Here is a 144,179-nt window from a genome sequence, read left to right as displayed (position 1 = left end):
TTCTATTGAGCATGGAAGGATTAAGTAGACTTCTAATAAATTCTTGTTCAGAAGGCTCTCTAGGAGGGGTAATGATATTGGATGTGTCTTATCTCTCACATCTATTGTTTGTAGATGATGTGCTTATTTTTTTAAATGGTTCATTCCGTGATACCACTTGTTTCAAGAAAATTCTATCACTATTTTGTAAATCTACAGGTATGAAGCCCAATTACAAAAAATCCAACATCATTTTAGTGTCTTGCCTCCAAAATGAGGAAAGGTATACTTTACAACAATTTTATTTCATTAGAAAAGAGCTCGAGACCAGTCTCAAACACCTTGGTTCTAGGCTCAAGCCAAATGGATATCGTATTATTGATTGGTCATGACTGGATGACTCTTGCCTATATGCCAAAAGTAATCATCAACAAGATACAACAAATATGATGTGGGTTCTTATGGCGGGGGAAAAATGTGGGACATAATTTTTCTTGGGTCTACTGGGATAGGATAGGGAAACCTATGAAATGGGGTGGTTGGGGTATAAAGGACCTCCATGTTTTTCGAAAGGCACTGGCAGTTAAGATGGTGGGGAAAATTATCAAGTCAGAGAACTTATGGAAAGAGGTGGTCTATTGTAAATATATTCATCCCCTATCTGTAATTGACTAGATTCGAAGGCCTGCCCAGTGCCTATCTCATGCATCAATCATATGGAAGGCCATCTCACAATCAATATGCATTATTAAGGATGGCCTGGTGTGGCATATTGGGAACGGTGAGCAAGTTACACTGAGTACTGATCCCTGGTATGGATGTGGGAATGCTCACATTCTCCCTCTGGCTTTGTGTCAATTCCTATCAGTGGTTGGCTTCACCTAGATTTCTCAGATCACTGATGACAAACATCCATAGCGAACATCACAAAAATTGTTAGACTCTCAAGACCTTGACATCCTAGAAAGATGGAGAAGGACATGGCATCAATTTATAGGAGCTCTGGAGGAAGAAAATATTAGAATTACTACGATGGTTGATGAAATCATCTTGACCTTAGCTCCTCATGGTTAATATACACCAAAGGATGGGTATGGAGCTCTTATATATGCTCATGATCCGGGGGATGCTTGTTGGTGATGAGCCCCAGAAATGGGTAACTTTATGGGCTCATTTTGCCTATTATTCTCATTTAATCCACCATTCTCCATAGTTTTATGCATGCTTTTTAATATATTTATGTTAATTGAGTGAATGGGGATAGTCATTTTACCACAAAGTCTAATACGTGCTTATTGCAGATTTTTGGACATTTTTGGACCAAGATCAGGCATTTATGAAGCAGATTGGCAGCCAATTTGAAGAAACAAGGCTGAGGATTTATAGGAGGGGTGTCTCCTACACTAAATGACCCCTTCCTTGAGTTCTCCACCAACAGCTCGGAGTTCAACAACCCACCAAAGATGATTTCAAGGGGCAGCCGAGCAGGTCTAGTGAAGTGGCTGTTATCTGCAAGTTTTGGCAGCTGAGTTCCTAAAGTTTAGGAGGACTGTTGGGGTCCTCAACTTGTATAAATAAGAATGCCTCAGGCCTCAGTAGGTTAGCTATTGAACAATTTTTTTTCGCACTTTAGTGCAGCTCTGCATTCAGCTCATTTTCGAGCTCTTTCTGTAAACAGTTTTGTGACATGACTATTATTTTTTGATCAATGAAGATGAATTCAGCCTTGAGCTAGAACTAATCTTTTTAAGGGGTCTGTAGCTTTTGGGTTTGGGCCCAATCCAAGTGCCCAGTACCTCCTTCTTGTATTTCTATGTGTTTTTCTTGCATTCATAGAATAATTTTGTGTTATTTAGGTTAAATCTTGCTTTGTTACTTAGGTTGTTTTTTATGATTAAGATAGTTGTTCTTGATTCAGGTTGATTTAATAGTTTGGTAATAGAAAATATCCAAAAAAGGGCTGCCAAGTAGTCTTTGATCTCCTCTCTCCCTCCTTGGGACCATGAATTGAGACCAAGGCACTCTTGTTGCCACAAAAACACTGTTTTTGCTTTCCAATGTAATTGCTAATGTCAGATTTCGAATTGGAATAGTGATATCAGTTGCGTTTTAATGCTCAGATATTTTATTTCTCAGTTTCCATAGCTTTCTTGCATAACTTCCTGTCCATCAAGTTTTGTTCAGCACTTTTCCATTTTTTAGGTCAGAATGAGGTCAAAAATAAGTAAAACTCTGTTTTTTAGTCTTTGCTTGGATCAATTTCAGAAAGAAGCATGCATAACACTTGTAAGACACTCCAACCTACCCTTCCTCCATCATACAACCTGTTCCAATCTCTCTCTCAAGATTTTCTTCACTCATTCACCACACTTTCCAAAACAGCCCTAATTTCTACGCTTTTGTGCAAAATCGCTTTCTTATCCTTTGAACCAAACCAACCATCACCTTCATGTTTGATCTTCATTGGTAGAGTCCTAGACCATCTAAAACCCTCACCCAACCTTCATTTTCCTTTTCCCACCATTTTTCCTCCTTCAAACCTTCAAAAATCACTTTCGACCTGCTCTTGTAGAACTCCCTGTAGGTCCCCTGCAAACTTCCTATAGAAGTTCATGCGAGAAATTTTTAGAGATCTGATTGCCATGGAATTCTCCAAAAGGGTGCTAGGGACTCCTTAGGTCCTCCCCACACCTTCCCCATCATCTACAATAACCAAATCCATCTCTTTTCACCGCCAAACATCTGCACAGTCAAATAGTTAAAACACAGGCATAATAATTCTACATAAAATTGCTCAAAAGTACAAAAAGATAATTCTTCCACATTTTCCTTCATAAATATCTTACGTACATGCATTTCATCCTTACAATAGTCCATGGCATCCATTTCAGTAGTTTCATCTCTTTTTCTTGCAAAGGTAGGGTTAATGGGTAAAGCTAGGGTTTGCCAGGGCTTGCATTTCCTTTCAGCTTTCATCTTCTTTTTGCAAGTAGAATAGCCTCTTTTGAGTTAGCTTTCTTCCATAATAATTAAAAATCTTCTTCTGAGAACTCATAGAAGTTGGCTTGAACTCCAAGCGAACTTGTGCCACCTGATCAAGTGACAGCCTGCAGTAAGAGCTAGTACTTATGCATACAGCATCGTCGCTACCAAGTTTGTTACGAACTACGGGGTTGATAAAAGTAAAGAAGGGATCCCCGGGAGTTGCAGCATCATTGCTGAAATACTGGAGCCCACCATCTTTTTGGCGCTGTTTCCGGGGAAGCGTCAGAGTATTTGTGATTACTGTTTTTCTTCTATTTTTACTACAACATTCTTCTAAGTAATTTGTTTCAGTAAGAGTAGAATAGTTGTTTCATTTCCATTCTACAATTTCATTTCTGCAAAAGTAGATTAGACATTTCCTGCTTTCATTTCAATTCTGCAATTTCAATTCTGCAAGCGTAGGTTAGTATTTCAATTCTGTAATTTCAATTCTGCAAGTGTAGATTATCATTTCAATTCTGCAAGCGTAGATTAACATTTCAATTCTGCAATTTGATTTCAGCAACATAGATTAGTTAGTTCCCGCTTTCATTTAAATTCTGCAATTTTCATTTTAGCAAGGTTTATTTTAGTTAGCTGCAATTTCTTGTTCAATCCATTTCAAGTTTTTGCAGGTACAAGCAGAAAAAGAACCACAGAAATCAAAAAAAGAGGTTCTCTTTCATGCCTCATAGGAATAGAGATAATTCAAGAAAATTCCTACCCAACACCCCCAACACATCATTAAGTCACCCTTCTCTCTTCTTTGGTGGCAGTGATCCAAAAGAACCTCTAGAGATATACGAAGATCCTATAACAGAAGATGAGCAAGAAAACATTCCTCTTGAGACCATGGCTGAACACAGAAACGATATAGGAAATGAGGAAAGGATAGAAGGCACCTTTCCCATCCAAGAGACCAATGGGGACACAAAGATGAAAAGCATAAGTCCCTCAGCCTTACCTCACTTCCATGGATTGACCATTGAAGACCCTGATACCTTCTTGTTTGAGTTTGTTGTCCTTTGTCGAACCTATGACTATGTAGAAGATGAGAAAAAGTTGAAATTGTTTCCCTCTACCCTCAAAGATGCAGCACTCTGTTGGTTCATGGTGTTACCTGGAAACAGTATCACAACTTGAGCTTAGATGCAGCAAGCCTTTAACAACAAATACCGGGATTACTATAGGTCAAAGGAAACAAAGGGAGAAATCTTTCGAATGACCAAGGTGTTAACACTCAGGTTGTTCCCTTTGACTCCCAAGGGAATACGGCCGAGGTAACCACAAACCAACTTTGGATTACAGGTTCTAGCCTACCTGTAATCAGAGAGGGCTCTCTCTTTTGATTTAGCTTTGTTTTAGGATTTTAGGCTAGCTATGAAGTATAAGGTTTTGTTTGAATTTTGGTTGTCATCTGTTGTCTAAAGAAGGGCTTGTAATGATCAAAGAGGGTTTATTCCATTGGACAAATGGAGTCCATGACTGATTATTACTTAGTGTCTGTGATAAAAGAGTGTTACTGCAGAGCCAGATAGGTATCCATGATACAAACCGTTGATTTCAAAAGAAATAGTATAGAATCACACCATGAAAGGTAGCAAAGATTTCTTTCTTGGTGATACAGAACATAAAAGGCTAAATCTTATTCCAGAGCAAAAGAGAATTCTCGAATAGAATTTACCATAAAATTAGAGTAAACAGGAGCATTTAAGAATTCCATATTTACAGCTAATCTTTGAAGAAAACATAGTTAGCAGGAATGATTGAGTTTAGGGTGTCTTACTGGACAAATCCTGAACTATTCATTTTCCTTCCTACTAAGAAAACATATATCATAGATGAGTTATGTAAACATATAAAACACAGAGACAGTTAGGAAAACACTTATTGTATCATGAGAAAACACGAGAGTTCTGCAACAGCCAACAATCCCATCACAACACGTCCAAGCATAGCCAAGTTGAGAAACCAGCAGCTTCTTGTATTATACTTCTCAGAACATACAGCCGAGTTCTTCAGAACAAATAAAACAACAACCCCCAAATAAGCTAAGCGGGGCGTATATATACAAAATTATCTTTACAAAATATCTCAAAATGAGTCATTGACTCATAACTTTCTCTACCAACTCTCAAAAATAGTGGATACAATAGTTATTGCTATTAAAGAAGATTGATTATAGCTAGTCATTCCTGTCAGAGATCTTTTGACTTTTGGAGCGTCCTGGGACGGCTGAGCACCTTTGCATTGATTTTAAGAATTCTTGCGTGTATGCTGCCCTGTCATGATGTTGCTGCGTTGGACACATTGATTGCATTATCCAGCTGTACCCAGACACTGCCTTTTCCATCTAGCTATCTTCCACTGTTGCTTTAAGTAGATTTGATACATGAGTCTTTTTGAAAATGCTGACTTTAGGCCAAAATTAATTTATCAAAGTAAAGTTTCTATCATACTCCTCCACCATTCTTCAGTAGGCAATTGGTGCCTCTACATCTTGATTAGAATTTCATCAGCTTCAGTGTATTTGTAATAATTGGGAGTAACTGCAAAAAGGTGCCTGATCTCATGCTCAATAAAAAATAGATTTTCCAGCTTATCGTAAAGATCCTGCTCAGATGGGGGCCCTGCTTCCTCTGGAGCGGTTGCAGATGCTGTTATTTGATTTGCTGCAAAGCTGTTGACCCTTTTGGCATAATGTTCATGTGATAACAATCTTCCTGCACTGGTCACCAAACTGGGGAGGCCCCTGTTATGTAAAACTGTGATTTTTGCAATAAATTCATTCACTTCTGCTTGTATTTCTTGACACTTTTTCTCCAATGTCTGGACATAGCTTCTTAGGGTAAGCACCCTTTTTATCAGCAGAATAGTATCAGTCCTGTCTCTAATGCCCACTCCTGCTAGCTGAAGGTCAGTCCGATTGTTAAGGACATTTATCATTCTATTGGCTATTTCAGGCATACTCCCTAAAGATGCCTTGGCTCTTTGATTTTCAGCTTGAGCTCTACCCAGAAGATTCATTTGTTCATGAACTGTTTCAATGGACTGCCATTGGTCTGTAATAGATTGGCCAATTTTAGCCCATAGAATTTTCTTTACATCAGCTATAGTTTTGTTCATGGTTAATTCACTTTCCAGCTCTTTTATCTTTTTTTCCAGGGTTCTTATTTCTCTTGTTCTTTTAGCCACATTCTGATTTGACTTATCATATTTCTCTTCCAGTGTAGCCAATATTTCTTTTGCTACCTTTAGTTCTTCCATCTGTGCCTCAAGAGCCTCCAGTTCCTTCCTCATATTCTGCATGTCAAGGCTAGGTGCCTGCTCTGGTGCTAGTGCTGAAGGGCCTACTTCTGATGTCCTTTCTGGGGGAGGAATTATTACTTGAGGAATATCCTCAAGATTTATAACCTGTTGAGGTGGCTGAGACACCTATTCTCCTTCCTTGTGCTTTAGGGCTGCCTCCAAGGCACCCTTTGTGCAAGGTCACCAGCATGGCCGTTACACCCTGATCTCTTCTTTGCTGGGCAACATCTTCAGTCTAAGGGTGAAAGGTTGGTGGTAGCTTAACCAACTTCCTCAAAGCTGCTATGTCCTCATCTTTCTTCTTCATTAATGCTTGCACTCCCTTAGGGTCATTTGGATCATGCCCCAGTTCTATGATGATTTCTTCCAAGGACTTGAGTCTGTTATCCTTGGCTTGAGAGGAAGCTTTCCCTAGCTCCAACTGAGCAGTAGTGTTATTCACGGAGTTTTGCAACCTATGTACCAGTAGAGTCTTATCAACGAATGTGGCATAGACCATCTCCCCTATTTGTTTGTGCAGCTGTATCTGATCCATAGGATGGATGTCGTTGGCAAAGACCTCTAGGTTGGTCCTAACATAGTCAGCAGCTGACTGAGGCTGCAGCATGGTGGGCCTAAAATGACTAAGAGTCATTTTTCCCTCTTAAATATCATAGGCCGACATAAGCCTTTCTTGATTGGTTGGTGCCATCTTGAGCAGCTGGTTATAGAGTTGGATTCTAATTGGCTCATTTCTTGCTTTTATCTCTATAAACTGCTTCTTGATGCTAGACTCAGACCTTTCCTGCTGCCCTAATGAACTAACTTCTCCTCCATGTTGTATTTCTTGTTCCTGCTGAAAGGAACTGGCTGATCTTTCAATGTTGGGAGGGAGCATGGTACCAATGGGTCTTTCAGGCATCTCCTCCTCAGAAAAGGGATTCAGCCTTTGTATTTTCTCACCTTGTTGATCTATTGAAGTGGTGAGAGGAGCTTCTTCCTGCCTATCTCTCTTCCTTGTTCTTTCCTCATTAGCTGGAGTTTGCAGCACCGAGGTTTCCACTATTACCTTCGGCCTAGGAAGGCCTTTTTCCTAAGTTTTCTGCTCTATATTTGAAGGTGCCTCGGCCATCTCTTCTTGCTGTTCTGCTTGCTGCTCTATGTTAGAGAGTGGCTCCTCTTGTTGCATCTCTTTTCCTTTAGCTGAAGTTGCTGCTTGAGTAGAGGCTTGGGCGGATTGCTGGGGAGTAGTAGAAGAGGAAGCAGCTACTCCAAGATGCTTGAGCACTGGGGAGCAAACCAGTCCAAAAAATTCTAAGTCAACTGATTTTTCTAACTGCTTCATTTCTTTTTGTGCCATTTCTTCCCTAGAACATGTTTCCACTAGGGTGCCCTCCTTCCATTCTAACTGATTTGCATATTTTTCAATGTGTGGGATTCTGACATGGTCATAGCTGGAAAGTCTGTATCTGACTCTTCTAAGACTTATAAAATGATTGGGGTCATAGGGTGACCAAAGAAAGCTTGTTTGCAGTTGAAAGCTCTTTAGAATTTTATCTGCTTCTTGCCATGCTTCTTCTCTTTTGTTGAAAATGAATGGGCCCAGTTGGTGTTTGATTTTCAGCTGTGCTTTCTTATTTCTGCTATGAAAATGGATCATGTCTGCATTTCCAAACTGCCTAATGCAAAAAGTCTCATGGGGACATACTTTGGCAGTCTGTAAGGGGCTAGCTCACAGCCATATATTCTAATTACTGTGTGGTCTTGGTAGAAGTACCAATCTCCAATGTTATAATTCTTTGAAAGTTGGAGGATCTTCTGCATATCATCGGTGAGTCTAGGAGGAGGAGAACTCTGTAGCAGAGACAAGGCCGGATAGATGAACAGATCAATGAACTCACAATAGCTGTATGGGGAGCAAGAGATATGGTGACAAACTGATGACCAAAATACCACTGACCTCCTGTTTCATTTTGCATCCAGCTTTCTCAAGGAGACAGGGAAACTATCAGGCTGAAAGTATAGCATTAAGTGGTATATATAGGAGGTGTACTTGAATACCCTTTCCCTCTCCAAATTCATGAATTGCTCATGAATCTTGTCAGCAATGAATGTGGCATAATCATACTGGGCAGCAGGAGGTTGCCCTCGAGTGAACATGGATAACATCACCAAGGTTGTATCATCCACAAACTCACTGGTATGGAATCCCAGAATGTAGGATATCATGTCCACTAGCAGTCTCCCTATATCATTGAACCAGACATGTAGATAAGGTGAAGTTTGCCGGGGCTGATATTATGGTTTCATGAACATCTGGCCAATCTTTGTGACCTCTGAGCTGGGCAACTTGGCAGCTTCTTGGAGCAGAAAATTCATAGAAAGGGGGACCAGAGGTTTAGTTGCTTTAAAGTTCATCATCTGGTTTATGGATTGTGGAGTGATGTGGAATAAAACATTCCCAGATGAACTCAAAACTGCTCTCTGTGAGGGGTCATAGTGTTCACAACACTGATGGATGAGGTTTGGGAACATATTGACTTGAGGTAGGTAATAAATGAGAAAATTAGACTCCCAGATACCTATGTCATCAGCACCACTCATGTATTTATCCCTCAGCTCACAAACAGTGTGTATGTGATGTTTGGTAGTTAACTCAACTGTCTCTTTAATTTGATGATCCCTGTTAGCAAGGGCCAGCCAGTCTAGGTTCCTTTATGGGGCACTCAGGGGAGTAATGTTCAAGGCCACCGGGGTCTCCATGCTTCACTTATCCTCTGAACTAGATTTATATTTGAATTATGGATGAATGTGGTGAGTTTTGACAGAGAAAGAGATTTTCAGGGAGAAACAGGGTAGCTTTGGCAAAATTGAGGTGAAATGTTGTCAAAAGAGGGTGAAACAGGGTGAATTATCTTGCTGTGGCGTGCCCTGCGGCACGAAAACTTTGTGAAAGGTGTGGGTTAAGCACAATGCAATGAATGGGGGGGAATTTGATGAATTTGGGACCTCCAAGGGATACTAGTTTAGTCTTTGAAGGTATAGGAGTTAGGAAAGCCGAATGGTGGTTATTTTGTGTTTTTAGCTTGTGAAGATTGAAAAACCAGTTGGTGGGAGAAACAGGTAAATACCTAGTTATGGCGCGACGGGGGGAAGATGACCGTGCGGAATTCCAGGTGGTAGCAGCTCAAGGACGAATTTCTGGAGGTTGGCGGAAGAACGACGTAAACGCATGCAAGTTACACAATGCCGAAATATATGAAAAATACAAAAACCGTGACTTTTGCGCGATAATATGGAAAAATTGGTTTTTGGCGCCTTTCTGATGGATGAAGTCAGCATGATGTCATTGGTGGGGTCGAGTACGGTGGGATGATGTGTCAACCGGTGATTGGGTCGACATGGACGAGCGACGTGGCGGAGCTGTCGGAAACATGGCGAAACGGAAGATGACACGACGCTGATACGGCAATGACATGGTGGTGATGCAGGGATGACGTGAGGCGGAAAGGCAATGGCGGTAAGCGGTATTATCGGACCGCTTTCGGTACGGGCCTGGTTTGTGTCGGAGGCCGCCTGATACAACGAGGAATTGACACACGTCCACGGACAGACATCATCCTCTGACACTTTTCGGGCGCTAAAGGACGACGATCGGGGGTGGTCCGAAATCGCCGAGGTCTGTCGGATGGGAGGGCCCAGATCCGACAGATGACGGGATGCGGATATGTCAAAGCGATACGGCGGGGCCCGTATAATAAACAATTGCTATTTGTGGAAAAACGTGCTGGGACAAAACTTTGGATAAGTGAAATGGTGGGTTTTCTGAGGTTTTCGGGGATAAATGGTAAACGATATATCCATTTGAAAGGTGTGCTTAGGGTTATTAAATCAACCGGATGTTGATTTAATCCCCCGAAATAAAGTATGAACAGATATTCCATGGGACTCCGACTTTCTTACATTTCCAAACTTTGGGATATATGGCTAGATTGCCAAAGGGGGGGGGAATATATATATTTCTGGGATTATTTTGCACAATAATGCTATAATAATAGGGAATGGGAGAACTTAGGGAGCTATATAGTAAATTTAGAAGTTAATATGAATTTTGAGATGTGGGAGAGAAACAGAGAGCTAAGTTTAAGGAGTAAACTTAGATTTAGAAGTAGATGAGGGTGAGGAATGATTTTACACAAGAAATGTGGCTTCTTTTCAGAGAAGAAGGTCACAATTTGTCATGAATTTTTTCAAAGGAGAAATATAAGGAGGACTATTTAGGGAGATCCTAAAGTCCTCAAGGGGATGTTAGGAAGAGAATCTCTGGGGAAAAAAGGGGAAGTTAGACATGCTTCCATATTTTATCATCAAACTGCTGCATGGACACCTCTACAAGTACTACCATGTGCCTTCTTGATCAAGGCCAAAACTGAATAGAATCAGGCTTCTGCAACTCCTTTCTACCTACCCATCTTAGTGCCTAGCATTTTTTATTACTTCAAGGAGCGTGCATTTAGACTTGCAAACCATCAATTTCTCTTTTTCTTTTTCTTTTCTTTTTGAGTTTCTATCTACAACTACCCTTATCACTTCCAAGGTCCCAGATTAAGCAGTTGGGAACCTTCATTCTCTACCTAATCTACTAATCTGCCAAGATTAGACAGTTTGGACAGATTCTCTTTCTCTATTCTACAACATCAATTTAAACATGGCATGATCCAGATTAGGCTGTTGGATCACCCATCTAGAAGTAGGACACTATCCAAACTATGTACAGACATGTTCTTTCACAGAAATATGGGATCTTTGCATCATCAAAGTAGAACATATTTGGAATTTCCCCTGACAATCATGAAAAATGAAACCTATTGGTATAGGAGGATAATAGTGGCTCCACATGGGGATGGTTTTTCCATATGAAAGACCAAGAACAGCAGGTCAGAACGCCTTGGTCCTTAATTTCTTGCCAAAATTGGGAACTTTGCTTTTGATGATCAACACTGAGGCTTTTTCAAAAAGTGAGAAATCTTGTAGTTGTGGCCTTTCCTTGCTCTCTTTCAAAATTTGTGAAGTTGTAACGCCTTTTATCTGCTGAAAACAAACTACTATAATTAAGTAATAATGTACAAGGCCATGTCAGATTATATGCATGGAAAATAGTCAAAATAGTGCTTCAACATCCGGCCATTTACAGGGCCCTCTTGAACTTTAGTGTCCTCCAAATCTTTCAAGAAATATGTGTTATTTCCTTGTACTGCTTGAATAACAAAGGGTCCTTTCCAAAGGGAATCAAATTTGCCATGTTTTCCCTTATCTTCTCTTCTTGAGTCCCATTTAAGCACTTTATCACCAATGAAAAAGTCTTCTGCTTTTGTCCTTCTGTCAAAGATTTTCTTCAGCTTCTCTTGTAAAACTTGAACTCTGTTGTATACCTGGTCTCTGGTTTGCTGCAAAAAGATCGTTTGGTTGATCCTTCTTTGCATATCATTGGGTTCAGCTTGGGTTTCTTGAAGCAATTTGATGACAGGAATCCCTAGTGATGAAGGAAATTTGGCCTCCATTCCATAAACCAACTCATATGGGCTGATTCCAATAGATCTCTTGGTTGTTAGCCTATCTGCCCATAAGGAATTTGCAAGCTTTTTATGCCAATTCTTCTTATTTTCCTCCAACATCTTCTTGATGATGTTTACAAGGCTCTTATTAGATGATTCAGCTAAACCATTTCCTTGAGGGTAGTATGCTGTGGAATGACCCAAGGTAATATGGAACTTATGGAAAAAATTGACCCTTTTTTTGGATCTGAAAGCAGCAGCATTATCTGTAATGATCTTTTCAGGGAAACCAAATCTGGATAAAATATTAGTTTCAAGGAACTGAATGATAATGGAATCATTCGCTTGTCTGCATGGAACAACCTCAATCCACTTGGTAAAATAATCCGTGGCTGTTAGGATCCATTTGTGTTGACCTGAAGATGAAGGATGAATCTCTCCAATGAAGTCTAAGCCCCATTGCTGAAAGGGCCTTTCTGTTGAAATAGGTTTCAGAGGTAAGGGAAATAACTTTCTTTTTCCCTCAAACACCTGACACTTATGACATGAAGTAACAAATCTCTTGACATCTGCAAATAGAGTAGGCCAATAGTAACCTGCCCTCAATATCTTATCCACAGTGGATTTCCAATATAAATCTCCACCACAGTCACCTACATGAAAATCTTTCATAACATTGTCAGTTTCATTGATTGTTAGACAATTCAACAATATACCCTCATGATTTTTCCACAGTAAATTACCATCCATAACACAAAATCTTGAAGCTTTCATTTTTAAAAATCTGCTTTTGGTTCTAGACAATCCTGGGGGAGCACACAGGTTTTGCAATACATAACAGATCTTAGCATACCAGGGGGATTGTTCAAAGGCTATATTGTTCTGTGGAGTCGCCAACTCTGGTTCATTGTCTAGTTGATTAATATCCAAGGCTTGAAAGTTTGCTTCAGACATGAGTTTAGCCAAACCTTGTCCCTTTATCAGTTTTGTAGGTCTTATTTCAATGTCATATTCCAAAATACTAGCAATCCATTTTCCTCTGTTTCCCTCTAATCCTTCTTGAGTCAATATATCTTTCACAATGGAATTTGGCACATAAGCAATAACATGAGAATATAGGATATAAATCCTAAAATCTTTGATGGCCTTTACCAGGTGTTATAGACATTTTTGTGCCTTACAGCTCTAAGCATGAAATGTCCATAATCCAAGGGATCCAAAGTCCCTAAAAGTGTTGTTCCTGCCCCTAAAGGAACAAGATCAACCAATGACAGCTTCTCCCAGAAGTTCTCCACCAGAAACTGCTCAGAAACAGTCAAATCGGGATCATTTCAGTTGCTCCACTAGCTGCCTGCGTTGCATAGCACCCCAGTACACTAGCTAGGTGTGTTGCAACGCACCTAAATGCACTACCAGGGTGCGCTGAGCGGGAAATGCCAAATGGAAGTGTCATTCCGCGAGGTGGACAGACAATGGAAGCTTCCAGAATCTTCCTCAATGACACTTGCCTCACTGAGTTCGACCAAGGATGAGTAAGAGGCTCTCAGCCTCCAAGTGGAAGCAAGAACTGACAGAGAGAAGCCACAAGTCAAAACATAAGCTGACTCATCCTCTCTGCTTACATCTATATATGGATCCCTCATCCCAGAGATCCAGGGGCTGGAATTTTGTACTTTGTAGAGAATTGTTGTTAGTTTTGAGATTGAGATTAGTGCATTGGGTGATTTATGCTTTGTTGGAGGTGAGGAAGGGATTCCTTTGCTGGGAGGTAGATGCTGGATCGGGACTGACTTGGTTGTATCTCCTCCTGGATCTTCTTGTTATATCAATAAAACTATTTGAGTTTCTCCTACATGCTTGTGTATCAATGATGTTTTGTTATATTTGCATGTTTAGCTTAAATCTGATCCTAAGCTAGTTATGAATGTAAATCTATGTCTTCTTGTAGTTTTCCTCTTCTGTGATCTTGCAGGAACTTGGTGAAGCTGGGCAAATAAGGGAGCAGGTAGCTGGAAGCTGTCAAAGAGGAGAGCGAGTGGATCAACAAACTAGCACAAGACATAGGTTAGTTCATCCTCCCTCTTCGTTTACATTTCATAAAGAAGAATACGAAAGTAGTTTTCCTTGTTTGTTGCTAAGGCACTGTCACACCTTAGAGTGGGATAGGGGCGTTCTGAGTAGATACTTTTCCCAACAACAAAATGGCGACTCTGTTGGGGATCGTGTCTAGTTATTTTGTTTGTGTTTCTCTTGTTGTTTGCTTCATAAACACAGAAGTAGCAATCGAACTGCATTTGCCATTATCAAATGCAAAGTAGCTGCTACTTCAATCCACTCACTGGATTTGTTTATGATTTGAACAACTGATCCACAAATGCTCTAATTTCCCTTTGTGATAGCTCTTCGTCCTCCTTTAAATCATCCCTCTGATTGTACCTTACTAATTGCTTTTACTCGGCCAAAAACCACAGATTAAACTGCAAACCGTGACCCAAAACCCGGATAGAAGTCTCATTTCTGCCCCAGCGCAGGCTCTGTGAAGAGGTTCTGCATTTCAATGCAGGTCCCGAGAGGGCTACCTGCGCTGCAATTCAGTTTCTCTGTGCAACAGGTGCGCTGATCAGCCCTTGCCTTGTGCAGCTGAGGTTCTTTGCTTCATTTTGTCCAGTTTGATCTCTGAGTTTTGCAGTCTGTTATCAGTGTGTGTACCTATCTGAAAACCCCTTTTCTCTGCCTTAATTCTGCCTCCTTTGTACAAAAAGACTGTAGATGTTCTTTGTGTGTTTGTTACATCATTTACAGTTTTCCATTGAAAAGTAGAATAGTCATACTGTCGTCCTTGGATTTAGATCTGTCATAAGTGTTGATTTTGATCTTAGGAGAAAGTTTTCTTGCTGTTGACAATTGATTATACTTTTTACTTTTACCTTTGGTTTGAATTTGTCTCTTTCTAGTGTCGAAACGAGTGTTTATTTCAAAATCATAAAGTGTCGTAATCTTCTCTACCTTCTTGATTTCGAAAAGGAGCTTGTTTGTGTTTTTCACTTGAAAGCAAATTCAGATTTGTACATCAACTTTGTTTTTAGGCATCAATAATAAGAAAGTGAAAACAAGTACATGCATATGTGCATTTGCATATTGATAGTTTGTATGGCTTGATTTAGGAAAAGTGCATTTACAGTGTGCTCTTTGCTCTTTAAGAAAAGATTGTGTCTTTCTTTTCCCCTTGTAGCTAGGATTTTCATTGTTGAAAAGAGATAAAAGCTTGCTTATCGTCTTTAGATTGCATTTAGGAATTACATCTACATCTCGTGGTGATCCAAAAATGCAAACTTCTAAGAAAGATCAACTTAAAATAAATTGAATGAATCTAACAACGCTTTGGAACTTAACGCACAACATAGAGGTCTAGGCTAGAGACGTGTTCCGGTGTCATAAAACCTGGTAACTGTTGTCCTCACTGATGGTTGGGTGATTCCTCCACTGTGAGACGATAAGTCCCAGTACGGATTGTGCTCCCACGTACCATCGAGTATATATTGGGAAACCCCTATAGGCTTAAAAGCTTTTATCCATAGGAAGCCGTGTCGGCCGCCCTACTGATTGCAATGCACCGAACACAGCATTCGGGAAGATTGACTGTTGTACCGTAAAACGTATTCTGCAGTTTTGTGATTGGTTTGGCACACCCTCTACCTAGATCTCCGGAGCAGTCCCTTTCGTTCCTTTTCAGACTCCTTAACGGAAAAGGTCCATCTGAGCACTTGTCACTTCAGGCTCATTAAAAATCGAAGGAGACTAGAGTCATCTTGTGTTTTTTCTCGACTCTTAAAAACTGAAAAAACAAGTTGTGTCTAAAGCGTCTAAAATTCATTTAATTCGGGAACATACTTCCCCTTTTTGTATTTTAGTTGATCAAGTAATCCGCAATCGTGGAAGAAAGTCAATTGAAACCCCGTCGTTCGCAGAGGCTTACGAGTCAACCGTCTTTGTCTCTGGAATCGAAACCAGTACGGACAAAGCGAACTCGTTTAACCGGTTCCAAATCTCCTATTAAAGTTAGAACAAGTGTTCCAACAACATCCGAGATTCCGATTACTCCAAACATTTCTGGAAACCCTGCCTCTACAGAAGAAGTTCAACAGCCACAGAGGGACAGTGATACTGATCCTAGTCTGAGAGTAAACACTTGTGTTACTGAACCAGTTCCATCTACAACCGGTTCGGAGAGTCTTGCTCTTCAAACATCTGTCGCTGTCGATTCCACCCCTTCTTCGGCACCAGAAATATTTTACGGACCTGACGGTCTTCCCCTTCCACCTGGTTTGATTGCAATTGAAGAAATTGTAGAAGATCCTCAAACAAGTACTCCAACGCACTTTGGAGTCGGGGTCACTCTATATCCTTCTTCATCAGAAGTTAGTCTACCACCAGTGGAAGTTCCTGTAGAATCGCTAGGTAATCTTTTGGATAGACTCCAAATGTATGAACAACCGTCAACATCTAGGACTGTGTCGTCTGACACAACGACAACAGAACTCCCTTCCGTCACTCCGACAATGTTCACCGGCATACCATCTGTCCCAACTAGCTCTCAACCGCTAGAAGGAGCCCACTCAGGGGCTATTTCAACAGTTTGGTCCGTTCCTGTTTGTTCAACCAGAATAATATCCAGTAACTCTTATGTTGAGTCTCAACAAATTGATCCATTTGGAGGTCAATTTGGGCAATCCAGTCCCCAAGGGCAGACAATCCCCTTAAGTTCCGGATTACCACCGTATGGGGGGCAGTATGCCCATTCATTACCCCCTCCGGGAGGATATCCACACGAGAGTTCACAACAATATTCAGGTTACACTGGAATCACCTCAAGTGGTTGGGTACCTATGCTACCTCAACAACCAAGAGTTGTATATTCAATGCAACAATGTGTACCTATGTCGAACATCCCGACTACACCAGCTATTGTGATGGTGTCACAAGTTCAAACGCTACCTATTGTATGCCAACCTCAGATTTCTCAGGTTGTAATGCAACAGCCCCTTGACCCTGTGACTCAACCACAATTGCCAACTAGTGGGGCGACACAGGTCCAGATGGGTACAATTACCCCACACCTTGGTCCAACGGTTAGTCTAGCGCAATAGAACATGGCTTCACAACCGTGGCTGGTGCAATACCAACAACCACAATTCCAACAAGTATACCAAGGTTCTGAGCAGCAGATCTTTGTGAACAGTGGACAACCGTACATTCAAAACGGTCAAAATCAACTATTTTACAATGGTCATGCCCACCAACCGTATCAGTCATACCAGCATCAACTACATTATGCTTGTATGCAAAGGCCAACTGCTCAGGTGATTCCATCGTATCCTGGGTATGCTTCACCTAACCTGAATCAACAGTTACCATTCGTGGCAACTTTAGAGTTACCTGATTTACACTGGTTAACAAACGATCCAATTGCTTACGCCCCTTGGTGGCCAGCAATTCCGCATAAACTTCCATCAGATATTCCTAAATTTAATGGAAATCCGGGTGAAGATCCATCGAATCACGTGATGACATTTCATCTATGGTGTTCATCAAACACCCTAAATGATGATTCGATAAGACTTCGCCTCTTTCAGAGGACGCTAACGGGTCCAGCGACAAAATGGTATATTGAATTACCTAGAGCTTCGTTCGACAACTTCAGTACCTTAGCCACAACCTTTTTAACCCATTTTCAATTACCGATAAGGTATGAAACAGGAACGGAACTCTTTACCAACTTCAAACAGACAACGGCCACTCACATATCTGATCGTATACATGAGTGGCAACGTCGTCGTAGGATGGTAAAAACGTACGTCCCCGATCAGCTATTAGCTGAATGGTTTATCAAGTCATTACTTCCTGCCATCACGGAAGATGTGGCAAAGGGGGGAGTCGTAACGGAAGAGCAAGTTATCGCTCGTGCGCAATATCTGGACTTGGTCTATACTCAGTTTGGCACGCTCTACGACAAAATACCAGACGCCCCTAGACCGAAATTCTCAATTCCTCCTCCTCCTAAATCAAACAATGACTCTCACGTCGGCGATGGCGTGATCGGCACTACAGACGCGAAATCGACAAAGGCTACATCCAAAAAGGCTCGTAAGATTTCAGATCAAATTGCAAAAGACGAAATTCTTGCTTCGGAAGTAAATGCCGTATCGACAGATAAAGGCAAAGAAACCAAACAACCAGGAAGCAAGAAGAAACAAGGCAAAGGGAAGAAGAAGAAACAGGATGAGTCATCTCCTGAAAAGACTTCTTCAAACCCTCTTGGAAATAGGAAACCCCCTTCAGGGTGTCATATATGCGATGAGGATCATTGGATAGCACATTGTCCATACAAAGCTGAGCTTAAGAAATTCTTTAAAAGTTCGAAAACCTCAGCAGTGTTAACTGATCCGTTTCCAAATCCAGGAACAAATCTGGTTGATAGTGGAAATGCTTCCCCGTCTCAAGTGCTAATGTTGTCAGTTTCTAAACAGCAAAATGATGCTTTGATTTCGACAAGGAACAAAGATTACGGGAATCCGCAGCTGTCAAACGACAAGGATAAATATCAACCAAGTAGTTCGACAACAACTTCGACAGAAGTTGTACCACCCATCATTCCTGAATTAACAATAAAACCGCCGAAGGGAGTAGTACACAAGTCGACATTTAATCCCCGCGCTAGAGCGGCGCAACATTATAACATAGTGGAAGATTTGGCCCAATCGCCATCCGCTATGTCGACTCTTGAAGTACTACAAAATTGCCCATCCCAAAGGCAGGCTTTGTTATCAGCCATTGGTGGGGTTGATCCTAAGGATTCCAATCTTGTATCCTTCGACCACAAAGGATACGATCCTCAGTTACTAGCTCAACTAGCTTTCCTTATTCAAGTGAAAGCCCTCAACAAAACTGTTCATCGAACAATTATTGATGAGGGGGCATCCACATGTATTATGTCGATGAGTTGCTGGAAAACTTTAGGATCTCCAACCTTGTCGCGATCTTCGACGATGTTAAAAGCATTCGACGGAAGGACATATACCCCATATGGTATCCTAAATAACTTGAAAGTTGAACTAGGGGGAAAAACAGTAGAAATAGATTTTGAAGTCATCGATGGGAATCTTGATTACAACATCCTACTAGGAAGACCATGGATATATGCCATGGCAGCTGTTGTGTCAACCTATTTTAGAAAGATTACATTTCCCTTTCAAGGAGGGATTACAATCGTCGATCAACAAAACTTTCTCCCCAATGGTTCTCAAGTTACAGGAAGCATTCCCATGATCCATGGAAGCCCCCATCCGCTTCAGAATATCGGAGTAGGCCTACTAAAAGATCCTATACTAATGGGAACTTTCGCTCTTCCACCTCCAATCAATCTGGCGGAAGTAGCGTCAATAGGAACCTACAATATGATATCTTCCACAAAGATCTCAGAAAACGATATCAACATGGATCATGCAATGGTTTTGCCCCCAAGCCCAATAGAAATATTATAGCAATCAATGTTTCTAGCATGGGAGGCAAACCCGAATCAACGCTCATCAAGCGTTTGGGTAGATAGGTCTAGAGAATATGGTACCCCTTCAGATCCTTGGTCGCGAGTGCATGGAACCGACGAAGGAATTATACAATCAATGTTGATTGAAGGGGCACCATGGAGTGATTGCCACCATCGTTCCCTTCTTCAAGATTATGAAGAAGATACTCAAGATGACCTTTATCATCCTTCAGTTTTTGAATTCCTATCAAATACTGTAAATACGGTGGATTCCGAGCGAAACTTATCCAACATTGAAGAGACTATAGCCATAAATATCTCGACTAAAACAGATGTTGTAGAGAATATTTATGTCGGCAAATGTTGTTCTCCTTCAAAACTGGAAATATATAATGCTCTTTTTCGCGAATTCAGAGATGTCTTTGCTTGGTCATACAGTGAAATGCCAGGCATCGACTCGAGTATCGTTGAACACGAAATTAAGATGTATCCAGATGTCAAACCGGTACGACAACGGCTCAGGCAGGTGCACCCCAAGAAAGCCGCTGCCATTAAGGCAGAAGTTGAAAAACTTCTCCATGCTGGTTTCATCTACCCGGTTCCTCTAACCGATTGGGTATCAAATATTGTCCCTGTTATGAAGAAACAAGGGACAATTAGAGTGTGTGTCGACTATAGGGATGTAAATCAAGCTTGTCCAAAAGACAACTACCCTACACTTTTCATCGACCAGATAATTGATGAATGCGCCGGATGCGAAATCTTTTCATTCATGGATGGATTTTCCGGGTATAATCAAATAAATATCCACCCATAGGACCAGTCAAAGACTCCATTCATTTGTCCGTGGGGCACATTCGCATATCTAAAATTACCCTTTGGTTTAAAGAACGCAGGGGCGACGTTTCAGAGGGCAATGAATTATGCCTTCCACGACATCAAAAACATCGTTCAACCATACCTCGACGACCTTCCGGCTCATTCGCGATAGCGGACTGATCATCCACAACATTTAAGAGCGATATTTCTACGTTGCCGACACTACAAGATACGACTCAATCTGCACAAATTTGTATTTTGCATCAGTTCTGGTCGTTTACTTGGCTTTGTAGTCTCCAAGGATGGGATTCGTCTCGACCCGTGCAAGGTCCAGGCAATCATAAATTTGCCTCCACCTTCAAATTTGCTTCAGATTCAGAAACTCCAAGGGAAAGCAAACTTTCTGAGGAGGTTCATTCCAAATTACGCCGAACTTGCTAAAGGTTATACACGTCTTTTGAAAAAGGAGGTACCCTTCATCTGGGATCAGGTTGCGCAAGCTTCCTTTGATGCTTTAAAAGATTCCTTAATAAAAGCATCATTAATGTACGCCCCCGATTATCAAAGAGATTTTAACTTGTATCTGGCTGCAGCAGATACGACCATCGCAATGGTTTTAGTTCAAGAAGTCGATGGAATTGAACACCCTATATATTATTTAAGTAAAAACTTAAATGATACAGAAAGCAAATATTCTTATGTTGAAAAACTAGCGCTTGCAGCTGTTCAAGCAATACAAAGATTTCGACACTATGTCCTCTTTCGGAAAACTACCATTCTGTCAGATTGCAACCCCATGACTTATATATTGTCGCGACAATTGCTGGGGGACAAATATTCAAAATGGATAGCAATCCTTCAAGAGTTTGATTTGGAATTTGTAAAATCCAAGTCAAAGAAAGCTCTAGTTTTTGCAGAATTCTTATGCGATCTCCCATCATCGTCCAACGATGAAACATCCGAAGAATCAATCGTGGATGAGAATTTGTTTCTGATATCTACAAGCAATGAGTGGTATGGAGATATAATAATTTATCTCCAAACCCAAAAGTTTAGGCCTAACACCTCTCACTCTGAACAAAAACGTATACGATACCAAGCAAAAGACTACATGATTGTCGGTGATACACTTTACCGTCGTGGTATCGATACAGTTCTGAGAAGGTGCCTCACCCATGAGGAGGCCGAGAAAGCCCTGAATGAGTGTCATTCAGGAGCTTGTGGGGGGCATCAATCTGGATATGCTACAGCACAAAAAATCTTACGAGCAGGATACTTCTGGCCAACAATGTTCAAAGATTGCATAACCGCAGTCAGAAGTTGCCATGCTTGTCAAATTTTTGATAGCAAAACCAGAAGACCACCCGCACCTCTACAGCCAATAGTTGTTGTTGGGCCGTTCGCCAAATGGGGCATCGATTTCATGACATGTAACCCCACCTCGACCGGGGGGCATGGGTATATCATAGTCGCAGTTAACTATTTTACCAAATGGGCCGAGGCGATGCCTACATTAGATAATACTGGTGAAACAACTGCCCTTTTCTTTTTCAATCATGTAGTCGCCAGATTTGGCGTACCACAGGCTATAGTCACAGATCATGGATCGCATTTTCGCAATCACATGATGCTCGAATTAGCTGCCAAACTAGGATTGTCTCACGACAGCTCTACTTCGTACTATCCGCAAGCCAACGGACAAGTTGAAGCGATCAACAAGGTCCTGAAGCGTATGTTGCAAAGGATGATCGGAGTTCACAAAAGAAGGTGGCACCTAATCCTGTACTCAGCCTTGTGGGCTTACCGAACATCGGTAAGGAATGCAACCGGGTTCACACCCTTCCAACTGGTATATGGCCTGGAAGCAGTCTTACTAGTCCAGTGCGAAATCTCGTCTCTTAAACTCACAATCGATCTCCTCCCCGGAACTTCAGAAGAAGAGGCCCGTTTCTTGGAATTAATCCAATTGGATGAAACCCGTCGTGATGCCGCTTTGGCTAACGAAGCCCATAAGAAACGAGTCAAGGCATAGTTCGACAAAAATGTCAAACCTCGTATCTTCTTAGAAGGTGACTTGGTCTTTCTTTACGACCAAGAATCCGATAAATTGGGAGCAGGTAAATTTAAGTCTTTATGGATGGGCCCCTATATTTTTAAACGGGTGTTAGCAAAAGGAGCCTACGAGTTAATGGATTATGATGGAATTCCACTGGCGCAACCCCGTAATGGGTTGTACCTCAAGCGTTACTATGCTTAAATAGTAGCCAATATGCTTTTGTTGTATTTTGTTTTCGCTAAAGTGTTCATTTTGGTCGAGTAATCCACCTTTTTACATTTATTGCAGATGTCAAACCTTTTGGAGACATGTGTTGGATATGCCGACGGAGCGAGTTGTAGTTCGCGGAACCTGTCCTCTACAGCCTGGGCCATTTTTGATCCAAGCGGCGAGTTAGTAAGTTTTAGAGGTGTATGTATTGGTCAATCAACGAATAACATCGCTTAGTATAGCGCGTTGATATAACTTCTCTCTGATGCCATCACCCATGGTATACGCCGACTAATCGTCAGGCTAGACTCACAACTCGTAATACTACAACTCAATGGTATATATTCCGTCTGAAACCCAACTATTTATCGCATGTTCCTAAGGGTTAAGATTTTGGAAAGACAATCTTATTTTATTCAATACCAGCATATTTCCAAAAACTTAAACACATTAACCGACTCATTAGCAAACTATGTGTTAGATAGACATTTGCAACATTTATAAAAAGAAACACATCATCAATGTTTTACATGTGGATCATATAGCTCAACCAGAATAAAACCCCGAAAATCAAAATATATATATATATAGCTGTTTATGGTTTACATATAATGTTCTGTAACCAAGACAAAAATCGGTCACATGACCCAAAAACTCAAAATGCTAGGGGGCACCCTAGTCTAATGATGCTCGTGATAGCAAGTCACAGCCTGTGCGATCATGCATAAGAGACGAGTCCATCGTCTAGGCACACCAGTAGTATGTCGCTGTAACTGCAAAGGCAGCTCGTCGATCCTCACATATGGAATACCGAGAGTAAGGATCTCAACCTGCTCCTGCACAGCTGTGAGAGTCTCGGCCACATCAAGGTCACGAAGAATAACCCTCCCGGTAGCCTCTCCTGCCGGGGCAGCGGCTGGCACTCTCTGGCGAACTACTGGACAAACAGGACCAACATCTGCATGTACACAAGAGTTTGATTAAAGTCTTGATAGAATAAAGCACAAGGACATTATAAATAAAAACAGTAAACAGTGATATGGTCAAAGATTTTACCAATAGCGCCCCACTGCTCGCCATCCGGCAGTACTAAATCCGGATCACCCCGGAAGTCCATGCCAACATATGGATACTCGGCATAAGCCATCTCCTGACGATCAAACCACCTGAAGAAGGTATCAGAAAACGAAATCTGAGACTGGCCAGCATGCCTAGACATATGGTCAACCCATCTCTGCATACGTGGTTCAGTAGGAGAAGGTAAGTCGAGTGCAATGTACTGCGGCTGCATCAGTGGTATCTTCTCCAAGGCAAAGGCGGTCAAAATTGAACCAAACCCAAAGTTCTTCAACCTCCCGTCCTTTATCTTGGTCAACTGATTTTTCATCACAAGAAGTACTACATCGCACCAGTTGAATATTTTCGGTTGGAGGCATTCCAAGGCATGCTGCATATAGGATCTGTTGGCTACATGAAGAGACGCACTACCGGCCATCCTACCAAAAGTAAACAGGATAGACCTAAGGGACCTGTCAGTGACATCACGGATGATGATCTTGCCATCTTTACTCGGCTGAGATCCTTCCCTGCAATACTGGCAGACATAATCTCTCACAGAGTCACTCCCTCGGGCCGAACCTGACAAGGAGATGGGGGCACCCCGCCTCGACAAGCCAGTCAAGAAGTAAATGTCTACTGCAGTCAAGGGGATAGATTTGCCCCTAATCTGGAAAACTTGATTGATAGGATCCCAAGCATCGAGCAAATACTGCAGTAGGTTGATCTGCTGTCTCATGCTAGAGATGCGGAAGAACTTCAACAAGCCACAGTTCCGCAGCGCGTTCACTGTAACCGGATCATGTAGGGCAATCATGTACTCTTCTTCATGTTCTCATTCTTGCCATGTAAGAGTCATATTGCTCCAAGATCTCTGAAAAACAAACAAGAAGAGAGTTAAATCCTGATTTTGATGAGAAAAAGGCAAAAAATTTCATCAAAAACTGTGCAACAAATTCCTTTTCTGTGCCCAACGCACCTGCAGCAGTGTTCCACCTACGTTGAATGTCAAACTGCCTTCATATTGGTCAACATTCAGCGCAGGTTTCGATATGCCCAGGGTGCGTTGATGGCAGAACGAGCCCATCAAACCCCAGGGGCTCAGAAAAGCAGAGAATGAAGCACAGAATGCAAAAAGGAAACCATGAAATGAAATAGCTCAGGTTTAGCTCCTACCTGGTCCAGACGGTGCCGAGAATCGTCCATAGAATCTCCCGAAATCAGCTGATGAAAATCAAGGAGAAAGAGGCACCTCCGAAGCTCCAACAAACCAAGTTCAAATGAAATGGTAAAATGAGAGGTAAAAACACTTTTTAATTGCTTTTTACGTAGTTCAAGTAAAATATTAGTGTTTTAATCTCATTTTCAAGCAAATGTTATTCATTTCTAACTAGTTTGACGTAGCAATTGAAAGTACAGTACTATCTTTGAAAGGACGAAGCTATTTATGGTAAAAATCAAAACTAGACCATGTCATCGAGCAGTTTTAGCACATAGCTCATGCTCGTTAAAAAATAAACATAAGACCGAGCAAGTGTTTCAATCTGCGTTTAAGCTCGTTAAAAAATGAACTATCCTCCAGTAAATGACCACCGTGAATGTAGCATTATCAGCCACTAAAGCCTTGGTCGTGTTTGCACCGTCACCTCCACTTTTCTATTGGCCGATCATTCACCTCCATTTGATTGTTTACCCATTTTGAGGAACAGCTGCAAAGAGTGATTTCACTAGCCATCCTTGTGACACTGCCGTGCTTGGAAAATTCCAACCCTTACCTGGAATCAGCTGCTACCCATTTTATCACTTGTTCCTCAAAAGACGAGTCTTCTTTAAGCTCTTTTCATCTGACTCGTAAAACATGAAAATATTGCCGAGTTTTGGCCTTCCAGCTCGTTAAAGCGACCGGAAGCGCTATCCCTCCTCTAGATTTTAATCTTTTTGGACCTGAGGGATTATTGCACAAAAAGATCGAGCGCTTGTTTTGTTCGGCTCGTTAAAACTATCGAAAATTCATCCCTTCTGTATTGTTTTATACTTTTTCGGACTTAAGGGATTAGATGACGAAAAAGGAATTCCGGAGTTAACTTTACGTACCTTTTCAAACTCTCTAAAAATGAAAAGGACCGAGTTATCCTTGTCATTAAACTCGTTAAAAACATTAATAGCGATAAACTTGTCTTTAGACGAGAACGAGTTTCACTATCGCTAGGCTCGTTAAAAAAATAGCGATGGGTTTGCCCGAAGGGTAAATTATAGAACAAGCATATGTTATCCTCCTCAAGCTTGACAAAAATAAAGAGGTACTGGTCAGCAATGACTGGGGAAAAATTGGAAAAAACTCAAAGAATCTTTATTGGTAGCAAGTTGCTCTTGAACATGACACTTCCACTCCGTGCCTGAGTCGGGTTGGGTTGTTTCATTCACCGGTCACATCACCATGGTCTCGCCATACCATCCACATTTGGGGTAAATGCTACCAATCCATCACATAAGTGTCGCCGACATGTTCAAGAGAAGTCATCCAGAAAAGTCACCTGTGTCCCATCCACTACCATACATTATACTTCATTCTTTCATGACCGCCACCCTGAACCATATATCATTAGATTGTTTTCACCTCAATCAAAATCATTTACTCCGTTCCGTGTCATTGATGTGGGATTCATCAAGGCCCTCCTTTGACAGATCGCTTCTTGTCGACATCAGCTCATTATCCAAGAAGATGATCTAGGAACACCCCATTTAGTACTTTGAAGCTTGCATGCCTCAATGGCAAGTTTCTCACTTCCGGCGACAGGTATACATCAATGACCTTCGACCGAAATATTTTGCGTGGTTTTCGATGCCAAGTCCTTTATTCACACCACGTGAATTGTACTGCAGTACCTTGAGGGTCATCATCCTTATCGGTGATTCCTCTCGCGCTTGTTAACAGTTTACATCATTGACTGGTAATCAAGCGATGTCTTTCCATGTTCGACTTCAAAACATTTTTCACATGCATCGACTTGTACTTTGAGTGAAGATCGGACGTGATTGAAGACCCCGGATCTAGTTTCATCCATCTGGGCTGCGATATATATTCAGGAAAAATAAAGACATTGACATGTACAGCATTGCAGCACAGATAATCATCCTACCAAAAGGATGATGACTTCATCAAAATCATCAGTCTACCATCAGACGATTGTCTGTCCTGTGTACATAAAAATGAATTTATAAAGTTGAGCATGGGAATGCCCGCATCAGCTAAATCATGAAAACAGTATGAAAATAATGTATTGTATTGTATCTTATTACAGGTCTCCTCCCAGCATTGAAAGAACTTTGGATCCTCCTAATAAAGCATTTCACCCGATAAACGGCCTCATACTTTAGGGGGCAACTGTTATAGACATTTTTGTGCCTTACAGCTCTAAGCATAAAATGTCCATAATCCAAGGGATCCAAAGTCCCTAAAAGTGTTGTTCTTGCCCCTAAAGGAACAAGGTCAACCAATGACAGCTTCTCCCAGAAGTTCTCCACCAGAAAATTCTCAGAAACAGTCAAATCAGGATCATTTCAGCTGCTCCACTAGCTGCCTACGTTGCATAGCACCCTAGTACACTAGCTAGGTGCATTGCAATGCACTACCAGGGTGCGCTGAGTGGGAAATGCCAAATGGCAGTGTCATTCCGTGAGGTGGACAGACAATGGAAGCTTCCAGAATCTTCCTCAATGACACTTGCCTCACTGAGTTCGACCAAGGATGAGTAAGAGGCTCTCAGCCTCCAAGTGGAAGAAAGAACTGACAGAGAGAAGCCACAAGTCAAAACATAAGCTGACTCATCCTCTCTGCTTACATCTATATATGGATCCCTCATCCCAGAGATCCAGGGGCTGGAATTTTGTACTTTGCAGAGAATTGCTGTTGGTTTTGAGATTGAGATTAGTGCATTGGGTGATTTATGCTTTGTTGGAGGTGAGGAAGGGATTCCTTTGCTCGGAGGTAGATGCTGGATCGGGACTCACTTGGTTGTATCTCCTCCTGGATCTTCTTGTTATATCAATAAAACTATTTGAGTTTCTCCTACATGCTTGTGTATCAATGATGTTTTGTTATATTTGCATGTTTAGCTTAAATCTGATCCTAAGCTAGTTATGAATGTAAATCTATGTCTTCTTGTAGTTTTCCTCTTCTATGATCTTGCAGGAACTTGGTGAAGCTGGGCAAGTAAGGGAGCAGGTAGCTGGAAGCTATCAAAGAGGAGAGCGAGTGGATCAACAAACTAGCGCAAGACACAGGTTAGTTCATCCTTCCTCTTCGTTTACATTTCATAAAGAAGAATACGAAAGTAGTTTTCCTTGTTTGTTGCTAAGGCACTGTCACACCTTAGAGTGGGATAGGGGCGTTCTGAGTAGATACTTTTCCCAACAACACCAGGGCATAAGCGTGCTTTTCCATAATTTGATATTTCAAGGGTGCATCTCTAAGGGCTCTACTAAAGAAGGCAATAGGTTTCTCATTTCCTTGATCATCCTTCTGTAGTAAAACTGCAGCAATAGTATGTTGGGAGGCAAAAGAGAAGACAATGAAATCTCTATCAAATTGAGGACTTGTAAGAACGGGTGTTTGAGTCAAAGAAGTCTTGATGCCCTCAAAGGCCTGTTTGGCCTCTAAAGTCCATTTTACTTTGGAATCTTTTTTCAACATGTGGTTTAATAGCCTTATCAATTCTGCTAGATTTGGGATAAATCTTCTTAGAAAGTTGATCTTTCCCAAAAAGGCTTGTAATTCCTTAATGTTTCTTGGTTGTGGGACTTCTAGAATAGCCCGAATTCTGTCAGGGTCAATTCTAATTCCTTCTCTAGAAATGATATGACCTAGCAACTTACCCTCTTCAAGGCGAAACTGAGACTTCTTGGGATTTAAGGAAATACCATATTTCCTACATGTCAGAAACATTTGCCTCAGGTGTCTAAGGTGTTCTTGGTCAGATTTAGAAAAAGGAGTGAGGTCATCAAGATAAACAACTAAGAAGTCATGAATCTCCTTGGCAAAGGCAATATCCATTGCTCTTTGAAAAGTAGCTACTACATTTTTTAGTCCAAAAGGCATTTTGACATATTTAAACGTTCCCCATGGGGTTGTGAATGCTGTTTTATCCTGATCATCAGGATGGACCAAGATTTGGTTAAAACCTGAAAATCCATCAAGTAATGAGATTCTAGAAGCCTCCACCACTCTTTGAAGAATGTGATCCATTTTGGGCAAGGGATAATTGTCTTTGAGGGAAACTTGATTCAAGTTTCTAAGATCAACACAAAGCCTAATCTCACCAGTTTTCTTCCTTGTAGGAACAAGATTGGATATCCATTCTGAAAATCTGATGGGCGCTATGATACCTGCTTCAAACATTTTTTGCACCTCTTTCTCAATTGAAGGGAGAAGTATAGGATTAATTCTCCTTAATTTCTGCTTGAAAGGCTTTTGATTTGGTTTGAGAGGAATAGTGTGTTGAATGACTGAAGTATCATAGGATTTTAATTCCTCATAACTCCATGCAAATACATCTTGGAACTCTTTAAAGAGGTCAACATACTTGGGTTTCTGATCAGGGGGCAAAGACTTTGACAGTTTTATTATCTTGGGATTTTCAACTGTTCCAATGTTGCACTCTTCAATGACAGCATTTAGGGGCTGCATCTTTGGTTTCCTAGGAATATCATTTGAATCAAAAATGTCTTCCAAAGGGGTCAGGCCTGTGGGTAAAAAATTGTCCTTTAGTTGTATGACCTCAGCCTCTGCTCCAGCTATTTCATCAAGATTAATTTGTTTAAGCTCTTGTACATTCTTATTATCAAAAGTTGTTGGGTGAAGTATTTGATTAGCTTTTTTGACTGATATAGTTCTCTGACCTTGGTTGTTCTGTGGTTGGGAGTCTTCTACAACATCAGTATCAACATTTAGGCCCGAAAACTCTTGTTGCAGAGTTAAAAAGTTATTTATTTGTGTATCATCTTCAAATACTTGCCAGTCTTTGACATTGTTTGGGATGGAGGGTCTGTGTCTTATCTCAGCTATAAAACAATGGTTGGGTTCAAAGGGTAACTTACAAGTACTAGAAAAAGTAACTAGACTGTGTGCATGAAGGTTGTGGCTTCTAGATATTTTGGTCAGTTGAAATTCAGTAAATACATTAAGTATTTCAATAGCAGCAGTTCTGTAAGACCTTAGCCTTTTGTCATTGGTGACGAAATTGCCTTTCATTTGTTGGATAATGAGGTCTGAATCTCCCGAGATTGACACTTTTGTTGCCTGTAAGGATTTGATCAGTTTGAGGCCTAGTAAGAGAGCTTCATACTTTGCCATATTATTAGTACATCTGAAATTTAACCTATAAGCTCGACCCTCTGCATGATTGTTTTGTTTATTGTGGATCCACACTCCTGCTCCTGCCCCTAACTTGTTAACTGATCCATCGAACTCAAGAAACCAAAGGATTTCTTCATTTGGAGCAGAATTAGGAGAGCCATTAGGACTTGGAATCAGGAGTTGGAGGTCTTGTTTTTCATCTGATTTATTTTCTAGGACAGTTTGATCAATTGATTGCCTAATTTCAAGACCTTGGGTAACTGATTGCTCATTGGTATGCATGTTTTGTTCCAGAGTGAAAGGTTTGTTAGCAGTTGTAGGACATGTGTTATCATTTAACAGAATGAAGGAATCCATATCAGAATGGACTGCATAGATGGGAAAATTTTGAGGTTTTTCTTCACTGCTCACCATATATTTCATGAGTGTCTCTCTATATAGCCTCTTTGGTTGCCCAAAGACAGAGATAGTTGCATAAGAAATGTCTAATTGTAGGGACCCTTGGAGCTTGGCTCCCCATGATCTCGATAACAACATTCCATATTTAGGTGGGATATCAGCTACGACCACATCCATTAGAATAGTTTTATTTGGATACTGGACAAGGGAAACACACAAATCTTTGATCAGGCCCAGGCATTTGACTTGGCTAGAATCAAATGAGAATAGGTCCTTATACGGCCTTGTGATGTATAGGTTTAGTCTCTCCATTACAGATTTAGGCATAAGATTATGTGAGGCGCCCGAGTCAAACATTGCATTGTGTAGTATCTTGTCATGAATGTGCAAGCTAACATAAAAGCGTAGAACCCCTGTGCTTATTGTTTTCCCATCAACTTCTGGGCCAAAAAGTACCTCTGGTGTATCATCCAGCACATTGACATCATCTTTATTTTGAGTTAATTGGAGGGATTTTTTGATTTGCTTCTTGTAAATGTCATGCTTAGCCAGCTCTGAAAGAGGGATGGCTATCTTCAACTTACCAATTTCAACTTCCAGGTCAAAGCGTTTGTCAGATTGGGTCTTGGCATTGTGGTTAACAGCTGTTTCTTTCTCAACTGATTTTACAGAGGCACCCTCTTGGGTTTGAGTTTTATCTTATGGTTTATCTTTTTTACTAACCTTTTGAGGACTATTACTTTGATTTTGTTCTGAAGGAAATGTTACCAGTTGCTCTTGACTTGGGGGGTGTATTTCAGTTACATCCTCCATTGTTACTTCATTTGTAATAGAGCTGGTTTTGTCAATTGGTTCTGTAACAGTGACCTTCTCCTTTGACATCTTGGGCTGTTGGTTATCTTTTGTTTTCACATGCTGTCATACATTTATGGTCCTGATTCTCAGCTTGTACTGTTTATGAACTTCAAAAACAGCAGTGTCATAGCCCTGCTTGAAGTCAAATGACTCACCAGATTTGGTTTGGAACTGATCAAAATCATCATCTTCCTGATCCTCTTGACTTAGAAAAACCTGTTGTTCATTATTTAGACCCATCAGATTAATGTGAGTATCATCTATATGTTCACTAGAGGTGGATGCTTCAGCATAGTTTTCTTGGAAAGGAGGTCTGATGTCTTGTTCTGGGCTGGCCCTTCCAGCGTTTGGGTTTTGGTTTCTTCTAAAGCCAGGATTTCTGACAGCATTGTTTTGTGGTCCCTCCCATAATGATTTCCTTTCAACTGATTCTACTCTATCTCCAAGCCTATGCATACCGGTGATTATTGCATCTAGTTTCTGATCCCAGCCTGAAGGCTCTTCTTTGAAGGTAGTCTTTCTCTCAGTCCTTGCCCTATTTCTCTTGGCTATCAGGTTGGCTTCCACACTGACTGCTATATCTTGCATCTCAGATAGAGTTTGGGGGGCTCTTTCTCTCAATTGGTATGCCATGTCTGAATCAAATCCATCAGGAAAGGTGTACAAGGCCAGATCAGGTGGAGGCCTCAGATTCTGGGGGATGGCGTTGTATACATTATTAAATCTAGCACAACAGTCCAGAATAGTTTCTTGAGGACCTCTTTTAATAGAATTGTACTCAGACAATATGTGAAGGGGGTCTTTCTTCTTTTCCCATCTGTTTAGGAAAGTTTGGTAGAGGGCTTCTGGATTAGCAATAGAATTTGCTGGAAGAGATCTAAACCAGGACCTTACATCTCCTGTCAAACTTTGAACAAAAATCTTCATTCTAACTTCGTCATCATCTATCTCATAATTTTCAAAGTAGTCCTATATCTTTTTGGTGTGTTGCAGGGCTGGATAGGAACTAGCACCATCAAAATATGAGATCTTGGTCTGGTAATCCTGAGGCATAGCCCCTAGATTTGCTGGTAACTGTAAAGGGGCATACCTGTTAGCCATGTTTGCTGAGATAACTGGAACGACAGGAACAAACAGAACAAGTGGAGGGAAATGGATGAGAGGGGTGTGTGTAGTTGATGGGGGAGTTGAACAAGGGCTATGTGAAGTAGATGTAGAACTGGGAGACTGTGAAGTTGTGATATGAGGATGAAAGGGAACTTTAGCAGGTGTAGAAATGTTACCCTGAAATCCTGCTTCAGGGCTTGAATCTGGACTAGCTTCTTCCTTTCCTTGTTTCGTAAGGATCCTCGAAATCAGGTTTGGATTTTCAAATACAGCTGATGGATTTGGATCTGGATTAGATCTAGTGTAACGTGTCTTCTTCTTGGGAGCCAGCTTCCAAGTTTTCAGACCTCTTTGAAATTTTGTAAGAAGTATTATGAATCCGGCAGTGGTTAGGAGTTTAGTTCAGGTCCCCATCAGAGTCGCCAATTATGTTAACACTCAGGTTGTTCCCTTTGACTCCCAAGGGAATACGGCCGAGGTAACCACAAACCAACTTTGGATTACAGGTTCTAGCCTACCTGTAATCAGAGAGGGCTCTCTCTTTTGATTTAGCTTTGTTTTAGGATTTTAGGCTAGCTATGAAGTATAAGGTTTTGTTTGAATTTTGGTTGTCATCTGTTGTCTGAAGAAGGGCTTGTAATGATCAAAGAGGGTTTATTCCATTGGGCAAATGGAGTCCATGACTGATTATTACTTAGTGTCTGTGATAAAAGAGTGTTACTGCAGAGCCAGATAGGTATCCATGATACAAACCATTGATTTGAAAAGAAATAGTATAGAATCACACCATGAAAGGCAGCAAAGATTTCTTTCTTGGTGATACAGAACATAAAAGGCTAAATCTTATTCCAGAGCAAAAGAGAATTCTCGAATAGAATTTACCATAAAATTAGAGTAAACAGGAGCATTTAAGAATTCCATATTTACAGCTAATCTTTGAAGAAAACATAGTTAGCAGGAATGATTGAGTTTAGGGTGTCTTACTGGAAAAATCCTGAACTATTCATTTTCCTTCCTACTAAGAAAACATATATCATAGATGAGTTATGTAAACATATAAAACACAGAGACAGTTAGGAAAACACTTATTGTATCATGAGAAAACACGAGAGTTCTGCAACAGCCAACAATCCCATTACAACATGTCCAAGCATAGCCAAGTTGAGAAACCAGCAACTTCTTGTATTATACTTCTCAGAACATACAACCGAGTTCTTCAGAACAAATAAAACAACAACCCCCAAATAAGCTAAGCAGGGCGTATATATATACAAAATTATCTTTATAAAATATCTCAAAATGAGTCATTGACTCATAACTTTCTCTACCAACTCTCAAAAATAGTGGATACAATAGTTATTGCTATTAAAGAAGATTGATTACAGCTAGTCATTCCTGTCAGAGATCTTTTGACTTTTGGAGCATCCTGGGACGACTGAGCACCTTTGCATTGATTTTAAGAATTCTTGCGTGTATGCTGCCTTGTCATGATGTTGCTGCATTGGACACATTGATTGCATTATCCAGCTGTACCCAGACACTACCTTTTCCATCTAGCTGTCTTCCACTGTTGCTTTAAGTAGATTTGATACATGAGTCTTTTTGAAAATGTTGGCTTTAGGCCAAAATTAATTTATCAAAGTAAAGTTTCTATCATACTCCTCCACCATTCTTCAGTAGGAAATTGGTGCCTCTGCATCTTGATTAGAATTTCATCAGCTTCAGTGTATTTGTAATAATTGGGAGTAACTGCAAAAAGGTGCCTGATCTCATGCTCAATAAAAAATAGATTTTCCAGCTTATTGTAAAGATCCTGCCCAGATGGGGGCCCTGCTTCCTCTGGAGCGGTTGCAGATACTGTTATTTGATTTGTTGCAAAGCTGTTGACCCTTTTGGCATAATGTTCATGTGATAACAATCTTCCTGCACTGGTCACCAAACTGGGGAGGCCCCTGTTATGTAAAACTGTGATTTTTGCAATAAATTCATTCACTTCTGCTTGTATTTCTTGACACTTTCTCTCCAATGTCTGGACATAACTTCTCAGGGTAAGCACCCTTTTTATCAGCAGAATAGTATCAGTCCTGTCTATAATGCCCATTCCTGCTAGCTAAAGGCCAGTTCGATTGTTAAGGACATTTATCATTCTGTTGGCTATTTCAGGCATACTCCCTAAAGATGCCTTGGCTCTTTGATTTTCAGCTTGAGCTCTACCCAGAAGATTCATTTGTTCATGAACTGTTTCAATGGACTGCCATTGGTCTGTAATAGATTGGCCAATTTTGGCCCATAGAATTTTCTTTACATCAGCTATAGTTTTGTTCATGGTTAATTCACTTTCCAGCTCTTTTATCTTCTTTTCCAGGGTTCTTATTTCTCTTGTTCTTTCAGCCACATTCTGCTTTGACTTATCATATTTCTCTTCCAGTGTAGCCAATTTTTCTTTTGCTACCTTTAGTTCTTCCATCTGTGCCTCAAGAGCCTCCAGTTCCTTCCTCATATTCTGCATGTCAAGGCTGGGTGCCTGCTCTGGTGTTGGTGCTGAAGTGCCTGCTTCTGATGTCCTTTCTGGGGGAGGAATTATTACTTGAGGAATATCCTCAAGATTTATAACCTGTTGAGGTGGTTGAGACACCTGTTCTCCTTCCTTGTGCTTTAGGACAGCCTCCAAGGCACCCTATGTCTCCACTAACCTTTTGTGCAAGGTCACCAGCATGGCTGTTACATCCTGATCTCTTCTTTGCTGGGCAACATCTTCAGTCTGAGGGTGAAAGGTTGGTGGTAGCTTAACCAGCTTCCTCAAAGCTGCTATGTCCTCATCTTTCTTCTTCATTAATGCTTGCACTCCCTTAGGGTCATTTGGATCATGCCTCAGTTCTATGATGATTTCTTCTAAGGACTTGAGTCTGTTATCCTTGGCTTGAGAGGAAGCTTTCTCTAGCTCCAACTGAGCAGTAGTGTTATTCAGGTAATTTTGCAACCTATGTACCAGTAGAGTCTTATCAGCCAATGTGGCATAGACCATCTCCCCTATTTGTTTGTGCAGCTCTATCTGATCCATAGGATGGATGTCCTTGGCAAAGACCTCTAGGTTGGCCCTAACATAGTTAGCAGCTGACTGAGGCTGTAGCATGGTGGGCCTAAAATGACTAAGAGTCATTTTTCCCTCTTGAATATCATAGGCCGACATAAGCCTTTCTTGATTGGTTGGTGCCATCTTGAGCAGCTGGTTATAGAGTTGGATTCTAATTGGCTCATTTCTTGCTTTTATCTCTATAAACTGCTTCTTAATGCTAGACTCAGACCTTGCCTGCTGCCCTGATGAACTAACTTCTCCTCCATGTTGTATTTCTTGTTCCTGCTGAAAGGAACTGGCTGATGTTTCAATGTTGGGAGGGAGCATGGTACCAATGGGTCTTTCAGGCATCTCCTCCTCAGAAAAGGGATTCAGCCTTTGTCTTTTCTCACCTTGTTGATCTGTTGAAGTGGTGAGAGGAGTTTCTTCCTACCTATCTCTCTTCCTTGTTCTTTCCTCATTAGCTCGAGTTTGCAGCACCGAGGATTCCACTGTTACCTCCTGCCTAGGAAGGACTTTTTCCTGAGTTTGCTGCTCTGTATTTGAAGGTGCCTCAGCCATCTCTTCTTGTCATTCTGCTTGTTGCTCTATGTTAGAGAGTGGCTCCTCTTGTTGCATCTCTTTTCCTTTAGCTGTAGTTGCTGCTTGAGTAGAGGCTTCGGCAGATTGCTGGGGAGTAGTAGAAGAGGAAGTAGCTACTCCAAGATTCTTGAGCACTGGGGAGCAAACCTGTCCAAAAAATTCTAAGTCAACTGATTTTTCTAGCTGCTTCATTTCTTTTTGTGCCATTTCTTCCCTAGAACATGTTTCCACTAGGGTGACCTCCTTCCATTCTGATTGATTTGCATATTTTTCAATGTGTGGGATTCTGACATGGTCATAGCTAGTAAGTCTGTATCTGACTCTTCCAAGACTTATAAAATGATTGGGGTCATAGGGTGACCAAAGGAAGCTTGTTTGTAGTTGAAAGCTCTTTAGAATTTTATCTGCTTCTTGCCATGCTTCTTCTCTTTTGTTGAAAATGAATGGGCCCAGTTGGTGTTTGATTTTCAGCTGTGCTTTCTTATTTCTGCTATGAAAATGAATCATGTCTGCATTTCCAAACTGCCAGAAGTACTCTAATGCAAAAAGTCTCATGGGGACATACTTTGGCAGTTTGTAAGGGGCTAGCTCACAACCATATATTCTAATTACTGTGTGGTCTTGGTAGAAGTACCAATCTCCAATGCTACAATTCTTTGAAATTTGGAGGATCTTCTGCCTATCGTCGGTGAGTCTAGGAGGAGGAGAACTCTGTAGCAGAGACAAGGCCGGATAGATGAACAGATCAATGAACTCACAATAGCTGTATGGGGAGCAAGAGATATGGTGACAAACTGATGACCAAAATACCACTGACCTCCTGTTTCCTTTTGCATCCAGCTTTCTCAAGGAGACAGGGAAACTATCAGGCTGAAACTATAACATTAAGTGGTATATATAGGAGGTGTACTTGAATACCCTTTCCCTCTCCAAATTCATGAATTGCTCATGAATCTTGTCAGCGATGAATGTGGCATAACCATACTGGGTAGCAGGAGGTTGCCCCGGAGTGAACATGGATAACATCACCAAGGTTGTATCATCCACAAACTCACTGGTATGGAATCCTAGAATGCAGGATATCATGTCCACTAGCAGTCTCCCTGTATCATTGAACCAGACATGTAGATAAGGAGAAGGTTGCTGGGGCTGATACTCTGGTTTCATGAACAACTGGCCAATCTTTGTGACCTCTGAGCTGGGCAACTTGGCAGCTTCTTGGAGCAAAAAATTCATAGAAAGGGGGACCAGAGGTTTAGTTGGTTTAAAGTTCAACATCTGGTTTATGGATTGTGGAGTGATGTGGAATAAAACATTCCCAGATGAACTCAAAACTGCTCTTTGTGAGGGGTCATAGTGTTCACAACACTGATGGATGAGGTCTGGGAACACATTGACTTGAGGTAGGTAATAAATGGGCAAATTAGACTCCCAGATACCTATGTCATCAGCACCACTCATGTATTTATCCCTTAGCTCACAAACAGTGTGTATGTGATGTTTGGTAGTTAACTCAACTGTCTCTTTAATTTGATGATCCCTGTCAGCAAGGGCCAGCCAGTCTAGGTTCCTCTGTGGGGCACTCAGGGGAGTAATGTTCAAGGGCACCGGGGTCTCCATGCTTCACTTATCCTCTGAACTGGATTTATATTTGAATTGTGGATGAATGTGGTGAGTTTTGACAGAGAAAGAGATTTTCAGGGAGAAACAGGGTAGCTTTGGCAAAATTGAGGTGAAATGTTGTCAAAAGAGGGTGAAACGGGGTGAATTATCTTGCTGTGGCGTGCCCTGTGGCATGAAAACTTTGTGAAAGGTGTGGGTTAAGCACAATATAGTGAATGGGGGGGACTTTGATGAATTTGGGACCTCCAAGGGATACTAGTTCAGCCTTTGAAGGTATAGGAGTTCGGAAAGCCGAATGGTGGTTATTTTGTGTTTTTAGCTTGTGAAGACTGAAAAACCAGTTGGTGGGAGAAATAGGTAAATACCTGGTTATGGCATGACGGGGGGAAGATGACCGTGCAGAATTTCAGGCGGCAACAACTCAAGGACAAATTTCTGGAGGTTGGCGGAAGAACGACGTAAATGCAAGCAAGTTACACAGTGCCCAAATATATGAAAAATACAAAAACCATGACTTTCGCGTGATAATATGGAAAAATTGGTTTTTGGCGCCTTTTTGATGGATGACGTCAGCATGACATCATTGGTGGGGTCGAGTACGGCGGGATGACGTGTCAGCCGGTGATTGGGTCGACGTGGACGAGCGACGTGGTGGAGCTGTCGGAAACATGGCGAAACGGAAGCTGACACGACGCTGATACGACAATGACGTGGTGGTGATGCAGGGATGACGTGAGGCGGAAAGGCAATGGCGGTAAGCGGTATTATCGGACCGCTTTTGGTACAGGCCTGGTTTGTGTCGGAGGCCGCCCGATACAACGAGGAATTGACACGCGTCCACAGACAGACGTCATCCTCTGACACTTTTTGGGCGCTAAAGGACGGCGATCGAGGGTGGTCTGAAATCGCTGAGGGCCATCGGATGGGAGGGCCCAGATCCGATGGATGACGGGATGCAGAGAATTTAGAGCGATATGGCGGGGCCCATATAATAAACAATTGCTATTTGTGGAAAAGCGCGCTGGGACAAAACTTTGGATAAGTGAAATTGTGGGTTTTCTGAGGTTTTCGGGGATAAATGGTAAACGATATATCCATTTGAAAGGTGCACTTAGGGTTATTAAATCAACTGGATGTTGATTTAATCCCCCAAAATAAAGTATGAACATATATTCCATGGGACTCCGACTTTCTTACACTTCCAAACATTGGGATATATGGCTAGATTGCCAAAGGGGGGGGGGGGGGGAATATATATATTTCTGGGATTATTTTGCACAATAATCCTATAATAATAGGGAATGGCAGAACTTAGGGAGCTATATAGTAAGTTTAGAAGTTAATATGAATTTTGAGATGTGGGAGAGAAACAGAGAGCTAAGTTTAAGGAGTAAACTTAGATTTAGAAGCAGATGAGGGTGAGGAATGATTTTACACAAGAAATGTGGCTTCTTTTCAAAGAAGAAGGTCACAATTTGTCATGAATTTTTTCAAAGGAGAAATATAAGGAGGACTATTTAGGGAGATCCTAAAGTCCTCAAGGGGATGTTAGAAAGAGAATCTCTGGGGAAAACAGGGGAAGTTAGACATGCTTCCATATTTTATCATCAAACTGCTGCAGGATACCTCTGCAAGTACTACCATGTGCCTTCTTGATCAAGGCCAAAACTGAATAGAATCAGGCTTCTGCAACTCCTTCCTACCTACCCATCTTAGTGCCTAGCATTTTTTATTACTTCAAGGAGGGTGCATTTAGACTTGCAAACCCTCAATTTCTCTTTTTCTTTTTCTTTTGATTTTGAGTTTCTATCTAAAACTACCCTTATCACTTCCAAGGTCCCAGATTAAGCAGTTGGGAACCTTCATTCTCTACCTAATCTACTAATCTGCCAAGATTAGACAGTTTGGACAGATTCTCTTTCTCTATTCTACAACATCAATTTAAACATGGCATGATCCAGATTAGGCTGTTGGATCACCCATCCAGAAGTAGGACACTATCCAAACTATGTACAGACATGTTCTTTCACAGAAATATGGGATCTTTGCATCATCAAAGTAGAACATATTTGGAATTTCCCCTTCCAATCATGAAAAATGAAACCTATTGGTATAGGAGGATAACACAAGGGAAGTGATGAGTCTTTAGAAGACTATGAAGAAAGGTTCTAACTCAGTTATAAAACGACCGGGTGCACACTTGACCCCAAATCTTTGACGTTGGTTCTGCTTCGAGGAGTCCCTGAAGACCTTCTAGATACCCTCCATTTACTGGCTGGGGGAGACATCTACCAGCTACCTTATGATGACATAAAGACTGTTTTTAGAAACCATTCTAGGGTAGCTAGAAAAAGAGGTCGGGGAAGCCACCTTTTAGCTAGTGCCCCCTTATCTAAGAACGAGTTTGCAAATCATAAGGAAGACCTCAAAAGTGAGATGAGATAAACCATTGCCATGCAAATGGATACCTTCTAAATCCAACAGAAGAAAGAGGAAGTTTAGAGGGATTTGGCTATCTTTTGTCCCAGATGCACTAGAAAACATCTTAGGAACGAGTGTCCATTGCACTCCGTAGAGGTGTGTTTTTTCTGTGAGGCAGACCACCCTACAAATCAGTGCCCATCCTTACCTGGATTCAAAGCTATGTACCAAGGGGCTGAAGCATCCACTGAACCACTCTAGTTTATGAACCAAAGGAGGCCACATGGACCTAGACCTTACCAGCAGGGGATGCAAGGGACATCCAAGACTTATTACAACCCCAATCAATCCACTCACATACCTTCTTGGGGTCCCCCTACTCATCCTTCTTGGTCCACACCACCTCCTTGGTCGTACCCATCTCAATAGCATACTCACCCTGCTACTTATTAATTTCATTCTCATGTTCAGCCACAACCTCAATGGAATGCACCTCATCAAGGGTGGAGGCCCCAATACAACTCTCCTCCCACTCTTTTGCCTCCACCACCTGCTCAACCACAACCATCATCTCCTGCTCCTCCAATACAACCCCAGATACCTGCTCAACTAAACCCGAACCCCAATAACAGATAGGCCCAGCAGGTATATATTAGAGAAACAACATGCCCTACCTATGCTGTGGAGATTTAGGAGATCAACCTACAATCTGGGAAGGTCCTCCCAGATAGCCACCCTCCTCCTGGCCAACCTCTACTGGAACATGATTTACCCCTCTGGTTGGAGGAGGAAGATGAGGATGAAGTCTACTCCGCACCAGTGTGTACAGTAGAAACTACCATAGGGGGTCCACAAACTGAGGATGATCTTATTGAAGATTTGATTCAAAATCCGCCCCCCAGTGAGTTGCCATTAGAAGAGTTGGTGGAAGAAACCCAAGCCAATGCTTCAGTTGATCTCTGTGTGGCTGATCCGACCCCTCTCCGAGTTAAGAATGTGGAATTTGGCCCAGAAAGAACCTTGAGGATCAACTCAGCCCTATCCACCTCTCAGGAGAAAGAGCTGTGTAGCTTATTGAAGAACCACTTGGATGCTTTTGCTTGGAACTATAAGGAGATGAAGGGAGTCCACCCTTCTATCTGTACTCATCACATTTACATCAAGGAATATTGTAAGCCAGTTAGGCAGCCTCAAAGGAGGATGAATCCAGCCCTCAAGGACATTTTCAAAGAATAACTGCAAAAGTTGCTGGATGCAGGATTCATCTACCCCATTTCTGACAGCAAATGGGTTTCTCCTTTGGTGCTAGTGCCAAAGAAAAATAGGAAGTGGAGAATCTATGTAGATTATCGAGAGCTTAACAAGACCACCAAGAAGGACCATTTCACTTTGCCTTTCATAGATCAAGTGTCGGATGGCCTAGTAGGGAAGAAGTTCTTCTCTTTCTTAGATGGGTTTAGTGGGTACAACCGGATCCACATCAGCCCAGAAGACCAAGATAAGACCACTTTCACTTGTCCATGGGGTACCTTTGCCTACCGAGTCCTTCCCTTTGGGTTGTGCAACGCTCCTGCCACTTTCTAGAGGGCGGTGCTGAGAATATTTGCTGATCTAGTTCGTGATTCAATGGAAATCTATATGGATGACTTTACCCCTTATGGTTCCAACTTTCAAGAAGCATTGACTAACCTGGGAAAAGTTTTAGCCAAGTGTATTGAAATGAACCTATCCCTCAATCTTGAAAAATGTGAATTCCTAATGACTGAAGGGACCGTGCTAGGTCATACAGTTTCTCAATAAGGATTACAGGTCGATCTCAACAAAATTGCTATCATCCAAAGGGTCGCACCTCCCCAAAAGGTAAGAGATGTTCAGAGTTTTCTAGGCTTAGCAGGGTATTATAGAAGATTCATTAAGGATTTTAGCAAGCTAGCGTCTCCATTGTTTGGCATTTTGGGGAAAGATGTTCATTTTATATGGACTGACAACTGTGAAGAGGCTCTGGATGCTTTGAAATGTAAGTTGGTAACTGCCCCAATCTTGAGAGGCCCAAACTGGGCCCTACCTTTCCACATTCACATAGATGCCTCAAACAAAGCTATAGGAGCATCCCTAGGACAAGTTGAAGAGAAGCTACCATATGTTATATACTTTGTCAGTAAAAACCTGTCCAAAGTAGAATTAAACTACACGGTAACCGAAAAAGAACTCCTAGCTGTAGTCCATTCCCTAAACAAGTTCAAACACTACATCACTGGTTATCAAACATTCATGTAAACTGACCATGCTGCAATTAAGTATTTGATGAATAAACCTTATGTAAACACTTGTATCATTAGATGGTTGCTTTTGTTGTAGCAATTTGATTTAATTATTGCTGATAAGCCTGGTAAGGAAAATGTTGTTGTTGATTTTCTGTCTAGACTAGATCTGCTTGCAGGTGAAGAAGGAATGGTGGATGATCAAATGACAGATGAACACTTATTTTCTATTTCAGTACTCTCTCCATGGTTTGCTCATATAGAAAATTATTTGGTTTCATCTCAGTTTCCGCCATACCTGTCCTCAAAAGGGAAGAGCAAGATCGTGAGGAAAAGCACCCCATTCACTTGGATAGGGGGCAACCTGTTCAAACTTGGCCCAGATCAGATTTTGAGGCGATGTGTTAGGGAGGAGGAAGTATTTGACATCGTCTTAACCTATCATGATGGACCTTGTGGGGGAAACTTTTTAGCAAAAAGGACTGCTTTCAAGATTTTGCAGGTAGGTTACTATTGGCCCACTCTTCATCAAGATGTCAGAAGATACATCAGCCAATGTGACCGATGTCAAAGGATGGGGAAACTGACTCCAAGGGATGAGATGCCCCTGCAACCTCAAGTGACTTTCGAGCCATTTGAGAAGTGGGGCATGGACTTTGTGGGTCCTATCAACCCCCCTTCGAAACAGAAGTCTTACATCATTGTGTGCATGGACTACCTAACAAAGTGGGCAGAAACAAAGGCAATCAAAGCAGCAACAGAGGAAAAAGTAGCTGAGTTTTTAAGGGAAAATATCTTCTACAAGTTTGGCTACCTAAGAGAATTAGTCATAGATTAAGGAAGTCAATTTACCTCTAACCTGATTAAAGAGTTGCTCACTCATCACAATGTTAAGCACAAAACTTCCACCCCTTATCATCCACAAGCAAATGGATAGATGGAAGTTACTAACAGAGCTTTGAAAGGGATTTTGACTAAGGTGGTGAGTAGCAGTAGAAAACATTGGGCAGACGATTGGTTGAGGCCACCTAGGCCTATAACACTACCTGGAAAACCACCACAGGTTTCACACCCTACGAGTTGGTCTATGTGAAGAAGGCCTTACTATCCATAGAATTTGAATATAACACATTAAGGATGGCAGCTCAGATGGACCTAGACCTCATCCATGCACAAAAAGAAACATTGCTTCAACTAAATGGATTATATGAATAGAGAATGCAGGCCCTTCTCCACTCAGAGGTAGTCCAACTTCAATGAAAAATCTGGCATGACTGACACCTCAGAGAGAAATAATTTCAACCGGCAGATTGGGTGTTGCTGTATGACTTAAGGTACAAGGATTTCAAGGGAAATCTAAGAACCAGATGGATGGGACCATATATAGTGGAAAAATGCAATGAAAATGGTTCAATCCTTATTTGGACCACTGATGAAGAAGCCATCCCCATGCTCGTTAATGGGCATAGATTGAAGATCTACAGGAAGCCCCTTTCCAAGCAAGAGTTCATTGAGACTCTTAGTACATCAGTATTGGTAGTGGAGCAGGTCCCTGTCTCCACTCCACCTACATCATGAGCAAAACACAAAAAAAAAGAAAAAACAGAAAAACCACAGGAAAAAGAAAAAAGGAATAAAATATCCTTGGGTGAAAACCTCTTAGAGGCGCCCAGGGCAGACAGTGAGCGTGAAAACCTCTTGGAGGCGCCCCAGCTATCTCAGACTATAAAAGAAAAAATAAGAAGAAGAAAAAAAATGAACCTAATTTTTGTTGAATAAATTGCAGGTTGCAGGAAGGTCATTACAAGTTCTAGGAGGATCACACAAGACAAAGACAAAGGACATGACGAAGCTACATGCATCCCTCACAATCCATTCCTTCATGACCATTACCCTTTCACAAGATTTGGTCTCATTCGGTCTGAAATTTCACCGCCTATAGGAATCTACAGAAAAGCCAAAATCGATCTCAGAAGAGGACCTAAGGGTTGGGAATCTATCTATGAGGCCTGTAAACCTCCCTGCTTCCATCCATCGCCATATGTCACCCTTTTTCCATCTTTTTACACCTCCATTACACTCGTTTTTATGTCCCCACACAGTCACACACAGAAATCTTGTTTCCTTCATGCTGCAAACAAAAAAATTTAATGACAAATCAAAGCAGCAATTTTTTCACTCACCATACCTGATACCTTCCATCTATATTCCTTATCAGCCGAGACCCTCTTCGGTACTTGTAGCCCTACTCATTTTAGCTTGAATTTCATAAGGAGAAGCAGCTACAGGAAATCCTATGGGATTCCTATAGTAGCTGATCCCTCTGAAAAGCATACTCCAAAGACAGGGTCAGCAAAGTAAGGCATATAAAACATGCAAGGAGCTCTGTTTGAATGTGAGAACATCAGCAACAGCTCGAGGCTGAGCATGCGGAGAGCAAGCAGCCACATCAGTGAAAAATGGGTTCCAAAATCCGAAATACGCATAACATGGTTGCAACTGAGCAGGTAAGTGTCTAACCCTATTCCTCAATTACATGAATCATATTTCAAGGCTATGTGACTATGGGAATGGTTCGGATTGAATAGAATTGGTGGCCAGTTAGTTAACTGGCCACCCTCGGTTGGTTACACATCCTCGTGGAATCCAAACAAGCCCCGTCAAATTCAAAACTGTCGATCAGATACACAGCCAACACGTGTGGAATGTCCATTCAGGAAGAAATATTTGGGACTGGTAGTGGTGGCGGCGGATAACGGAAGTAAGGGAGGTGATGGCGGTCAGACGACATGCAGAAACATTATGACTGTGATGTAGGATCAACGGTCCCGTCTGGACACCTCATCTCCTCACCACGAATCACACTCGCAGTTAGAAGATAGCTCAGTTGAAACATTCACCACCCTTTGTTCATTTTGTAGCCATGACGTTCTCGATTGGAGTACGCATCTACCACTTCCAGAGAAGCTAACCAATCGTCCTCCGCCAGTTTTTTTCTTGTTTTTTGAAAATCTCCCACCTATCAGGCTCCACAGGAAGCACAATTTCATTCTACAGGAGTCGGAAGAGTTCTATAGGAAAGGTTCTACAAGAAAGGCAGAGAACAGCTCTGCAGAAAGAAAACTCGGGATTCTTGTCGAAATTCAAGCTCAAAACGAGGTAGGCTCGGGAAAACTTCTCTGTGCATGATTTGTTTTAGTAAGGTGGTGAATTGAACATGGCAGTAGATTGAAAAAGAGAGTGAAAGTCTGCCTGTGCATTGAAGAAAAGTGAAAGTCTGCCTACATATTTCCATGAGTCTACACAGTTTATTTTTCTCTCTGCATCCAAAATCTCCTCATCCTTTTTCAAATTCTCCTATAAGAAAAATATTGGCACTAGTAGGGGCCAGCCTGTGTGTGTGAAAAGAAGAAATGAATTTGAATATCTATCTACTTGCTAAAAAGGAACCTGTGTCCTTATCCTTTGTTCTGTAAATAAAAAATAAAAAAAAAACTTTTCTTTTCAAAAATAGAAAGTCAAATTTGGGGTAATAGTAGTTAAAAATAGGGGAATGATTGAAATTTGATATTGTAAGGGAAAGCACACAGGGAATTCCTTCTTTGGTCTCAGAAAAAGACAAAATTCAGCTATCCTATGTTTCAAGTGTTGACTGTTTTTCCACCTGAGCATTTTTTTCCCTGGTTAAAACGCAAAAAGGAGCACTCAACACAATGGCAGGAGGATTTATGAGGAAGGATTCCTTAGAATCCAACCAATTACATGAGCACCCTGAGATGGTGGCCCTTTTCACCAGGGAAAATTGGATGATCTTCTTTGATAGAATACATGGGTATGATGATGAGGTAACTGAAGAATTTCTGATGGCCCTACAACCCCATTCAAAAACTCATGCCACAGTCAGCATTAGGGGTCTGTCCCTAGAACTCACCCCTAATTTTATCAATAGAATTGTAGGCCTCCCTCCTGGGCTCCCCTGGAATAAGAAGGAAAAATCACTGGACGGGTGGCGAAGAACACATTTTTTCAACCTGGGGAAGATCCTGTAGAGGATAAAAATGGGGTCAGGAGGACAAGCTTGCCTCCTCCATGGAATGAGGTTAGTTACCAAATAATGAAGTATATGACTTGTGAGGGGAGGTTCAACATTGTGTATGGTTATCACTTCATGTTACTACATGAATTGAGGTATCAAATAGATCTGCCTCTAGTTAAAAAGTTGAGTCTCCCATATTTCCTCCTCTAGTCTCTAATAGAATGCAGTACCAAGCTAAATGAAGGAATCCCAGAATAGTTGGCCCACCATGGGTGTTATAGACATTTTTGTGCCTTACAGCATTGAGCATGAAATGTCCATAATCTAAGGGATCCAAAGTCCCTAAACATGTTGTTCCTACCCCTAGAGGAACAAGGCTAACTAACCACAACAATTCACAGAAGTTCTCCACCTGAAACCACTCAAAAATAAGCCAATTCTGGATCATGTCAACTGCTCCACTGAGCATCTGCGCTGAATGTCAACTGCTCCACTGTCTACCTGCGTTGAATGTCAACTCCAACAAAGGCTACCTGCGCTGAGCGAGTTTGGACAAGTGGCAGTCTCATTCCTCAATGTGTCAATGCCCAGGAAGCTTCCAAAATGACACTTGTATCAGGGAATTCGACTGGTGATGAGTAAGAGGTTCCAAATCTCCAAGTGGAAGCAAGAACCTCCAAGTGGACTCAAGAACTGAGAGAGGGAGAGGACACTAGTCAGATCTCAAGCTGACTCATCCTCTCTCCAAATATCTATATATGGATCTCACCTCCATGGGATCTAGGGGCTGGAATTTTGTTATTGCAAAGAATTGTTGTTGGTTTGAGACTGGATCATTGGGTGCTTAATGCTTTGAAGGGAGCTGAAGAAGGAATTCCATTCTGCTGGGAAGGAGATGCTGGATTGGAGCCCTATGGGTTGTATCTCTTCCTGAACCCTGTTACTTATCAATAAAGCTATCTTGGTTTGCTCCTATATGCTGGTGTATTTGTATGATTGCATTAGTGTATTTGATTTACTTCTAATCCTGAATCATTTATGAATATGTATATTTGCCTTTGTGTTGTGTTCTTCTCTCGTCGCAAGTAGCTGTTCTCTTGTCACAGGTAGCTGTTCTCTTGTGATCTCGTGGGAATCAAGTAGCTGTTCTCTTGAGCAAGCGAGGAGGCGAGTAGCTGTGAACACCCAAAGAGAAGAGGATCTAGATCGAGGGACAAACGGAAGACAACGGTAAGTCTATCGATCTCCCCTCTTTCACATTTCATAAAGGAAGAAACTAGTGTAGCTGTATTCGTTTGTTGCTAAGGCACTGTCACACCTTAGGTGGATAGGATCGTCCTGCATAGGCATTTTTCCCCACAACAATGGGCTCATCAAACTATTGGTAGAAGGTGCCTTACATACCTATACCATTCCCATAGCTTGCGACATTTTTAGAAATATGTCCAAAGATGATGATATTAAAACTTTGGTTGAGGATATCAACCCATCTAGCAGTCAGGAAGAGGAGGAGGAAATTGAGGCAGAAGGACATGAAGAGACACCACATATGCAAACAATGGAAGAGCAGGAAATAGAGGAGGAACAGGAAACAAAATAGAAACTTGAAAAACCCACAGCAGAAAAGAAGACCACCCCAAAGACATAGAAAAGGAAAAGAGCAGGAAGTGAGAAGAAAAAGCCTAAGAAAGTCCAAAAGAGGACTGCCATAAGCAAGGTAGGAACCTAGAAAGAAAAAGAGAAGCCATTGCCAAAAACAGCAGAAACACAACTAGAAACAACAAGCACAGAAAATACAGTAGAAGATGAAGGGTAGCAGTAGGAAGAAACATCCCGAAGACATTGCCAAAAGAAGCAACAGCTATGTTGGCTGCATTAAGCACTCCAACCAAACAAAAAGGAAAAAGAAAAAGGGAAACTTCAATGTATTTTAAAGCCAGAAGGAGCACCTGGATAAAGGTGGGCAAGCCCCAGCCTCCACCAAAGGAACCTATCATAATCACAGATGCACCTACTGAACAGAAGGAGGAATCCCCCTCCAAAATATCTATCACTTATGAAAGAGGAAGTCCCAAGACTTCCACCTGGAAGGAGAAAATTAGACTGATGGACACCAAAACAGTTCTACAGGAAGCTGAGACTTCTCTACAGGAAACGTTGTCCAAGTTAAAGGAGACTGAAAAATTGGAAGAGGAGGCAGCGAAACAATCACAAGAAGAAGACAAGACCGAGGAGATACCTGAACCAAGCCCTCAGCCTAGTTTGGGCTCATATTACAACTTGTTAGAAAGTGGGAAGATCATCCCATAGAAGTTTGTTGTACCACTTTTCTTTGCATTGGAACAAGAAAGGGTTAGGAACCACACTTAGATGAGAATTGTTAAATCCAAGGGAGTTGTAGAAATAGGCCACCTAGAAGAACAATTGAAAGAATTGAGAAGAGAATTGGCAATGGTGAGACACACTGAAAGCAGTAAAAGAGCCCAGCTTCAGGAGGAAAATGCACTACTGAAAAAGAAGTTACAACAACAACAAGCTCAAAAGGCAGACATGACACAAATTTCTGAAGAACAACAACTACAGGAAGGTCCCCTAGCAGGACAAGAAACAGCATAGGAACAACAACCAAGGGAAGAGACACAACCTGATATGAAAATATTGATAAAGCAACGGCGAGAGAGGGAGTCTTAGGAAGCAGCTGAAATACTGATGCTGAAACAACAGTTGCAAGAAAGAGAAGCCCAGATGGCCTGCATGGCCAGCTAGGCAATGGAAACCTTACAATGTAGACAACCAGCCAGATCTGATGCCTTTTATCTTAAAGACCAATGGCTTCAATTTCAAATCAAAACACTGGCCCAAAGGGGCAAAATCCCTTTCCAACATTATGGTCAATTTATCCATCTATGTGACACTGGTTCAGCTGAGGACAAGGCCAAATTAGCAGAGTTTTATTTACATAATATGGAACTCCCTGATATGAACTTTTGGGATTGCAATGCTGCATTGGGATATGTACAACTCATGGCTTTGGCTTCCTGGCTGAGCCATGAGGAAAGGATGGCAGTGGAAGTTCAACAAATCATGGCCAAAGAACTGAATGAGCCCCTGCTAATCAGGGCAGAGCCAGAAGACCCCTCAGCTCTCATATATGCTCATCAACACCTTGCCAACAACCCTGAAGTTCTTCTGGATTATGTCGAAAGGCAAGCACAAGCTATCACCCATTTTGAAGATATGGAAAGATTATTTGGCGATGATTGCCTTCATGCTTACATAAGAAGATGGAATACATTGTCCCACAGCCTAAAGACAAGGGAGTATCACTCCCCCACCAGAATGAGGGAAGCTTTGGTGAGAGTGCCTCTGTACAAACAATCAATGCAGAACCTGAGGGCCAACTGGATTGGCCTTAATTTTAGTCCTCCACTACTCTTAGGACTACTGGAAGGGGTCAAGGAAGAAGAAGAACACAGGCAATGGGAGGAAGTAGACAGAAAGGCAGGTTTTCATGACAGGGAAGAGGACATCACCTCAGAAGCATGGGATGTCAGGGAAGCAGTTAAGGCCATCAAGGATGAAGAGCTAGATTAGTTGCTCAGAGGATGAGCAACCCATTCAGCAGGGGGGTGATGATGAGCCCCAAAAATGGGTAACTTTATGGGCTCATTTTGCCTATTATTCTCATTTAATCCACCATTCTCCATAGTTTTATGCATGTTTTTAAATATATTTATGTTAATTGAGCGAATGGGGATAGTCATTTTACCACAAAGTCTAATACGTGCTTGTTGTATATTTTTGGACATTTTTGGACCAAGATCAAGCATTTATGAAGTAGATTGGCAGCCAATTCGAAGAAACAAGGCTAAGGATTTATAGGAGGGGTGTCTCCTGCACTAAATGACCCCTTCCTCAAGTTCTCCACCAACAACTCAGAGTTCAACAACTTACCAAAGATGATTTCATGGGGCAACCGAGTAGGTCTAGTGAAGTGGTTGTTATTTGCAAGTTTTGGCAGTCGAGTTCCTAAAGTTTAGGAGGATTGTTGGGGTCCTCAACTTGTATAAATAAGAAGGCCTTAGGCCTCAGTAGGTTAGCTATTGAACAATTTATTTTCACACTTTAGTGCAGCTCTGCATTCAACTCATTTTCGAGCTCTTTCTGTAAACAGTTTTGTGACATGACTATTATTTTTTGATCAATGAAGATGAATTCAGCCTTGAACCAGAACTGATCTTTCTAAGGGGGCTGTAGCTCTTGGGGTTGGGCCCAACCCAAGTGCCCAGTACCTCCTTCTTGTATTTATATGTGTTTTTCTTGCATTCATAGAATAATTTCTGTTATTTAGGTTAAATCTTGCTTTGTTACTTAGGTTGTTTTTTATGATTAAGATAGTTGTTCTTGCTTCAGGTTGATTTGATAGTTTGGTAACAGAAAAGATCCACAAAAAGGCTACCAAGCAGTCCTTGATCTCCTTTCTCCCTCCTTGGGACCATGAATTGAGACCAAGGCACTCTTGCTGCCACAAAAACATTGTTTTTGCTTTCCAATGCAATTGCTAGTGTTAGATTTTGAGTTGGAAAAGTGATATCAGTTGTGTTTTCATGCTTAGATCTGTTCTTGCTCAGTTTCCATAGATTTCTCTCATAACTTCCTGTCCATCACGTTCTATTCAGCACTTTTCTATTTTCTAGGTCAGAATTAGGTCAAAAATAAGTAAAAGTATATTTTTTAGTCTTTGCTTGGATCAGTTTAAGAAAGAAGTGTGCAAAAAACCTATAAGACACTCCAACCTACCCTTCCTCCATCATACAACCTGCTCTAGTCTCTCTATCAAGATTTTCTTCACTCATTCGCCACACTTTCCCAAACAGCCCTAATTTCTATGTTTTTGTGTAAAATCGCTTTCTTATCCTTTGAACCAAACCAACCATCACCTTCATGTTTGATCTTCATTAACGAAGTCCTAGACCCTCGAACACCCTCATCCAACCTTCATTTTCCTTTTCCCACCATTTTTCCTCCTTCAAACCTTAAAAAATCACTTTCGGCCTACTCCTGTAGAACTTCTTATAGAACTTTCTGTAGATCCCCTAAAGACTTCCTGTAGAAGTTCATGCTAGCAATTTTTCAAGATCTAATCATCATGGAATTCTCCAGAAGGGTGCTAGGGATTCCTTAGGTCCTCCCCACACCTTCCCCATCATTTGCAATAGCCAAATCCATCTCCTTTCACCACCAAACATCTGCACAGTCAAATAGTTAAAACACAAGCATAATAATTCTGCATAAAATTGCTCAAAAGTACAAAAATATGATTCTTCCACATTTTCCTTCAGAAATAGCTTAAGTACATGCATTTCATCTTGACAGTAGTCCATGGCATCCATTTCAGTAGTTTCATCTCTTTTTCTTGCAAATGTAGGGTTAATGGGTAAAGCTAGGGTTTGCTAGGGTTTGCATTTCCTTTCAGCTTTCATCTTCTTTCTGTAAGTAGAATAGCCTCTTTTGAGTTAGCTTTCTTCCATCACAATTAAAAAGCTTCTTCTGAGAACTCATAGAAGTTGGCTTGAGCTCCTAGCGAACTTGTGCCATTTAATCAAATGACAACCTACAGTAAGTGCTAGTACTTGTGCATACAACACCGTCACTTCCAAGTTTGTTACCTACTACCGGGTTGATAAAAGTAAAGAAGGGAGTCCCAGGAGTTGCAGCATCATTGCTGCAATACTGGAGCCCACTGGCTGGTGGTGGCGCCCTCTATGGAAACTAAAAGAACCCCACAAAATGTTGTTGTTCATGTGGTGTATTATATCGAATAAAGTACCCACAGAGGTAAACCTTATGCGACGTGCTTTTCATGATCAATCAAGATGCTATCTGTGCCATGAAAACGTTGAGGATATTGATCACTTATTCCTTCACTACCCGGCTTTTGGTCAAGTATGGACTTATATTACAACGAATCTCAACGTTACACACAAATGGGAAGGTTTGCACATCTTTGATGCCTGGCATCATTGGTGGATAGAGGCTTCCACTGAAACACTGATAAACTTCCCTTTGATTGTAAGCTGAGGCATTTGGTTGAACAAGAATTGTTTTATCTTCCAGGATTCTCTGACCGATTATCCAGCCACTTGCAACTATATTACTTCCGTATATAACCTCATTCTTGATGATCCTGAACAACGACATGCTCGAGTCATCACTCTAGAAGATATAGATAAAAGCATCCCTTGGGCTTATTTCGATGGGTCTACTCAGGCTGCGAGCTATGGGGGGGATGTACTCCATATAAATCAACATCTTTGATTCAAAATCAAAGCAGGTTTAGAGAGAGTCACAAATAAATATGTAGAACTCAACAGCCTAAGACACCTTCTCATCTTTTCTCTCGAACAAAACTTCCACAAGATTCAGATTTTTGGGGACTCTCAGCTTGTTATAAAATGTATCAAGTTTTCATATCATTGTCACTTGCCCACACTCATGGGTTTACTGGATGAAGTCATCACTCTAAAATCACAATTTGATTTTATTATATGCTCTCATATATAAAGGGAAACGAATGTGGTCTCTGATTGTCTATCCAAAGAGGTCACATAGCAAATTAGGGGGCAATGGCTAATACGTGAATTCAGAGATAAAGTCCTTTTCTAATTCTTTCATCGTCCATTCATCGATTTGGATGGAAAATCTTCAGAATTATCTTCAAAAAAATCATTCGACATATTTTTTCTTTGTTTTTTAATTACAACAGTTGTTTACTGAATGGACTATGCATTTACCATTTTTTGTTTATGTAAATATTATGTTGATATTGTAAATATTGAACTATGACTATATTGATTCTGAATGGGTTTCTCATTTTCCTATTATTAATGAAAATTGCACTTTTTTCTGGGGAAAAAGTATTTTAATTTAATAATTTTTTAATATAATATAATTTTAATTTTATTAATAAAGTTATATTAATGTTAACTAATTGATAATATATCAGTTTTTTTATTTTAAAATAAAAATTATTCCATAAATAAAAAATACGATATTTAAAAACAAATGTTGAAGTATTTGATAAAAAAATGTATTTATAATAATAATAGCTTTAATAATAACTAAATTTCCTTTAAATAACTTAAATACCCTACTTTAATCATATAGCTTACGTTTTTACATAAATATGTACAAGTTAAAAGTCATATTAACAATTAGATAACTGAATGGTTATCAATAATAAAAAAATGAATAGGAATAAGAAATGTTTTTAACTTTAATAAAAATTATAATGAGTATCAATTAATAATGTTCAAATTCAGTAATTTTTTGAAATTTTTGTTGGGTTGATCTTCATCCTTTTTGTTTGCATAAGTTATTTTGAAATAAAACTACTTTAAGTTTATTGAAGTTATTTATATATTAGCAAAATATCAAAAATAATGAGTCAAATTTTATGTAGATTTATATGGTAAGAGAAATAACATTAGGAAAAGAAAACAATTTCCAATTTAGAACCAGAATAAAGGGGAAAATTTAGATATATAACCATGTATTATTTTAGCAAATAAAATCTTAAAATATGCAAAAATCAATAATAATGAAAATTAATAATACATTATTTATAGATTAGCCTACAAATTATAGATTAATATCACATTAATAACATGTTAACATAATAATATAGTAACACTTTTATGTATGCATTAATAAAACATTAAATTATTTATAAGGTGTTAATTAATACATTAACATATTGATAATGCAATAAATTTATATTAATCTATATATTGAAATGTTACATATGATTCAATGTGGTTAGCTATAATTTAGATAGTTCATCTTTGTTAGCATGGGTGTCATGATGAACCATAATTATTATACATGTTAACTTTAACATTTTTCCCATTGCGATAGACAATAAATAATGTTGCAATATGATGAACAACAAATGGTGTTACAATGCGATGAACAATAAGCAATATTTGCAATTGGACAAAATGATGATGTTCCAACATCATGAATAAGAAACAACATCACAATCTGACAAACAAGAAATTCCATTGCAACGTGTTGAAAAGAAAACTATTTCATTATGTGACATTGTTGACCTAAGTTTATTAGGTTGACTTAAATTTACTAGGTTGACCTAGGTTTATTAGGTTTACTAGGTTGATCTAGATTTAGTAGGTTGGCCTAGGTTTATTACTTTTACTAGGTTTATCTTGGTCAATCATGGTCAACCATAGTGAAGTAGGTCAACCATGTTTGCCCATGGTTTTCCATGGTCAACCATATTCAGCCATAGGTAACAAGGTCAACCACAATTTACTAGATTTATTAGGTTTACTTAGTCAATCATGGTTTACTACTTTTATTAGGTTTACTTGTTGAGCTAGGTTTATTAGGTTCACTAGGTTTATCTTGGTCAACCATGGTCAACCATCTAGGCTTACTATTTTTTTTCTGGTCAACCATGATTTATATTATTTAATTGTGGTTTATCAAGTTTATTAGGTTGACCTATGTTTGATAGGTTTATTAGGTTCATCTTTGTCAACCATATTTAAATAGGTCCACAAATTTCACCCATGTTTTACCATGGCAAAACTTGGTTTAACCATATTCAACAAGGTAAACCATTGTGAACTTAGTCAACAATGTTTAGTCATGGAAAACACACACAACAAATGTAACACTTGTTAAACATGGTCAAGTGATCTACATTCTCAACCATGCTAAAAGATGATTAACTATAGACAACATGGTTAACCATAATCATCTATAGTTAAACATTGCCTACCATGTTCACCCATCACAAACCATAGGCTATCATGAGAAACTATGGTCTGATAAACTTAGCCATTGTCAAACACACTCATCATGGTTAAACATGATCCACAAGTTCAACCATAGTTAACCATGGTCAACGCAATTCAAATATAGTTAAACATAATACCATGGCCATACATAATTTAGTTGGTTAACTCTAGTCAACCATGTTTAACCATGATTAAACATGGTTAACATGCTTCTTAATTATCAACCATAAACAATCATCGACAACATGGTCAATCGTGATAAACTTAATTGATGCTTAGTGATGGAAAACACGGCTAACATAATTAGACATAATCAAATATGTCTAAGTGGTTTACATGGTCAACCATTATCATTTATAGTTAAATTTTGACAACCATGGCCAACCATGTTCCCCGACAGTCCCCAATAGTTGACCATAGTCAATATTTTCCAAATAATTTCAATGATGGTAAAACACGATCAACCATGAAAAAACTTGATTGACTATGGTTGACCATGCTCAAACATGGTTACCAAGTTTAGGCATAGCCAACCATGTTCAACCATCATCAAACTAGTTAAACAATCATCAACCATGGTGACCATGTTCATACTTGGTCAACCACAGTCAAGCATGGACAACATGGTTAAACTATAATTCAACATGGTCATCCATGGTCATATTTAGTCCACCGTAATCTATCATATGCATCTCTACTGAACCATGCTAATCATGGTCAACCTCGTCAAACCTTCTCTACCATTATTGTAACCATTATGGTAACATTAAAATGATAATAATATCCACATTAATGTAACATCAAGCATGGTTAACATTAATGTGACATGAATGTAATAATGTAGCAATGATCGAAATTAATATAATATTGTTAAATTAATGTAACATAAGTATATCAACATTGGTCAACCTCACCAACCCTTTTCAACCATGGTCAACCATCATCAACCGTCTGCAACCTTGGTTAACCATTGTCAACCATGATCAACCCCCATCAACAATTTTTAACCATATTTATAATACTCAATCACTGTCTACCCATCATCAATTAATACAACCTCACTAATAAATGTGGTTGATAACCTCAATTGGCTACATTTTCCACATTTAATATGCTAATTGACTAATGAAAATGACCACGATAAACATATATCAACGACATTCACTAATATAATTATGTTGATGCTATACTTCAAGAATTATATCATGCTTAACTCAAGAATCCCTTAGGTCTATAATGTATCCTAAAATACAAATTCTTCATTCAAAAAATGTATATCTAATTGTGAGTTTTCATTTCTAACTCGAACTCAAGGAAAAACTCTTCAATTACATGGTCATTGCATTGATACTAGCATTCTATAGCCCAATATGAGGGCAATGTGTGATTTCGTCCATGCTCAACATGGAGTTAACACGTATCTCTCTAAAAATATACTTTAAAAAAAAACATTATCAATTATAATAAAAACAAAAATAATTATACACATTTGGTTAGTTTTAATTAAAAGCATTATAATATATTAAAAATTCAATTCTCATTATTCTCATTGTGCTCATTCAATTCATTGTTATTACTGCAATATACTATGAAAGAGATGTGATACTCTTGAAATTATAAATACAATATTTAAATGTCTATATTACATAAAATGATTTTATATCAACATTATGGAGATAATATAATTAAAATTAAAAATATAGAGAGATAATGTTTGTAAAAAAAAATATTTAATGTTAAAAATAAGGAAATAATTAGAATTAAAATATATATATATATATATATATATATATATATATATATAAAATTCATTCAAATTTTAAAATAATATATTATCAATAACAAAATATTAAAAAAGAAAATTATTCTAGATGAATTTTAATTGAATAACAGGAAAAAAAAACTCTTTTACATACAAAATTAAATCTCTTTACTTTTTAAATTTTGCATTCTAAAATTAAATTTAGATATCAAAACATTTTATTCCTATTGATGAATCCATAAAAATTTATAGTCACAAAATGTACACAATATATCCATTATTATTTATTACCAAATATTAAAAGACATATTTTAGACCTATATTAGCAAATTTTGAGATTGAAATTTAACATTATTTTGAATAGGGAAAAATGGTTATTTATAATTAAATGTGTAAATTAACATTCAAGATGATTTTGAATTTAAAAATAATATTGATTATCAAATTGGACACGAGCTTTGGAATTTTCTGAGGATCACATGTTTTGGTAAGTGGAACGCGTGCTCTAAACAAACATTTCCAGGTTTGCATGCGAATTTTGACCTGAAATAGTTATTGTTATTATTCTGCCGCCCTGCAGGATAAGGCATTAGGTAAGGTATTAGGTAACTGCACTGAGTCCAATTAGGTAGGTTAAACAATTTCATATGTAATAGATATTATTTTTTGAGATTCAATTGCCTTAAGTTGAATCACAATTTCATATATTTTATTTAATAAATTTTAATTTTATATATATATAATAAAAAATTAGTATTTATTTTTGTTATTATTAAGTGAGTATTTGAATATTTTATTGTAAAATATATTAAATTGTGATTGCGTAATTATTATTTTTTATTAATGTAATATATTTATTTTTGTCATATCAATGTTTTTTATACACTAATAATTATATTAAAAAAATTAATCAAATATTTTAATTCAAATTTTAATAAATATAAAATTGTATATATAAATCATTTTTTTGGGTTAAAATCTAAATTCAAATTTTAATAAAATAAAACATATGTATTTTGTAAACTAAAATAATGATTTATTAATATTTTTTGCAAATATAAATTAAAATTAAAATTTTTAAAATAAAATCTATGTATTTTTACAAGCTAATATTAAAAATAAAATCTATGTATTTTTATAAGCTAATAATTATATTAAAAGAAATGTTTATTACTATTTTAATTCAAATTTTAAGAAATAAAATATATAATTCTTGATTTGGATAGATAATCTTGATTTGGACAACTAATACAACGCAAATGTAAATGCAAACATGACATATTATAGTTTTTTAAAGCTATGTTTGCATAAACATTGAAATTTGGGTCTTGCTCTTTAATTGCCTGCATGAAAACTTTACCAATCGATGAAATTCAAATTGATGAAATTCTAAATCTCAATACTAATTTGAATTCAGTATTTTCACTGTAATTTAACTATATCTAAACTAAACAGCAAAAATAACTACTATATAGCACTTGTCTTATGTGATTCTTTTCGAGACTAAAGTGTAGCATTAAAAGTTAAAAATAACGCACTCTTTAGAGTCCACCGTAACCACCGCCGCTCAAGCATAGGGCCTTTACAAGCACGTGACATATTATCCAAGAAAATGTACAGTTCCATGTGGGTCAATACACATGAAATTCGTCGAAACTTTCCTGCCCAACTGCCCTTTCTAGTAATCGCATTGCGACATTATTTAAAAGTTACTAAAACTGATTCAAGGGGGTGATTGCTGACCTACCCATCCTGTCCCTCCGCAGCCCATCCCCGCGGGCGGCGCTCAGGCCAGCGGCCGCTTACACACTTTTTGTTGGTTGGTCTTCAACCTTTTTGTTTGTGGAAGTTGTTCTGAAATAAAAGCGCTTTAGGATCATTGAAGTCCAAATATTAATAAATTGTGAAAACTAATGGATCAATTTTATATAAATCTATATTATCGAATGAGATAGATAATATTAAAGAAAGAAAACAATTTTCAATTCACAAGGACAGCAAAAATGCTAAGGTTGATACATTTTCATGTATTGTTTTATCTAACAAAATTTTAAAATTGGAAAAATTAGTAATTATGGAGATAAATAATACATTACATTTTATATTAGTCTACACATTATATACTAATAAAAAATGTATTGTTTTATCAAACAAAATTTTAAAATTGGAAAAATTAGTAATTATGGAGATAAATAATACATTACATTTTATATTAGTCTACACATTATATACTAATAGCACATTAATTTACACATTAATTTATTGGTAAGATTTTAATTAACACATTGAGGATGTATTGACTCTACATTAATTTATACATTAACACGCTATATATGGTTGACTATAGTTGGTTATGATTAAGATGGACAACCATAGTTAACATGGGTTTGTTCCTAATATGACAAACAACAAATAATGTTGCAATGTGATGAACAAGAAATGATGTCACAATGTGATGAACAACAAACAATGTTGTAATTGGACAAAACATTGCTTTTCCAACATGACGAATAAGGAACAACATCAGAATTTGACAAACAGGAAATGACATTCCAATATGATGAAAAACAAATAATGCCATAATGTGACATTGTTGACCTAGGTTTACTATATTGACCTAAATTTACTAGGTTGAGCTAGGTTTATTAAGTTTAATAAGTTTACTAGGTTGATCTAGGTTTACTAGGTTGATATATAGTTTACTAGGTTGACCAATAGTTTACTAGGTTGACATAGGTTTATTTGATTTTTTGGGTTGGTGTAGGTTTACTTAGGTTTATTAGGTTTACCAAGTTTATCTTGCTCAATGATGATTTATATTTGTCAACCTTGGCTTACTAAGTTTATTAGGTTGACCGAGGTTTGTTAAGTTTACTTGGTTTATTAGGTTTATCTTAATCAACCATAGTTAAGTAGGTCAACCATGTTGACCCATGGTTTACCATGCACAAACTTGGTTAACATGTTCATCCATGGTTAACCGTAGTCAATAAGGTCAACCATGGTGAACCTGGTAAAACATCCTTAGTCATGGACAACATGCACAACAAAAGCAAACCCTTGTTAATCATGGCCAAGTGGCCTACATTGTCAACAATGATAAAATATCATTGACTACAACAACATGACTAACCACAATCATCTATAGTTAAACATTGCAAACCATTTTCACCCATAGTCAACCATAAGCGATTATAGTTAACCATGGTCTAATAAGATCAACCATGGTTAAACATGTTTAGCATGGTCAAAAATGGTCCACAAATTCAACCATAGTTAACCATGTTCAAAGCAACTCAAATGTAGTTAATCATAATACCATAACCATACATACTTTAGTTGGTTAAACATGCTCAACCATGTTTGAAAATGGTTAAAAATGGCAACATGTTCATCCATTATCAACCATAAACGACCAAATTCAACCATAGCTAACCATGGTCGACCTAGTCAAAACTCTTCAACTATTAATGTCAATATTACTATAACATTAAAATAATGTTAATATCCACATTAATGTAACATCAACCATGGTCAACACGAATGAATGTAATAATGTAACAATGGTCAAAATCAATGTGACATTGTTATAAAACATAAATATATAAGCCTTGGTCAACCTTGTCAATCCTCTTCAACCATGGTCCACCATCATGAACCATATGAAACCATTGTTAATCATTGTCAACCATAATTGACCCTCATTTAACAATCATGAATCAGAGTCAACCATAATCTATCCACCATCAACTGACACAACCATATTAAAAATATAGTTGATATGCCACCATTGAGACACATATATATCAACTACATTCACTAATAGAATGGTGTTAATACTATATTTAAACATATCGAGAATGTTTGAGCTCTACAATATATGCTAAAATACAAATTCTTCATTTGAAAAATTGAAGTATAATCGCTAACTTCATTTATGCACTCCAACTCGAGGCAAAAGTCATCAATTACACAGTCTTTGATAACCACAACCACAACCTCGAAGCGAATTCTCCATACATCCATTCTAATTTATTACCGAATATCGATGTTCGTATTATAGATGACTTTGGATCGATAAGACATATTTGTCATTTATTGTCAAATGATCTGTAAATTAACATTTAAGATGATTTTAAATTTCAAAAGTATATTGATTATCAAAACGGACATGAAATACAAAGCTTCGGGAAGTCATTATTCTCGAGACTTTCCTTGCAATGAATTTTCTAAGGATCACATTTTTGGTAAGTGGAGCGCATGCTCGAAACAAACATTTCCAGTTTTGAGTAGGAATTTTTAATTGAAATAGTTATTTTTATTAGTCCCTGCCGAAGGACTCTAGGGACTATAACGATTGGTAGACTTTTAACCAGTATTAATTTAGGTTGACAAACCAATATAATCATGATTTTAACTGTAATTAGTGCATGCACGTAAAAGTAAATCAAGAAAAAAAGTAGAGAATGACCAAAGAAGCTCACACACACATAATACACAAGATATGATCTCTGGGAAACCCTATCAGGAGAAAACCCAACTGGAAGGTGAGGTCACTTTGCTCTCTTTCTCTCTTGAAATATGGCTACAGATATAAAAGAAAGTAATGTTTGTGGCCCATGGGCTACTACAGTGCACTGATCCTCTTTGTGTGCTCTACATCCTATCTCTCCTAACTATCTTTGCTCAACTATGGAACAAAATGCTCTCGAATGAATGGAAATGGCACTTCCTCCTAGTGGCCCGGATATAACACAACCTGATAGCATACTAGTGGTTAAGTTTGACAACATCAACTCTTAACTAGAGTTACAAAATAGACTCTTCTAGAATCTTTTACATCAAAAACACATGGCTAGCCCCTTTTCCATGAATAATGGGGGTTGACGGGGCATCCTCCCGAACTATAGGTGTGAAAACAGGAAGGTCAACTTCTAAGTGGCATAAATTTTGGTACGGACTCTGATTGACAGGATTATTATGTCGTTCGAAAGCTCTCTATGTGTAGAATACTATGAAATGGTGTGGTGCTTTAGCGACAAATTTTTACCCCCAAACAATGTCATTCGATGCCTCAAAATTCTCCACGAAGGTTTCAGACGATGTTTCGCTAAACAGGGTCTCGCCGATAAACGGTCCTATAAGTTGATTCCTCCACTTTTTCCACTCCAAATGCATCAATATGGATGACAAACAATACAATGATCCAATTCGGATCAGTTTTATCAAAATTATTCTATCAAACAAAATTTTAGCCAAAGTTGTAGTTTGCACCTCTTATTGTCAGAAATAATGTATGATTTTTGTGATTGTCATTAAAACTTAGGATAAAGAGTTTAAAACATTTATGAATTTTAACTAATGCTAACTTAAGTTAGCATTAGCCTAAAACATTTAATGTGAACTTTTCTTGTACAAAGTTATGGAGTGAACCCTTTTTATACAAAGTTATGGAGGCATTAGCTACTGCTTAGCACATGCCTCATTTGTGCTCAACGCCTCCATCCTCCCTTGTCTACTACCTCAGCACTTGTCATATTTTGAATTTTATTGTTGCTCGGCAAGAAATATATTCACATCTTCAAGTGCATTGTATTGTCACTCTACACGAAAGGTCTTCACAACTTGAAGTGCATTGTATTGTCGTTCTGCAAGAAGGTTTTTACATCTTGAAGCAATTATGAAGCCCAGTTCTTAATTCTCTACAACATCTGAACTTTCTTGCTATTGTAGGTTAGTTTCCATTTTCTTACGAGTGAGTGTGTATTTATCTAATTTTTCAAGGCTTTTAAGTTCTTGAATTTTGTAAAAGGACATATTATTCACAATACCAAAAATACTGACCTGAAAATTATTGCACAAGAAGGAAAATGAAGAAGTGTTGGCAAGTAGGAAAAAGAAGAAGTGTTTGAACCTCACTTTGTTGAGTGACCTCTTTCTTATTCAGCTCAAAGTTGAACTGTATCTCGTGCATGTAGTATTCTGGCCTAAACTCTAGGAGAGTTCCCCATGTGTAAGGTAATTCTTGATTCTCTTTGTGGATTCAACTTGACTTACCTTTCAAATCTCCACACTAATGAACCCTAACATCCATGACATTGCCCACATTCACTTCCTTGCAAACTAGTGTCGAATGGATGGTTTTATTCCTCATTACTTCTTATTTAGTGTCGGTGTGACTTGTACGGTTCTTGATCATACTATTCGAGTTGGGTTGTACACCTCCTGAACCATTATTATACCCTCAACCTTAATAGACTTTTGTACCTGAAGGATTATACAGTGGAAATGTGAGAATAGATTAACCATCCACATCAACCCATGATCCCTTGGGAAGCGAAACACTGATGACCTGTGTCATAGCTATATTTGAAACCTTGTTTTAATTAATGATATATTTCCTTTCTTGTTGGGTGTTGATCACTAGCCCTTGCCAAGGAGCAAAGGAATCATATTCTTCTTTGCCTTGGATACTTGACCAACCATCCAGCTCTGTCTCATAAGTTCATATATTTTTCTTGACTCTTTCTCCTAGTTCAAAAAACAATCACAAAGATGGGGGAAAGAGACCAAGAAGGAGCACCGCATAGATGGAGATGGGGTTACCGAGTCTCACTAATAGCATCACAGCTACCAGTGGCTAAATCTAGTCTGGTCCCGGACCTCAAACCTGCGGCAGAAAACCAACTTACTGAATTGAGAACAAAACCTTGCGTACCCTTTTAAGGTGATTGTCCATAGCCTTGCTTCCTGCATCTTCCTCTAGAATTAGGTTTTCGACTTTGATTCAGGTTGGTTTTATTGTTTCTCTCTGTCTTGATTTGCCTTGGCCTTCTTCCTAAAATAGAATACTTTTAAGTAATGTTTAAGGAATCAGACTGCTAGCTCGGTCATTGTTTCTCTCACATCCAACAGGGTTTGGGTTTCCTTCCCTTTAAGATAGGTTCAAGTACAAATTCTTTGTGTCATTCATCAGCAGTTCATGAGCTAGATGTAGTACTTCCAGGTCCACCAGCAGAGAGACACTAGCTCTTTTAGTAGCCCTTATTTCCATACCCATATGTATGAGTTAGTATGGAGGAAGAAAGCATAAGGGTTGTGTTATTCGTGGGTCTCTAGCCTAGTCACTTCGCCTGCCTTAGCCTAGTAAGAAGGATGAAGGAAGAGTCCCCAGTAGGGGAATATCTATTTGCATGGGTCTATATAAAGGAAAATGATTCCTCCTAGTACAATAGGGGAAAATTTTTGGTGTTCTGGAGTAGAGAATGCTACGGTAGTTGGGTATACTTGTAGTGCGGGACATGCTTGATGTGACTTCCAGTGTTCCTTTTGAGTGGTTCACTTATATCGTGGGGTTGTGGATGCACATTCTGGAGATCTATTGGCACCTTCACTTCCATCCTGTAATAAACCCTTCCTTCACTCCATTCAAACCAGGGCTTTTACCCTAGTGTTATGGGACAATGCATGAAAGATCTAGATAGATGCTCCAGTTAAATAAAGAATTTTAAGGAAAAGGAAGAAGGTTACATGTGGCGTTTGTTTGTTTATAAGCCCCTATATTTTGAAAGAAAGGCTAAAGAAAGAATGTTAACAAGGGTACATGTTTCTAGTGAATGTCTAGTAGCTAAAGGCTTTTATCCTTAACGTGGAATGGTGCAAAACTCGCATGATATATGATGGAGATGGAGTGATGAAGCACGTGGCTCTCATGCGGAATTCCTCGAGGTCATATAATTTAAACATTTTAACTTATGAACATTTTAACTTTTTGATTTGTTATTTTTACAAAGCATTAGTGCGAGTGAGTGCAATTGTTATTGTTTTTTTTTTTGTTTTTGAAAAATAATATCATATGATCTATGTTTTAGAAGCAGTGTTATTTTTGTTTTTGAACTCTAATAACATATGATCTATGTTTTAGAAGCAACGTGCCTTATGTACTGGCTTCAGAGCTCAAGGTAGAAGATAGAGCCTCGCTTCAGAGCTCAAGGTAAAAGATAGAGCCTGGCTTCAAAGCTTAATATAGAAGATAAAGCCTGGCTTTAGATTTCAAGATAGAAGAGAGAGCCTTGAAAGCTCCAGACTGATTAGCCTGGCGAGAGGGACAGAGAAAAACGAAAAAAGATAGTTAGAAGAGCTAGAACCTCAAGCCCTAGATCCTAGGTTTGTTATTGCATATTCATCCCTGAATATAAGCCCGAGAAACTTCCCAACAACATTGGAAGATACAGAGCCTTCAACCAAGGAAGGAGGTTTAGAATAGCTGGAAGCCCAAGAAGGAGGGGAATTCTTTTAATAATCTTAAGCCGAAGAAGGAACATTGTTTTTATAGGTATTCCCTGGAAGGAGGAGCCTTGTTAGAATTGCCATAAGTACACCCCGTCCAACAACATTTGTGAGATGATGTCCAGAAGCCTAGGAGACCACCTAGAAGTATTGGAGGAATACGGGCTCCTTGCATTATAGATGTAATTATACAAGAAACGGCTTAGAAAATTCTAATGTTGCACCATCACTTGCATTCTATCTATTGCTCTAATTGCGTATCAACGTAAGTAAGCATCATAATTCCTTTCCCATCCATTCGTGGTAGGAACCGTGTAGGAAATTTATGTAGAGATGGAGGGGTTGTTTGGAAAACGAAGCAGGTTTTGGCTTGTATCCTCTATTTAGTTACTTGGGTATGCTTAGAAAGTGTGAAAATGATGCCTTGCTTTAAAACGTTATATAAATTCTCCTTGTTTCTTTATTGATTTTTTTTGTCTATGAAAGAATGAAGTTTGAATTGTAGAAGAAGATTCACAATGTGAGATTTTATTATTTTCCATGAGGGGAACAAGACAAGCTTAGAAGGTTGGCTTCCTTGAAGATGAAAATAGTTATGTTTCATATTTTGTGCACTGTAAGTTTTAATTTTCATTTTGACCTAGAGGCTTAGAGCTCAAATGTAACTCCATTCTTAGTAGGCAGCCATGTTCACACTGTGGGCTGCGAGGTCCACAAGGAATTTCCAATGATCACAATCTATTCAATTATGATTTTGATAATAACACTCCTGGACCCTTATCATCTAGGGTGCTTTCCAAATCAACCTCCCATAAAAATATAACAAAGCATCTCGACGGGGAGATGGAAGGTTAAAGTCTAATAATTTTCCTCTATATTCCTTAAATAGAGGGCATGTCCTACTGGTATGGGCATGAGCTCATTACAATTCGAAAATGTAATGGGTTTGTCATTGAGGTTGTATGCCCATTAAAACTCGAAGCCTCTTATTAGTAAATTTCATTGCTACATCAGTTTGAACACGTTGTTTTCTAGCATTATTGGGTTTCTTGTTTACAAATGTCATTAGCTAAGGTTTTTTGAGGGTCTAGTTGAACATTTTAACTTTTTGATTTGTTATTTTTACAAAGCATTAGTGTGAGTGAGTGAAATTGCTTTATTTTTTTTTTTTAAATAATAGCATATGGTCTATGTTTTAGAAGCAGTGATTTTTTGTTTTTGAACTATAATAACATATGATCTATGTTTTAGAAGCAACGTACCTTAGATACTGGCTTCAGAGCTCAAGATAGAAGATAGAGCCTAGATTCAGAGCTTAAGATAGATGATAGAGCCTGGCTTTAGAGCTCAATATAGAAGATAGAGGCTAGCTCCAGAGCTTATGATAGAAGATAAAGCCTGGTATCAGAGCTCAAGATAGAAGAGAGAACCTCGAAAGCTCCAAATTGATTAGCCTAGCGAGAGGGACAAAGAAAAACAAGGAAGGATAGTTAGAAGAGTTGGAACCTCAAGCCCTAGAGCCTAGGTTGGTTATTGCATATTAATCCCTGAATATAAGCCCAAGGAACCTCCCCACAACATTGGAAGATACATAGAGTTCAACCAAGGAAGGAGGTTTAAAATCACTGGAAGCCCGAGAAGGAGGGGAATTTTTTTAATAACCTAAGCCGAAGAAGGAACATTGTTTTCATAGCTATTCCCTAGAAGGAGGAGCCTTGTTAGAATTTCCAGAAGTACACCCCGTCCAACAACATTTGTGAGATGAGGTATAAAAGCCTAGGAGACCACCTAGAAGTATTGGAGGAATAGGGGCTCCTTGCATTATAGATGTAATTGTACAACAACCAGCTTAGAAAATTCTAATGTTGCACCATCATTTGCATTCTGTCTATTGCTCTAATTGCATATCAACGTAAGTAAGCATCATAATTCCTTCCACATCCATTCGTTGTAGGAGTTATGTAGGAAATTTATGTAGAGATGGAGGGGTTGTTTGGAAAATGAAGCAGGTTTTGGCTTGTATCATCCATTTAGCTCCTTGGGTATGCTTAGAAAGTGCAAAAATGATGCCTTGCTTTAAAACCTTATATAAATTCTCCTTGTTACTTTATTGATTATTTTTGTCTATGAAAGAATGAAGTTTTGAATTATAGAAGAAGATTCACAATTTGAGATTTTAGTATTTTCCATGAGGGGAACAAGACAAGCTTAGAAGGTTGGCTTCCTTGAATATGACAACAGTTATGTTTCATATTTTTTGTACTGTAAGTTTTAATTTTTATTTTGACCTAGAGGCTTAGAGCTCAAATGTAACTCCATTCTTAGTAGGAAACCACGTTCACACTGTGGGTTGTGAGGTCCACAAGGAATTGCCAATGATCATAGTCTATCAATCATGATTTTTATAATAACACTCTTGGACCCTTGTCATCTGGGGTTCTTTCCAAATCAACCTCCCATAAAAATATAACAAAGCATCTCGAGGGGGAGATTGAAGGTTAAAGTCTAATAATTTTCCTCTATATTCCTTAAAGAGAGGGCTTGTCCTACTGGTATAGGCGTCAGCTCATTACAATTCGAAAATGTAATGGGTTTGTCACTGAGGTTGTATGCACATTAAAACGCGAAGCCTCTTATTGGTAAATTTCATTGCTAAGTCAGTTTGGACACGTTTTTTCTAGCATTATTAGTTTTCCTATTTACAAATGTCATTAACTAAGGTTTTCTGAGAGTCTAGTTGCAAAAAAGGATTTCTATTGCACTGGTGGTGAGATACAGGGTTTAGTTTATTGTCCATTAGCTATTTTTAGCCATATTCATGTGCTCAAAATTATTCTAGGCAAGTCTCCAATCTATCTTAATCTGGAGTTTCCAATTTTGTGACAAACTTATTTTCAGGTCTATTCTTGGGTAATTCAGTGGCACTCCAATTATATTTGGAGTACAATTCTTTATCATATTACTTCCACATGTTCTTTTTTGAGTAGATTGGTATTTGGTATGGCCATTTTCTTAACAGAGTGTTAAGTTAGACTATGCATATGACACACAACTCTGATCTACTCTTGTGTCATAAGCTTTCAAATCAAGACAAACATAGTCTATATTTTATGTGTGAAATTAGCTAATAGTTGGTCTTGTGTTGATGAACTTTAAACTCCTTTTGCCAAATGCATAGGATAGAAATGATATTTTCTTAATAGCTCATAAAAAATCTTGAAAACCATTGGTTATCAAGTGTCTAAATATATATTATTTTAGTATAGAATGTAGGGGTCACAATAAAATTAGAGAAGCTATTCTTGTATAGCTATGGACATAATGCATTAAAAACATTATTTCCTATATTCAAACTATTGTTTAATTAAACATTCTTGAACATAGTTTCTATTCACATTTTTATGTGTGCATAAAGTTAATCCATAGCTAGTATATCACTTTCTAGTGCTTTATCTAAGGAGACAAGGCCCATTCTATGATAGTTGTTATAGTGTTAGCTAGGATTCTTGGATTTGATGAATAGTTCCTCTTCAATGTTCATGCATTTTAGTGGTGGATTAATTCCCTTTTTCCTAGTAGAATACCATTTTTCCATTTTAAATTGAATTTTCATTTATTATCTGAGTAAAAAGCTAATTTTTCTCCAATACAGAGAACAGTAATCTTATCCATTGGAAGTTGGCACAAGTTCCTTGCATTCTGGCGACGTGTCAGCTCTATTTTTGAGGTTTGTTTAATGAAATCTTAGAACCGTTTTACCAATTAGAATTGAAATTAACATGCTAATTTTGTATAATGTTTGTAGGAAAGGAACATGTCCATGCTTTAAGATCCTAGTACCGCTATTTAGAATAATGATTTTGCTTTGGGGTTTTCTTACTCAGCAAGCTAGTTTTGTTTGGAATCTAATAACTGAATATGCTTTGATGAAAGACAGATTCGTTTGTTGAGTGATTACTGGGCCATTTCAAATTAGTAAGGCAAAGTGTTGTTGATGGAGATGTCATATGTATGCTTTATATGAAGGTACCTACAAGAACAAACAACCTTATCTTCATGACTTAGTGAAGGACACTTTCTTTAAGTACAAGCAATTTAAACCTCAAACATTTTCTTTTTCCTGCATTTAGATTGGGAAGGGGTGTTCTCTAGCTTAGAAATTAAGCATGCTTTTAGACTCCAAGGAGGCACCTCACCATAGTTGTGGTAACCATGCTTTTATTATAGAAATAACAACTTGCTCTAGTTTATTTCATTCCAGATGCTTCTCCTGGAGTTAGTTTTCGCAACTATGAATATAACTTCGAACTTAAACCAATGCACGCTTCCACTTGGTGATAACCTCATCATGTTGCATAAATTGTTCTAAGTTAAAGAATGGTTCTTTCCTTCAAACTGTTATGGGTTAGTTTGTGCATTAGTTTGGACTTTTTTCTATTTTGAGGAAGGGATAAACAATGTATGACAAAGGTTCATTACCATGTTATTTTCGAAGATGACATCTCATATGTCAGTGCTATTGATTCCCTCACTTAAGATTAATTTGGGTGATTACACATGACATACTTGAAGAAAGATTGGGGTGCTAAGGAATGTTCTCTTGCTAAATTTTCCCAACTGTTGTAAACTCACATATTATTTCCTATTAATTTCCTTGCTTGGTGGACAAGGTCTTTGATTTGAGCATCACAAAGGCACTCCAAATTTGAAAGGATGGTGATTCATGCAAATTTAAAGAAGGTTCTCCATATTGAACATTATGGTCTCAATCTTATGTTCTGTTGCTTGTCTACCTAGGTTGCCTCACTTGGCCCTAAATTTAACTTTCTTTTGTGAGAATCCTCTCTCATATCATTGTATAGGGCTTTTTTTCAAGGGGGTAAGCTATCAAGAGGTCCAAGGTAAAGTATAAGAGAAACTGAAGATTATAGGTTAGTGAAAAAATCATGGATAATCTTGGAGTCCATTTGCCTAGTCTTAGATATTTCATAATTTCTCGACTCTCTCATGCCAATTGATTGAATTTGTTTAGAATTATCGACATGAATGCATCAAAATGACGTGAGGAAAGAAAACTTAAGAACTGAGTTCTATGTGCCCATAAGTTCTTGTAGGAGTGTGTTAATCTAAGGTCATCAGACTATGTACTTGCAGCTTTGATAAAAAGATATCTTGACATTCTCTAAGTGTTCCCTAGTTCTTTTCATTTCGATATGTATGTTTTTGGAGTTAACAAGCTTTGAGTTATACTTGCCTTGTTAACTTTCTCTTATATTTTCTCTCCCATGGGATGAAAGCTACCAATCAAATTGAATTAAAAGCAACAATTTTTTATTTTTTTTTGAGGTTATTAATTGCACATCTGCAAGTATTCCTTGCATGTTTGTAAATATTATTTTCTAATAGAGCTTAAAATTGAATATTTTCAAAGAACACTTCAGGTTTCAATTCCTTCTCTCTCTCTTTATTGTTTATACGAATGTTCCAGGATCTTTTACCAAGCTCTTCCTTCTTTGATATTCGTATACTTGTCTTATTAGGAACAACATTGGTCATGGGTTGATGAACTTGAAACTCCTTGTGCCAAATGCAAAGGATACAAATAATATTTTCTTAATAGCTTATAAAAAAGCTTTAGAACCGTTGGATATCAAGTGTCTAAATATATATTGTTTTAGCATAGAATCTAGGGGTCATAATAACATTAGAGAAGCTACTTTTGTATATCTATGGACATAATACATTAAAAACATGATTTCCTGTATTCAAACTATTGTTTAATTAAACATTCTTGAGCATGGTTCCTATTCAAATTTTTATTTGTGCATAAAGTTAATCCTTAGCTACTATATATCTTTCTAGTGCTTTATCTAAGGAGGCAAGGCCCATTCTATGATAGTTGTTATATTGTTAGCTAGGTTTCTTGGATTTGATTAACATTCCTCTTCAATGTTCATGCATTTTTAGTGGTGGAATAATTCCTTTATTCCTAGGGGAATACCATTGTTTCCATTTTAAGTTGAATTTTTATTTATAATTTAACTAGAAACTTTTTTTTTTTCTCATAGATCAGTGTTGTTTGGTGAATAGGCCACATATCTTATACACCATTAAGACAATGTATATTACAACCTATAGAAGTTATTATAACGAACGAGTTGTGATTACTAGTGGAAGTGAATCATTGATTACGATTATCTAACATAAGATTATTTACATTGCTATTACATTCCTAACAAGAGCTAAGAGCTTAGTTGGAACAAGGATCGTGACTCATTCATTGGATGCAACAAAAGTTGTACAAAAATTGAATGTCAGTGTGATACATTAGGGTGACTTTAAGGAACATAAATGTTTTGTTACTCATCTTGAAGCAAGTGATTGGGTTTGTTTCCTTATTTGTGAAGATGACTTTAAGGCTATCATCTGCTCTTCTTCTTTAGCTAAATCAAAAAAATGATTTAGCCCCATGTTTAGAGGATTTTCACTTTATAGTTGGGATGAAAATAATTACTTTGACAAAAAAGTTACATTAATGGTCGAACCTTTTCTTCTTGTACAAAGTGATGCTTACTAAGCTACTGGATGCTACAACTTGCTCTGCTCAGGATCATATTCTTGATAGTTTATTGACATACAGAGTCTGTTTTGAATCAGCAGGATCCAAAAGAAGGGAACTGGTGAATGCAATTTGGAAATCACAATGGTTTAGGATACTGGCCAACAACTCTATTTTCCTACTTAGCAGAAAGTGCCAACTTGATTGAATGGGGTGGTGAAGCTGTTAACTCTGAGCCAAATGGGGAACACACCTCCACTGAAATGGGCAGTGGTCATTTCCCAAATGAAGGATTAGGAAAAACTAGTTACTTTCGGAATATCCAGGTAGTTGATGGATCGAATAATCTGAGATCTCCAAAGTACCTACACTGAGGCATCCAACTGCTATGATGTTCAAAAAGGATACAAAAACGCTTGGGGTAACTACTTCTATTATGGAGGTCCTCAAAGATTGTGGATGGTTCCGAACTAATATTGTAAAAAGTTGTTAACATAAATTCAATTATTTGTCTGCCTCTCTCTGTATGAGAATCTCAAATATATTTTTCATTCAAAGATTAATTTTTTGAGGCTTAGTTTTTCTCTGCACATGTGCAATTCCACATGCCTTCCAAAATGCATTTTAGTGTTCACAAAAGGCCGCTGAAAGATGGGGCTATGTTTTGTTTAAACAAATGATCATACTTAAACAGGTTATTGTTTTTTTCATTGAAAACTGAAAGGCTATATTAACATATTTCCTTCCTTATGATCCCTGAACCATTTTGGTGGAGTTTCCATGCAATCTTTTTATTTTTTTTACATCTTTCCGTTCAAAGTTTTATTTTTTTAACATTTCTAAATATTACTTGAAAACATAAGGTCGCGTGTTCTTCTAAACCAGGCAATAATATTGAGGTTGAGTCTTTTCTAAATGCTTGAACCAGGTTGACAACTGTCTTGGAACTTCGAGAAATTTCTCATAGAAATAGTAATATAACCATGGGATTTATATTCTTTTGCATGACAAAGATTGGTCTCTTTTAAGTTTTAATCAAGGAAATCGGCCTCTTCGTAGATTTTTAAATCAGATCTAGCACTCTTTTTTAACTGATATTGATATAACCCATATTGATATGGGTAAGGTAGTATGTTATTATTATTATTCAATTTTAAAATTTCATGTAACCTCAAAAAAATATATACTCTTAATTATTAAATCCACTCAATTTGTATATATTTTGATTCAAATTTAAATTCAATGGTTTTCTGCCCATATATGACCAGATATATTTAGCTCTGAGCGTTATAGATTTTCTTCTGTAACATCAACCTATTTGAAAACTGCCGCTCCAGACCAGGACCACCGCTACGACAGTCGCTCTCTTGTTTTATTTGATACTTTTCAATCTACACCTGCCGCTCCAGACCAGGACCACCGCTACGACAGTCGCTCTCTCGTTTTATTTGATTCTTTTCAATCTACACCGCTACGACAGTCGCTCTCTTGTTTTATTTGATTCTTTTCAATCTAATGTGCAGAATTAGAAGCTAAAAATAACACTAACTCTTTAGCGTCCACCGTGACGCCCGCTGCTCGAGCATAGTGTCTTTACAAGCACGTGACGCCTTAGCCAAGAAACTGTACAGTTCCAACTTACAGTCGGGTCGACACACCTGAAATTCGTCGAAACTTTCCCACCCAACTGCCCTTACATCGCACTCGAACTTTATTTAAACGTCACTGAGGCCGATTCAATGGGGCAATTCATGACTTGCCCGTCCTGAGCGTTGGTTGTCCGTCCCCTGCGCGTGCCGGCGTCTACCTGCACCAAGACAGCTTAGTCCTCAAATGAATTGTCCGGTTTCCACCCGACGAAAATAAGTCAGACGATCAGAATTTCGTCAACGATTTTGCTTTCGCATGAAGTCAGTGAATACGCATGCACGTAAGTGAAGGCAGCGAGAGACTTCCGTCTCACAATTTCACTCCTTATAAATGTTTCCATTCTTTCCATATTTCCTCGTCCAAGTCTTCCAACTCTGTGTTCTCTTTTTCTCATACTGCCTGACATCTTCTTCTCCTGCAAATCCATCAAATATCGTATTTTCTGTGTTAAAACTCATCTGATATCATATCGTTCATCCGCTATCTCTGTACTTCTCTCTCATATCATATCGTTTGTCTGTTAACACCGAGCTTTATGATGAAGAGGAGTATAAAGGCGCTCCTGATTATGATCTCCATCCTGCTCGTTGCTGGCCATAGCAACGCCAGGTTTCTCAAGAAGAATAACCTCTTTATCACCCCCGACAGTCTTTCGGCCGTCGATAACAGCCTCGATTCCCTTGTCGACGATGACACTAGCTTGCAAACTGCCGCCGGTCATATGGAGAAGAATGAGGTGGGGCGTGTTCAAGAGATCCTAAACCGCTGGAGCGGTTCGTCCTCAAAGGGTGATACCAACATGACGTCGTTAGCTTTCATGCTGAGCCTGAGTGTCCAAAATATTGATAAAATGGAATCGTCTGCATCATCGAACAAAGCCGAAGGCGTAAATTCCATGGTGACGGAACAGCGGCTCTCCACATCCAGTAATAGCCCCGGGGTCGGTCACATGCAGATAATCCATCATAATTCTCATCCAAGAAACGTCAACATCATGAAATCCCATCAGGAAAGGAGCAGTGGACGCAAACTGGGTTCTACTCCAAGCCCGGGAGGCGGCCATTGATGGTTTTCAATGTCATAAAGAAAGAATATTAGTGTGGAGTTTAAAGCAAATTTATGAGTCCTACATGTACCGAATTACTCAATGTATTCATTCATTACAATCCCAATCCCAATTCAAAAATGAGCATTCCGTTGTGTTGATTATGAACATTCGGTTCGGTTGATGTAATGATTTTGATAGGAATGACATGGTGTCAAACCTTACAATAGGTATAGTACATCACTACAGCTGTGAAATGGTATAGAAACGAAGTATTTCTTTCCACATACCCAATTTTTTATTTGTATATTATTTTTTTATTCTACAATGGCAATTCAGATTTCAAGCTGTTGCATGCACAATGTAACAACATGGACATGGTTTGTGAGGGAATTTTTTTAATCTTTTGAAACGGAAAAAAATTCCAAAGTTTTTTAATTGTTTGAAACTAAAAAAATCCATATATCTCTTGTGTTTTTGCTAGCTATTTTTATATTGATTGTTGATTCCCTAAATATTAAATATTTGGCAATGTTAATTTTCTGAATATTTGAAAATCCGACGGTCAATTATCGACATTCATGTCTGTCCGATTCCCGAATCGACATAAGCTCAGGGTTTCTGCCTGCCATAGTTCTCTAGCAGAGATATGAATTAAGCACATAAGTCCCTTTTTCATTAGCTTCAGCTTTTATGTATATGCAAACATGGAACCTTGGTATCTGGAGCTAGCAGGAGATAAATGACACTTTCAAAATTCAAGGGGAACAAAATAATATACATAATTTACGTACAAATAAAATATTAATTATTCATCCAAAATATTCAAAAAACTTGAGCTGAAAATTATAATAAATTATGATATTATATTATAGACATTAGTGTTAGTGTGTCACTATGACAAACAATGTGACGTAGGATGAAACGTTCCAATGAGAAATCACCGATTGTAGACGAGCGAAAGAGGCCCTCAAAGACGTTCATATGCCATTAAAGTTATTTAGTTCTTAAGTTCCTACGTTCGAAAAAACTAAATTAGAAAATTTTAAATCAAATATTTGGAAGTATTCTACTTTTTCCATTTTCAATTTTTTTGTTTTGGTGTGTGAAATGTTTGTCTTTTCCAAAACGGAGACAACTTATTAGTAAAACATTACATCGGTTATTATTAAATACTCCACGTTTACCATGGTCAATTTCAAAGATTATATAAATGAATGTTTCTTTGAAGTTGTCAATTTCAATAACATGCTTTTTCGAAAAGTAAAAAACACGTTTCGGAAACGTGGGATTTCGTTTTTTTTTTTAAATAGATATTTATAATAATTTGACATTAATAATAATTTTTTTTTGTAAGTTTAGTAAGTTTTTTCTATACCATTCCAAAAGAGTAGGTAAGTTTAACATCCAAATCGAAGATTTTAATTTGCTTATTCAGAAACTGGGTCTGTTGGCCGCCATCTCACTGCATTATAAGTCATCCTTGAAAAGTCTAAGACTATCTAGCAGTGCAATGTAAGTCTAAATGTCTTTAATTTTTCTATTAGCTATGTAACTATAGAAAAGTCTAAAAGTTTGTAAAGAAATTATTTAAACATCTCAAAATTTTAACAAAACATAATCATGTTGATAAGCAAATTACTCATCAGAAGAGTCTATGGGAATCAGATCTTTGGCGCTGGACCTCGCCAGTTCGGCCTGTGGGAGACAGGGGATGTGCTTCTTCATTCGACTGAGGTAGGCATTTTGTTGTTGAATTTGACACTGAATGAGTTGAAATTCCCTGTGAATTTCCTGGAGATCTGTGTCGAGGTTGGTTAGACTAGCAGAGAAGGATACCATTGCTTTTGCAATGATGTTCTTCATTATCCAATATAAATAAAACATCTGTTGGAACTGGTTAAATATTCCTCTAGAATGACGTAGGTCCTCGACCAAGGTATGTCAATCCACCAAGTCCAGGTCAATATTCTCAACCTCTTGTTTTAACTCTGATTCCCACCCTATGATCAACTAACGAACTTGAGAAGGCATATAGAGATGATATTCCTGTGCTTATTCTCGGTTCTTTTAAGTGATACTACGTCTCCCTCTAACCCTAGATTTTCGTGGCTAAGATTACCTAACACCTCAACCCCGTCCACTTCTTCGGCTCTGGACCTGGCCCTCCCAGCCCGAATTCCCTCTCCGTGCGGAGGGTCGTCACATGATACTGAATTGCAAACCACACAAGAGCATGTGATACCAACATCTGAGAATCAAAAAAACTGTTGTCCAAGAGCCCGACCGAATTGGTAACTAGCTCGCTAAGAGACAACCTGGTGTAGTAGCCTTACAAGACTAGAAGTAACGTAGCCTTGGAAAGGTAAAAATACATTATATAGTATCATAGTAAGCAAGAGACTCAGAAACAGAGTATTCCTCACGGAGTTGAACCAACCCCGACGCATCGGGCCACCATCTTTTACCTTCAGTGCACAACGCCCCCATGAGGTCAGGGCTACTAACCATTAATGGAAATTCTGCATATAATTTCCCCATACTAATACAAGAAAATGGTTTATCTTTAAGGAAAGTAATTGAAATAAAACCCATGAACCCAAGACACAAGATAGAGCCCCAAAATCATTTGTAGAATGCAAAGCCATCAGAGAAAGCAAAATTCCATAATAAACAAGCATACTATCAAAGCATGTGGACCTTTTATGAGAATTGGAATTTCTTGTCTCCCATACAACCTGGGAACCCTCGTAACTTTCCTTTCTCAGCAACTTAGAAACAACCATCTTAAGGTTTAAGAATTATAGTTATCCAAAATAAGGAAGGTGTGTTTAGAATAGACGAAAAGGACATACCCACAACAAATGCTCACATACGGAGAGACAAAGTCGTGTTGGTGCATTCCTTTCACAAAACCCCTTGGATTTGAGAGAATTAGTTTACCACTGCATGAGATCACACTGGAATTCTTAAGCCAGACCCCAGAGGCGTGCCTAATGTTTAGAGCCTGCACCTCACAACAAACCTACCAACATTCTGTGCCACATTACACACGTAGGGGAATAAATGAATGTTTCCATCAGACCACCCATCATTATAACTCATTATTGCTTTGCTCATGGCTTAGATCCCACTGAGGCCACTTCACCGAATCTCACCCTGATCAGGGGTCTCAGAGTCAAATATTAGTGTTTAATATTGCTATTACTAGCATCCTTTTCCAAGATTTGCTTTAATTTATCCAAATCTTCTCGATTTTATGTTGGATGCCATGGCAAGTCCAATGTCCTTTCAGCATTTTGAAAACCCCAATTTTCCAAAAACATTTCTGCCCTATTTCCTTCGCATCGGACATGGGATGGAATTAAGTAATCAAACTCAGTGATGAGGTTTCTGATATTCTGCATCAATTAGTCTGTTCTCGAACTGTTACTTATCTTTTCACTACTAGAGCCTTGATTGAGTTTTTTGAGATCCTCAATCACAAGACGAGAGTCACCCTTTATCATCAGTTTCTGGTATCCTTATCTTTTGGAAATGCTAAAGCCTTTCTCCAAAGAATTGAATTATGCTTCGTTGTTGTTGGCATGATCATAATTCATTTCATAAATGATCTTGATGTTGTTATGATAATTCATGGATATGCCTTCATACCTAATGTCCCCAGAATTGCCTTAGGAGGCTCCATAAAATTTGAGCTACACAAATCCTTTTGAAGGAGATGAGTAATGAGATACAGGCAATATGGGAGACAACATAAGCCTCCATGAGGAAGGAGCAATCATTTGGGGGGATAGATTCAATTGGTGAAGTATTTGTGCCTCATGGTGGGAAACCTACCAGTCATCTGAGTGTCATTGCTCTACTAGGATTGTTTCTCTATGATCCCAGATATTTTACTTACATATGCATCAAGACTACATATAACAGAGTTAATTAACCATGGAACTTAAAAGCACATAAACAATGCGAAAATAATTAGAAGAACTCAAAAACCATGACACAATGATTTGATTACGGAGTTCGTCCAATTTGGACTATGTCTCTGGGCCCTTCCCAATAGTGTGGAGGCCTTCATTCAATTAGTGACATAAAAGAGATAATATTACAAGCAACAACCAATTACAACCCTTATACCTCCAAGTTGAAAGATGCGCAGAGAATGGAGAGCACAGCGTCAGAAATAGACAGTACCACTGAACTCCTGGCGAAACATAGTGCAAAAATGCCTATCCGAACTCCCAATTTGGGTAATTGGGCCTTCTGCAACCTTATTGGAACCTCCCTGCTACTCAAGGCTAGGTTCCGACCTGCTGCCAGGGTTAGGGTCTGTTGTGTGCAATAGATTCTGAGTATTTGGCCAATCTTCTCCATTTTATCCCCACACAAACAGTAGTATATATAAGCATGACGACATCCCTCAAAATCAAGTCAATTGTAACATAAGAAACCAAGTTAGCGAGCGGAATTGGGCCAGAAGGATTCATGGCAACAACCTCACCGCAATAGTGAAGCCCCTTTCCAACAAGGCAAACCCATCTCAACTATGCATGAGTCTCGATGACATGTTTTTCGACATTTCCAACTTATCGGCGGATAGTACAAGCCAAGAAGCAAGCATCCTGCGATATATGGACCTACCAGATCTATAGAACATACCGTACAAAATATCACGTTTGGATCCTCCCCACAAATCGCAATCAACGTGGAACCCATCGGTGTATCAACCCACCTCTAGTTCTCTGCGATATGGCAGACCCGTTGAGATTTATAAATCACAATATATAGCATTTCAGGTCCGGCCCCCCATCGCAATATCGCAATCGACGCCTATCGCGAAATCGCAATCAGTGCTTTCTGCCAGGGCCTTTTGTAACACCATCCCTATTTTGTGATTGTGATGTGCGATAAAATTGCATCGCAAATGAGTCTTTGCTGGGGCCAATATACCTTCTTTTTCCTCCACCAACCTGTGTGATATGTGATATTGCAATCGCAGCCGGTAACGGCAAGGGCCGATTCTCCTTAAGCCGCTCCTCTTTTTGCCGATATGCAATATGCAGTACATAGTGGAAACCTGCCACGTGGTGCTCCCTCACTCGCTGAAACTTTTCCATGCCATCTTCTTCTCCCACCTGGAAAAGTCAAACTCAAACTTTGACTTGCTCCAACTTTTTCATATAGACGCAAATTTGCGTTTCATTCACATTGTTGGAATGAGGATGACAAGCACTTCGATCTGATGCTAAGTTTATCCAGATTCTGCCATTTTGAGTTTTGAGCCTTTTACCATATTGCTGGTACTTTTCTAAAGGTCCACCTGATCAATCCTCCCAACTAAGAGCTTTTCGACCACTAAAAGACTTTTCAGTCAATTGGTAAGTGAGGAAATTGCTCCCTCACTTTTTCCTTCTCCATCCATCGAGCTTTGCTTGGATGCATTCCTTTGAATCCAACACAAATGGACTCTACCAGAAGAATTAACACAGCCAAAACATTGTCTGTGTCCTCGCCAAACCACACTTTCAACCACCTATGCACAAGACTGGTACATCCTTTGAAATCATATACAAACCATACATGACTCAAACAACCCCTCAATTTCTAAGAGTTTATAGCACACACTCTTTGGTCAAGGATTACATAATAAAAACCGATGCCTCAACTATTCATAAGAATAGGCCAAAAACATCATCGATGCATTTTGAAGTGATGGAAACCACATTTTCACTTTTACATTTATTTGCAATGCATGATTTACAAACTGTGGCCATAACAAACTATTATATTAAAAAAAACCATACTTTACTTAATAAAGAAGAACATCATGAATGCGGTGGATTCGTTTGTTGAAAATTTTCACCCATTGGCTTCTTTATCAGCATGGAGCATACAACGCATGGCTCCTTGGTGCCCCATCTCATTACAGTGACTACAACGATTCTTCCTCCTCCAAACATTCTAGGTCATCTTGGAGCGCCTTCCCCTGGTGCTCCTCTGGTAAGTGTTCATGGAGCCCTCATTATCACTGGATTGCGAGGAAGTGATTTCATCATACGTCGTTGGTTGGGCACAAGCTGTTTTGGAGCATTCCCCAACTTCCTTCCTGACATACCCGAGTCCTGCATGACGAGGAAATTCCTCCACCTTGATGGGGTTTATAATGCCTTGGCCATTAATGTTGAGGCCCTTCCCCTCATACCCCATTCTCTTTAATAGTTTGGAGCCGATACCTGTAGTATGTTTTTCAAAACAACAAAATCATCATCAAGAAAGGTACATGAAGCTGAAGAGTCACTTTTTACCTTAAGGCAGTTATGTTGAAGATTTTTTCCAATGATTCTTCCTTGGCTTGCAACTGGCATAGAAACCTTTGTTTATCCTTTTTGGATTCCTGTAGGATTCTCCTTAGCTTAATATTCTCTACTTTAATGCTTTAGTTGATCTCCTCAAGTTCCTGAAGCCATGCTGCATTTGGTGTCCCTTTCACCTTTGGTACAATATCTATTGAGACCTTTGTTTCATCACCTGAATCGGAACCTAGATCGATGGGTCCATCCTCTATGATCCCGAGAGTTGCGATCTTACTTTTGTCACCAGAATCTGACCCCATATCAATTTGTCTACCTCAGGTAAATCTTGTACATGTGACCTTCTCATCATCCTTTGATTCAGATTCATGATCCTGTTGTAGGGTGATAGTTGTCTTTACTTCAACCTTCTGTCATTCCGCCTAGGCCTCAGCTCAGGGTGCAGTTTCCAGCATTTCTCTTCGTCGTGTCCCTCTTTCTCACAATGTGTACAAGAGGGCTTTGCTCCTCCTTTCCTGGTTGTTGCGGCTCTTTTTGGGTGTTCATTTTATTCATGCACCCCCCTGCTCTCAAGATGCATGGCCTTCACACTAGCCTCATCGATAGTAGCAGGCTCAAACAATAATAATGAATGCCTTATGTAACTATGCAAAGAACCGATATATTTAGTTACAATCTCTGGTGAATCTAATGGAATGCTCAAATTCAGTGCTTGTTTCCTAAATTCTTTGGTGACATTTTGCACATTTTGAACCTTGCTTTGTGTTAGATGTTGCCATTCCATTAATGATTTTTTTTTTAATATCCAAGAGGGTAAAACCGATTCTTCAATGTAGAAATAAAATTTGACCATGAGGAAAGAAGGTTGCCCATTTTTTTGCTGCCTTGAAATCTGCTATCCCACGAAATGAGAGCAGTGCCACTCAGTCGAATGGATGCCAGCGAGATCTTTGCCTCATCTTCTTCGATCTGTTGGATCTGAAGTAGACCTAAATCTATCTAATCCAATTGTGAGCTTTTCTGCATTACACTCTCCAGCATACATAGGCAAGTCAAACTTTACATCTAGTTTAAGGAAAGATTTCTTAGATGTGTGTCTAGAGTCACGATTGGAGTGATGAGAACTATCACTTAAAGAAGGAAAGGGAGGGGGATCTTCTCCACCATCTGCTTGATGTGTCGATCTGTGATCATCTGTATCTTTCTTCTTGTGCTAGAGGGCCTTCTCGCACTTTGAAAATAGTTTATCCACTTTCTCTTCCATATTCTAGAATACCATTTGGAAATTTTGTTCCTCTTCCCAAGAGGCTTCTTCATTGGTCATGTTTCTTCTTTGTTGTGCATGACCTGCTTCAGGATCAAACTAATTAAGCATTTCTTCTAATGTTCGTAGCTTGTTTCAGGTTAGCATAAAATCATGCAATTCGCATCTACAACGACCTACTTTGATACCAAACTTGATCCAAGATATTTTACATAAAGATGCACCAGAACTACATATAACAGAGTTAATTAACCATGGAACTTAAAAGCACGTAAACAATGTGGAAATAATCAGTAGAATAAAAAACCATGAAACAATGATTTTATTACAGAGTTCGTCCAATTTGGACTATGTCTCTGGGCGTTGCTCAATAGTGGGAAGGCCTTCATTCAATTAGTGGCATAAAAGAGATAAAAGTACAAACAATAAGAAATCACAACCCTTATACCTCCAAGCTGAAACATGGGTAGAGAATGGAGAGCCCAACTTCAGAAACAGACAGTACCACTGAACGACTTGCGAAAAATAATGCAAAAACGCCTATCCAAACTCCCAATTTGGATAATTGGGCCTCCTTCAACCTTCTCAAAACCTCCCTGCTGCTCAAGGTGAGGTTTCGGCTTGCTGCCAGGGTCAGGGTTTGATGTGTGCAATAGATTCAGAGTATTCAACCAGTCCTCTCCATTTTCTCTCGAAACAAATACTCGTATATATAAACATGACGACATCCCTCAAAATCGGGGAAATTCTAACATAAGAACCCAAGTTAGCAGGCGGAATCAGGCCGAAAGGATTCACGATAAAAACATCACCACATAGTGAAGCCCCTTTCCAACAAGGAAAACCATCTCAACTCCGCATGAGTCTTGGAAGTATATCTTTCGACATTTCCAACTTATCGACAGATAATCCAAGCCAAGACACAAGCATCCTACGATATACGGGCCCGCCAGATTTATAGAACACACCCTAAAAAGTATCGCATCCGAATCCTCCCTGCAAATCACAATCGGCATGGAACCCATTAGCGTATCAACACAGCTCCAGTGCTACGCGATATGGTAGACCCGTTGAGAACATATAGAGATGATATTCCTTTCTTTTGAGTTGATCCCAAGTTAGGCTTCTTTTTCAGCACACAAGCCACAGGAAGTGAGCCATCTTTGGCTAAAGATTTTCTTTCTAATAGGAACAAAATTTTAAATAAGTGTGATTTAGTTATTTATTTTATTATATTAGTGATATAATTTTTTAGATATTGTGAATAATTTTATATTTAAAAATATATTAAAATAATAAATTTAAACTGTGAAATCTATATAACTTTAATACTTCATAAATTTATTTATACATTTAAAAATATATTTTAAATAATTAAAATACATCACCTAACCAACAATGCTGATACATCATTTTAAAACTATATAATTAATCTTTTACCATAATTATCATGACGGGTTACCTTTTGGTCGCTTAGGGAAGGGGACATTGGATTGAGTGACTTTCTTAATAAAACGTTAACCCAATTTATCATGTAGAGAAGAAACTTAACCTATTTATGTTGTGAATAGGATACTCTTTGTAATCTGCCCTTTTAAACTCTGTGAAAAAACAATAGCTGCTGAAATTACTTAAGGTCTCCCACTAACATATTTCCCCGGTAATATGAATTAATGTATGCACAAAACCATGTTGCGACAACAAATTTTAAAATAATTTAAATATATTTTAAGATGATTATATAATTTGCATTATTTTTTGGAGCAGTCTATAATGCGAATTTTTTAAAAATTTGACAACGGGGAAAGCTCATTTTACCGGTTGATGTGATAGTCCTCGCCCATCACCGGAGTTCCTCGCCGAACTCCCATTCACCCAGTCTAACCCATTCTTTTCATCTGACAAAATTGACTCTGCTTGTGTACCTTCCACATTTTTTATAGCTCGACTTGTTCGCATGCTGCAAATATCATAGGGTCAAGGTGACATACATCTATGCATCCATGTCGACATTCGAATTAAATTTTTTTAATAAGAAATAAATCTAAATAAATTTGAAGCTGCACTCACCCACTCAAATTTAATATGAAATTTGAAATTCAACATTTGAAAGCCACCTCCCATTTACCTTGAGCCTATATCATAAAAACATTGATTAATGGGAAGAGATGTAGGGCAAAGGCATAAAACAGAACAAGAGCTTATTGTTGGGAATTTTTCTGGTAAAATTTCAAAAGCAAAATAACTGAACACAGACAATGCTCTGTTTCTGCCACAGTATCTTTAACACAGGGAAGCTTAAAAAACATTTCTGAGCAGATAGAGTTTTCCACACACAAATCAAACTTGTATTAATTAATAAATGCCTCAGACAAACTTTTTCTTCTTACAGAGAGATTACACAACTGTTGTTACAAAAGAGTCTTCCTCTTAACAGAGAGATTCACCAACACTACTTCAGATGCAGTTCCACAAACAACAAAAGACCTTAGATCTTATCATAAATTTGGCTGGCCTATCAAATCTAAAAATTCGATGTTGTTTATTCCTTTTTCATCGTCTGTCGGCTTAAATTTTAACTAAATAATACACGAGTGTTAATTTTAATTATTGTTATTTTGAAAGTTAAGCATAAAAACATTAAGTAATTAACATAACACAATCATGACTAAATTAAAGATGTTCACATTGTTTTTGGATTCACTTTGGTTTTGATTTATGAAAAATCTAAAATTTCAACTCTACAAAACCAAGACATCTCGATGAAATGAAGTATAATAATCCATCCTCAGAGGATGATCTACTATCATAACAAGAAACAAATCTTGAGAGAGGATTGAATCATCATGATTAAAATTATGTATTTACAAACAACCATTAAAATTTATGACAGTTCACTTAAATATCTTCGAGTCCAATTTACAGTTTAATATTTTTTTTAACCTGTCCCTACTCACGTTTTAAAATTTTTATTGGTTGTAAAATACATTTTAAAAAAACGAAAAAAGGCTTTGTATAAATAAATGCTTTTTAAATTCATTGTATAGAAAACTTCTTAAGGAGTTTGACGGGATTATATTTGGAAATAGACATCATTGATGAAGATATAGAGATCCTTAATAAGCATCTTTTATCTTCCAGACGGATTTAGTGACGTGAGACGATGAGATACTGAGAAGTAGTTTGATGCATTCTCGTCGATTCAAATAGTTTTGGATTATCATAGCTTAATACTGATTACATCCATCACGAAAGTTCATGAGTTAATATACTAGAAAATCAAATTCCACACTAGAAACTATTTTTCACACTGCATTCATTCACAAATATTATACAAATATATAGTTGGATTGAGCTCCAACTAATTCCAAATATAATATGGGAGTCGAGATATCCTCTCAACCAAATTCCAAACCAATTCTAAATTTACCTTGTAAGCATTATCTCCAAGTGCCTCCCTTAATGCTTACATGTCAAAATTAAAAAAAACACAAATTACAATATAGAGAATACATATTACAACAATATAATTGGCATGTGTCTCACTGGTCTTCATCAACACTCACATCCACTCTACAATTTTTGTGAACATTGCTCTTTCTTCATCCACTACTTCGAGTTGTCACTTGAACTCCATTTAACACATGCTTGCCTCAGACCATCATTAATGGAATTTGCAAGATCAACAATATTGACAACCTGGCTCGTCAGGGATTTCGCAATAAGAGGTGTCAAGTAATGAATCATCCTATGAACCGACCACCATCTATTAGCTATTTTTCTTTCGGCTATCCATCAGCTGCTACAAAGATTGTCTGAATACTCAATGTGTTCAAAAATTGATCAAACAATTTGACCTGTTTCACACACATTGATCTCATATTGTAACTTGTAGTCATTGTACATGGGTTTCTGAGCACCAAGAACAACAAACTATAACAGTATGTAAACACAATTAAACTAATGATATGTTTAGGGGTTTCCAAGCACCAAGAACCATCGATTTAAATTATGTTATACTGTACAATAATTGGTTTTGCACCTAACTAAAGAATAGGAAAACAAATTCTTTAAGGGGAAAAAAGGAGAGGCAAAAAAGGCCATGACAAAAAAACCAATCAACTGCTCTCTTGTAAATAGAGACTCTATCTATTGGCTCATGTTGGCATTCTACCCGAGAATCCCCCACACACACCTTATTGTAAAGCATGAAGTATAGCATGAGATGATGTATGCATCATTAATGTATGGGTCATTAAATCTAAAAGACATAACCAACTAATATCTACAACTACCAAGACCACACTAGGATGACTTGATGGCCATAATTGATAGATACACGTATTACCTTAGCGTATTCCAAAGACGAATTCATGGTGGTATTCCCATAGTAAGGTGTTTTGACAATGAAATTTTCTTAAGGATGATATGAACCATTGAACGTCATATAAATGCTTAGTAGATTCCATAACAAGGTTCCATTTGTTGGCTGGAGCGTGCTAAAGTTAGAACAACAAGAAATACATGCTGGAACTTAACTAGGGATGCCAGAACAACAAAAAATCTTATTTGAACATCACAAGTAGTAACTAAAACTCTTTTCGAAGCATCATTTCTCAAAAAGGCTAGGTATCACTCATAAGAAAAATGCAGATGTCAGAACATCACTCATAGGAATAACAAGGTCTAATGGGGCTTGCTCTGGATCAGCTGAAGTTTCCTTTCCCATTGCTAGAGGTTCTGTTACAGGATATGGATATGTAATTGGAAGGTATGCATAGGCGCTAAAACTTCTTGGATGTGACATAAATTGTCTAATCCTTAAATTGTAATGGAAATCCACTAATGAATAATTGAACCTTCATATTCTCATCCTTAAGATACAACACATACCTCAACAATTCCAAAAAGTTAGGCATATACTCTTTATATGCCATAGACCCCATCTTCAACTCGTAGAAATTTTTAGCCTTGCTCTTACAATATATCTTTTACATGTAATTCTTTCTACAAGTTCTTTTGAATTCATGCCAACTCAACTCCTATATCTTGATACCTTTAACATGCTTCACATATTCCCACCAGATGTTTGATTTCCCTATAATATTGAAAATAGTTATTCATGTTCTTTGTGTAATCAAGCAACTCGAATAACTTCTTCATCCCAAGCCATGATTTTGCATCCTATAGTTTCTTCACCTCTGCATCGAAGGTAGGAGGCTTGGCTTTTTCGAACTCATTTGGAAAGTACTGCTTCTAACTCTTCTTGTAAGGATGATAATGGTGATGACCATATTGTCTCTCTGATCCATAACTATAATATAATGTATAATTACTACTTCTCCTATCAGGTGTATCCATCCATCTACCACCTCTAACTATGTCATCCCTATCTGACCTGTGGCCTCCATGACACCTACTACCATACGCCTTGTTGTCCTTTACTCCTATTCGTAATTGATCCATGTTTTTCCATGTCTCTGCAAATCTGATAAAATCAAAAGGATAATTGCATTAACCTCTGCTTTCTTTTCCTAATCTCAGGAAATTCTTTCTTGTGACTGAATGATCCTGTCATTATCTAATTTGCAACTTCTAATTTCTTCCTTTAAACTTCTCAAGGTATCTGCTATGTCAAGAGAGCACTCATCTCTTTGGCACTCATATGATATATAAGGAGAGTCACGTGAATTGTACTCCACCATCTTTCTTATCACCTATAATCTTCTCCCTGCAAACATACCATGTCAGATAAACCAAATAAAAACATGATAAAACATACCTTAGTGAACTTCAGGGGAGGCTATCGTGTCTGCATTATAAATCTATATTAGTACAACATATGTATAGATATAATAAAATCAACATATCAATTGTCTCAACATCAATATCATATTGACACAAGATCACAACAGTGACCATCACAGTGCATCCATAGCTAACATATCAACAACTAATGTGCATGCATAACAATCAAACCTAGCCCTTCCAGTCCAAGTGTTTGAAACTGGAAGCTCTAATACCACCCTATAACCACCTCATCCCATCTTTACCCACTTTAATCTACTCACTAGGGTAGCCATGAAGATGAGAATTACTATGCGAGACCCGATTACCAAGATGCACTTATGGAAAATTGGGTCCATACATCGAAAGTTGACCATAACCACCCACTGACACATGATCACACTGTCATCAACCCAACTTGACCCAACACTATTTATTTTTAGTTTGTCTCTTTAAATTTAACATAACTTTCTATTTTTGGTAATTTTTCAGGTTCTAAACTTCCAAGGCCATTTTGAGGGCCTAAACGACATTTTCAAGGAAAATGGAGAGACCAAAAAAGTGCAAGACCAATTTGTCTATCTTTTTTGGCCTCCTTGTTGATATCTTCGAATTGAGGTAGTATGATTGTTGGAATCTATAGAGTAAGTTCTTAATATAGAACACCAAAGCACACCGCTCACAAATAGATCACATATCAATACATCGGTATTCTTGATGTCCTTAAAACCCTCAAAGAGGGAAACAATCCATGGCCTGAGCCAACGCAGCCACTTCAAGCAATTTATTAATATAAAGGAAAGAAAATTTACGTAAGCTTCTCTCATGAATGGTCACCTAACAAATGACCCTCCATGCTCTTTAAATAGAGATCATGGACCAATCGGGTGCTAAACCACAGATCAAGTGTTGATAATATTGAGGAGAGAATGAACTGTCGAATCGCTTCATGTCTAGAACATATCATGACCGTCGGATTGTAAGTTACAAAATGTACATACTAAAGAAACACACTTTACCTAACTATACAGTAGACCAAGTTGTAGTTAATTATTTCCTATGTGTCGGAATATCCTAACATCCCCCCTTAAGAACAACTTGGGATAGGATTGAAGGATATAAAAACATGACACAATAGGAGAAGGAATGAGGAATTAGAGCCTATCCCCCCTTAGTGACAACTTCACCAACTCCAACCATAAATCAAAGCTTAGTAAACTTTGCCTCTATGAGAACCTTTGTAAAGGTGTCTGCAACTTGATCATTGGTTGAACAATATTGCACTTCAAGAACATTGTTATGAATGAGATTTCTGATGAAGTGCATGTGTAGTTAAATGTTTTTGTTGCGCTGATGTTGGACTGGATCTTTGCAGAGTTGAATGGCACTTTCATGATCACACCAAAGTTTAGTCAAATGCTTCTACTGAAAACCAAACTATGATAGGATCTAGTGAAGCCACAATGCTTCCTTACTAGCTTCAACGATGCCACAATACTCTGCTTCTGCTGATGAATGAGAAATGGCACTTTGTTTCTTGCAAGCATGTAATAGGTCCAGGACTAATAGTGAAGACATAACCTGCAGTAGACTTCCGATCATTAGGGTCACTAACCCAGTCAGAATTAGTAAAACCAACCAATAGAGGAGATGCTTCTAAACTGTAATGAATCCCAAACTAAATTTTACCTCAAACATCATGAAGTATTCTTTTATCTTCTTTCCAATGAATTTCATGTGGGTTTTTCATAAACCGAGCAACAAGGCCAACAACAAAGGAAAGGTCAGGATGGGTATGGGTAAGATATAAAAGGTTTCCAACAAGCTAACGGTATAAGGCAGCATCAAGTTCAGGGGAAGTACAAGTGACTGAAAGTTTGGCTCCTAACTAAAAGGTAGAAGGGGTTGGCTTACAGTATTCCATGTGAAAGTGGCGTAGAAGATCATAGGCATACTTGGATTGGGAAAGGTAAATACTTTCGTTGGATTGCAAGACTTAAAGACCAAGAAAGTAATGCAAGTGTCCTAAGTCTATCATTTCAAACTTATTTTTAAGGCTGGACTTCACATGGTTTATAAGGTTGAGATCATTACCAGTAAGGATAATATCATCAACATAAAGAACAAGAATGATAAGATACTTACCCACTTTCTTGGTGTAGACAGTATTGTCAAAATGACAACTAGAAAAGACAGTCCATTTTGGCATACCAAGCCTAAGGGGCTTGCTTGAGACCATAAAGGGATTTCTTAAGCCGACATACAAGGCTGGAGTTTGTTTTTATAATGCCAACAGGTTATTCCATATAGATTTCTTCATGCAAGTTCCCATGCAAGAAGGTATATTTAAATCCATCTGATGGACTTCCCATTTGAAAGAGGCATCAAGGGAAAGAATAAGGCAGATAGAGTTTATTTTGGAAATAGGGGAGAAGGTTTCAGTATAGTTAATGCCTTCAACTTGTAAAATCCCTTAGCCACAAGACGAGCTTTATGTTTATCAACTTTTCCATCAGGTCCAAACTTGGTTCTGTAAACCCATTTGCATCTAACAAGTTTTCATCCCTTTGGAAGAGGAACAAGGTCCCTTGTATCATTTTCCAATAGTGATTGATATTCTTCATTCATAATTGTGTCCCAATCGAGATGGCCTGATGCTTCTGCAAAGGTGTCAGGATCATAATTCGTTGAAGCTTGAGCCAGTAAATAAGAGGCTCTATTGAATTGAGAATGTGTACGACATTGATCTGTAGAATCACCTGCAAGAGCACCTGCTGCATCCCAAGTAGCATGGATCCATTTTGGACACTGAGGAGCTAAAGGAGGATCCCGAGAAGGTGTGGGAGGATTGTCATCCTCGTGGTCATCATCTGAAGAAGGAATATTTTCAGAAGTAAAAGGGATAGAGAGAGGTGGCACATTCACCGAACTATGCTCATAGGCCGATATATTTTCAGAAAACTTTACATCTCTTCTAATGATAACATTTTTGTATTTATGTTGAAGAAGTATATATCGTTTCACATCTTCAGAATATCCAACAAAAATACATTTTACACTCTTAGGTTCTAAGGCTTTATGTTTCTCATCTGGAATATGGGCCCATTCTTCACTTCGAAAAACAAGAAAGTGACTTAAATCTAGTTTAATTGAGCTCCATGCTTCTTCTAGAGTGATATTCTTTAAAACCTTGTAGGAGTGCGATTTACTATGTAATTTGCACAGTTCATTGCTTCTGCCCAAAAACTAAGACTAAGTCCTTTAGATTGAAGCATACAATTATCCATTTCCTTTAAGGTGCAATTCTTCCTTTGAGGTACACCATTTTGCTGTAGAGTATATGGAAAAATATGTTGCAATTTAATTCCATGCTCAATGCAAAAGTTGATGAATTTGTTGTTAACATATACTCTGCCATTATCAGATCTTAGCTTAAGAATTTGATGTCCATATTGTTTCTCAACAAAGTCCTTAAAGGCCAAGAACATGTTAAAGACTTCACTCTTGAGTTTTAAGAAGTATACCCAAGTGCATCTGGAGAAATCATCAATGAAAGTTAAAAAATACCTATAGCAAGAGAATGAAACAACTGGAAGTGGACCACATAAATCACTATACATAAGTTGTAAAGGGGTTGAGGCGTGTGAAGAGGGACATTTTTCAAAACCATCCCGATGATGTTTTTCGAGGACACATCCAGAACAAACACTATCTTTGCAAGATACCATAGGAAGATCGGTCACCATATTTTCTTTACATAGATTTTGAAGGAAGCGATAGTTTAAGTGACCAAATCACTCATGCCAATGTTTGATCACTCCATCATTATGAGCAACAAATACCGAGGGAAGAGCTGATCACCCAAATTTTTTAAACTTATACAACCTTGTAGAATCATCAACAATTCGAGTAGCTAAAATCTATCTAGGATCTCTTAGGTCCTTAATTATAACATCATCAGGTGAAAATTCAACAGTTTTACCTTCAGCTGAATGAGTTGTCTGATACACAGATAGAAGGTTGCAGGATAAGGTAGGAACATATAATACATCATTAAATTGTTCATTGTCTATATGAATAGTTGGAGTCCCTACATGTTAGGTCCCTATAATACTAGTGATTACACCATTACTATTATAGTTGTATCCCTTATTAATATTGTTGTGCCCCATAGAATCCCTCTATTGTTATTTTTGTGCCTTTATATTATTATTGTTAGGTCGGCTGGGTTATATTGTGACTCCTTAGACTCCTATATATAGAAGGGAGGTTTTGTCATTTGAATCATGAAGGAATCATTCATTTGTGTAATGTAAAGGAGGTTGCCCCCTTGAAGAGGCTGAATTCTAAGGCATTGATCTGCCTTTTCCATCTTTTTGTGAGCTAGTTTCATAACACTACAACACTAAGAGATCCATCATCACCAACATATATATCTTTGGTGTTACAATCATTTAAAGAAGAAAACATGGCTTTGTTTTTGGCCATGTAATAAGAAGCTCCATAATCAATGAGCCGCTCATGAGAATGAGAAGAAGAAGATACATTTAGTGCATAACCAGACTTAGATGCTTGGCAACCACATGTAGAATGTGTTATTCCCAAATAAGAAGTTGAAGTTGAAGAGTTCTATAAATGGATGTTATGCTTCTTCATTGTTGCTTCCAAGGATTCCATATTCTTAAAGCATTTGGATTCTAAGTGGTCGTCACGATTACAAAAGTTACAATGTCTATCAGCGTTCTTCCCTTTTTCTTAGTTTCCTTATCATTTTGTTGAGTTGATTTTTCATTTTGAGACTGAAATTGCTTAGGACCCTTGTTTGGTTTAGGACCATTCTTTCTAGGATGCTACTTCTTAGGATTCTTTGAATTTGGTTGTTGTTGGGTTGTTAAGGCTTTCTTAGAAGAGTTTCTAGTATTAAGAAGACCAAGATGTAAGATTTTTTCTTGTTCTCTTATTAAAGAATCACAAAAGGCATCAAAAGAGGGGGACTTGTAGGCTTGTCCTTGAGAAATAAAGGCTTCTCTAGTCGAATGAAAGATGGAAACAAACACAGAGTAGGTTGGTCCTAACTTAGTAAGAATGGAATAGATAAGGCTACCATCTTCTTTCTTAACCTTAAAACCTTCCAAGAGAAGTCTTAAGGTCTTGAATGTGGAAAAAAAATCTTCAATGGAAGAAAATTTATTGGGGTGCAATGTAAGAAACTCATTTTCTAGTTGATGGGCTCTAATTTCATTTTTAATTCCAAAAACTTTATTAAGTTCTTTCATTGTTTCATCGGGGGTGTCAATTTATGCAATATGAAATCTAAGTTCTAGAGAGATAAACATCCCTATCAACCTACGTGTTTGATGCTTCTTATTTTCCCATTTTTTTTGCTTATATTCATCTTTAGGTTTAGACTATTTGCCTGAGGCTATTCTATAAAGATCTTTACTTCTAAGTAAATCCACAATGTAGGATAACCATTGGAAGTAGTTGGTGCTGTCAAGAATAACTAGCCATGAACTTTCAATTTTAAAAGAAACTGAAGTTGTAGATGATGAAACTATGTGTTTCAATGGAAAGATCTCAAAAAATTACACCAATTCAAACAAAATGGCTTCCAGATGAAGAGGTTATGGCTTTTTGAAGAAAAGTTGTTGAATATGCCGACGAATTACTGGAATGTTGGGAAGTGAATGATAATGTTATATTTAAAAAAATCCCCCCCTTTCCAAACTTAATCTAATCAACTCACTTTTAAAAAGGATTACTTTATATAACCCACTTTTATAAATAAGTGAAAGTTGCTTTTACAATGGTACTTTATGAACTATTTACTAAATTGTAACTTAAATAAAAGATAAAGTGACTTTAGAATTATAAGTGACTCACTTTTTATAATGGGTAAGAAAACTTTTACATAAAGTAACTCTAAAACATAAGTTACATGTGCTTTTTGAAAAGGAAACTCAACAAAAAGAAACACTTGAACCCAAGACCTCCATTCTCATAAAGTAACTTTGGTCCAAGTGAGCTAGTTTAGAGGGTTAGTAATTTTTGGAAAATAGGAAGAGGGTTTTTTTTTTTTTTTGCTCACGAAAGCTTTGAAGTGCGTGCTTGCTTGAAAACCCCTTTTTGTGTACAAATAAAAAAACCCAGACAAACCAAAACGAACATGCAAAAGTAATCCAAGCCTTATGGCTTAAAGTTAGATTTGGCTCGAAAATTTGTCTTTTCCTCACTGTTTCTGGTTTTCCGAGATCACACTAAGATGCAACGGAAGAGAGAGGACACATGAGAAAAATCCTTTCTTTCTATTTCTAGTTTGCCCATATCACATAGAGCTGCAGGGCAAAGAGCATACGTAGAAATGAAAAGTATAGATCCGGTAATAAAAAATAGATATATAAATAAACCGAAATAAATAGAGAGATAAATAACTAAAACTGCAAATACAGGTTGTATACCTCCATATCTTAAAAATGACGTAGCTAGGGCTACTAGAAACCTTTTCGTGTGAAACGAAAGGGGTTCCTTACTAGAGTAGATGCTCTTGACACAATAAAGTAGTCCTCTCAGCCCGAAAGTAGTCAGAAACAATAGATCTAGGAAACAACTGCCGGATGCAATTGTACTAGCTTCAGATTTTGATCACCAATGAATGCGGCCCTCAAATAGCTCTGATACCATGTAGGAATTTATAGAGTAAGTTCCTAAGATAGAACACCAAAGGACACCGCTCACAAATAGATCATAGATCAGTACACCAATATGCTTGACATGGTTAAAACCGTCAAAGAGGGAAACAGTCCATGACCTGAGCCAACACGGCCACTTCAGGTAATTTATTAATGTAAAAGAAATAAAATTTACATAAGCTTCTATCATGAATAGTCACCTAAGAAATGACCCTCCATTTTATTTAAATAGAGATCATGGACCAGTCAGGTGGTAAGCCATGGATAAAGAGTCGGTAATACTGAGGAGAGAATGAACCGCCAGATCACTTCATGTCTAGAACATATCATGACCATCAGATTATACATTACAAAAAGTACATGCTAAAGAAACACACTTTACCTAACTATACACTAGACCAAGTTGTACTTAATTATTTCCTATGTGTTGGAATATCCTAACAATGATAGTGAAATGAAGATCATATGCCAAATTTATGACCTGGGGAAGTTGGAGGACCAAATTACTCATTTATAAAAACACTTTGTCTATATAGTATGTGTAGGTTATAAATACATATCTTTTCATTAATTTAATAAGCTCACTATAGAATCACTGAGAGGGCCCTATGGTCTCTCCACATAGATGAAAAACCACTTATTATTCCACACATTCATTAATCGATCAATAGCTAAACAATTCATGAAAAAATCCATAGAAATACACATCATATGAACAACATATAACTAGAAAACAACCAGCATATAAACCATGGAAACCCAACCATAATATCACTAACATAATGCCAACAATTATACATGAATCATCATAGAAGAATAGATATTATTAACATATGAGAATACTAACCAAGTCAGGGACTTCCACATACCACATGCTGAAAGATTGGGTTGAACCAAATCTCTCTTTCAGCCAATCACCCCTGCGCCATATTTCAACCATGAATGTGGGATATCATGGAATAAACCAAACAAAACAAAACCAGGGCTTATAGAGGCCAAACCACCTCAATCCTCAACCATCAATTCCACCTCATGTCCAGACATCGCTTACACCAACCAAATTGGTCTCTACCCAAGTAGTCCAGGGCTCCAGGAACTAGTAACTCAACCCACAACCTTCCAAGGCTCTAGAGAATTTTTCCAACCTAGCATTGGTGACTAGTAACTTAACCCACAAAGGGCTCTAGAGCATTTGTCCCAACCAGGCTCCAGGACTAGTAACACAACCCAAGTTGTTACAAGGATTCTAGAGCATTTTCTCCAATCCATAGCTATAAAGAATTATGAAAACCAACTAGAAAACAATGAAATGTAAAAACCCACAACACCATGGCTATCCAGGAAATTTCAAGGAAAGGCTAAAACCGCTGTCAATCAAGGAAATCCTCCATGTGAATGACAACACATAACCATCTAATCACAAGCATATATCGTACAACCATAAATCAACAAGGAAAACACACATGCAACATGTTACCTACAAAGAAATCCATCTATAGTTGTTGATCCAACTCTTCTCTTTTGCTTTCATGATTTCCTTTTTCCTTCTTTCTCCAAATCCAAATGAATACTAGAGTGCTCTAAGCATGCTCCAAGAATTCTCTAAGTGTGCAAGAGTATGAGAGAATGAGAGAATTGAAGGAAGCTCCAGAACTAAAATGATAAAGGTTGTGAATTGATCCTCATAGGCCTTTTTATTATTGAGGCCTCAATTTTCTTCATTTTTTCCTTCAATTTCCTCCTCATGGAATTTTGTGACCTTTCATATCCCTTTTCTTGTATTTTCCATTATTTTCATAAATAAAATGTCAATTAATTTCACTTTTCCTTTTCCTTTGGAAATTTCCATAGCCATTTATTAATCATCAGTGATCCCCATCACTATGTTTTGCCCAACATTCATCTTGGAGTACATGTCCCATGACCTTGGTATTATTTTATTTACATTGAAAATCAACCAGGGGTTGTTACAAAGGAACACTTCTTGGAGAAGAGGAGGATGACAATGTTGAAGAGAGACTGACTGAGAGTCTTATGGGCTGCATGAAGATGTTGGCATTATGAGACAGGTATTGTCCTTGATGGCAACTCACTCAGGTGACAGTTCATAGTGCAGTAGGTCAACACCAAAGGATTACAGTTCAGACTCCAAAGAATGAAGAAAGAGAGGTATATGCTGGTTCACTTTGTCCAAGGAGCGTATACACGCGGGTTAATAGAACAAAAGGAGCATATAACGTATACACACACTTTCACAAGAAGAAAAGCGCGTACATGTTGGAAAACCAAGTTTTTGGTCCAAGGTATTTTTGATCCACAGTATTAATCCAAGGTAATTGGTTCAAGGTATTGACCCTAAGTATTTGGTACTAAGTGGTTTTGGTCCAAGGTATTGAGGAAGGCCTAAGAGTATATAAGGAGGAGAAGATCATTAGGCCAATAATGCAAGCAATAAGATTCTAAGGAATACTTCTATCTGAAGTACATTTTTTATGTTACAGGGTTATGTTTGGCACTAGATCTGAAATATTCATGTGCACCTTGAGTCCAATATTGGATCAGGAATCATGAGACTTGAAATGACTTATTCTTGAATGATCTGATATTGGGTGAGACTGGATTTGATGTTTTGCGCCTACTCTATTCGTTACCTATCATGATCTAGGTTTCTCTAAAGTCTGGAATTGCAGCAAAATTCTGAGTCAATATTTGTAGATCTGTACGCAGGTTTGTATCAGCCAAAGAGTGTATACATGCAGGTTCAGTTCCTTCAAGTAGAGTATACAAAAGAAAATCTTCTTTTCGGAGATGATTGATCTATCTGATAAAATTATGTTATTTTACTACTGTCTGTCAATGAATTCTTCTTAGATCTAAATGTAAAATTGAATGCATAAGGAGGCTAGCTTTTGATTGATTGATTGTATAAGTGAGAAGAAGTGATCTCTGTCCCCACCTGTGTAAAGCTCTGAAAGTTGACAGTAGATATTCAGAATATTGATAGTTGGTATAGACTTGATTCAAAAGTTTAAGTTTGTAGTAGTTTTAAAGGTATACGGAGGTTCAAATAACGGAAGTAGCGTACACACGCAGTTTGGTTGTAGCCAAGTAGTGTATACATTCTAATGCATGATTTTTGAGGTTACAATGGGTTTTGAATGATGATGTAGGGTTCTGGGTTCAGTACAGTGTTTTAGTGTCAGGGATTTGATTATTCAGATTAACTGAATATTAGCTGATGGAGTTTAGGTTTAAAAGCTTTAATGGGTCTAGTATGAAAATATGATGAAACATGGCCTTCAGTTTGTGGTGTTGTAATCCAGAATTATCCAGTCTGAAAATTCACAAAACGTGGTCCCTAGTGGAAGAGTGGAGTTTTCTATAGGCTGGAACCAATGTACTAGTAAACATATTGGCTAGTATAAGAGCTAGGGGGTTGTAGCTCCCTTGTAGTAGAAGCTAGAGAATGAGAGAAGGTTGTAACTTTCTGCTGGTAGAAGCCTACGTACTGGTATGAGTCTGCACCAATACAAGATTGTAAACATATTTTCTTATTATTAAAATAAGACAGAGACGACAACAGAAAGTGGTTTTTACCCACATTGGGTTTCCACCTTAAATCTCGGTGTTCATGTGTGTTGCTTATGTGTGATGCTTTATTCTGATTTTACTGCACTATCTAATAAATATTTGATATACTGGTTTAAGCTCAACACATGATAAATTGTCTAAATCACAAAGATCTCTACATATACGCTAGTTTCTTTAAGCATAGTTGCATATACACGCTAGTTCACTTCATTGAAGTATCGTATATAAATCTGTTTGGGAAATAAAATTATTGATCTGGTAATACTGATTCACCCCCTCTTAGTATTATTTCCAACAATTGGTATAAGAGTAGGTCCTTCAGAACAAGCTTGATTGCTTGAAGGGAGATCCATCAACATGAATAATCAAGAAATTGTGGGATCCATCAGACCACTAGTATTCGATGGGAGAAACTTTGTTTATTGGAAAATAAGAACCACAACCTACCTACAATCACTTGGAATTGATATCTGGGAAATTGTGGAAGTAGGATATACATTTCCAATAGAAATTCCTACAGATGCGGCAGGTAAAAAGAAATATGAAACCAATGCAAAAGTCGTCAATACTTTATTGGGAAGTCTTTCACAATCAGAGTTTGTCAAAGTCATGCAGCTCAAATCAGCCAAAGTAATATGGGACAAAATCGTTCTGAGCTACGAAGGAGAATCTCAAGTAAAACTTGCTAAGCTTCAAACTCCCAGAATTCAGTATGAAACTCTTAAGATGCATAGTGATGAAATTATAGCTAGTTAATTCTTACATATAGATGAGGTTGTTAATTGTATGAATAATCTAGGTGAATAAATAATGGAAGTTACCATATTTGAGAAAGTTTTGAAATCCTTGTCTGCTAAATTTGAATCCAAAGTGTCTGCCATAGAAGAAAAACAAGATCTGCAGAATATCACTATGATACAGCTTGACAGAATCTTAACTTCCTTTGAGATGAGGAAAGGAGGACCATCAGATATGAGGGAAGTTGCATTTAAAGATTCAGCAAAAGGAAAGGAAGAACACAATGAATCAGGACATATTTCAGAAGAAGAAGATGAGGTAAACTTTGTCAAGAAGCTTCAATGGGGTTCTGGAAGGTTTAGAGGTAAGTTACCTTTCAAATTTTTTGCTTGTGGAAGAGTCGGTCATTATGCTACCAAATTTCCTCATAAAGATAAATATGAAAAAGGAAAGGAATATGCAAAAGGGAATAGAAAACAAGTTGTGAATAAAAGGAGTTACTATACTCATGAATATAGTGATGGTTTATCTAATAGTGATGAAGATGAAACCGGACAAGATTATAGATTTCTCATGGCTTATGATGATGATAATTTTTGGGATGCTTTAGAAGTGGAAGACCTTCATGAAGAAATATCTAAACTCAAAATCTTCTTGGAAGAAAAGAATATGATTATAGATACATTGACATACCAACTTGCTAAAAAGGAAAAACACAATGAAAAACTAGAATGTGAAATTGTGGATCTAAGAAAGGATCTTGAAAAAATGAAATCTCTCAATCTTAGATTTGCTAAAGGATCAGAAACTTTAAATGAAATTATCAAAGTTCAGTGTTCTCCTCTGATAAAGATAGGTCTTGGATATACTGAAGAAGCATCTCAATCACAGAAGCCGTCAACCTCCACCAAAAGCTATCTTGGTGCAGCAAAGACTAGTGAACGGTATGAAAATCGTCAGCAAAGGCATAAAGCAGATCACCAGGTAAATCATACTCAATTTACTCCAAGGATGAATAGAAGCCACAACGAACCTCAAGTAAATCATACTCAATTTTCTACAAATATGAATATCAATAGAAACTTCAATCACTAGGTTAATAGATTCGATATTCACATGAAATTCTTTAATGGGAAATGTTTTTCATGTCATAATTTTGGGCACAAAGCTGCTCAATGCGTTGCTTACAAAACCATCATGACTATAGAAGCACGAAATCAAAGGAATGTAATAGGGATCAAGAGAAGTTCCTATAATAACTTTTCTCCTCTTGAAAATGAAATAGAATGCTCAATCTGTAACAACTTTGGTCATGAAGAATCTGAATGCAGGAGAAAATTTTGGCAAACATCTCAAAGGAGAAAACGCCATTAAATCCCAAGGTATGGAGAAGGAAAGAATCTCAAATAGAAAGATGTGGTATAGCCTTGTATGCAGAAGGACAAGAAAATTAGTGGTACATCGACAGTGGATGCTCAAAACACATGATAGGTGACAAAGAAAAACTTCACTCATATAATGCCTTAAAAAAGGAAAGGAATGTCTCATTTGGAAATGACACTCATGCTGCAATGAAAGGTGAAGGCTTCATTTTCTTGAAAGAAAAGGTTAAAGCTGGAAATGTTATGTATGTAGACGATTTAAAGCATAACCTATTGAGTGTAAGTCAAATGCGTGATCAAGGAAATGCAGTTTTGTTTCAATCAAATGGATGTGTTGTTCATGAGTTTGATACAGGAGAGACCGTGATCAAAGGTACAAGAACTCCAAACAACTTATACATACTCAAGGGAGGACAAAAACAGTCCTATCTAAGCAAAAATGATTAAAACTGGCTATGACATAGAAGATTGGGACATCTAAGCTATTCTCAAATAAGAAAAGCATGCAGACTCAAGGTTGTTCATGATCTTCCAAATATCAGCATCCCAGAAAATACAATATGCAAACCATGTCAAATAGGTAACCAAACCAGAGTCCACTTCATGGAAAAGGAAGGGCCAGCTAGTAAACCTCTTGAACTTGTCCATACTGATTTATGTGGACCATCAAGGAAAAACTCACCTCGTGGAGAAGAATACTTTATTTTTTTCATTGATGATTTTTCCAGAATGTGTTGGATAGGTATTCCAAATCATAAAGATGAAGCATTTGAAAAGTTCCAAGCCTTCAAAGATTTGGTTGAAAATGAATTAGATCGAAAAATCAAATGGCCCAGATCTGATCGAGGAGGGGAATTTACATCGAATGAATTCTTTGACTTTTGTGAACAACATGGAATAAAAAGGCAATTCTCCACCGAAAGGACTCCTCAGCAAAATGGTGTGGTAGAAAGAATGAATAGAACAGTTCAACAAATAGCTTGAGCTATGCTAGATGAATCTGGAACTCCTACAACCTTCTGGGGTGAAGCTGCATTCACTGCCGTAACTATTCTCAACAAAGAAAATGTTCGGGTAAATAGCACACAAACTCCACATGAACTTTGGTATGGTAAGACTCCTACTGTAAAATGATTTAAAGTTTTTGGAAGCAAATGTTTTATCAAAAGGACTGATGAAAAACTTGGTAAGTTTGAACCTAGAGCAGATGAAGGTATTCTTCTTGGTTATTCTTCCAGAAGTAAAGGATATAAATGTTATAATAAAAGACTTGGGAAAATTGTTGAAAGCATTGATGTTGTAGTTGATGAAGCATGTAGAAATCCAAAACAGATAAAATCAATAAAAGATTATGACAATGAATAAGATGGGGATTATTTTCCCACATCAAATCAAAATGATATTGAAGAAGAAACCAATGAAGCACTAGAAGAAGAGATAATGGTAGAAGAAAAGACTCCATCCAGGTATGTTCAGAAAAATCATCCAGAAACTCAAATTTTAGGGGAAAAAGAGGCAGGTGTACAGACAAGAAGAACTATTACAGGGACCTCAAGCTATCTAGCATTACTATCCTCCACCAAACCTCAAAATGTAAATGAAGCATGCAAAGATGAATGTTGGGTCAAGACCATGGATGAAGAACTTGAGCAAATTGAAAATAATGATACTTAGGAATTAGTTCCTAGACCTCATGATAAAAATATTATAGGAACTAAACGGATATTCAAAAACAAGCTGAATGAAAATGGAGAAGTCATTAGAAACAAGGCCAAACTAGTTTGTAAAGGGTATGCTCAATAAGAAGGTATATATTTTGAAGAAACCTTTGCAAATGTTGCCAGACATGAAGCCATAAGGATGTTTCTTGCTCTTTATAGCTTTTAGAAATTCAGAGTATACCAAATGGATGTAAAATCAACCTTCCTTAATGGAGATTTAGAAGAAGAAGTGTATATTGAACAACGAGAAGGATTCATTTTTGGAAATGATGAAAATCTTGTATGCAAACTCAAAAAGGCTCTCTATGGTCTGAAACAAGCTCCAAGGGCCTGGTATTACCGCCTTGACAAATATCTACACCAACAAGGTTTTACAAAAGGTTCTACAGATATAAATCTATATACAAAGATTGAAACTAATAAATTGCTAATTATTATTGTTTATGTTGATGATATCATTTTTGGTAGCAATGAAGAATCCATGAGTTATAATTTTGTTTCAGTAATGCAGCAAGAATTTGAAATGTCCTTACTTGGTTAACATACCGATTTTCTTGGTCTACAAGTTCAACAAACTAAAGATGGTATTTTTTTGTCACAAACCAAATATCTCAAACATTTCTTGAAAAGGTATGGAATGGAAGATTCTAAACTTATATGTACCCCAATGGTAACAGGATGTAGTCTCAGCTCAAATGATGAATCAATAACAGTACATCAACCAACTTACAGATTCATGATTGGCAGTCTGATTTATCTAACAGGTACCTGACCTGACATCATGCATGCAGTAGGAATAGTTGGAAGATTCCAAGAAAATCCAAAGGAATCACACCTTCAGAAAGTCAAAAGAATCTTCAAATATCTTCAAGGAACTCAGGACTTTGGTTTATGGTATCCTAGAGATACAGATCTTACTCTTCATGCATATACAGATGTAGATTGGGTAGGAAGTGTTGATGATAGAAAAAGCACTAGTGGTGGTGCATTCTATATGGGTTCTAGGTTAGTGTCTTGGTTCAGCAAGAAACAAAGCTCAATTGCTTTATCAATAGTTGAAGTAGAATATGTGGCTACTGCATCTTGCTACACACAACTACTTTGGATGATGCAAACTTTGAAAGACACTCAGATCACATGTAATCCACCTATCTCCATTCTATGTGATAATACAAGTGCCATCGGTATTTCAAAGAATCCATTCATGCACTCCAAGACCAAGCACATACCCATCAAGTACCATTTTATATGTGAACAAGTGCTTGAACAAAAGGTCAAATTGGAGTATGTTCCCTCCAAAGAAGATGTTGCTGATATATTCACTAAACCACTACCCAGAGAAACATTTGAATATCTCAGACAAAATTTGGGAGTAGTTTTTGCTTCATCCTGCTATTAAATCCAATTTTTTCATAGAAAGGTTATTATACACATGTTTCATGAAGTATAGTCGTGTACACACGCAGTTTTCTATTGGTCGAGGAGCGTATATGTTTTTCAGACAGGAAAAACAGTGGTGCAGGCTCTAATATGGGTGCTTTGTCTGATGTTGATGATTACCGTCTATCGATGTCCTTTTTTCATTAATTTTTTGACTGACAAAGATGCCTTGATAATTGAATTGTTAACAATGCACACGTAGCATAGTTTCAAGGGCAGCATTAGCATTCATGTACATTTAGCATTGTTGGCATTATGGTTGCTGACTCCAGCCATGGCTTCAGATATTTATACCATTTGTTGCTTAAGTCATGTAAAAGTCTAGGGTGTGATATGTCTTCTCATACATTTGAATGAGTCCTCTCGGACAAATGATGTAATTTATATCCCCACTTTGGATGGGACGGATGATGTAATATCTATTATTTATGTCATGTATAAACAATTGGTATATCCCCACTTGGTTGGGTGGATGAGTCAAATTTGGTTTATCCCCACTTGGTTGGGAGATGGATATATGTATGAGTCATTGGTGATAGGAAGGTCATACTCACATAGTTGAGTTATAGATTCATGTTATTCTTTTGGAGAAAATTTTTGTAGACTCTGCATGTGGTCAGGGGGGAGCATGAATAGTTTCAATGCATCTCAACGTGAACAAAGGGGAGCTCAATCAATCTAGCATGTACTCGGGGGGAGCATGGACAATATAATTTATGTCAATGGGAGAGAATATCTTGGTCCACCCTTTGCCCTTGATGTCAAAGGGGGAGAGTGTCTTGGTGTTGTTGTTTCCATCAATTCCAAAGGGGGAGATTGTTGGCATTATGATATAGGTGTTGTCCTTGATGGAAACTCACTCATATGACAGTTCATAGTGCAGCAGGTTAACAACAAAGGATTACAGATCAGACTCCAAATAATGAAGAAAAAGAGGTATATGTTGGTTCACTTTTTCCAAGGAGCATATACACACGGGTTAACAGAACAAAAGGAGCATATAATGTCTACACACACTTTCACAAGAAGAAAAGTGCATACATGTTGGAAAACCATGTTTTTGGTCCAAGTTATTTTTGATCCAAGGTATTTGGTTCGAGGTATTTGGTCCAAGGTATTGACCCTAGGTATTTGGTCCAAGGTATTGGTCCTAAGTGGTTTTGGTCCAAGGTATTGAGGAAGGCCTAAGAGTATATAAGGAGGAGAAGATGATTAGGCCAAGAGTGCAAGCAATAAGATTCTAAGGAATACTTCTATCTAAAGTATAATTTTTATGTTGCAAAGTTATGTTTGGGACTAGATCTGAAATATTCATGTGCACCTTGAGTTCAATATTGAATCAGGAATCATGAGAATTTAAATTACTTATTCTTGAATGATCTGATATTGGGTGATACTAGATCTGATGTTTTGCACCTATTCTATCCGTTACCTATCATGATCTGGGTTTGTCTGAAGTCTGGAATTGTAGCAAAATTCTAAGTCAATATTTGTAGATCTATATGCAGGTTTGTATCAGCCAAAGAGTGTATACATCATAGGTTCGGTTCCTTCAGGTAGCGTATACTAAAGAAAATCTTCTTTTTAGATCTGATTGATCTATTTGATAAAATTCTATTATTGTACTGTTGTCTGCCAGTGAAGTCTTCTTAGATCTGGATGTAAAACTAAATGCATAAGGAGGATGGCATTTGATTGATTGATTGTATAAGTGAGAAGAACTGATCTCTGTCCTTGCTTGTGTAAGGCTCTGAAAGTTGACAGTGGATATTCAGAATATTGATAATTGGTACAGACTTGATTCAAAAGTTTAAGTTTGTAGTAATTTTAAAGGTATACGTAGGTTCAATTAATGGAAGTAGTGTACACACGCAGTTTTCCAGGTGCAGGCAAGTAGCATATACATGATAATACATGATTTTTGAGGTTACAACGGGTTCTAAATGATGATGCAGGGTTCTAGGTTTAGTATAGTGTTCTGGTGTCAGTGATCTGACTGTTCAGATTAACTGAATATTGGTCGATGCAGTTTAAGTTTAAAAGTTTTGATGGGTCCAGTATGAAAATTTGATGAAACGTGGCCATCAGTTTGCAGTGTTGTAATCCAGGAGTATCCAGTCTGAAAATTCATGAAACGTGGTCCTTGGTGGAAGAGTGGAGTTTTCTGTAGGCTGGCACCTACATACTAGTAAACATATTGGCTAGTACAAGAGCTAGGGGGTTGTAGCTCCTTTCTATTAGAAGTTGGAGAACAAGAGAAGCTTGTAACCTTCTATAGGTAGAAGCCTGCCTACTGGTATGAGTTTGCACCAGTGAAAGATTGTAAATAGATTTTCTTATTATTAAAAGAAGACAGAGATGACAATAGCAGGTGGTTTTTACCCACATTGGGTTTCCACCTTAAATCTTGGTGTTCATGTGTGTTGCTTATGTGTGATGCTTTATTATGATTTTACTGCACTGTCTAATAAATCTCTGATATACTGGTTTAATCTCAACACATGATAAATTGTCTAAATCACAAAGTTCTATGCATATACGTTGGTTTCTTTGAGCACAGTTGTGTATACATGCTAGTTCACTTCACTGAAGTAGCATATATAAATCTGTTTGGGAAATTAAATTATTGATATGATAACATTGATTCACACCCCTCTCAATATTATTTCTGACAGAAGAATCCATAACAACAAAAGGAGATGTTCATAGAAGACGTGGTGGTAGAGGTACTAAGTGGGGATAGAAAGCGTCATGATTTTAATATTGATGTTTTTTGTATGGTTGTGGAATGTAAGAATGACTAATAAGGACAATCATGTAGAAATATCATAAGGATAGAAGAGAATGGAGGAATTATTTTTCAAAGCATTAGGTGAAGATAGAATTTGAAATCTATCATAAGAGAAGATGAGGCACCATTGCCTCATAAAAGAAAAAAGAAAAACGACCACACACAATGGGAGGAATTAATGTTAAAGACAACATAAGAGGATAGATGGCCTCATGTTTTTAAAACTAATAAATTGTGTGTAAATAAAGGCTTTATAGATGATAAATAATCATTTGTAAATTTCATGAAGATGGACGAAGATGGAGGACAAAACCAAAACTTTGTTTAAAAAGGAAATGAGGAAATATTGTCTCATAGAGGTGATAAAGAATCAAGGTTGTTGAGAGAACCAAAGGTAGAAGAAGAGATGCCTATTGAATCTGAAGGGAAAAAGATGATTTTTGGTGGTAAAGCTGATTATATATATGCATGGTTTTTAGGTCTAGAGCATGGACAAATTTTCCTCCAAAATTACCATAAGAAAAAGAATTCCAAAGGGGATAGACAGTCCCAAAAAGTTGTCCTAAAAAAGGAAGAAAGTGCAAGAATTGCTACTCAGCACCAGAGGCAAGCAAAAACAAGTTTTCAACCCTACAAGCCAAAGATAAAGATAGTCATGACATCAAAAAGAACAATGGTGACTTGCTGAAGCTTCCATGTTGAATGAGGAGAATAGCTCTCAAAAACTAAAGTGGAGAACCTCGTAAAAAGAGAGGAACAACTATGAAATCTTTTGGGAGACTACTTGTACAGTCCATGATCTAAAGGAATTTACATGACAAATGAATCTAATAAGTAGGAAGAGGCCATGATGATTCAAGTATATGAATATTTTGATAATTAGTTGTATAATGGAAATATTGTTGAGATTATCGAAGAAGGACAATAAGTGATTTTAGGATGAGGAGAAAAAGGGGAGCTTGAGGAAAATTTGTCTCATAAAATGGAATTTTTATTTCATATTCATCTAGCAAGTATGGATCAAAATTCTGTTATGGGAAATAACCACTAGCTTGAAAATAATTAATTTACATATTATGTCAAGGACATCGATGGATATTGCTATAGAAACCTTCTTGTTTGTAAAAAAGGACAGGTTACATATTTGGAAAAGGTGTGTGACAACAGGTGGAAGAAATAATTTTGAGGAAGGGAAAAGGTGTCAAATGAGAACACATAATTTTTTATAATACTACTACAAATAGGTAATGTGGTTACAAAACAAGAGGAGATGGACATTGAGATTAATAACTTGGGGATGCTAATGGAATAGGTACCTGAGAATTGGTGCAGAGGAGAAGTGGGATCAATTAGCTAAAGGACTTGATTGACTGTGAGAAACTACCTCAACAAAGAAAATGGAATGAAGGAAAAAAGCAAAACATGGGATCTTGGAAGAATGAGGACAATAATAGAACAACAATTTATAAAAACTAGTGAGAAACAACACAAAGTTTTGAATGCTGGAGGATGCAAAAACCAAAAGTACATGACCGAGAGGTCATGAAAATTTTCACATGGGGAGTCTGATGCAACAACATTAACTCTAAGTAGATCATTTTTTTCTAGAACCCAAGGGTATCATGCATTATGGAAATTTTGAGGTCTAAAATGGGCATCCTAAGGAAAATAATAAAATAATAGTTAAGAAAACTAAAATAAAATTTATTAATTTTTAAATAAAAAGAAAGGAAATTGTTTTCTTTAATTAAATTTTTGTCTTATCTCCATGTAGGTTTACTCAAATGTCAAGTGTAGACACCCTTTGGATGCTAAATTCAACAGTCAATGAGTACCCACTCTGCATCCTTATGAGTCGACCCACATAAAAAAAATTGAAAATATATGCAAAAAGTGTGTTAAAAAAATGTGTTGAACATTATTTTTCATGTATTTTTTTTTTGATGTGGGTCTACTTAAAAATATCCATAGTGGGTACTCAATGGTTGTGGAATTGAATTATGTATCCAATGAGTGTCTACACTTGATATTTGAATAAACCTATAAGGAGATAATCCAAAAAGACAATAAAAAGAAGTAGTTTTCTTCTTTTCCCTCCAAAATATTTTCCCTTGGGGATCACATCATCATCTTCAATCCTATTGGTTCTTTTAAAGTTGAATTTTTTAGTACATATTCTGTTTTGAGGCCCATTTTTGAGCTCAAAATTCCCCTAATTAAATTTCCAAAGGAGAATTAATTTCCCTCAATTGTAATTTGTATAAAATTAGAAATAGTAGGTTTTTGATGTAATTACATGTGTCTTGATTCCAGAATAATCTGGCTTTTTAAGGTTGTTAGGTTGTTTTTGATAAGCTAGTGTTTTATCCATGTGGGATTTTGTAAAGGTAACAAGTTTTAAGAAGATTATCAAATTTTCCTTGTTCTATTAAGATAATTTTTTAACAAATAGGAAGATATATAACTCTTTATATTTAAAGCTAGCTAAAGAGGCTCGAGGGAGATCAGGAAAAAAACAAAAACAAAAATGAAAACAAAAAAATTAGCTCAAAGAGTAGAGCTCAAATAGAGAGGAGAGTTATGGCATAAAGGCCATATACATCCTCTGTAAATATCCCTTTTTGGAATAACAGAGGGTGGTTTCCTGAATATGGTTGCATATATGTGTTCCTATTCTCTATTAACCCTGCATGAATGCATTGTATTACACTAGTGCCTAACACAATGAAGGGGAAATAAGTTATATTAGTTTAGGAAGAAGGATGGAATAGTTTTCTATATATGCATTGTTCAAGCCCAAATCGAAGGCACAGAGAACTCAAAAAACACTTGGGGAGTAGTGTGGCCAAAATAATTCCAAACATTCCTCTAAGGTGCACGTCATAAATTATTAAAGTTGATGATAGGCATTGATCATTGTTGACATCTCTTAGGCCTGCAAGTTAACAAGAGTTATGATATGTTACTGAGAGATTGTTTGATGGACAAAGTCAAAAAGGGGAGAGATCTTCATGTTTGAATTTCATTTACATGTTGAGGAGGAATGACCATGTTTCTAAGTGTTAGAGAAATAAAAAGTTTTAGATAAGCAAAACCCATGTAGGAAGGAATCAATTAAATTCATCAAAATGATCGATGACAGAGAATCATTGTGGACCATCCTCTCTGCTTACGTCATAATGGGTCCCCCCGACAAGAAATCAATTTCATCAATCAAATATTCATCATTGATTAGGAGAATGAAACTTTGCGTTGGAACCCAGAGTGTAGACACACCCCCTCCATGCTAACGTCATAGGGGGAGGTGCCTAACAACCCATGAGGAACATGGATCTCGGCAAACTATTTTGAATTGTTGGATTGTGTTGGTGGGCCAAAGACCATTACGGTCTCCCCACTATCCACATCCATCATGGAGTTAGGCTCACTAGTTAGAGTCATTGATTTGAGGATCCATGTAATTAAAACCCTCATTGTGCTGACGTTCATTGAGAAATCAAGGCCATTGGTTGGGGACATACACCAATGCATAAGGTATAACCTTTCATAGAGACGAAAGGTGTAGGTCATGCGGGAAAGAGAGCAGATGAGAGACTAGTAGGGTTAGGGGCTAAAGTGTAGTGAGAAATAGGTAAGGACTAGGTTTCGAGGTGTATGTCTGAGACCCAGGACTAAATTGTATATGGGTTATGCAAGTTAAACTAGAAACCAAGGTTAGAATCATAGAAACTATTCAGAATAATGAGAACTAGTTGTGTCAAATAATAGAATACTTCATTGTCAATATATCAATATTTGAATTTAATAAAATTAATATAATATAAATTTTTAATTTAAATATAATTTTAATTTTAATAATTAATTTGTATTGATGTTAATTGATAAAAAAATGTATTTATAATAATAATAATAATTTTCATAATATCTCAATAGCATTTAAATAACTTCAATACCCTACTTTAATCATATAACTTACTTTCTGACATAAATACGTATAAGTTAAAACTCATATTAACAATTATATAAATTAATGATTATCAATAAAAAAAAATTAATAGGAATGGAAAATGTTTTTAACTTTAATAATGATTATAATGGGTATGAATTAATAATGTTCAAATTCATTATTTTTTATGAAGTTTTTGTTAGGTTGATCTTCATCTTTTTTGTTTGTATAAGTTATTTTGAAATAAAAGTATTTTATGTTTATTGAAGTTATTTAAAAATTAGAAAAATATTAATAATAATGAATCAATATTTATGTAGATTTATATTGTTAGAAAAATTACATTAAGGAAACAAAACAATTTTCAATTTAGAACAAGAATAAAGGGAAAATTTTAGATGCATAATCATGTATTATTTTAACAAATAAGATTTTAAAATGTGTAAAAATCAATAATAATGGAGATTAACAATATATTACTCTATACATTATCCTACACATTATACATTAATATCACATTAATATCACCATAGCACTTTCATGTACACATTAATAACACATTAAATTATTAATAAGGTGTTAATTAACACATTGACACATTGATAATGCAATAAATCTATATTAATATATACATTGACATGTTGGAAGGATGGCTATAATTAAGATAGTCAACTTTAGTTAGCATGGGTGCCATGATGAACCATAATCACTATAGGTGTTAACTTTAATATTTTTCCCATTGTGATAGACAACAAATAATGTTGCAATGTGATGAACAACGAATGGTGTCACAATGTGATGAACAATAAACAATATTTGCAATTGGACAAAAGGTTGATGTTCCAACATGATGAATAAGAAACAACATCACAATGTGATAAACAAGAAATGACATTGCAGCGTGATGAAAAGAAAACAATTTCAAAATGTGACATTGTTGACATAAGTTTAGTAGGTTGACTTAAATTTACTAGGTTGACCTACGTTTAGTAGGCTTACTAGGTTGATCTAGGTTTAATAGGTTGACCTAGGCTTATTAGGTTTACTAGGTTTATCTTAGTCAATCATGGTCAACCATAGTGAAGTAGGTCAACCATGTTTACCCACGGTTTTCCATGGCCAAAATTGGTCAGCATGTTTACCCATGGTCAACCATAGCCAACCATGGTTTATTAGTTTTAATAGGTTTACTATGTTGACCTAGGTTTATTAGGTTTACTCAGTTTATATTGGTCAACCATGGTCAACCATCTAGGTTTACTATGTTTTTCTAGTCAACCATGATTTATATTAGTTAACTATTGTTTATTCGATTTCCTTAGGTTGACCTAAGTTTGATAGGTTTATTAGTTTCATCTTTTTCAACCATATTTAAGTAGGTCAACCATGTTCACCCATGGTTGACCATGGCCAAACTTGGTTTAACCCTAGTCAACAAGGTCAAGCATTGTGTACTTAGTCAACAATGCTTAGTCATGGACAACACACACAACAAAAGTAACACTTGTTAAACATGGTCAAGTGCTCTACATTGTCAACCATGCTAAAAGATGAATAATTATAGTCAACATGGCTAACCATAATCATCTATAGTTAAGCAATTCCAACCATGTTCACCAATAACAAACCATAGGTTATCATGAGCGACCATGGTCTTATAAGCTTAGTCATGGTCAAACATACTCATCATGGTTAAACATGGTCCATAAGTTCAACCATAGTTAACCATGGTCAAAGCAAGTCAACTATAGTTAAGCATAATACCATGACCATGCATACTTTAGTTGGTTAGGTCTAGTCAACCATGTTTGACTACAATTAAAAATGGTTAACATGCTTGTTAATTATCAAACCATAAACAACCATTGAAAACATGGTCAACTACGATAAACTTGGTTAATTAATGTTTAGTGATGGTCAACATGGCTAACATAATTAATAATAATAAAATATGGCTAAGGGGTTTACATGGTCAACAATTGTCATTTATAGTTAAACGTTGACAACGATGGCCAACCATGTTCCCTCGTAGTTAACCATAGTCAACCTTTTCCAAATACTTTCAGCGATGGTAAAATAATCTCAACCATGAACAAACTTAGTTGACTATGGTTGACCATGCTCAAACATGGTTACCAAGTTTAGGCATAGCCAACCATGTTCAACCCTGATCAAACTAGTTAAGAAATCATCAACCATGGTGACCATGCTCATATGTGGTCAACCATAGTCAAGCGTCAACAACGTGGTTAAACTATAATTCAACATGGTCATCCATGGTCATGTTTAGTCCACCATAATCTATCATATGCATCCCTAGTCAACCATGTTAATCGTGGTCAACCTCGTCAAACCTTCTCTACCATTATTGTAACCATTATGGTAACATTAAAATAATATTAATATCCACATTCATGTAACATCAACCATGGTCAACTTTAATGTGACATGAATTTAAAAATGTACCAATGATCGAAATTAATATACCATTATTAAATTAATGTAACATAAATATATCAGCCTTCATCAACCTCACCAACCCTTTTCAACCATGGTCAACCATCATGAACCCTCTGCAACCATGGTTAACCATTGTTAACCATAACCAACCCTCATCAACAATTTTTAACCATAGTTAGAATAGTCAATCATGGTCTAGCCATCATCAATTAATACATCCCCATTAATAAATGTGGTAGATATACCTCAATTCGATGCATTTTCCACTTTTAATATGCTAATTTACTAATGAAAATGGCCACCATAAACATATATCAACCACATTCACTAATGTAATTGTGTTTATTCTATACTTCAAGAATTATATTATGCTTAACATAGGAATCCCCGAGCTCTTTAATGTATCCTAAAATACAATTTCTTTATTCAAAAAAATGTGTATCTAATCGTGAGTTTTCATTTCTCACTTGAACTCAAGGAAAAAATATTCAATTACATGGTCATTGCATCGACAGGGGAACTCTAGAGCTCACTATGAGGGAAATGTGTGATTTCGTTCATGCTCAACGTGGAATTAATACATGTCTGTCTAAAACAATACTCTAAATAAAAATAGTGTCAATTATAATAAAAACATAAATAATGGTCATTTAGTTAGATTTAATTGAAAGCATTGTAAAATATTAAAAATCCAATTCTTCTCACTGTGCTCAGTTGGTTCTTTGTTATTATTGCAATATACTATAAAGAGATGTGATACTCTTTAAGCTATAAATACAATATTTAGATGTCTATGTTAAATAATATAATTTTATATCAACATTATATAGATAATGTAATTAAAATTAAAATATATATATTCGATGTATGTTATAAATATTTGAATATAGAACTTAAATATACTATATAGAGAGAACAAATGTTTGTGGGAGAAATACTTAATGTTAAAATGAGGAAATAATTAAAATTGAAGGAAATGTATAATTCATTTAGATTTTAAGATAACATATTAATAATAATAAAATATTCAAACTTATACAGCTTAAGAATATAAAATTATACCCTCTCTATATATAGAGAGAGAAAACCACTATAAATTCATTTTAAATGATGATTTATCAAATACTAAAAAAAAATATCTCTTTACGTTCTTTTTTATAAATTTTGCATTCTAAAAATAAGTCTACATATCAAAAGATTGTAGAGATTCTCACTGTAGATTAAACTGATTATGCAATGTACTACAACAAAATATTTAATCTACTTCTACAATCAAACTTGTGGAAGCTTAATCGATTTTGAGTAAGATCAAATAGAACACATATAATAGAGAAGAAGATTCAATCACACATGAAACATAAAAGAATACTTTGGGGAAAGCCTCAGCTAAAAACCCCGCTATCTGTATTATCATACAAGTGGAAATATCTCAGGATTACACAAAGCTTTACCTCTCAAGCTATCCAGCTCTCAGTATAATCCCTCATTGCTGCTCATAGATAGAATATACAACACATATGCCTTCCTTCAGTCCTCCAAGCCTCCTATTTCCTTGTGCAGTTTCTCCTGGGTCCTCCAGCTGCCACCTGTGTCACTCTCACCTCACACACTACTCTAACCTTTGTAGTAACAGCGTAATCCTCAAGGAATGAATTCCTTCTGCATGCAAGAGATATTCACATGGGAATATTCTAGCAACTGATAGTACACTGTCCCTTCCTTTAATCTCAACAGGGTCTTTGTCTAAACTAACATGCATGAGTTATTTATGAGAGAATATTTAGTTATCTGAAGTACACTAGTTGCATGCATGCATGCATGTATTAACTAACGGAACTCACAATCAGTTCCACAAAATGTTTGGAACTAATCTAACTGGACTTAACTCAATTAACTGAGCTAATAATTACAACTCATCCTTATCTCCTTAATTAAGGGATAACTTCCTCAATCAAAGGAATAACTGTTGCATGTCTTCACAAAGACTTCGTGTTTGATTTTCTCCAAATAATTAACTCAAGATGAATTAATTAATTATTTTTCAAATAGTTGCTGAGACTAAATTCAAATTTTAATTCTCAATTTTAATTCAGGGGCTAATTAAAATTGGAATATATCCTGAAATGTTATTTATAGAAATGCTATTTTATCATTTCTATTTTTAGCATTTCTTGCTGCTATTTCCAACACTCCCTCTCAACAAGAAAGGGATTATCTATCACCTCAATCTTTTCTCTATGGAACTGGAATTTACACTTTGACAATGCCTTAGTCAAAATGTCAGCATTTTGCTACTCAGTCAAAATATACTGCAACAACATGATCCTCCTTGCCACACAATCTCTGAGATGATGATATCGAATGTCAATATGCTTGGACCTGTTATGAAATACTGGATTCTCAGAGAGTTTGATAGAGCTATGATTATCACAATAGATCATAGTTGGATCCATCCTCTGATCAAACAAACCAACTAGAATTTTCTGCATCCAAATGGCCTCACATTTTGCCTGACTTGCAGCCATGTATTCATCCTACGCTGAGCTAAGTGCAACTGACCTCTGCTTCCTGTTGTACCAAGAAACTATAGCTAAACCAAGGTTGAAAATTCCTCCTGATGTGCTTTTCTGATTTGATGGACTCCCTGCCCAATCCGCATCTGTGAAGCCCTATAGCTTCACTCCCTCTAACCATATGTACCATAATCCAAACTGAGATGTGCCTCTGAGGTATCTAAAAACATGTTTCGCTGCCTTCCAAAACATCTTGGTAGGCTAAACCATAGCTTGACTCAGATAGTTCACCGCAAAGCACAAATCTAGTTGTGTGCTCACTAAATACATCAATGAACCCACAAGCTGTCGGTACACAGTAGCCTCTACTACCTCACCTGAAGTAGCATCCTCCTTCCTCCAGTTACCTGCTAGAGGAGTCTGCATGGGCTTGCACTTCTCCATATGGCATCTCTTGAGTATCTCATTGGAATACTTGCCTTGAGACACAAACACTTCCCCATCCTTCTACCACACTTCCATGCCTAGAAAGTAGTGCATGAGACCCATGTATTTCATCTCAAACTCTCTTGCAAGGTCGCCCTTGCAAGACATGATCAATGATCATCACCTGTCAATATCAGATCATCAACATAAAGAACAATGATCAACTGCTTACCTTCCACCATGATGTGGTACAAGTTCGCATCTACTTCACTCTTTGTGAAGCCCAACCTAGTGATGTAGTTTTTGATCCTGGTGTACCAAGCATGAGGTGTTTGCCTCAACCCATACAAATATCTCTTGAGTTGGAACACATGTGACTCACGATCGAAGGTCTCAAATCCTTCTGGCGGCTTTATGTACACCTCTTCCTCAATCTTGCCATTGAGGAATGTAGTCTTCACATCCATCTGATGGATCTTCCAACCCATCTGTGCTGATAGTGCCAACAATGATCTGAAAGATGAGTACCTTGCTACAGGAGCAAAAGTCTCATCATAGTCAATCCCCTCGACCTGTGAAAAACCACGGGCAACAAACCTTGCTTTATGTTTCTCCACACTACCATCAGTGGCATGCATTACCTTGTAAAGCCAAAGGGAACTCACAACTGACTTGTTCTCCGGTCTTGGAACAACATCCCAAACACTATTCCGAACTATGGAGTCATACTCCTCCACCATAATGTCAACCCAAACTGGCTGATGCACTTCTTCCTGAAAGGAAGATGGTTCAGTCTCTACTTATTCCCCAATAAGGGCCTTGTAACCAGTGTACCGCTCAAGTGACTTCCTCTATCTGCACTGAGAAGATGGCTCTCCCACATTCTCTCTCGCATCCATCAACAATCTGTCAGCCTCCCTTGTGCGTTTCCATCTTTCTCCGAAAGACTTTGCATGAATGGATGTCTCCACTCCTGGAACCTCTGCACGTGGCTTCTCCGCATCAGTCTTAGGCTCCTCCTACTTAGGAACCAAAAGTTCCTCCTCTGCATGCATCATGAGCTCCCTCTCAAGGGAAACTTACATGGCCTTTAGCTCATCGAACTTAAGATCTCTACGAACCATTGTCCTCTGACTAGTAGGCAAATACACCCGATAGTTGTGGGGAGTATCAGTGTACCCCACAAGTATCCCCAACTCTGTTTTCAGCTCTATCTTCTTCTAGGCATCCCCTATCACATGGAAATAAACCGATGAGCCAAAGATCCTGAAGTGACTCACATCTGGTCTCTTCCCGGAGAAAGCTTCCTTTGGTGTCTTCATCCCAAGTATGTGATGTGGGATTCTATTCTGCAAGTAAACCACTGTGTTGCATACCTCAGCCGACAAATGAAGTGGTAGGCCTTGGTCATGCAACATCGCCTGAGCTTCTCCCACAATCCTTCTGTTCTTCCTTTTGGCCACCCCATTCTGCTATGGGTTATGGGGTGTCGTCAACTCTCGTTTAATTTCTTCTGCTGCACAGAAGTCCTTAAACTCTTGAGAGACATACTCTCCACCATTGTCGCTTCGCAAGGCCGTGATCTTCTTTCCTCATTCTTTCTCAACCAAGGCTTTGAACTCACGAGACCTTGAGAAGGTTTGAAACTTCTTCTGCATGAAATAGATCCAGCATCTATGAGAAAAATCATTAATAAAAATCACATAGTACCTTTGTTTACCTGTGGAGGCTGTCGAGAATGGTCCACGCACATCTGTATGAACTCCCTCAAAGATTGCTTCAGCTCGACTGTCTCGATTATGAAAGGAAGATTTTGCATACTTACCCAAGGTACAACCTTTGCCTGTGTCCACTTTCTCAAGTTTACCTTTGGGATGTCCGGTAGAAATCAGCTGCATTATATTCAAGGACCCATGATGCAAGTGGCCTAACCTTCTATGCCATAACTAGCCAATATCTTGGCTTTGCACCAATTCTGCTTTGGAACTCAATGCAGCACAATCATCTACCTCTAGCTTGTAGAGATTCTTCACTCGAATCCCAATCCTCTTGGTCTGACCCATGGCTATGTGTATCAGGAATGTCTTTGCTTTATTGAAGACTACATCATAACCTCTGTCTTCCAACATCATGACTGATACCAAGTTTTTCTTCAGTCCAGGCACATACTTTACATTAGTCAGGGTGAGAGGAGCTCCATGCACCCTCTGAAACACAACTGTACCTTCACCTAAAACATGGTACTTTCCATCATCCCCCATCTCTATGCGCATCTGGAGGTCCTTCTCCTCGAAGGTACTAAATAAACTCTTATCACTGTTCATGTGGAATTAGGCTCCACTGTCTAGGTACCAAACACAACCCACCATTGAGGAAACCATGCATGCGATGAGGGAAAAATCCAATTCGAACTGTGAGGCCAGTGCCTCACCATATGATCCTTTCGAGGATCCCTTCTTGGATTTCTTCAGTGGACAATTTGTTGCATAATGGCCCACCTCATGACAATTAAAGCATCACACTTTAGATTTGTCAATATTCTTCCCACCATGGGAAGAACTCAATTTGGAATGGGAAGCCTTCCCTTTCCCTTTCCTCGCCTTACTCGCTAAGGCTAGATTTTCTTCATCATCATGCTTTGATGAAGAACCATCTCTAGTGCTTCTCCTAATCTCCTCCTACATTAAATCCGACCACAGTTGTTCCCAATCTGGCAGTTTCTCTCTTCCATTCACTAAGCCCTGGTAGCTATGCCAGATCTTAGGAAGACTGATGAGATCAAGACTCACCATGTCATCATCGGCTGTCGTGATTCCTACACTTCCAAGCTCATTTTTGTAGGTGGTGAGCTTGTTCAAATATGTAGAGATCATGTCACCCTTTTCACACTAGATTTTCCAAAGCTTGTCCTTCAGCACTAGCTTCCTCTAGTCATTGTTGTTCTGATATAGATCCTTCAATGTCTTCCACATTGAAAATGGAGCCTCCTTCCCATGGAGACTCGAGACAATATGGTCTCGAACTCCCTCCAGAAGAATCCCCCTCGCTCTCACCACACATTTCTTCCATTCCGCCAATTCTTGGGTATTAGTTGCTGCTAGCTTGGGGACTTTTTGATCAATGAAGTCGCTCAAATCATTGTCCTCTAATACCGCTTCCATGCGATCCTTCCAGGCTATGTAATTCAAGCTGCCATCCAGGGCATATACTCGAGTCTCAAGCCATTAAACGCCATTGGTGAACTTTGAGATGTGATAAGAAATCGATTTTGTACCTATAATAAAGAACTTCAAAACTTCGAACTTCTCCCTTATTTGTATATTTTTCTCTGCTTTGATCACCTTTGCTCTCATACCATGTAGAAATTCTCACTATAGATTAAACTGATTATGCAATGTACTAAAGAAAAATACTTAATCTACTTATACAATCAAACTTGCGGAAGCTTAATTGTTTTTGAGCAAGATCAAACAGAACACATATAATAGAGAAGAAGATTCAATCACACATGAAACACAAAAGAATACTATGGGGAAAACCTCAGCTAAAAACCCTGCTATCTGTATTATCATACAAGTGGAAATATCTCAGGATTACACAAAGCTTCATCTCTCAAGCTATCCAGCTCTCAGTACAATCCCTCACTCCTGCTCATAGACATAATAGACGACACATATGCCTTCCTTCAGTCCTCTAAGCCTCCTATTTCCTTGCGTAGTTTCTCCTGGATCCTCCAGCTGCCACCTATGTGATTCTCACCTCACACACTGCTCTAACCTCTGTAGTAACTGTGCAATCCTCAAGGAATGAATTCTTGTGGCATGAAAGAGATATTCACATGGGAATATTCTAGCAACTGATAGTACACTGTCCCTTCCTTTAATCTCAATTGGGTCTTTGTCGGAACTGACATCCATGAGTTATTTATGAGAGAATATTCAGTTATCTGAAGTACACTAGTTGCATGCATGCATGCATTAACTAACTGAACCCACAATCAGTTCCACAAACTATTTGGAACTAATCTAACTGCACTTAACTCAGTTAACTAAGCTAACTAATTACAACTCAAATACAACTCATCCTTATCTCCTTAATTAAGGGATAACTTCCTCAATCAAAGGATTAACTGTTGTATGTATTCACAAAGACTTCATGTTTGATTTTCTCCAACTAATTAACTCAAGATGAATTAATTAATTATTTTTCAAACAGCTGTTGAGACTAAATTCGAATTTTAATTCTCAATTTTAATTTAAGGACTAATTAAAATTGAAATATATCCTAAAATGCTATCTAAAGCAATGCTATTGTTAGCATTTCTATTTTTATCATTTCTTGTTGCTATTTTCAACAAAGATTTTATTCGTCTTTATGATTAAGAGATAAATCCATAATAATTTATAGCCACAATAACAACATGGAAAAATGTACTCCACACATCAATTATTATTTGTTACCAAATATTAAAAGAGACATTTCAGACGTATATTACCAAATCTTGAGATTGAAATTTAACATGATTTTGAATACAAAAGAAAGGTTATTGAGCCGAGAGCTCATTATACAACCCAATATGATGTGTAAGGGTGTCTAGTTGTCATCAAAGTTAAAATTTTGCTCATGTCTCCAAAAATAAAAAATAAAATTAAAAAAATCTAAAAAAAATAAAAAATTAAATAACTATACAAAACATTTAAATAATGTCGACTCATAAAAAAAATTGCACATGAAAAAATTTGATCCCTTTTGGCTCATATTAGATCCGTATTTAAAATAGATGTACACTGGTTTATCATGAAAGCAGTGCATTTTCATGAAATTGATTTTGAATTGAAAAAACGTAGTTGTTATTTATTGTCAAATTTGTAAATTAATATTCAAGATGATTTTGAAGTTAAAAATAATATTGGTTATCGAATTGGACATGAGCTTGGGGGAGTTTTTCATCATTCTCCCGATAGTGCTTGCATGGAATTTTCTGAGGATCACATGTTTTGGTAAGTGGAACATGTGCTCTAAACAAACATTTCTAGGTTTGTGTGCGAATTTTGATCTGAAATAGTATGTTTATTTTATTTCATTCTTCTCCCAACTAATGTGTAGCATCAAAAGCTAAAATAATGGAGTCGTCTACGAAGGCAGAGCATTTGACTGGACAACCAAAAGTGGCTAGAATCTGGGCAAAACAATTTCAAAAAATCTTGTACAACAGTGTTTGAATCATGCTTTTGATGGTGGAAATAGATTCAGCACCATAAAAAACGTATAGGGAACCTAAAATTATGAATTTTGACAGCTTTTACTTTGATTTACAAAAATCCCTACCGGATTTTTTCAAAATATGGCCAGGATTTCCAGAACTTTCAGGGAAAAAAACATAATTTTTAGACTATGGCAAGAATAATACTATCTCTTTAGCATCCATCGTAACAGTCACCGCTCGAGCATAGTGCCTTTACAAGAATGTGACGTATTATCAAAGAAAATATACAGTTCCATATGGATCCATACACCTGAAATTCGTCGAAACATTCCCACCCAACTGCCTTGTCTAGTAATCGCATTGTGACATTTTAAAGTCACTAAAAATGATTCAAGGGGGTGATTGTTGATCTTCGACCTTTTTGCTTGTGTAGGTTGTTCTGAAATAAATCACTTTAGTATCATTGAAGTCCAAAAATTAGTAAAATGTCAAAACTAATGAATCAATTTAGGGAATGAGATAGATAATATTAAAGAATGAAAACAATTTTCAATTTAGAAGGAGAGAAAAAGATTTGGATACATTTCTATGCATTTTTTTATCAAACAAAATCTTAAAAGGTGGAAAAACTAATATTTATGGAGATTAATAATACATTACTCTCCATACTAGCCTACACATTATACATTAGTAGCACATTAATATACACATTAAGTCATTGGTAAGACTTAAATTAACACATTGGCATGTTGAGGATGTATTGACTCTCCATTAATTTATAGATTAACACGTCATATATGGTTGACTATGGTTGGCTATGATTAAGATGGTCAACCATAGCTAACATGGTTGTCTTCCTAATCTGACAAACAACAAATAGTGTTGCAATGTGATGAACAACAAACGATTTCACAATGTGATGAACAAAAAATGATGCCGCAATTGGCCAAAACATTGATTTTCCTATGTGATGAACAAGGAACAACATCACAATTTGACAAACAAGAAATGGCATTCCAATGTGATGAAAAACAAACAATGTCATAATGTGACATTGTTGACCTAGGTTTACTAGATTGACCTAAATTTACTAGGTTGAGTTAGGTTTATTAAGTTTAATAAGTTTAATAGGTTCATTTAGGTTTACTAGGTCGACCTAGGTTTATTAGGATTTCTGGGGTGGTCTAGGTTGACGTATGTTTATTAGGTTTACCAAGTTTATCTTGCTCAACCATGCTTAAACATGTTTAGCATGGTCAAACATGGTCCACAAATTCAACCATAGTTAACCATGTTCAAAGCAACTGAACTATAGGTAAGCATAATACCATAACCATACATACTTTAGTTTGTTAAGCATGGTCAACCATGTTTGACAATAGTTAAATATGGTCAACATGTTCATCCATTATCAACCGTAAATGACTAAATTCAACCATGGTTAGTAAAGGTCAACCTAGTCAAAACTCTTCAACTATTAATGTAACTATTACTGTAACATTAAAATAATGTTAATATCCACATTAATGTAACATCAACCATGGTCAACATAATAATGTAACAATAGTTAAAAATAATGTGACATTATTACATAACATAAATATATAAGCCTTGGTCAACTTTTTCAATCCTCTTCATCCATGGTCAATCGTCATGAGTCCTATGCAACCATTGTTAATCATTGTCAACCATAATTGACCCTCATCAACTATTTTTAACCATAGTTAACCATCATGAATCAGAGTCAACCATAATCTATCCACCATCAACTGACACAACCATATTAAAAATATAGTTGATATGTCACCATTGAGACACATATATATCAACTAAATTCACCAATAGAATGTTGTTAATACTATATTTAAAGATATCGAGAATCTCCAAGCTCTACAATATATGCTAAAATGCAAATTCTTCATTTGAAAATATTGAAATATAATCGCTAGCTTCATTTCTCCACTCAAACTCGAGGAAAAAGTCATCAATTACACGGTCATTTATAACCACAACCACAACCTAGAAGAGATTGTTGCATACATCCATTATAATTTATTAACAAATCTCGACATTGACATTATAGATGATTTTGAATCGATAAGACATATTTGTTATTTATCGTCAAATGATCTAAACTAACATTCAAGATGATTTTAAATTTAAAAGGTATATTGATTATCAAAACAGACATGAAATAAAAATCTTCATGAAGTAAGTATTCTCTAGACATTCGTTGCATGGAATTTTCTAAGGACCACATTTTTGGTAAGTGGAGTGCCTGCTTGAAAGAAACATTTCCAAGTTTGGGTAGGAATTTTGAATTGAAATAGTTATTGTTATTAGTCCCTACCAAAGGACTATAGGGACTATAGTGACTGATAGACGTTGAACCAATATTAATTTGGGTTGACAAACCAATGTACTCAGGATTTTAACCAAACTTTTATCAAAATTATTGTATGAAACAAAATTTTATCCAAAGTTTCAGTTTTCACCTCTTATCGTCAGAAATAATGTATGATTTATGTGATTGTCATTAAAACTTAGGATAACCTTCACTAATGATTTTAAAACATTTATGAAATTGAACTAATGCTAACTTAAGTTAGCATTAGTCTAAAACATTTAATGTGAACTTTTTTTTTTACAAAGTTATGGAGGAGTGAAATTTTTTTATACAAATTTATGGCGGCATCAGTTGCCGCTCAACACCTACCTCCTTTGCACTCATTGCCTGCATCCTGCCTTGTCTACTACCTCAACACTTGTCATGGTTTTAATTTTATTTTCTCTTTGTAAGAAATATTTTCATAGCTTGAAGTGCATTGTATTGTCTTCTGAACTATATTGTCACTCTGCGAGAAAGGTCTTGAAAACTTGAAGTGCACTGTATCATCGCTTTGCAAGAAGGTTTTCACAGCTTGAAGTAGTTTAAAGCGCATTTCTTAGCCCTCTGCGGCATCTAAACCTACATGTCATTGTTGGTTAGTTTCCATTTTCTTACCAGTGAGTGTGTATTTAGGTAATGTCTTAAGGCTTCTAAGTTCCTGAATTGTAAAAGGACATATTATGCACAATACCGAAAAGACTCGCTTGAAATTAACCCTCAAGTAGGAAAATGAAGAAGTGTTGGCAAGGAGGAAAATGAAGAAGTGTAGGAACCTCGTTGTCTTGAGTGATCTCTTTCTTCTTCAGCTCCAAGTTGAACTGTATCCTGTGCATGTAGTATTCTGGCTTGAACTCTAGGAAGAGTTACCCATCTATAAAGTAATGCTCGATTCTCTTTGTGGATTCGACTTGACTTACCTTTCAAATATCCAAGATGATGAACCCAAAAATCCATGACATTTCCTGCAATCATGTCGAATGGATGGTTGTATTTCTCAATACTACTTATTTACTGTTGGTACAACATGTATGGTTCTTGCTCAGACTATAGGAGATGGGTTGTATGCCTCTTGAATCATTATTATGCGCTTGACCTTAATAGACTTATGTACTTGAAGGATCCCACAATGGAAATGTGAGGATAGATGAATGGTCTAGATTGACCCATGATCCCTCTAGAAGCCAAACACTCCCATGGGTGCCCTTCGGGAGCCAAACACTAATGACTTGTATCATAGCTAGATTTGAAACCTTGTTTTAATTAATGACCAATTGCCTTTCTTGTTCGATATTTATTGCTGGCCCTTTTCGGGGAGCAAAGGAATCACATTCTTCTTTGCCTTGGCTACTTGACCAACCATCTAGATGTGTCTCATAAGTTCATATATTTTTCTTGACTCTTTCACCTGATTCGAAAGCCAATCATAGAGATGGGGGCAAGAGAGAAAGAGGGAGAACCAAATAGATGGAGGTGGGGTTACTGAGCCTCACTAATAGCACCTAGCCTAGCATCACAGCTACCAGCGGCCAAATATAATCTAGTCCTGGACCTCAAACCTGGGGCAGAAAACCAACTTACAGATTTGAGAACAAAAACTTGCTTACCAGTTTAGGGTTATTATCCATAGCCTTGCTGCCTACGTCTTCCTCCAGAATTAGGTTTTTGTCTTGGATTCAAGTTGGTTTTATTGTTTCTCTTTGCATTAATTTGGCTTGGCCTTCTTCCTAAAATAGAATTCTTTTAAGTAACGTTTAGGGAATCAGACTGCTAGCTCAGTCATTGTTTGTCTAGCATCCAATGGGGTTCGTGTTTCCTACCCTTTAAGGTAGGTTCAATACAAAATCTTTGTGTCATTCGTTAGTAGTTCAGGAGCTAGAAGTAGTAGTTCCAGGTCCATGAGTAGAGAGATACTATTTCTTTTATTAGCCCTTATTTCCATACCCATATGTATGAGTTAGTATGGAAGAAGAAAGCAGAAGGGCAGTGTTATTCGTGGGTCTCTAGCCTAGTCACTTCGTCTGCCCTAGCCTAGTAAGAAGGATGAAGGAAGAGTACCTGGTAGGGGTATATCTCCTTGTGTGGATCCATATAAAGGAAAATGATTCCTGCCAGTAGAACAGGGGCAAAGTTCTGGAATTCTAGATTAGAGAATGCTACGGTAATTGGGTATACTTGTAGCATGGGAAATGCTAGATGTGACTGCCAATGTTCCCTTTGAGTGGGTTACTTATATTGTTGGGCTATGGATGCACATTCCATAATCTATTGGCACCTTAACTTCCATCCCATAATAAATCCTTCCTTCGTTCCATCCCAACCGAGGCTTCTACCTTAGTGCTATGGGATAGTGCATGAAAGATCTAGATAGATGGTCCACTTAAATAAATAATGTTAAGGAAAAGGGATAAGGTTACATGAAACTTCTATTTGTTTGTAAGCCCCTGTCTTTTGAAAGAAAGGTGACACGGGTACATGCTTCTAGTGAATGTCTACTGGCTAAAGGCTTCTGTCCTTAACGTGGCATGGTGCAGAACTTGCATGATATATGATGGAGATGGAGTGATGAAGCATGTGACTCTCATGCTAAGGTCCTTGAGGTCATCTAATTTAAACATTTTAACTTTTTTATTTGTTATGTTTAGAAATAATTGGTGTGAGAGAGTTCTACTGTTATTGTTCTTTTTGTTTTTGAAAAATAATAGCATATGAACTATGTTTTAGAAGCACTGTTTTTTTTAAACTATAATGGCATATTATCTATGTTTTAGAAGCAACATGCCTTAGGTAATGGCTTTAGAGCTCAAGATAGAAGAGAGAACCTGGCTTTAGAGCTCAAGATAGAAGAGAGAGACTCGAAAGCTCCAGATTGATTAGCTTGGGGGAGGGACGAAGAAAAACAAACAAGGCTACTTAGAAGAGTTGGAACCTCAAGCCCTAGAGCATATGTTTGTTATTGCCTATTAATATATGAATATAAGCATAAGAAACCTCCCAATAGCATTGGAATATGCAAATACTTCATCTCAGGAAGGAGGTTTAGAATAGCTAGAAGCCCGAGAAGGAGGGGAATTTCTTTAATAATCTTAAGCCCAGGAAGAAACATTACTTTTATAAGTATTCCTCGGAAGGAGGAGCCTTGTTAGAATTACCAAAAGTACACCCCGTCAAACAACATTTGTGAGATGAGATCCATAATCCTGGGAGACTGTTGGGCAATTTATTTGCTTAAATTGCTTTCATTAAATTATCAACCAGGGAAACTCGTAAGCTTGTGATGGTGCCAGCAACATATATGCAGGAGTAGGCAACTAACTCTATGTCTAGCTAAATTATTTATGATTCAATATAATATGCAAGGGAAGAGGCTCCTAATTAAGGAGGTCCTAGTTGTCCTTCCCTATAGTATCATAGAGAAATCATTGATTACATAAAACCAAAAACTTGAAATGAAGACAAGAGAATGAACTTTAATTGTTGTTCAGATTCAAAGAGAGAGAAATACTAACTTAGTCTCTTGATTGTCCCCTCATATACTAATCCAAACTAAACTAAGATTCATTCATAAGCATAAGAAAAGAAATGACTTGAAACATAAAAGCAAAAGAATGAATTCCAATTATCATACAAATCAAATGGAGAGAGAGCCTAATTTAGACCCTTGGTTATCCCCTCATATGATACTTGAAACATAAAAGCAAAAGAATGAATTTCAATTATCATGCGAATCAAATGGAGAGAGAGCCTAACTTAGACCCTTGGTTATCCCCTCATATGCTGATAAGATTTAAAACTCATTCATCAATCACAAAAAAATCCTCAAACATCTAAGCAATTAAATGAAATAAGATCTATTATGAAATAAAATGTTTCTTTCATCCTTTTAGAGTGAGCTCAATTCTCTTAAGAACAAAGTGACAAATTATTCCATTTACTACACTAAGACAATTTATATCTAAAACTACATAATGGAAATATATGTAAAATGAAGCTTTATTCTATTCCATCATAAGTTGGATACATGCTCCAAGAGTCCTCCTTTTGGAATGGAGGAGGTACTCCTATTTAAACAATGGGATGAGATAACAAACTCATAATGATGATCCACTAATTCTCTCTTTAGTTCCATACATCTCTCAACCATCTAGACACATAACCCCCTTTTGTCCTTGATCTTCTCCATGAGATCATGATCTTCTCCATGAGGTTTATCTTCTCAAATTCGAATTTGATCCTTCAAGGCCACATAAAGGTGTCTTGGAAGCTTCCTTGGAACCTACACATGTCACAAAAACAACCCACTTTCCATATATAAAGTAAAATATATTATTTTCTAATATTTAATCAAGAATTTCTCTAAAAAATGCTTAAAAATAAACAATATTTGGAAAATATAAATGAGACCCATTAATGGTGAATAGTAGGGAAAATGGAGTGACAAGGTGGTGAATAGTGAGCGATATAATGGAAGCATAGGTGAAAAATGTATGGTAATGAGTGACATTTTTGGAGCCCAACATACTCCCCAACTGAAGCTCTTGCATGTCCTCATGCAAGCTACTACAATGACTTATTTGATTTGATTCTTAAATGAGCTTCCTTTTACAAGATGCTTCATTCTTGTGTAACAAACATCTTTCAATCATGGACTTCCTTTTAACTTTGCACATCTTTGGATAACTTTTATTTGTTTGCAAAGCATTTACATATTTTAATGATTGGTTCTTGTGTTACAATCATTATTTACTTTGTTGAGATCTCTTTTTAATGATTGGTTCTTGTGTTTACAATCATTATTTACTTTGTTGAGATCAATCATATGCTCATCACTTTGTAGTAGTTTTTATTGTGGGAAGACTATGTGGGTTAAGATGTAATATGAATGAGGAAAAAAATGAAGTGTGAAATTCCATCCTCCCCAACTGATGGTTTTTGGCAATTTTTAATGAGAAAGGAAATAGTGAAATAGTGGAATATTTTCCGAATATCATCGTTTTAGCATCTAAAAAGAATTTCAAGATTAAAGGTTAGAAAACATCATACCTTACTTACCTAAGGAAGTGGAGGAATCATGCATGTTCAGCTGCCACAATTCTGATCTGAAGCTTCTTCTTCAAGTTGTGGATGAAAGATGGATCTGTATTGTCGTATCGGCTGCTGGATCCTCTGCTACTAGATGATGAATCTGGGGAGTCTGTTGAACATGGCTGAAAATATATAAGGCTTGTAAGGTATACAAAATATAGAAGCTACATTTCCCCCTAGCCTTATTTATTGACTTGTCCTCATGTGATGACAAACTGAAAAACAATGAAAGGAAATTGGCTTCCTCTGCTACAAAATATGGGTCTTCAAGTCTTCAACGCTCGATGGCACAAATCTTACTATGTGATTAAATGTGTCGATGTCGAACATAGCAAGAAGTTGTTGACTTAGTGGCCGTTAATGAATGCCCCTAGCCAACACAAGAGCTCCCACCATTGATTCCAATGGGAGTCAAGATGCCTAACACATCTTTGTAGGTACGAATAAATTTGTCGTGGTCGAGTCACCTACAAGATCCAATGAACAAGGGATATTAATGTACTCCCATTGTTCATTGGCAAGAGTACTTGCCATTAAGGCATGCAAGCCTCTAGGTGTTTTTTTACAATGATATTTAGACTCTAGGACTTTGAGTCAAGTAGGGTTTTATTGGTGGAAATGAAGGGGAATGGTAATGACAAGGAAAATGACAATAAGCTTGTAAGGAATGGATGTAAGGAAATGCATGGTAATAAATGCTCTTGCTACGAAAAATGGACATGGAAATTGTATGCTTTATGGATTGACAATTGGTGGAAAATATTTTGCAAAAAGGGAGTTGCAAAGGAGTGGTTGTAGAGTTGGATTTGTCTTTAGAATTTTTCATGACTTTAGTCTTTGGAAGACCAATTTTCATCACAATGTAATCTCCATATGATCACTTGATTATCCTATAACCTGTAAAAAACTTGGTACAAAGAAAACATAAGTGTGCTCTAGAAGAAATTGCCAGTTTCTTCATGTTTCTTATGCAAAAATTTCATACCAAATAAAACAAATTAAGGACAGACAAAGTGTTAAAATTGACTTAATCATGATATTAATATCAATCCAGTTTTTAGAATAACCATGAAAAGTAATACTCCCTGTTTGTGTCAGATGACTTTTGTGCATGGCGAAAAGTTTGGCATTTGTTGTGTCCTGCGGATTAGTACGTTATAAAAGCATACAACAATATCAAATTGTCAATTCTATGCAAGTTAATCAGCAAATCCACCAAATGTTCTTTTAAATTATTCTTCCAAATGTTCTGCTATTTATTTTCAAATCTGCGTGAATTTTGTGAAAAGTGTGTTTTTTTTTTTGCTTTCTTTTTTTTTTAATTTTTGCTTTCATCTAGTTCTTGTAATTCTCATGATTCTCTCAATTTTCATGCCCCCAAAGGTTTGTTTTATGCTAGTACCCTTCACATGCCAATGTTTACTTTTTTTTTTAAATCCTTCAAAACAACGATTGTCAACTATTTTTTATTTCTTTTTATTTATTTATTATTTTTTTTGAACTTGATAACAAAAGATAACAAACATAACAATCATCACAAAAAAAAAAATTAGTACCATATTAATATAATTATAACATATTAATATATTAATACAATCATAATATATATATTAATACAAATCAAATATTAACTAAATATATAAATCAAACCTAATCAATCATTAAGAAATTATAACTAAATATATACAAAAACAAATCACACATGGATTAAAAATCAAAACAAATCAATCATAAAAAAAATGATAACTAATAATATACAAATACAAATCAAAAGAAATCGAATCATTAAATGAAAATATATAAATATAAAACAAATATAAATAAAAATAAATATAATATATTACAATAAATACAAAACAAATTTAATCTAAAAATGGAAAAGAAATCCAAACAAAACGTGAATATTGGCAGGTGAATTTCAGCCTCAGCATGCGCTGGCCTTGAGCAAACGAATGCGTTGAGAAGGGCACACTCAGAAGATTCGTCTCCAAGGCTGTGAGCTGACCAGGAACAGTGAAAACCACAGTAAACGTCTGGCCATGGCGAACAATAGCAGGAACATTCGTGATCTGAGGGCGTCTGGCATTAAAACTATTGTCGAGATACGGAGGCGAGAAAGATTCAGCTCTCAACTCGGTAGGAAAGGCCCCAGTGAAGTATAGAATTGATGAGTATTACTCCCAACAACCAACACACGACCATCCGGCAGCAAATTAGTTGTGGAATGATACATGTGAGGAATTGTAGTTGAATGTAAAATTTCTAAAATCACTAACCATCCAAGCTGGAAGTCGAGTGCCCTCTGAGCAGCATCTTGGTCTTCGGGCAAGTCAGTTATAGGTTCAAACCACATGGAATCCAAAGTGATGCCAATTGAACCTCCTTGCTTCTTGAATTGTTGCCTGTAGATATCGACTACAGCAGCATGTGACAGAAGCAGGTTGTGAGCCACGATGTACGGTTCCGTGGAAGAATTCCCGGCTTTGCAGAGAAGGTGACCGAGAATGGAACATCTTCCTGGAGCTTGTATACCAATGTCATAACCATGGATTGAAATTCCACGGGGTTCATTGAAAGTAATCCAATGTTTCACTCTGTCCCCAAAAGCTTGGAAACACGCCTCTGCGTACCTGGCAAAGTCAGCACTGCAAAAAGAAAACCATTTATAAAAAAAATGATAGAATGCAATATTTTTTATTATATTAACAATCACCGTTCTTACATGATCTGTGGATTCAATGAAAATAGAGTCGAAACGCGTGCTTGCTAGGACACACTTGTGGAGCAGATCGAGAGCCTTTTTGATGTGCAAATTGATGTTCATTTCAACGATTTTGTGCTGTTGTTTCCATGACGATTATAACAATAGATTTGTTTGCATAACTCTTCTTCCATCAAATTGAAAATGAAAGGCAAAGTAGAGATATAGATGCCTGCAAAATCTTTCGTATTGTATTTATGCTACTTTGATTTTCAATAATTCTGCTCTGTTCAGATATGTTGTTTTGCATGTAGTTAATAGTTTTCCCTCTTATATTAACATATGCACAAAGAGCCCATCGCTTTTTGGTATCAAAGCCTGCAGGATCACTGTGTAATAATCCGATAACTTTTAAATCCTTTTCCGTCGAAGTTTCTGTAAATTCTCAATTCCTGCGCCAAAATTTCATTCCTGTCCTTGCCAACACCATATCCAAGGGAAGCGCCACCGATCTTCAAGACATGCTCTTTCGTTTCACATTCGACAACATCGGCAAAATTGCGTTTGGGGTTCATCTCCATCTCTGCCAGCCATTCCTTTCAAGAATGCATTCGATGATGCTATTGAAGCATCATATAGTAGATTTCGGATGCCTGTATGTTTGAGAAAGATCATGGGATTTTTCGGTCTAGGGATCGATGCGAAACTTCAGTTTGTGATGGAGATCGTTTCAGCTAGAAGGGAGGAATTGGGTATGGGAATTGGAGATCGTTTTAGGCAATATCTCAAATCTTTTGCAGTTTAAGTTGGCCTACAATGCTCCTCTCACCGGAGCTCTACCTCCCGAGCTCGGGATCGACAGAGTGAAGTTGCAATGCATGGAGCGGAAGCCCCTCATATCGGCTTCCCTGTTCCGTTAATGACCAACAAATCTTGGGAAGGGGAGAACAGGCGAGACATGATCCAGAAGACCCATATCCTGCCTGTATCTGACAGAGAGCAGGACCAGTTACACAAACCTTGTTCAGAAATCTGTAACAGCTTGCCAGCTATTGATCCAGACCATTTGTTGAATGATCAGTGCGATGCAGGCCTAGGAATATTGTGGAGCCCTCTCAACGAGCAGCTAAGAAGAACATAAGGAAAAAAATGAAAAAGAAAAATGAAAAAGAAAAACAAATGGTTAGTGTTGAAAAAGATTTTTTTTTTTTTTTTTAATAATAATAATAATGATATATATTATTATTATGTGGGAAATTCTTATTTAAACCAAAATTAAAACTAAATTTTATTTAAACTTTTTAAGATGATTTTTTTTATTTTTTATATTTTTTTTAATGTTGTTTTTATTTAATGTTTTGCATTTTTTTTAAATATCTAAAAAACAAAAAAAATGGTTAGATTTTTTAAATATTTAAAAAAACAAAAGAAATGGTTAGTTTTTTATTTATTTATTTTTTCATAATAATATGTATATATATGATACATATATTATTATTATTTTGTGGAAATGTTTATTTTTTTAAATCTAAAATTAAAAAAAACTAAATTTCATCTAAATCTAAAGATGGTTTTTTTTTTCTCATTCACCAAATTCTTTATTGTCATATTGCAGATTGGTTCTCCAGCAAGAGTATTTTTATTTGAAAAAAATCAATAGATTTTCTGATCTTCCTGATCGCACGAAGCGCAGGAAGAGAGCATACTAATCGCTTGATTCATTTTTATTTATGCAGGGGGGGGGGGGTTTAAAAGGACTGAATTTAAAACTAGCTAAACACTAAAACATCAGAAAACTCAAACTTGAACTCCTTTATAAAGACCCTGCTGTCACTAGGTCTCACAAGTTAGTTTTTCTAAAGAAAAATACTAGTACTGAATTAAATTCCTAATGCCTGATCCCTTAGCACCATCCCTGGCAACGGCGCCAAAATGTTGGGCAATTTATTTGCTTAAATTGCTTTCATTAAATTATCAACCAGGGAAACTCGTAAGCTTGTGATGGTGCCAGCAATATATATGCAGGAGTAGGCAACTAACTCTATGTCTAGCTAAATTATTTACGATTCAATATAATATGCAAGGGAAGAGGCTCCTAATTAAGGAGGTCCTGGTTGTCCTTCCCTATAGTATCATAGAGAAATCATTGATTACATAAAACCAAAAACCTAAAATGAAGAAAAGAGAATGAACTTTAATTGTTGTTCATATTCAAAGAGAGAGAAAGACTAACTTAGTCTCTTGATTGTCCCCTCATATACTAATCCAAACTAAACTAAGATTCATTCATAAGCATAAGAAATGAAATGACTTGAAACATAAAAGCAAAAGAATGAATTCCAATTATCATACAAATCAAATGGAGAGAGAGCCTAACTTAGACCCTTGGTTATCCCCTCATATGATACTTGAAACACAAAAGTAAAAGAATGAATTTCAATTATCATGCAAATCAAATGGAGAGAGAGCCTAACTTAGACCCTTGGTTATCCCCTCATATGCTGATAAGATTTAAAACACATTCATCAATCACAAACAAATCCTCAAACATCTAAGCAATTAAATGAAATAAGATCTATTATGAAATAAAATGTTTCTTTCATCCTTTTAGAGTGAGCTCAATTCTCTTAAGAACAAAGTGACAAATTATTCCATTTACTACACTAAGACAATTTATATCTAAAACTACATAATGGAAATATATGTAAAATGAAGCTTTATTCTATTCCATCATAAGTTGGATACATGCTCCAAGAGTCCTCCTTTTGGAATGGAGGAGGTACTCCTATTTATACAATGGGATGAGATAACAAACTCATAATGATGATCCACTAATTCTCTCTTTAGTTCCATACATCTCTCAACCATCTAGACACATAACCCCCTTTTGTCCTTGATCTTCTCCATGAGGTTTATCTTCTCAAATTCGAATTTGATCCTTCAAGGCCACATAAAGGTGTCTTGGAAGCTTCCTTGGAACCTACACATGTCACAAAAGCAACCCACTTTCCATATATAAAGTAAAATATATTATTTTCTAATATTTAATCAAGAATTTCTCTAAAAAATGCTTAAAAATAAACAATATTTGGAAAATATAAATGAGACCCATTAATGGTGAATAGTAGGGAAAATGGAGTGATAAGGTGGTGAATAGTGAGCGATATAATGGAAGCATAGGTGAAAAATGTATGGTAATGAGTGACATTTTTGGAGCCCAACAGAGACCACCCAACAATATTGGAAGAATATGGGCTCCTTGCATTATAGATGTAATTATACAACAACCGGCTCAAAAACTTCTCATGTTGCACCATAATTTGCACTCTATCTACTACTCTAATTTCATATAAACATAAGTAAGCATCATAATTTTTCCCCATCCATTTGTGGTAGGAACTGTGTAGGAAATTTATGTAGATATGGAGAGGTTTTTTTGAAAATGAAGTAGGTTTTGGCTTGTATCCTATATTTAGTTCCTTGGGTATGCTCAGAAAGTGCGGAAATGAGTTTCTTTATTGAGGTTTTTTGTCTATGAAAGCTTGAAGTTTTGAATAGTAGAAAAACATTAATAGTGCAAGCTTTTAGTATTTTCCATGAGGGGAACAAGATAAAATTAGAAGGTTTTCTTCCTTCAAGATGACAACATCTATGTTTCATATTTTGTGCACTATAAGTTTTAATTTTTATTTTGACCTAGAGGCTTAGGGCTCAAATATAACTCCATTCTTAGCAGGAAGCCATGTTCACACTGTGGGTTGGGAGGTCCACAAGTAATTTCCTGTGATAATGGTCTATTAAATTATTTTGTTAATAACACTCTTGGACCCTTGTCATCTGGGGCACTTTCCAAATAAACTTCCCATAAAAATACAATAAAGTAGCTTGAGGGGGAGATTGAAGGTTAAATTCTAATACTTTTCCTCTATATTCCTTAAAGAGAGGGCATGTCCTACGAGTATGGGCATGAGCTCATTACAATTTGACAATGTAATGGGTTTGTCACTGAGGTTGTATGCCCATTAAAACTCACAACCTATGATTGGTAAATTTCATTGCTACATTAGTTTGGACACATTTTTTCTAGCATTGTTGGGTTTCCTATTTACAAATGTCCTTAGCTGAGGTTTTCTGAGAGTCTAGTTGCAAAAAATGATTTCTACTGCACGGGTGGTGAGATACGAGGTTTAGTCTATTGTCCCTTGGCTTTTTCTTAGCCATCTTCATGTGCTCAAAATTATTCTAGGAAAGTCTACAATCTATATTAATCTGCAACATCCAATTTTATGACAAACTATTTTAAGGTCTATGCTCAAGGGAATTCAATGGCACTTCAGTTCTATTAGGAGTAAATTTCTCTATCATATTATTTCCACTTTGTGCTTTTTTAGTAGATTGGTCTTTGTTATTGCCGGTTTCTTAAGAGAATGCTAAGTTAGAGTATGTATATGACACACAACTCTGATATGTTCTTGTGTCATAATCTTTCAAATCAAGAGAAGCATAGTCTATATTTTATGTTTGAAATTAGCTAATAGTTGGTCATGGGTTGATGAACCTGAAACTCCTTATGCCAAATGCAAAGGATACAAATTATATTTTATTAATAGCTCATAACAAAGCTTGAGAACTATTGGTTATCAAGTGTCTAGTTATATATTATTTTATTATAGAATCTAGGTGTCACAATAAAATTAGAGAATCTATTCTTGTATAGCTATGCACATAATACATTAAAAACATTATTTCCTGTATTCAAACTATTTTTTAATTAAACATTCTCAAACATAGTTCATATTCACATGTTTATATGTGCATTAAGTTAATCCAGAGCTACTATATCCATTTCTAGTGCTTTATCTAAGTAGACAAGGCCCATTCTATGATATTTGTTATAGTGTTAGATAGGATTCTTGGATTTTATTAATAGTTCCTCTTCAATGTTCATGCATTTTTAGTGGTGGAATAATTCATTTTTTCCTAGTAGAATATCATTGTTTCCATTTTAAATTGAATTTTCATTTATAATTTGAGTAAAAAGTTCTTTTTTCCAATATAGGGAACAACAATATTAGCCATTGGAAGTTGGCACAAGTTCCTTCTATTTTGGTGATGTTTCAACTCTATTTTTGAGTTTTCTTTAAATGAAATCTTACAACCATTTTACCAATTAGAATTGCACCTTACATGCTGGTTATGTATAATATTTGTAGGAAAGGAATATGGCCATGCTTTAAGATCCCAGTAGAGCTATTTAGAAGACTAATTTTGTTTTGGGGGTTTCTTACTCAGTAAGCAAGTTTTGTTTGGAATCCAATAACTGAAGATTATTTGATGAAAGACAGATTGGTTTGCTGAGTGATTACTAGGCCATTTCAAATTAATAAGGCAGAATTTCATTGATGGAAATGTCATATGGATTATTTATATGAGGGTGCCTACAAGAACAAACAACTGTATGTTCATGACTTGGTGAAGGACATTTTCTTTAAGTTTAAGCAATTTAAACCTTGGACGTCTTCTTCTTCCTAAATTTAGATTTCGAAGGGGTGTTGTCTAGCTTAGCAAGTAAGCATGTTTTTAGACTCCAAAGAGACACCTTACCATAGTTGTGTTAGCCTTACTTTTATTATAGCAATAGAAACTTGCTCTAGTTTATTTTATTCCAGATGCTTCTCTTGGAGTTAGTTTTAGCAACTATGAATATAACTTGTAACTTAAATCAATGCGTGCTTCCATTAGGTGATAACCTCATCATGTTTCATAAATGATTTTAAGTTAAAGAATGGTTCTTTCATTCAAACCGTTATGGGTTAGTTTGTGCATTAGTTTGAACATTTTTCTATTTTGAGGAAGGGATAAACATTGTATGACAAAGGCTGATTACCATGTTATTTTGGAAGATGACATCTCTTATGTCAGTTCTATTGATGCCCTCACTTAATATTGATTTGGGTGATTACCCATGAGGTACTCTTACCAAGATTGGGGTGCTAAGGAATGTTCTCTTGTTAAATTTTCCCAACTGTTGTAAACTGACAAGTTATTTCCTAGTAATTTCCTTGTTTGGTGGATAAGGTAGCTGATTTTAGCATCACAAAAGCACTCCAAATTTGGACAGGGATGGTGATTCATGCAAAGTTAAAGAAGGTGCTCCTTATTAAACATTATGGTCTCAATCTTATGTGCACTTTCTTGTCTACCTAGGCTTCCCCACTTGGCCCTAAATTTAACTTTCTTTTGTGTGCATCCTCTCTCCTATCATTGTACAAGGATTTTTTTGAGGGGAGTAAGCTATCAATAGGTCCAAGGTCAAGTATAAGAGCAAGTGAATATTACAGGTTAGTGAAAAAATCATGCATGATCCTTGAGTCCATTTGCCTAGTCATAGATATTTCATACTTTGTCCACTCTCTCATGTGAAGTGTTTGAATTCATTTAGAATTATTGACATGAATGCATCCAAATGACGTGAGGAAAGAAAACTTAAGAATTGACTTGTATGCCCCCATGAGTTCTTGTTGGAGTGTGTTAATCTAAGGTCATCAGACTATGTACATGTAGCTTTGATAAATAGAGATCTTGACATTCTCTAAGTGTTCCCTAGTTCTTTTCATTTCGATATGAATGTTTTTGGAGTTAACAAGCTTTGAGTTATACTTGCCTTGTTAAATTTCTCTTATTCGTTCTCTCCCATTGGATGAAAGATACCTGTAAAATTTGAATTAAAAGAAACATTCAATTTGTTGTTTTTCAGGTTATTAATTGCACATCTACACGTATTCATTGCATATTTGTAAAGATTGTTTTCTACTAGAGCTTAAAATTACAAATTTTCAAAGCACACTTTAGGTTTCAGTACCTTATCTTTCTTTGTATTGTTTATATGAATGTTCGAGGATATTTAACCAACCTCTGAGTTCTTTGATATTCATATACTTGTCTTATTAGGAACATCATTGGTCATGGGTTGATGAACCTGAAACTCCTTGTGCTAAACGCAAAGGATACAAATAATATTTTCTTAATGGCTCATAACAAAGCTTTAGAACCATTGGTTATAAAGTGTCTAAATATATATTGTTTTCGTATAGAATTTAGGGGTCACAATAAAATTAGAGAAGCTATTTTTGTATAGCTATGGACATAATACATTAAAAACATTATTTCTTGTATTCAAACTATTGTCTAATTAAGCATTCTCGAGCATGGTTCCTATTAACATTTTTATGTGTGCATAAAGTTAATCCAGAGCTAATATATATGTTGAGATTGCAACAAGATGATGGAGCTTAGTGAAAAGAGTCGCCTTCACTAAGTGGGCCCGCAAGCAAATTATGGCACAAGTTCTATTTTTGGATCCCAGTAGGGATGATCACAGCAGGAGTGACCACAACAGGGATTATCACAGTAGGAGTGACCACAACAGGAGTGATCACAGTAGGAGTGACCACAACAAGAGTGATCACAGTAGGAGTGACCACAACAGGAGTGATCACAACAGGAGTGATCAAAGTCTATTTTTAGACTGGCTGTCCAAAATAGAAAAGTCAAATATTATTGTCTCATAATAATATTTGGGCTATAAACTTGATCTTATTCTCTTGGAGCACTTCAGTTTGAGCTACAGATGTGGCCCATGCAGCTGTCAGAAGGAAGTATGCTTTTCTTATGAGTCAGTTAAGTTGTTGCATGCATGACTTCAGTTAGAACTCAATCAGTTGAGTTTGGTGGAGTTGATTGTGGAGTTGATGGAGTTGTGTTCAGTTTGACTTGGTTAAACTAGTTGCAGTTAGTCTAACTGCAAATAGACTAATGATGAGTTGTTAAACTAATTATTAACTCATAATAAAACTATAGAATACATCAGTTAACTTAGTTGAATGTCAGTGCATGTTCAGTTCAACAGGGACAGGTGTTAGAGAATCAGATTGCTATCAGTTGTGACTATAGTTGTGCATGAGGATTTGCACAATCAAGGGATTGAGTATGCCAATGAGTTTGCTCATGTATTTTCCTAGTATTATAGCCTCTACTTACGTCTTACACAGTGTGAGTGATTATTTGGAGGTGAAATAAGAGTTTGGTAAACCATTCTCATTCAAATTCTTGAGCAGGTATTGAGCAGTGGAGGCAGGCAAGCAGTGGAATAGATTTGGAGATTAGATCTTAGCTGTATTGTGTGTAATAGGTGGAGCTGGTACTAGATTTCTTGTGATAAGCATTGTACTTTGTAATTTTACATGGTCTCAATCATTAATATACAGATAGTTGGGGTTTTTAGCGAGATGCTTTCCTCGGGTTACATACTGTGTTAATGTGTGAATGCTCTTGATGTTTTATTGTTATTGATGCTGCTAAATTGATGATCAACGTAGAGGAGATTATGTATTGTGTATGTATTCCGCAATAGTACATGATCAGGATAATCTCTCTTGAATATGTGTTAAGTTATTCAAAATTTCTACATGATATCGGAGCTGTTGATCATCAGATCTACTATTCAGGAAGTGTTTACATTCTATTTCTTCAGGCAGAGTCTGTAATCTGGCCAGGTAGCCTCTGGATTCATCCTTCCTTTGGAAGGTGAGATATCCGGTGAATGCCCATACAGTCAATCTCTGTACGAGAAATATTGTGTTCTCACAAATCTTAGATCTGAGGCGGTTGAGTTGGTTGCTGGTGGAATTCGAATTTGCAGCAGTGTTTTCTTGGTGGCAATGCAGCAATATCTTTCAACGGATTGCGATTGGAGTATGCTCTTGAGGGAAACTCAAACTATATTGCATGGAAGGACAGGATGGAGGCAGTATTGGATGATAACGGGCTAAAGGAGTTCATAGATACGGATGTCCCAAAGCCTACTGATGCTACTCAAGCTGATGCTTGGCGAAAGATGACCGCAAAATGTCGAAGGATTCTGTTGGAGGGCGTGAAGGATCGCATTGTGTCCAGCCTCCATGGAAAGGCTACTCCATATTTGATGTGGAAATCATTAACATAATTATTCCAAAACAAGAGCGATCAGAGGAAGCTGGCACTCAAAGATAAACTCAGAAACATCAAATGTGAGAAGGGTGACAGTATGCCCAAGTATTTCACGAAGTTCACTCAGTGTCGAGATGAGCTGGGAAGTGTGGGGGTTACTGTCGATGATGACGACTTGGTGAGCTTGGCTCTCCTTGGTCTTCCGAAGAGTTGGCATTCCCATCAGGACTCTATCAATGGTCGGGAGAAATTGCCAGGATGGGAAAGACTATGGTCAGATCTTGTGTAGGAGGAGATCAGGTGGAGTACCAGGGACGGATCTTTGTCAAAGGGAGCTGATGAAGAAAATTGCGCTTTGGCTACCAAAGCAAAGAAGGGGAAGAACAAGAAAGCTTCTCAGTCTTGTGCGAAAGGCAAGAAGCAGGATATGTCCAAGGTGAAGTGTTTTCACTGTCACCAGCACGGACACTATGCCACTAATTGTCTGCAGAAGAAGAAGAACAAGCAGGCTGCTGGATCTTCAGCAAGAGAGGCTCTAGCCTCGTAGTTTGAGCTTAATTTTTCATTGATCGCATGATTGGTTTCACGTGTGATGGGATTGGTGTGGTTCTTGGACAGTGGTGCGTCTTTTCACATGACAGGAGATAGAGATTTGTTCTCTGATCTAGAGGACAAAGATCTTGGAGTGCACATCGAGATGGGCGATGATGGTAGATACAGTGCGACCGGTATCGGTACCATTTCCTTTGAGAGGGAGTCTGGTAAACCCTTCGTATTGAAGGAAGTCATGCATGTTCCAGGATTGAAAAAGAATCTTATCTCAGTGGCGATGTTAGAAGACAAGGGGTATGATGTTGTTTTCAGCGAGGGAAAGGCTTTCCTGCGCAACAAGACAACTGGTGAGACCCGAAAGATAAGGGTTCGAGTGAGGAATCTTTATCAGTTGCATGTAGATGGATGCGCAATAATGGCAGGCAAGGCAGAAGGATTGGTGAGCCTTGATGATGGCGAGTTGTGGCACAAGAGATTGGGTCACCTTCACCATGGAGCCTTGAAGATACTGCAACAGATCACTACAGGGCTTCCTAAAGGCACACTTGCGCAGTCAGATCAATGCAAGGGGTGTGCTTTGGGGAAGTTTGTGAAAGCCACCTTTCACGAGAAGGATAGTCACGCCACGACGATCCTTGAGAGAATTCACATAGACTTGTGTGGACCTTTCTCAGTTGCTTCAATAGCAAAACACAGGTATTATGTGATTTTTGTTGATAATTTCTCTCGTAAGTGCTGGATCTTCTTCATGTAGAATAAGAGCGAGAGATACTCAAAGTTCTGTGAATTGAAAGCACTGGTCGAGAAGGAGTTGGGGAAGAAGGTGAAGGCTCTTAGGAGCGATAATGGTGGTGAATACATCTCGGACGAGTTCAAGGATTTCTGCAAGGCAGAAGGGATTTGTAGAGAGCTCATAGCTCCCCATAACCCACAGAAGAACGGGGTAGCTGAGCGGAAGAATAGAACGATTGTGGGTGCTGCACGGGAAATGTTGCATGATCAGGGCCTACCCCTTCACTTGTGGGCGGAAGCATGCAATACAACATTTTATGTGCAAAACCGTTGTCCTCATAGGATACTTGGCATGAGTACACCCGAGGAGGCTTATTCTGGTAAGAAGCCTGATCTTTCTCATTTGAGGATTTTTGGTGCTAATGTTTACATGCATGTGATGAAGGATGCTAGGAAGAAGTTGGAGCCGACCGCAGAGGTTGCGCTATTTGTGGGGTACACTAATATGCCCCACAACTATCGTGTGTATTTGCCAGATAGTGGTAAAACTGTCGTGCAACGGGATATAAAATTTCAGGAGGAGAAAGCCATGAAGTGTTCGCTTGAAAGGGAGCTAAGCGACTGGCTCAAGATGCAGAGAAAGTTGTAGGACCACCTACAGCCCAATGTAGGCAGAGACAGTCACCTGATCGGTACACTGGATACATGGCTCTTATGAGCAAGTGTGTTGTGACTGAGCCATCCTCTTTCGAGGAAGCTGTGGAGGATCCCGCATGGGTAGATGCCATGGTGGAAGAGTATGATTATATTGTCAGAAACAGTGCATGGGAGATTGTTCCTAGACCAGAAGGGAAATCAGTGGTGGGTTCAAGATGGATCTACAAAGTTAAGCAGGCAGCTGACGGGAGTGTAGAGAAGTACAAGGCAAGATTTGTTGCCCGAGGCTTTTCACAAATAGAGGGGATCGATTATGAGGAGACCTTTGCACCTGTCGCAAGGTATTCTTCCATACGGATGATTCTTGCTCTCCCAGCGCAGATGGGATGGCACATTCATCAGATGGATGTGAAGACTACATTCCTCAATGGAGTCATTGAGGAGGAGGTGTACATTGAGCAACCCGAAGGCTTTGAGGTCTTCAGCAGTGAGTTGCATGTGTGCAGGCTCAAGAGAGTGCTGTATGGGTTGAAGCAAGCACCACATGCTTGGTACACATGGATAGATAGCTATTTCACAGGACTTGGATTCTCCAAGAACGAGGTGGATCCTAACCTATACCAGATTGTGGTGGAGGGTAAGTTGCTTATCATTGTACTGTATGTTGATGATTTGATTCTAACGGGTGATGAGCTGTTGATACTGTCATGCAAGAAGTATCTTGCTACAGAGTTTGAGATGAAGGATTTGGGCCTCCTTCACTATTTCCTAGGATTGGAAATATGGCAGTGCAGTGGTGGACTGTTTGTTTCTTAGGGCAAGTATGCTCGGGAGATACTGGAGAAGTTCAACATGCATGGTTGCAAGCCTGTTGATACTCTTCTTCCTGGAGGTTGGAGGAAGGAGGATGCCACTTCGGGAGAAGAAGTGGATGCCACTTTGGGAGAAGAAGTGGATGCCACTGTTTATCGACAGTTGGTGGGGTTGCTGATGTATTTGGTCAATACACGACCTGATATATGCTATGTAGTTAACCAGCTTTCACAAGCTATGGTTAAGCCTACCAAGCTCTTCTGGAAGGCGGGCAAGCATGTATTGCGTTATTTGAGAGGCACATCGGGATATGGTTTGTGGTACAGACAGGAGGATGAGGTGAAGCTATGTGGCTTCACAGATGCAGATTGGGCAGGGAGCCCAACGGACAAAAAGAGCACATCAGGAGGGGTCTTCAGTATTGGATCGACAACAGTTTCTTGGTACAGTAGGAAGCAGAGATCCGTGGCACTCAGTTCAGCGGAGGCCGAGTATATGGCAGCAAGTTTGGCTGCATGCGAGGCTATATGGATGAGGAAGATCCTGGTTGGTTTGTTTGGTTCTCATTTGGATCCTACTGTGATTTACTGTGATAACCAGAGTTGCATTAAACTCTCGGCTAATCCTGTATTTCATGATAGATCTAAGCATATTGACATCAGGTACCATCATATCAGAGATTGTGTGCAGTGGAGGATTATGTTGCTTTCATACATTCCAACGGAGGATCAGGATGCTGATATTCTGACGAAGGCTCTCACCAGGAGCAAATTCGAGTACCACCGAGGCAAGATAGGGGTTGTTGATAATCCATATCTTGTCGAGAGGGAGTGTTGAGATTGTAACAAGATGATCGAGCTTAGTGAAAAGAGTCGCCTTCACTAAGTGGGCCCGCAGGCAAATTATGTCGCAAGTTCTATTTTTGGATCCTAGCAAGGATGATCATAGCAAGAGTGACCATAGCAGGGATGATCACAGCAGGAGTGACCACAGCAGGAGTAATCATAGTAGGAGTGACCACAATAGGAGTGATCATAGCAGGAGTGATCAAAGTCTATTTTTAGACTGGCTGTCCAAAATAGAAAAGTCAAATATTATTGTCTCATAATAATATTTGGACTATAAACTTGATCTTATTCTCTTGGAGCACTTCAGTTTGAGCTACAGATGTGGCCCATGCAGCTGTCAGAAGGAAGTACGCTTTTCTTATGAGTCAGTTGAGTTGTTGCATGCATGCTTCAGTTAGAACTCAATCAGTTGAGTTTGGTGGAGTTGATTGTGGAGTTGATTGTGGAGTTGATGGGGTTGTGTTCAGTTTGACTTGGTTAAACTAGTTGTAGTTAGTCTAACTGCAAATAGACTAATGATGAGTTGTTAAACTAATTATTAACTCATAATACAACTATAGAATACATCAGTTAACTTAGTTGCATGTCAGTGCATGTTCAGTTCAACAGGGACAGGTGTTAGAGAATCAGATTGCTATCAGTTGTGACTATAGTTGTGCATGAGGATTTGCACAATCAAGGGATTGAGTATGCCAATGAGTTTTCTCATGTATTTGCCCAGTATTATAGCCTCTACTCACGTCTTACACAGTGTGAGTGATTCTTTGGAGGTGAAATACG

Source organism: Pinus tabuliformis, chromosome X (assembly GCF_031772625.1).
Source record: "Pinus tabuliformis cultivar Carrire ecotype Pingquan chromosome X, CPIR1, whole genome shotgun sequence".
In the NCBI taxonomy this organism is placed as follows: domain Eukaryota; kingdom Viridiplantae; phylum Streptophyta; class Pinopsida; order Pinales; family Pinaceae; genus Pinus; species Pinus tabuliformis.
Note: the sequence above shows the minus strand (reverse complement) of the source record.